Genomic DNA, 121,896 nt, shown 5'->3' with positions numbered 1-121,896 from the left:
TAAGGCCATCTGGAGAACATCCAAGCCGTGGTAGATGTGGTGGAATTACTAAACCGGCTCTTGAAACTATTTTATTGAAGTCACGTTCATACGCTTTAATAGCGAGTCCTTCACAATACGAGCAAACCATTTTCAATAGCAGGAGTTGATATCGGTTTTGGCAAAATTTGGCTTAACACCTTCTTTCTCCAATTTTGACGTAGGACTACGTCTTACGGCAAGTTTTGAGATAGGGTGTCATTCCAAAAAATCGAAAAATGCGAGCGTCACGAAAAATGAAAGGTTTTGAGCGCTAATAGCTCAGCGGTTTTCCGATCGATTTTCAATATTCTTACAACAATCGATCGGGAAATCTTCTAAGAATTGACCCAAATGAAGAAAAGTATGGATTCTTTATGTTGAACTATTGTAAAATTGAAAATAATGAACCTATGTTTTACCAGAATTCTCGCTTCGTGATTGGTTGTAAGATCCTTTACGATGATCTAAACCTATACCAATTTGATATCTGTGCTTGGGAAGTAAGCCAAAACAAGTGACAAAGCTTCCTCATTTCAACAAGATTTCTTGCCACCGAGGTTAAACCTAGACCATTTTGATGTCCTTGCTTGGGAAGTACGCCAGAAAGAGTGACAAAGCCTCCTCGCGCCAACAGTTTTCTTACGAACGCGATTAAACCTAGTCCAATTTGATGTCTGTGTTAGGGAAGTGTGCCAGAAAAAATGAAACAAGTTTGTTATCCAAACAGATCACAAATTCTTTACTGCGAGACGATTAAACCTAGGCGAATTTGATATCTGTGTTGGAAAAATTAACTACAGCTGTAGTGTTCGGTTATAATACGACTCTGTATGAGTACGCATGCGTGCCGTTTCATTAGAAGTGTAGTGAAAAGATGTGCTGTTGATAAAATAGGATTGAATTGGTAAAATCCCTTCAACGTGGGGAACCATAGGTAATAAAAACAATCTTTAATTTCTGTAAGGTAGCAGGCAAGCAATAGTTTGTGTTCTTGATTTTGTTAAATTGTTTTCAAATGCACAATCTTTTGAGAATTGTTACTACTTTGATAAATGTTACATACAACGCATGTAGCATGTATATATGTTGCATATAGCATGTATACATGAAGAATCGAATGATTACAAGCATGAATACCTGCTACTATCACTACAAAGAGACTTACGTAGTCCTGCGTCACCTATATATGCGGTCGTGTCTTGTACACAACCCCTTTGATTTTTTTTCTCTCAGACCGGTTTGTATAAAATGTGAACAAATCGTATGGGTTTGATGCTGTTATACGAAAGCTTCTTTCGCGTTTCCATGCGGGCGATGAATTCTGGTCAATTGTGCTTAAGCATATTGTTATTACTTCGCGTCGTGAGATATCTACATGTAATTAATAATAAAGATATAACTCCTCGGCCAAAGGTCCCACAAAATCCGTATTTGCGATATCAATGTTCAAAAAATTGTCGCAATTAAATGTGTTGCTCAAAAACACTTCAGCTCGCTGTTCTCAGGACTTTCATCAACTGATATCAGAGACTCCGAAGATGGTGCTGGTTGTGAAGAAGATTTAACTATCTCGCGGATGATGTTATTATTATCGTCTTCTTCTGACTGAATTCGAATTAACGGTCTACCTTTTACTTCATATGCAAGACTGCATATGAATATAAGTTCTAGGGTCTGCACTTGAAAGTTTATCTTTCTAAGTAAGTCTAACAACAAGTATCTCTAATTTGCTTCGTTTAAATTTTGCACATAGGTTTTTATTAGAAAGTTGATCTTCAAGTATCGAAGACCTTTTTGTAGAAATGTATCATAGAAAGATAGATTGATTAAAATACTGATTAAGAATGTTCCGATATTTCTATTCGACGTAGATGTTCATTATATTGTTCTAATCTAACAGTAGAAGTAAAAGAAAAAAAATCATCTTTATCTAACTAACCGTTAGATAATAAGTTTATAACCTTTAATATAGCTGACAAAATAGAACAGGAAAAAAATTCAACAAATTGCTACCTTCTAAAAATGCCTGTAAGACATTCCGTTTATCTTGCTCAGATAGCATTATACTATCCGTCGATTTACATTCTTTGTTTTGCACTTTATTGCAAAATTCAGCCAATCTTGTAGCTTTGTACTTATCTTCTGTAACCTTTTCTGCAATCTTTCCCCATTTCTGTTGCACGTCTGTTACGGATAGGGATCATTCAATAATGACGTCCACTGCTTATGGTGGCGAAGGGGGTATCAATTTTGTGACCGGTTGTGACAGAGGGGGGGGGGGGGGTCTAAGCAAATGTGACATCCGCCGAAGAAAATTCATTCTCAGAAAAAGGCTACAAGAACTCATCGATTTATTTCGATTTTCGAACTTATCTTAATTGTATGTTTGTCGACTGTTGGGATTTACTTGTTGGATTTTTTTCCTTCGGCTTGATCAGTCTCAAAAATGTCAAAAACGAGCTTGGTCTCTACATCCGACAGTTTCGATGATTTATTTCATCTTTTTCTATTCTATTTTCTATATTTTCTATTCCTCTGAAAAAGATGAAATAAATCATCGAAACTGTCGGATGTAGAGACCAAGCTCGTTTTTGACATTTTTGAGACTGATCAAGCCGAAGGAAAAAAATCCAACAAGAACTTATCTTACTTCAGAAGATCGCAAGAGGACCCGACATCGTCGAAACAAATCTCGCGTAACTTTTCAAAAGGACCTAAGTAACAAATGTAAAAAAATCGAGTTTATGCATGATTATAATAAATTACATGTCTATTAGTATTATACGAAAACATCCATACCAATTGCTATTCATTGAATCGAGATAATCAAAGTAAGCAAAATATCCTATGTCCAATTTGGATTCATTCTTGCTCCACTGTTACATTGGACATTTGCTTTGGTAACCAAGACAACGTCCAAAGTAACAAAACAAATCAGTCAATTCAAATCTGTACTTTGGTCGTTATTTGTGTTGGAGTGAATTCTCGCGTAACTTTTCAAAAGGACCTAAGTAACAAATGTAAAAAAATCGAGTTTATGCATGATTATAATAAATTACATGTCTATTAGTATTATACGAAAACATCCATACCAATTGCTATTCATTGAATCGAGATAATCAAAGTAAGCAAAATATCCTATGTCCAATTTGGATTCATTCTTGCTCCACTGTTACATTGGACATTTGCTTTGGTAACCAAGACAACGTCCAAAGTAACAAAACAAATCAGTCAATTCAAATCTGTACTTTGGTCGTTATTTGTGTTGGAGTGAATTCATTGCAAAAATTTGTTTTGAACGCACTGAAATCAGTTATTTATTTAAAATGATGCCTGTAGATTCTTTAGTTGGTGTTTATTCTGTAGATAATAAGAAAAAACCAGCCTCATTAAACCAGTTGAACGGTAACTGTATGAAATATAATATTGATGTATTATGACTCATAAACCAATTTGAATATACTTTTCAGCATACAACAGAAGCTCAAATAATCATAATCTTCTGAGTCAGGGACCTTGGGCAAACCTGACCCATCCAGGTGTTGACCGTTTCTCTTTACAAGACGTATCAAACCACTCAATTCAAACCTCAATCTCAAATCACTCAATTCAAACCTCAATCTCAAGTTACTCGAATCAAGCCTCATTCTATAAGCGGACACGGTTAGATTCTACTTATGGTAAGTAATGCCTAGCATTCCATCTACGAGAACACCATAAAGCTGGATCAATTGCACAAATATCGCAGTTCAGATCCTATCCCACATCCAATCATGTGGGACTTGCTCAAAATTATATGGAGGCTTATTATTATTTTCTGTATCCACATTCGGCAGATTCCTACACTAGTGATCGGTGGAACGAAGATCCGTCTTTTAGGCATATTCGTTCATCGACTCCTCTCATCTCGTTTGCACAGAACCTCTCATTAAATGAAAATTATAACCATGAGACGCCTCTGAATTTGATAGTCAATAAAACGCCCAAAGTCGATTCAGGTGTTCAAAGTGCACCTTCGAAAGTGCTTGATTTACGCAAAAAGAACGATTCAACCCCGATTTTTCATCAAGAGACTTTAGAAACAAATCACAAACTATCTGAAATGTATCAAACTACTCAGAGGGAAAATTGTGGGCCGTTAAACACCACAAACTCTGGTTCGTGGATTGATTTTACAGACGACGAGATAGATCCTGACTGGGTCCCCGATGGTGACGCTACGTTACTAAATAATCTATCAATTTACGAGTATTTTGAAAAATATAAAAATAATATATCTGATAATGACTCTGATGCTGATGCAGAAACCGAAGAAACCAATGAAACCGAACCGAAAAGTGGAGAACCACAGCCAAAAAAAAGGAAATTAAATTTGCGGATGCAAAATAAAATTCTGAAAATTAAAGGTCTCCCGTACACGAAAGTTGATGGAAACACAGTCCCAGCCAGACAAGTACAACCACCTTGTAGTTGTAAAATGCGGTGTTACGACAAATTTTCGGAACCGGTTCGAAAGCGCTTACTAGCTAGTCTTCTTGATCTGACGCAGTCTGGGCAAAATCAATTTTTATCAAGTCACATAGCTGTTATCAAAACGGTTCGTCCAAAGGTAAGCAAGTATAAGCTCCTGTGAAACCTTCATTGTAACACCAGGCTTCATATTTGGTTTTTGGTCAGTAGATGCTCATTTGACTAAAGCACCTCAGCAAACAGAATTCGAAAGAGCAGTGTAAAGGGCAACTGTAGTGTGAATTATTACAATAGATAAGACTATACTTTCTTCAACAACATTATAAATAATAATCATCTCTACAATTGCCATTTACACTACTTTTTTGAATTCGGTTTCAATGAGCTTATCAAATAAACATCTATTGAGCAAAAACCCGAAAATGAAGCCTGTGTAATACGAATCCTAAACGCTACTGTCTTACTTTACGTTCTCTGCAGGTTTTGATCTCACGACGTGCTCTTACTCGAATCTATAGGCTACCAGGTGTACAAGGCGCGGTAAAGGTCTGCAAACGCATGTTTATGTCTACTTTTGACCTCAGAGAACGAAAAGTTCGTGTTCTTGCCGATAAGCTGGTTTTGGGTGCTGGGATTGCTGGGGATGACATGCGAAAAGATAATGAATCGAGGAAGCAAATTGATCCTGAGCACGCTGAGTATATACTAAACCATATCAAGTCGTTTCCAGCCGAAGAAAGCCACTATAGCCGTGAGAAGTCATCTTGTCTTTACTTATCATCTGATTTAACGATCCATCGTATGTACGAGCTTTATCAGGATCAGTGTGGTGTGGGAAACATTACTCCAGTTCACTACAATACCTATAGGCTTGCTTTTAATTCGCTGAATATTAAATTTCGAAAGCCAAAAGTTGATACTTGCAATACTTGCGACATGATTAGGGTTGAGTTACAAGTAGAGAAGAACACTACGAGACGAGACGAGATACTAACTCGTAGAGAAGCGCATCAGTTAGAAGCTGAACGCATGTATCACGAGAAGAAACAAGATAGGCTTCGGGCGAATAATGATGAAACCGTACGCACCATATCATTTGATTTACAAAAGCAATTAGCTACACCCTATTTGACTTGTGGGCGCTCTTTTTACAGCCGCCAACTATATACATATAACCTGACTATCTTTGAAACGCAAGCAGGTAAAAATGTACCAATATGTTACATATGGGATGAGACCCGAGCTAAGAGAGGATCAAGAGAAATCGGATCATGTCTATGGGCATATTTACGAGGACTACCAGCTTGCGTAAAAGAAATTATTATGTACAGCGATCGTTGTGCTGGGCAGAATAATAACCGGATTGTTTTATTTTTGATGGCATATGTCGTTGAACTGATGGCCGCCGAAGGACGAAAATTCACAATTTGTCATAAATTTATGACAAGTGGTCATAGCCATATGGAATGCGATACAATACATTCAGCAATCGAACGAGCGAAAAGAAGGACGCAAGTCAATATAGAAACACCTCGTGATTGGAGCTTATTAATTGCTTCTATTAAACGAACCACTCCGATTATCGTAGAAGAAATGGAGCAAAACCGATTCTTAAATTGGATGATATTGAACGAAAGATATACATTGCCAAAATGTAGTACCGATAACGAAGCGTTTAAGTTTAAGGCAGCAAGGATATTTTCGTGCTCTACCGATAAACCGGGAACTGTAATGTTCAAGAATAATGTAGGCGATGCAAGCCCCAAAAACATAGAACTACTATCTTCTAAATCCGTACCGTTGCAAAATTTAAAAGCAGAGCCAATTTTTACAGCTCCTATCAGATTACCCTCTGCTAAGTTAGAAGATCTTCGCAAACTGTTACCGTATGTAAAACAAAAGTGGTACTACGAAGCTTTCTTAAAGACTTTGACACCTCCTGGCCGCGGAAGAAAACCAAAGGTTGTGAACAGTGGAGGATTTGATTCAGACATGGACATACTTAGCGATGAAGATTGAGTAATGCAATGAAATATTTTAATATGTTTAAATAAATTGATGATTGAATATGTTATATGTTTTTATGTCGTATGCAGAGATGAAAAGTGCATGATGTTGATTTTATCTATGAGTTATAGACTGTACAAGTCATGATCTGTATAGCTATATTCATCTGTCAGCAGTCGATTGCAGAGTAACATCTTACACAGATCCGAGAAAAAGGGTACCCATGTTGCTTACATTGAGAATAGCAAACAACCGATAGTCGGCCGGTATCTATTAAATTTGTTTATTTATTTATTTATTTATTTATTTCAATTTTTCATCTGACCTTTAAAGGTCTCAATGAAATTTGTGGGCGGGGAAAAGCCCACTAGAGGTTGACCCTCAAGTGCGCGTAAAAACCCCACCATCTTTTGACAGAGTTTACGAATATGGTGATATGCAGTCAACAAACGAATAAAATCTGTGAAACTGTTAATCTGTTAGGTAATTATCGTTAGAATATAATGACCATGTATTTATTGCTTACATGTAACGACTTGAACGAATGTCTTTTGTTCTTGGACGTTAGAAACAGTTTTTCCCCGTTTCTACTTATATAAATAGATACTATATGATATATATGGTGATATTGATGTTGTGTTATAGTAATATCGCATTACCGGGACGATGGAATGAGAAAATTCAAAATGACCAATCCAATAACAGCCTTATCAAAACGACCTATGTAATTTGTCCAATGTACAGTCTGGCTAAAAAAATGTCCTATGTAACATTTTGGGCTTGTTTAATGAAAATTCCACATGCAATTGCAAAATCTCTATTAAAATACACAATACATTTATGCACCATGACTGTGCAGTGAACAAAATAGGAAAAAATTGATCCAGTTTTATACACTTTTAAATAATATTTCATCGACCTTCACGCGCGATTTACTCGAAAAATGTGTTTTGTTAGATAGGTCCTTTTGAAAAGTTACGCGAGAAATAAATGATGCTGATTCTCTCCTATCTTCTCTTCACTCAAAAAGCGATTTGTTTCATTTGTTGAACAGAATCTTGCAAGCAAGCTTCAATTGATGCTAATAAAATTACATACAGCAATTCGGTTAAAAAAATCTCTAAAAAATCAATAAAAGTCTACTCGCTGGGTGAAGAGAGTTAGCAAAACGTGGAATCTGTTTATAATTTCGTTAAAAAGATAACTTTAAGATCAGTTTATCCGGAAAAATCTAGAAATTTAAATTTCTTTTTTTGGAGAAAATACGCGACTGTGATTTTCTATGATTTTTTAATCTTACACTACTTCTTAAAAGATTAAGCCATTTTTATAAAACACTTTTTACTTCTAACACGCTTTCGATTTCAATTCGATTCGATCGAAGAATTTTCGATTTAAAAAAAAAGGTTTTGGTTTAAATTAAAATTTATTAAGGATTCTGAGTTTGATCATTTTAGAAAATAAATAAAGATATGTCCTCGAATACTGCGCGTGTGATGTAATTTATGGTTTTATCTTAAGGCTTCTGACGAGGAAAGTACGAGCAACGTTAGAATAAATATTAAATTATCCGACATCCTGGAGTACGCAGCGGGAGGAACACATTTGGAGGTGGAAGGAGATCGCGTCTATCAGTCGAAACATTTACTGCTGGTTGGTGTGCAAGCTGTGTATGAGGATGGAGTAACTATTTTTGCAACCTGTCTAAAATCATCTGCTCCTGAAGTTTTAATGAAATGGTCAACCAAAAGTGCTCTGTTCGTGCCGGCTGCAGAACTTTTCGTAATTTTTAATAGTTTTCTCAGTTAGTATCGTTAAAAATAGTTGTAAACGATAAATAGGCGTATTTTGCATGTGAAAAGCATGAAGGAAGTTCCGTGAAAGTGAATTTTTCTGCGAAAATCATCTGGGAAAATAACATAAAGTTCCAGTTTGTTTGACACTGATAGTGTAAGCGAGATGGCACTATGTGCTACGATTAGCAGCGAGTAGTTGCGAACAAAATGCGTAACAAATTTTGCTATTTGGTGTGAGTGAGATGTTTCGAGTTGCTATCTCGCCATCGAATAAATCAAGATAAGTTGCTATTATGTTCTTGTGGTTCCTGCACGGCGGCGAGTGATTCTATATGATCTGCGGAAGTTTCATTCGGCAAAAGAGCATAAGTATTCTGTTTTCATTCGTGTATTACTGCCGCGAGTAATTGCTATGCAAATTGCAAATCACTTTGACCAGCTATTGTAGATAGTGGGCAATATTTTGGAACTCTTGCTGTTAAATTATCGATAGTTATTGATATCGATAAAATTACTTTTCTATATAGATTAATCAATACTTTTCATGAATTTGCGAGAGTACTAGAGCCACTAGCGCTAGAGATATGCAATGCACGGGTGAAAGCAAACATTTGTAATATAGAACGATATTATTATTTTAATTATTATTGATTTTATTAAACTTGTTAAACCAAATACGCGCCAGAATAATGAAAATTATTCTGGAAGTGTGAATATTTAAAAGTATCCATGCGGGGCTTATTGTCCATGAAGGCGACCTCGGAATGTACGTGTATATCCAGGCATTCTAGAAATGGGTCGCTGGATGAACAATAGAGCTATCACCTTCCATCTCCAGGACTAAAATTATTTGCATATAGAGACATAAACTTTCTAGTTAATAGATGCAAGTAATTTTTTACATAAAAGTGCTGCCGGTCAGCGGGTGATGGATTGTATCACACACACACACACACTGTCTAAAATCATCTGCTCCGAAATCGGAACCGCACAAAATAAATGTTCGTACAAAACCGTTCGTTTTCAAAACTGGAATCTAAAATCTAGCTGCAAAGCTGGACTAGGAAAATGCAAGCACGTCGTAGCAGTTTAAATTCTCTTCTGATGTAAGTAGTAGAAAGTATAATACTTGAATATAATGATCAATAAATGTTTACCTTGTAGTTCTCCTTCCGTCCCGTTGCTATGGGACGATTCAAATATGACGTCCTTCAAATTTCTGCTTTTTTTGACACCCCCCTCCCCTCCCCCTCTGTCCGATTGTGTCACAAAACTCAAAATCCATTCCTTCCTTTGGACGTCACACAGGCTTAAAAAAATAAAAAAAATGTTGAAAGTAAAAGGTTTCTAAAAATTCCTTATTCTTTTAAAAGTTTAGTGTATGATTCATTAAAAGAAAATAACAGTCGCAAAACTAAAATTTAAATTTTCCAATTTATTTTGGATAATCCCAGAGATCTCAGAGTTATAGGTTTTGCCGAAATTATAAAAAGATTCCTCGTTTGTTTTGCTATTATGTTCCATCCGGCGAGTAGACATTTGCAGATTTTTTAACAGTTTTTTCTATCAAATTTCCAAAATAAAAAAAAACTTACTTATAATTTATTAATAAAGATTATTTCTATGGTGCTTATTCTATGAACTACAAACCAGGACAGGATCCAATCTGCGTCGGTGGAGCAGGTTTCACTACATTATGACAGTTGCTTTTAAAGTTTAAATTATACTTTTCTATCAAATTTTTAGTAGAAGGGTAAAAACTTTGAATGCAATGGTATGGTATGAAAAATCTAATCATTGACAAATCGTGCCGGATTTCCAATCGCCGTCAACTGAAACAATCATCAGTTTCAATTGAAGCTTGCTTGAATAGTTCTATTCAACAAAGAAAACAAGTCGCTTCATGTGTTAAGCGAAGGAAAGTCAGAATCAGTTTCATTTATTTGTTTCGATAATAAATAAATAAATTGATGAGTGATGAATGACTGGAAAATATTTTTTTTTTTAGCCTTTTTCTAAATAATTTTTTTTTCGATGGATGTCACATTTATTTACAAATATGCTTGCGCAAAATCAGTTCACGACGTTACTTTTCGGGTGTCGCAATTTTTTCTATTTATTGAAAAACTGACAGCGATAAATACAGTGTAAACAATACGCTCTAAACTACTTCTACCCAAATTTTCGAGAGTAGTAATTTTCTACAGCGTTTCTTCCGTGGTGCATTTTGACGTGGGACACCCTTTAATAGACATCAATTTTCTCAAAACGGATGGGTTTCCGCGAGAACTTGATAAACGGATATTTTCAGATCTTACATAAATCAAAGTAAAAGTATAACTTATGTTCAAAACATATAGGGTTTATTTCTAATTACCGTCGTAATAAGTAAAGCCATTCTAATTTTCATCATTTGTTGGATGGATTCAATGAATACTCCAAAAGTTCTTGTGCTGATTTGACTAAAACACACTTACCTTCCGATCCGTGAACTTTGAAATCACTGAAAAGCGATTATTAAAACATATTATTGAAATTACGCAACTGACTTTATTGCTCAAATTCGTCGTACCGTTTTAAAATCCGTCCATCAAAATTTTTCATCGTCCGAACTAAAAATCACAATAATGTTTACGAAGCTAGCGAGCATGTATTTGTGTAGGACGGCATGACAAATGTTATTCTATAAAATTTCTGCAGATCAGGCAAGTTGTCCTGGCTGTAGAATAACGACAATGCCTTGCGTGAGTTATTTTCATTTATGAATGACGGAAATTAAAACGATTAGTCGACATTGTCTTCTTCGTCGCACGAAAAAACGTAGGAAATTTGGCTGGTAGGACTACTTTAATGATAAAAAGCATTTAAATAGATCTCAGCTCACTTTGATTGATCGCGTATGATAGACAACAAACTAAAATATTAGGGAATAACTAGTTTTGTATTGTGCGTCATAAAAATGCTGATATTTTTAATATTTTTTGTGTTGGATAGGACGGGAATAGGCAATTACGACGATGTAGCAACATACCCTATGTAGCTCGTTTATCGAAAGTTGATGCTTTTTCGACTAGAAACTGTGACACAGTCACAGACATCTGATGCATTCGAAGAAGCATATTTGTCTTTCAAATTTATTTCCAAGTTTTTGGTACGTTCTGAAGAAATAGGTACAGACATGTTTCTTTCCCCGATCGATTTCCGTCAGGCAAGTATCACACATACGTACAACTTCACTTGTGTTGAAATTGGACGTCTGCGGTCGGCCAACTCTTATTTTCCTCGGAATTTTTCTCAGTAGATTATTCTCAATTTGCATTTGATTGGCTTAACAAACCTCACACAAACATTTTGAATTCGTTCTTGTACTTACCGTGTAGTTATATTTGTATGGATGCAAGGTCACCACCTTTCCTACTTTTTCAGCGGAGCCGGATATCCGACATGTCGCACAAATAGAAGACCGGTAGTACCACTCTCGAACTTCAATGTCACTCAGAAACTTATCTCGAATAACTTTACGTAGTGATTCAGCGGTTGGTTTTACATTTTTGTTTTTTGAAAGACATAATATACAGTTTAAAATAATATATACTTTTCTGTGATTTTCTTCGTGATTATCCTTTACCACAAGAAATAAATCTCACACTAACTGCTGTTGTTTTGTAAAGCAATTCCTGCTATGGTCTTTTTATAAGAATGTCAGCAGTACGATTATTTGAAATAAAATTGTGTGTATAAAATAAGCACATTTGTATATGTGCTTTGTCACTTTTCTCAAGACTTATGCGTTCTTGAATTTAAATGGCCGTTTCTCCAAAACTGTACCTACGATTTTTCTGAAATTTTGACCATGTGAAAGTCTTATAAATCGACTGGTGTACTCCGATTTCATGGCAAATTTTTTTGATAATAACGGTCTATGGAGCACCGTGATATCCGTATTATGTCCGACAGTCAAGCACCTCTAAATGCTTTAAAGTCGGAAATTTCGGATATGTCGGAATTCTATTCGTGTATTCAATCACTCCAAAAATTGTCTTGTCGCAACCAAATCAACCTATGAAAAAGCTGATGCGCTTGCAAGACTCGGATCATTCCATCAATTGGTAGGTCCTGAGTCCCTCTGTGGTTTACCTGCGTCTGCCTTAAAAATGAAGCTGAAAGCATGGGAATGTACGAAAGTGGAATCAAATTGAAGCAACACTTTCATTGCTAGACCGTCGAAACGGTTTATCTTAAACCGTTAAGCATTTTTACTAGTCCTATAACAGGATATTGTCCGAGCCGCTACCCGCTATCATCTGAAGCTTATGGAAAAGCTTCTAGTAGTGGTGCGTCATCTTGCCCAGATAGCTATAATAAATGGGAATTATATCACAATAGATCAAAAAATGGCCGTAGTGATAAAAATGTCCAACATGAAAAAAAGTAAAGAACGAACATTGAAGCAACGCTTAAGAAGTTGACCACTGTTCTTTTTTATTCAAGTTGGGGGTTTCGCGAATCGAACCAAGCTCTAATCGGAACCAATTATAAGCGGATTTGAACCCACTTTACATCCCAGGCCCTATTTTATGAACCATTGAACCACAGTGGACTGGACAAAAGAGAAACTCCACAACCTCCTTATTAAGCATGCGACGCATTGAATACTTCGTCAACACTGACGAGCTGAGTCAATTTTAGTCACAAATTGTGTCTCTTCCATCTCCGTCTGTTGTAGTCAAACGCAAACCACCGAGAAGCTTAATCTAACTCGTTTTACTAACGGGACGACGAAACTGTACAGGTTAGTATAACTGTTGGTGGATCAAGCTAAACTTGATTTTCGTCCGAAAACTCCAATATTCCAGCAAATACTTTTCGGTAAAGCATTTCATGTCTGGATGATAATAAAATAAAAATCACGAGACTCTCATACTTGCGTAAATTGTTACTAATTATCGAAGCAAATCAACTACTGTAGCGAAAGTTTTATCGGCACTCCAATATTTGGTTTTCGTGAGTCTTTGAACATTTTCCAATGTTACGAATGTCTATTCCTCGTTAACCATCTTCTGCAATATCTCCAATTAAAAATCTTTCTTTGTCGAGTACTTTATACTTATTATTTAGAAGCGGTGTATAATTCCAAAGACTGTGGCTCCATTTTAAAACCGAACTACATCGAACTTGCTGCTTCCGTCATTCGTGTCGGAACTATTCTGTTCTGGATCTGTCCTCGCCTCGCAACTTGGATGTTGGATTTTCCCCGGTTTCTCCCTTCAAACATTTACGAAACTTTTTTGTTTCACGATTCACCGAATTGGGAGCATTGTCTCTGTATTTCTCTCCATTTTTCCATTTAGGATACCATTGAAAACTGAGACACGAGTGGGATCGTTACTGTTGGAAAATCCATTAGATCCGCCGCCTACTGTTACCAACTACACTAACAGTCGACATTATTTTGCATATAGTTCAAAGCTATGCCAAGCCTGCACCAATACATTTTGTTGTCCGGTAATCCGGCTTCTCCCTGAGCACTACATAATTCCGTTATGCAATGGTTTATAGTAGAACCTTCATGCTTTATATTTAATACGTCGTTCGAGTCGTGTTTTGTGTTTTGTGATAATCTGCTACTCGTGAACTTTTCTTTACCATTCTAAAGCGAAATCAGCACCGAAACGGGGAAAGCGTTTATCTTGCAATTTTATTGAACCATTTCCTAGCCACGATTTCACGATCGGGGTGTATCAATCTTTTTTGGGTTTGACTTTTTTCTCTAATTCTTTTATTTTAATTTTTTAGTTTTTTTACTTTGTTTTTGTTTCACTGAACGTAATAAATCACAGATGTAAATCAAATTTCACACTTTTTGCCTTTTTGTCTTTTTTTTTTCAACGTATGTATGGATCACTTGCCCCACGCAGCGGTTTTTGGCTACCGTCTATAAATGTTCGTATTATGATTACCTTTTGGGGGTTACTTTTGTCACTTTTCTCTTCATTGGTTTGTTCAATTTATATTTTATTGTAATTTCACTTTTTTTTATTGTAATTCATTTTAATTCGTTTAGGTTATATAACCGGTTTTTGGGTCTTTTTATCTCTTCTTTTCCATTCTTTGTAAGATACTTTTTGGGGGGAGGGGGGCATTATTATTAAATAATTTAACTTACTTACCATTAGTTACTAGCTTAGTTTTTATACACAAATAATGCTCGTTTCATTCTTAGTGGCAGACACTAACCGTCCAGCGTGACAGTGCCTGTAATTCAGCCGGCTCCGGCATGCACTAACTACTGCACACTGGACGTTTCTTCATCGTAGTGGGCAAATTTCAGAAACACTTGCTCTAGTGTCGTCTGACTGAATGAGTACTCTTCGATGTCCAGCTCCGTTTTGGCTGACGGAGAAAATAAATAATGAGACGTGGAACGTTCTTTTCAAGTGAGAAACCTACCTCTCTCGAGCCGCGAGAAGCACTCCGCTAGCGAACTGACGACCTGCTGCGGTACGGAGTAGACCAGCCGATCGGCGAAACTTTCCTCCAGTGTGGCACTCGGGAAGAGATCGGTTACAAAGTTACGCAACGCCATCGACCGGTTGTCGATGCAATTGCTGATGACCGGCGTTGCGGCGATGTGATCCACGCTCTGATCGAGCTGCAGCTGCTCCTGGCTGCTGCTGGGTTGACTTTCGATGGGCGTCTCGCTGTACACACTTTCGACGTGCTTCAGCTTGATTTCGAGCGTGTAGCCGGCTCCGTACAGGTTCTTCAAATGCTGTGTCGAGCCAAGGCACCTGAAAGACAAAACAAACTTTGGTGATTTCTAAAATGTTCCGAAGGATTCGGAAGAAGGGTACCTCAGTTCGCCTTTCACCATAATACCAACGCGTGAGCAAAGTGCATCCGCTTCCTCCATAGAATGGGTGGTCAGCATGGCACACCGAGTTCCATGGAAACTGGCCAGTATTGTATCCCACAGGAATCGCTTCGATTTGGGATCCATTCCGGTGGATGGTTCATCTAGCAGGACCACCTTGGGAGCTCCGACCATTGCCATAGCGTAGCTGAGTTTCCGACGTGTTCCTCCGGAGCAGTGTTGCGTTTGCTTGTTGGCATGCTCGTTTATGTGCAATCCGGTGAGGTAGGTGGTCACCAGATGGTTCAAATCCTTTCTAGTCACACCCCGGATACGAGCGTACAGTTCCAGATGTTCACGAACCGTAATGTTCTTCCACAGTGCATCGTGCTGCGGGCAATAGCCTAACGTTTTGAACGCATCGTCCTGATTGATGGTAATACTGTGGCCGGCTACCCGAACCGTTCCTCTGGTGGGAATCGTTTCTCCGGTCATTATTTTCATGGTGGTCGTTTTTCCTGCCCCGTTGTGACCCAACAGTCCCAACACCTCGCCAGCGTCCACGGCAAACGATAAACTGCGCACGGAAACCTTCTTTCTTGGTGGTTCATCGTCGGCACAGCAGCAACAGGACGCGCTCCCACACAACGACTCCTGCGAGAATTCTTTTCGCAAATTCTGTGAAGAGTAAATGATTAGTATTTGATCCCATTAATAACGCAGGGTGGTAGTTACCTTCACCAGAACTACAGGCTGCGGTTGGTCGTTCTGCTCCTGACAAGACAATCGAAAGATTTTTGCACGCTCATTTCTAACATCCTCATCCTCGTACTCTCCAATGCATTGCTCCTCCGTAACGATGTCTTCTTCATTCTAGAAAAAAGGTAAATCAATTAATTATAAGACCTTTTTTAATGCTGCTTGCTCGTACCGTGGCTCGATGGAACATATCCCTCACACGACCTCCACTTTTGACAAGGTCCGACACACGCAGACAGAATGCCCAGATGGGGATGTGCAACAAACAGCCGCAGGCCATCACGATCATCTCCTCGGTCATGTAGTGCGCCATGGAGAGCTCCGCACAGGCGGAACTCAACCGGCACGCGATGTAGACCCGATCGACAAAATACACCGCCGCGTACGGGATGTACATCGGGTTGAGAAGCGAGAATACGTAGTGCAAAGCGATAGCGGCTTTAACCTCTGTGGAGAAAATTGTAAACGAGAATAAAAATACAATGATGGGTTTCTGGATGCCAATTCGAGTAGTGATTGGCAACACTATTGGGAATCCAATGAATTTTGTCTCCTTATTAATTGTTATTGGCCCATTATTCTTTAAAGGTTCTGCCACCATTTGTGCTGTTTGAAACATTCGAGTTTTCAGATCGTAAAATAATACTTTTAAGTTCCGTCCATTTTACATTTTTGAACAAATCGTCATGTCTGAGCTTTAAAAGTTAAAAGCTTTTATATGCTACTGGTCAGCGTCCTTTCTGAAGTTGTGCTCGGAGGTGTTACTTGCTCCACTTACGAAATTATTTACTGCAAGCTCACTGCAAGAGAGCAAATTTCCTGAACTGTGATAATCCACATTTATGTTCCCTGTTCACAAGAAAGATGATAAAAAAAGACGTTCGGAATTACAGTGGCATCACCTCCTTATACTTACTTTTAGTGTTCGACATCGGAACGAAAATTGAGGTCCGGGTTCCGATAAAAATTGGCACGAATTCTCTTATTCCGACTTTATTTCGGTCCGATTTGGCTCTGTTCCGGTTCCGGAACCTGAACAGAGCCAAATCGGACCGGATTATTAGTCTTTATAGTCGGAATAATAAAGTTCGTGCCGCCTTTTAACCGGACCGGACCGGACCGGAACCCGGACTTCAATTTTTGTTCCGATGTCGAACACTACTTACTTTACCAGCCGACAGCTGGGGTGGCTCTAACCGTATCAAGAATTCCTCTCCATTGTACTTGGTCCTGGGCTACTCGTCGCCAATTCGTTGCGCGTCTCAACACACGCAAGTCGGCTTCAACCTGGTCGAGCCATCCAGAACGTTGGGCCCCTCTATTCCTGGTGCCGGTGGAGTTATTGAAGAGAACGGATTTCACTGCACTGCACTGCGGGGTTGTCGTTCAGCATCCTTGCGACGTGGCCGGTCCACCGTAGTCTTCCAACTTTCGCCACGTGTATGATGGGAATCTCTCCAAGTAGTGCCTGCAACGTGGTTCATACGCCTGTGCCACTCTCCGCTATCCGTTTGCACTCCGCTAAAAATAGTGCACAACACTTTTGTTGAATTTCCTTACTCGTATTATGGTCGACGGCAACCAGAGATCCCATATATATGAACTCATCAACCACTTCCAGTTTAATGCAGTCAATAGACACTGTCCGTGGGAGGCAAACGTTGCTTTAACTGGAACCTCTTCCTACCATATATTTGGTCGACGTATTGATTTGTAACCCTATCCTCCTTGCCTCCGTTTTTAATCTAGCGTAGACTGCCTTCGCCGTCCCAAGGTTTCTAGTAATGATGCATGTCGAGATCGTCTGCGAAGGCTAGCAGTTGGCTACTCTTGCTAAAGCTCGTTCCTCTCGTTTCGATGTCCGCTCGCCGGATCACACCTTCAATAGCGATATTGAATAACATACAGGACAGTCCAACCCCTTGCCGCAACTCTCGACTACTCGAGAGTATCCCCGAAACGCGCACGTAGCACATCGCTCCAGGGTATCCGCGTCAGTTTATCCGGAAAACCGTACTCGTGCATTATCGACATCTCTAGAGGATTTGTCGGAAAGTAAAAATTTGATCCGTAGTCTATTTATCCGTCTATTAGGGATAGACGGCGTAACAAAATCTGAGAGAGCACCTTGTAGGCGGCGTTGACCAGTCAGTGTAATGCCGTGGTAGTTACATCTATCTAGCCGGCCACCCGTTTTGTAGATGGGACAGATTACACCTTCCATCCACTCCTCCGGTAGTTTTTTCTTCTACCAAATGCTTGAAATTATCCAGTGAAGTGCCGTTGCTAGCGGTTCTTGGCCATTTTTGTATAGTTCTGTCGGGAGCCGATCCTTTCCGGCAGCTCTATTATTCTTCAACTGTCCAATTTCTTGCCGGATCTCTTCAAGACCGGGAACCGGCACGTTGTTGTCGTTTGTAGGCACTCCTAGGTTAACTTCCGTTGCCTATGCTTCTGTTGTATCGTTGTTGAGATCATGTTGAGAATCATGTTCAGAACATGAGATCATGTTGAGATAGTTAACTGTCCGAATACTTTTTTGGCTGCATTTTTGAGCAATTCAAACTATATGTACCCTATCTTCAAAACGGAAAGCTTTTCCCCGAATTTTTGTTGTGCATCTAAATATGCTTTAGTTAAACATTGTTTTAAAAAATATGTGTTACCATTCTTTGCAAAAATACTGTGCAAAATTACTAAAAGAAAATTTTATGCGCTGCTGTCCGAATACTTTTTTGGTTGACTGTATAGATGAACTTATCGACCTCTTGGAAAATTTTTCTTTGACTTGTGTAAGGGAGGCTCTGTAGCCGCAAGGTTACCGAGTCTGCTTTGACAAGCGTATGGTCATGGGTTCGAATCTTAGTAGAATCAGGCTATTCGATGTCAAAGTGACTTTTGCATGGGTTTATTCTCTGGCCCCTCATCACCCTTCCTTCATGCTGAGTTCTACATTATCCCGAAGACGCTTCTTATGGTTAGTATACTGGTATGAGGACCTAATGAGGTAATGGTTTTGAACCTCAGGAGGACTCACCAGTGCTAACTATAATGAGGCGAAACAGGTTTGGTATAGTAGGACATGCATCGAAGCATGGGTAAAACCCTCAACACATAAGCACGCATAAAAAAATAGAAGCTTATCGTTTACTCAATAGCGATAAAGCACAGAAATGCAGTGCTGATACAGCATACACCCGGGCAACATTACAATAAATCAATAATGCTGTGGTCAAAGTGATAAGCCCATACAAAAAAAACTAAAACTTGTGTTTTCATATAAAAACTACTTCCCCCCTCTCTGAAAGCCCCATTAGGTTGGACATTAAGAAAAAATAAAAGACGTGGTTTTATGAATTGGCGCTCGTAGGTTCGAACCCCGAGACACAGCACGGGATTCTAATCAATGCAAGTTAAAGAATCTACTTGAATTTTCATACCTCTATACCTCAGCCATTTGGGTGAGGTTACGTATTCTTTCGCGATTTCTTCGTAGGATACATTACTGCGCAGAATTTGGAACATGAATAAAAAATCTGTGCCTAAATCTGCGCATTATTGCATCGCATTTTTCTAAGGAAAGCAATCCATGCAATCACTCTTTTTGTCTAAAACATGACCAAAAATAATTATTCTTTCTAATTATGCTGGGTATTTTGCAAAGAATTTCGATCATAAATTTGTAAATTTTCTAGACGGACAATCTTAGCGTTGGTACTCACGACGATTTTTTACATAAGAATCACTCATCGCCCCGAGGTGTTCTTTTACGATCCGGAAATATCGTGGCCATATCGTGGAAGCATGCATACAGTATAAAATGAATTATGCCTCAACAGTGTTACCAACTTTCCAGTCCAATTTACAATTTAATCTGGTTGCCAAACATTATCCAGCGAAGCAAGTCAGTATCCACAACGACAATATTGGCGCTCTAGGATATCGAAAAGGAAAAAGCTGTACTCCAAAGAATTATACAGGGACTTATTTCATATATGGCCTGTCAAAGCATGAAAATGTTCACCTCTGTTCAGCAACTCCTATCCCCACCTCCACGCGGTGCCGGCTGGGGTACACAATCTTGGTTGTCGTACGCAAACAGGGACAGGGGCACAATGGATCCCGCCCACTCTAAGACGACAACCCCGTCAATGAGATCCAAAAACTTCAGTCAATCTGGATTATGGGCAACAACCTCTAGTATAAAAACATGAACACAAATAGGAAGATGGAATATACTGACCCTTGCCCTGCAGGGCAAGCTGGCTTAACTTAACAAAAGATGCTCTCCACCTGAAGCTTGAAATCCTGGGGCTGAGCGAAATTTGCTGTTCTGACGAACAGAACACATTATCCGGGCAAGTCTTGCTCTACTCTGGCACTACTTTCTACTCAAAGAGGAGTTGGATTCCTACTGAGCCCAATGGCATATGAAGCCGTGTGATAAAGGGGGACAAACAATTGTCGTCTCACGGGGTTGAGTAGGATAACTTTCGGTGAGAATATATTTTGATACACACTCGCTCTCACAAGCGCTTGGTTTGGTGTTCAATTGCATTGCCCCTTAGACTATTGATATTTTATTCATAGACGTCAAAATATATTGTCACATGTAGTTTCCCCCAAGTAACAATTTCAGGCTGATCAAACGCTTTTATAGCTAATTTTATTCAATCTGTGGCTGAATTATGGTTTGGGTTTAGTTGTTAAAATTTTTTTTCAGCTTTTAAACATCTAAATCTGGTGATTTTATCAGGCTTCAGGCTTGTTAATAGCTGCTTTCGAAGCTGCGATGAAGCTGAATAGAGGCTTTTGCGCAATGCTGTCAATTCTATTTTTAGAACGAGAAATAGTTTTGAAATATGCTCTTCTAGTCGCTTTATCAACGTCTCATCAACCTTTATGCAACCAAAAAAAATCTATTTTTAAATTAAAAAAAAATAATTTCAGATAACTTTAATTCGTATAAGTAAGCTAATTAAAAATGCATATTTTTTCGGGAATTGAACCCACCACCTTCTGGTCCATAAGCACTCACCGTATGAACCGCCCCATCTGCATCTGCAGAACATATCTTTACACCCGAAAGCAGTCGATAATGTCGATAACTGACAAACTTTTGCTGTCAGCCGAATTGCAAAATTTTATGATCTGACAGTATGTGTGCTGTGAGCCGAATGAAAACTTGATAGTAGTTTGTAAAGCCACTTTAACACCTTTAAGCAGCCTTAAAGTAGTTTGAAAGCTGTGAGCCTAATGAAAGCTTCTACTCTAGACTTTAACACCTTTAAGCAGCCGTAAAACAGTTTGATCACAGATTAACAGACGTAACACTGAAGCCACATTCCAACGCCAATAAAAACGATCATTTCAAATGTTCACTTAACCAAAGACTCAAACAACAGTCGCTGCGCGAGAACGCCGCTCGCTTGCGCTAGCGCTTTTGTCAGATAACATACAAGTAAATTTGTAGCAAGCGTAGCGCGAAGACTGCACCAGGTGATGCTAGTGTTTTTTCCAAGTTTTAGGGGTGTCATTGAAACGATGTTTTGTAAGAAAATTTGTTCGATTTGTTACGTCTGTTAGTATGTGGTTTGATGTTGATGGCTGTTTAGAAGCGGATTGTTTAGCAGCCTATTAAGCCTGTTTATCAGCCTTTGAGAGAGGGTTGGTTTGAAGAACTTAAAGTAGTTTAAACATCGCCTTTTCAACCAACATTTAAGTGCTTACTTTATGCAGCTTTGATCGCCTTAAAGCAGCCAGTAAACAGCAATTTCTCTTGCAATTCAGTTATCGTTGTTACTTGGGTAATATACACGGCAGGTCATCAAATACTTCACTAAAGCTTACGAACGAACAGCCAATGAACCTAACAACGGTTGAATCTGTTTTGCCAATTAAGCAGGGAGATAAGAACAACCATCGGCTAGTGTAGTATCCTCTAGGTGTCTTCACTAAACTGCGTACCGATTCGGAAAAAGCAAAACCATTATTCGAGAGTATTTATGATTGTAAACACTATTGTCAATTGCGTCAATTGCGGCGCACTTATTGCTTAGAAGATAACGAAAAAGTGCGCCGAAGATACCGAAACGATTTAATGCAAAATAGCACTTTTATGAGCGATATCGCACTTTGGATGGTACAATTTTCCTTGCAATTGACAATATTTTGAGGGTTAACAAACATGCATTTTTACAGACTCTGCGCAACTCTATAACTTAGCTGCTATTTGTGTGTCTTTCGACATTGCGTCGTTACTTCAACAGTATTGCTGCGATGTTCAGCCAAAAACCGGCCGTTGCTGAATTAGCGGTTCTCGAAACCGCCTACGGATAGACTGCACCAGTTAGCACGTGGGTAGCCCCACGTGCTGAATTAGATTTTTCAGTCGAACCGGACCAGATCGTTTTGAAGATCCTTTTGTTTCAAACGGATTAACGCGGGATTTTTTACTACGTTGCGGCAATTTGACAGTTTTTCTAAGGCTTTCTGTCAAATTTCCGCAACGTAGTAAAATTCGTATGCATTGTGTCTGGGCCTTTAGTATATCCCAAGGAACACAACGGCAGCACCTAAAAGACCAGATGTGGAATAAGAGTTGTGTAGTAGCATCCGGTGCTGAATAAACGAATTTGCTGAAGTACATGTTTTGTAAACGTCATATCCTATATTTTTTCTAGCTTCTAACCAACATCTACACTGTATCGATCGTTGTTATGTAAGTGTGGAACAAGAGTTGAATGAACGTTGTCCAAATGTATCAGCAGCACCGCTAAGAGCAAGTGTGGAATACTGGTCGCTTAAAGGCATCGAAGAGAATGCATGTCGAATAAGCGCTGTGCAAACGAATCAGCAGCACCGCTAACAGAAGTGGAATAAAAGTCGCCTGAGGGCAACAAATAACATAAACAACACCATGAAATTATTATTAGATTCACTTTATTACCCATGTTGCTTCCTGACATGTGACATAAATAACTCTTTTCAATTTTAAAACAAAGCACTTTCTCGCCCTCAAAAACTATAATCGTACGCTAATCATTGAGCGGGCACCTTATCACTACCGACAACAAACTGTACATCAAAATACTATTTTGAAGAAACTTTCCGAAATCCTGCCGCGTGCATTTCGTATAGCAGGAGAACTCGAAACGATACATGTCTCCATTTCGTACGTTGTCGGTAGCTCCGTCAAAAATATACTTCACAATGCCAATTTAAGGGCCGCTTGGAAGAAACACTTGGTCTTGGGATCAACGATTCCATTGCTGGATCATTGTATACTAAACCTGTGAATCCTAATCGTTCACTGCAATTCGCTGGGTAGATTTTCACAGCCACACTGTCAAACACCTACAAAAAGTACGCCGATTTTCGACAATTTGCACTCGGTTTACACTCAAAGTTATAAATAAAACTACTGTGGAATAGGTATGGAATAAGAGTGGAATTAACACTGCGGAAACGTATCAGCAGCAATGCTAAGAGCAGGTGTAGAATACCGGTTGCTTAAAGGCAACCATGGAAATGCATGTCTAACAGACGTTGTTCAAACGCATCAGCAGCGTTGCTAAGAACAAGTGTGGAATAAAAGTGGAATAAGTGTGGAATGAACGTTGAGCAAACGAATTAGCAGCTTATCGAAAGCAAGTGAGGAATAATAGTGGAATGAGCGTTGCGCAAACGTATCAGCCGCATTGCTGAGAGCAAGTGTGGCGGAAGAGTGGAATGAATGTTACGCACACGCTGCTAAATGTATAGAAACGTTGGAAGTGTGTAATAAAAGTCGAATAATTGTCGTACAAACGTATCAGCAGCACCTTTAAGAGCAGGTGTGGAATTAAATGTACTTGATGGCAACCAATAACACCAATAACTTGAATGACACTTTATATTTTACACTTTATAATTTATACGCCAAATTTGTAATTACTCCCACTTTTTTTTTTGATGAATTAAGACTAGAAAAATTCCCTACAAATATTTTCTTCGCAAGTGGATTAATACAACAGTAAACCTATACTACCGACTCAATCGAGTTACTCGTGTTGGACTCGCTAAACGAGATGAATCGGGTCGGGTGGCATAGCGGCAATGCCACCACGGCTGGTAGCGCCGCAATCGCATGGCCAGCTCCCGCTGCCGGTGCGCGAAAACCTCACTCCTTCCCGTGCTGCTGTTTTTTTGGATGAAAAACCGTAAATCCGACCCGATGACAAATAGATGTGCATACAGCGAGCGGGTTGAAGCAGCGATAATCTCCGGACTATCGGTGATGACGGGGTGACAAAAGTAATCCTCCTCTGCGGCACTAGCACGAACCACTCCTGCTGCTAACTAATCACAAATGAACAGCCACAAACATTCCTCGCAGCTAGCCGAAAGCTAGTACAAATAGTTTATAATTGTTTAATATGTGCTGAATAAAGGTTTCTAGCGTAATTTTGTACAGCAGATGCCTAACATGATTTAAGAAGCTACTCTGCAGCGCTTAAATATCTTTTAGCCGAGGTTTGTTTCACGCTTGCCAAACTTAAACTTGTAAATCTACATCGGCTAAAAACTCGGCGCCTGTCATATGTCAGATTATCTCAGATGCGTTCGTCGACTGCTTCTGACCGACAGGATCTAAGTTCGAATCCGGATGAGTGAAAAAAGTAAAATGGCGGGCTAGATGAATTTTAAGTCAATCAATGATTTCCTACTAAGCCTCTCTTCATAAATCATAATAATAATATGAATACAAAAATTGACATGAAAATAACGAAACCCACAAAATAAAATAAATACTTCTTACATATTTTTTTCTTTTTGCTTGTCTAAATGTTGAACTGCTGTGGAATAAACGGAGCTTCAGTGTCATCAGCAGTAGTTTAATAATCATATCTATACGTACTGAATAAACGTATTACTATACGTTGCCTAACAGTCATACAAACGCAACTTCCACGCTCATATTCAGCACTGTGTTGTTTTAATTCTCCAAAACCAACTATATAAGCATTGAACAGAGGTATTCAGACATACATGAAAAGCAGCTATACAGCATGTGCTGAAAAGCCAGCTATACAGCATGTGCTGTCGGTTAAACATTTAATAAGCAAAAATTGTTCCTTGGGATTCGCTGATGCGGCAAAGATATCTAAACTAGTTTCGAGTTAGCGTGATGCCAGAATAAGAATTTTCTAAATAATGCGTTTTTGTAAAAGGCAGTTTTGCCCGCAATTAATATGATACTATACGACAGGGTCAACGATCCATCTTTGACTAAGTTCGACAGGTTTTATCCGGTTAGGTTTAGTAGCTAGTTTGTATACTATCAAGATACCCAACAACTTTTTTGGTAAAGGTTATGTGAGGCTTGGTATATTGTTTATTACCAGGTTCACTTTGTAATAACACCCACAAACTTTCATTGGATTCTGTGAGAGTGAAAACCGTTCACCATAAAATATAATCAATGTTACTCACCAATTCCTAGCATATCTAAAAACACTACCAAAATAAAGGGGATCAGTCCGACAAAGGTTAGAATATTAGGTAGGATGGACTGCGCCGAGTCCGTGCGATCAAAAAAGTATGAAAAGCACGTAGAACACAAAATCCCCGCAGGGGAATACAGGAACACTAGCAAACCTAGTGAAATCAGTGCCGGTGGCTGAAAATAAAGGCAAAATTACCCTCACGTCAACAGTTTCAAAATTTCAGTCTGAAAATTACCTGTCTGAAGGAGGGTATATCAAACAGAAATACCAGCCCAAGCAAAGCAGCGCATATCAGCAGCATCAGCCCGGACAGCACGATAAAGTAAGCCGACAGATAGACGGCCGACGACAGGCCGTTCACGCGCAGCTGGTTTTTAGCCTTCATCTCCCGGTCGTACACCATATCGACGGCCAGCGAAACCGGAATCAGCACGAAGATCATACCGACGAATAGAGCAGAGGAGAACGTGCCAATGTTGAACTCCTGCGGCTGTGCGGTCTGCTGGAAGGGATGCGAATGCAGTTCGATGTTGAGCACTGATTCCACTCCACCTCCGGTGGCAGAGCCACCAACCGATGGCGTAATGGACGATGCCGTGTCCAGCGGTTCATCCCCCTGGGGCATATCGTCACCGTAGTCAACGGTTCCGTACTGCTGCTGCCTACCTACGGTAACTCGCTGATGACGGTACACCGCTTGTGATGCGACCGGTGGCGTACCGACTTTCACGAACATCCGCAGCAAGGTATTACTTATTAGATTTAAGATTATTGGGAGACTGTGTTGAGTGGTATCATTGTACAGAGTAGTTATTGACACATTTGACCATGATATAGTGTTGACGTTGAAGGCCGCCATGTGGGGCGCCATTTGGAGCAGCAGCGAAAAGTTGCCGCTGTAGTCTTCGGTGACATTCGCCGATTGCTTCAGTTCGTCGATGAAACGATGGTAGAGATATGACGATTCCTTGGACTGCTGCTGGGCCTGGTGCTGATGCTGGTGGTGTTTCTGATGCAGCAGAAGCGGCGACGGCGTCGGCTGCAGCTGGTGATGGTGGTAGAGCGTGTGCTGCGAGAGCAGTCGATTGGTATTGTCGTGTACCGCAATTTTTGTGATGTTGCTGCCGTACGTGCCGTTGTCCAGCATGATTGAACGCATTACCGGTGAGATCACCTGAATGGAGTTTAGGTATAAGCCAAGGGCTGTAAACGCCAGCGGTAGGATGATTAGCAGATATAGGCGTTGAATGTCCCGAAAGAGTATTGTAATTCTAAGCTTTAATAGGGCTACGATGGTGTCGAAACAGGATGGTCGCAGCTCGATGTCATCCAGATCCATCCAGTTCGTTTTGTTTTGACTGTTCAGTTTCACAACCGAGGACGAGGTGTGGGTAGGATCCTCGTAGATGCTTTTGGTGCTTTTGCTGACCCCGTTCCGGGATCTGCTGTGCTGTCGTTTTCGGTGAATTTTCAAGTTTGGCGACGGAGCTGCCGAACCTTTCTCACTCCTAACAACCTCTACGTCGTTCGTCAGTCCGTTCACCGGTATGATTGTTTCGAAGTCCAGCCCGTTGTCCGGGAGCGAAGATTTATTCTCCGTGTTCTGCTTTTCAAGCAGATTTTTGGTGTCGTTTTTCAGCGATTGATAACTATTGCTTCGTTCCTGTAGCGATAGACTTCTTGGCAAAGCTCGATTTTTCATCACTTTTCGGCTTATGCTGTCAGCATAGGCCCCCTCCTGTTCGTCTTCCTCTTCGGTTCCGACCTTCTGTTCTTCCTCCCGCTGTGTTTCCAAATGTAAAAACACTTCCTCCAGTGTAGTCATTGACACGCCGTACGAACAAATTCCCAACTTCATTTGCTTGGTTCTAATTTCCTTCTCAATATCGTCAAACAGTGATACGAATGAATTGACAGCGTCGTGTGGTAGTATGTAGCTGAGTTCTCTTCCGTGTCGTCTAGCCTTCTCCGCTTTTGGCACATGCTCGTTAACCAGCTTAGTAATAGACGTTTCACAGGCGCACGTGTCCAGAACCAACGTCAAGTGGTATCCCACACCAAACTTATTCTTCAAAAATAGAGAAGAACCACAGCAACGGAGACGACCCCTCGAAACAACGGCCTTCCTTTCGGCTAGAATATCCGCCTCATCCATGAAGTGCGTCGTCAGCAGGATTACCTTACCATGTTTTCGGTTTTGCAAGATAGACCACATGTGTCGCCTGGAATACGGATCAACCCCAGCCGTTGGTTCGTCCAAAATAATGATCTTCGGGTCCCCGATGATGGCAATACCGACGGAAAGCTTCCGCTTCTGACCTCCACTTAAATACTTCACCCGCGTTTCGGCCGAATCAAATAGATCAATGTCCCGTAATGTTTTCTTCACCTCACTATCTATCAAGTTCGGAGCAATCCCACGAACTGCTGCGAAAAAGTACAGATGCTCTTTTGGTGTCAACGTTTCAAACAATATATCGTGCTGCGGACAAACTCCGGTCATCCGACGAATCATCGTCATATCGTTTGGATCACGAATATCGTACCCAAAAATATAGACCGTTCCCGAGGTCGGTGAGGTCAAACCAGTCAGTATGTTAAAAAGTGTGCTCTTGCCTGCACCATTATGTCCCAGAATCGCCGTTATTTGTCCCTCGTAGATGGTCAAATTTATACCGTTCACTGCATTCACCGCCGGTTTCCGGCAGGAGTGGAACGTTTTGTACAAATCCACTATCCGAATGGCTTCCTTGCCACGCATCTCTCGCGAAACTGGCTCAATATCACGCGTTTGCTCATCCAAATTTACGAAGGAGTTCGCCGACTCACCATTCAGGAGCGGTACTTTTGGCACTTTCTTCTTACACCAATAGTGACGACTAAAGCAGAAGCACGGGCGCTGCTTGGTTCCGTGCTCCGAGGGAATGACGCAGTCAAAGTAAAATGCCAACGCTGCGTACAGCAGAATGTCAACTACCAGCATCAGAATAGATCCACCGATCGGTATGCCCGGTCCGGTCCACAGATTGTCCAACGTAACGCCCTGTCCCGATATATCCAGCACCAGAATCTTGTCCATCGCCAGCGCGAATCCGGTAGGCGATATCAGAGACACCGTCCACAAGGCAGCTGAAGTGTGCGTATCGTCAATGAACACTTGCAAAAAGTACAGCAGCGACATGATGTTAACCGCAAAATTGCCCAAAATACCGGCGGTCTGTTTCGAGTGTAAAAAAGCATTAGTTTAAAATTGTTAATAGTTCTGTTAAATAAATTTGTAATTACCCTAGAGTTATCAAAAAACGGCGTAATCATGAAGCCTATCAGAATCACCGAGAAGCTATAGAGTAGGATCAAAATGAACACCGGCAGATAGTTGGTGTTTTGGAAAACGCCAAGCGAAAACAGCAATATTACAGACACAAACGTTAGGAAAGTCACAAACACTGCATAGATGATAAACCAGCCGCACCTAAAATATATCAGAAATGTTACTAAATAGTATCAACCATTTGCGTGAGCCATAAGACCGTACCAGAACACGGAATCCCGTAAGCCCATAATCTTCAAACCCTCCTTGATGTGGTTCTCCTTCTCGCCGACGATCAGTATTAGCAGATATGTGATAAACTGGGACAGTGCCATCACCATGTAGATTGGTATCACTAGTCTAAATGCAACCATCCAATTACCCGTATAGGCTTCCTTAGGAAACATCTCTAGTGTAATGTGAGGTATCTGAATGTCATCGTTTTGCGTTACGATCTGCGAATAACAAAATAACCGTCAATCATAATCGTTACCGAAACGTCACCTTCCACCAACCTTGATTTTGGTGTAGTCCAGCAGCGTTTGCAGTGCGACAAACCCGGAATAGTAGTACTGATTCACCGGGCACGAGTCGCCGGTTTCGATCGGTATCACGGCCGACCAGTAGCTGTCCGATTGGCGGCAGGTGACGAGCGACGAGTACAGCTCCGTGGTCGAGGGCGTCACGAAGAACGACGGATTCGTACGGATTTCGTAGCGCAGCTGGCCGTACATGGGATCCTCGCTGTGGAAGATCAACGCCAGCGGCATCTTGTCCGGATCGCGCCAGTACGCGGCCAGCAGTTCGTCCTGCGTATCGTACACGATCCATTTGATCGGATGGATGCCGGCCGAGTGGTGCCGATTCGACAGCCACAGCTCGTTGGCTTCGTTCAGGAATTGCTGGAGGAAGAGAAAGTAGAATTTAGTTGTTGCTCAGTAACGCTTTTGATGGTGGTCATGGCAATGAAGAAATCTTTCGATAGGTATTATGAGCCGTGTCCAAATGCATAGCTGATGACAGAAAATGATCAATATTTATTTATTTTCTCAGCAATATGACCAGAATCATTCGATTCCGTGTGACTTACGCATAGTTTTATCACGTTTTATTCTCAGGCCGCTCATTACATAATTCACTGTTCATAGAAACGTAATGAGCATTCGCCAACTATGATAACTGGAGATAATACCAGCTCAAGTATACATAGTATACATAGCAAAGCAAGCTTGAACAAATCACAAGCACACATAAACATAATGGATACCCTTAGTGGAGATCGAGTAGCTAACCCCGGTGGAAACTTAGGTCACATGTCGACAGCGAAGAAGGCATTCAAGCAGGAGATCGGTTGGAAAAGTGAGGATCTAATTTTACCAGAACGTTGAATTCTCAATGAGTTGAAAGTGGGTTTTGTAGTGTTAGTCAAAATGTAGGATTGCGTGATGGACTTGAACGCAACCAACGATAAGACCAACATACATCCACACCAAGGTAGATGCGAAGACGAGAAGGAAGCGTTTTATGTCTAATTGGAGGCAACATACAAAGCGATGTATAGACCGGTGATACACTTCAAAAGTTGCACACCGATAAAAACGGCCAGCGGTGCATCAACTTCGCAACTTTCCATGGCCTGGTTATCAGAATCACTTTATTTCCTAGTAAAGATCCACAAGGTCATCTGAAGATCACTTGAACACCGAAACAAAACACAAACATATACTCCCCTAAGAAGGTGCGGACATAGTTTTAGACCACTATCTAGTAGCAGCACATATGAACTCAAATACCATTCCAAATACCAAAAGTCGGCAATTAGACAACCCGCAAGCATTCAAAAACTACGCGCCTCCATCGCACGGGGTTCTACCTTGCTCTGTGGAACGACAAGAAGAAGCGAGCGACAAGAAGAGCGACATGTCCCAAATCAATTCTCCGCCGGCTATCAGCAATTCCGATCAAATTTGTGGGAATTTATCAAGCCGCTTTCGTTGAAGGACGGCCAACAACGGACGATCGTCCAAAAAGGAGCTATGAATACAGAATTCCCACGCACCATTTCACGACCAACAGGTCAATTGGTTCAATTTGCAAAAGAAAGAGTTTCTTTGCGTCTCCTCTCTTACGCTTCTTACGGTGCTTAAAAATTAGCTAGCCAATAACGGCGTTTCATGCTAAACAGATGGATTCCAGTGGATTTGCATCAGTGGGACAAGTGTAAGAGAGGAGATACTAAAAGAATCTTTCAAGCTAACCAAAGTGATTCATTCTACAACGGATGGTACACAGTTCTGTGTTCGGAGATGAAGTTCATCGTATTTAGGTCGGTATCCTTCTTCAGTAGAAGTATCATCTTGATAGGATCCTGACACTGTAAAGCACTCCCTAACCAACTCATTTCTGGCCTCGGACTTTACGCCAGGGTGGAATCGGGATATGTAAAGCCAGAAAAGCTCCTTTGGGGGAGGAACAGTCGGTACAGCCACTGATGTAGTGGACTTGGTGCCGATGAGGAGCGGCAAGTTAGTCTTCACACGCTCTTCACGGCGACGTTTCAGTGGATGTTGCCTTAATGCGATTTTAGAAGATAGCAGCGTCAATGCTGTTTCGGTGACCTTCTTGGAAAGCTGCAGCATTTGTTCACTGTTGACCGAACAATCTTCTGTAAGCTCACTAATGGCATAGTGTTTCGAGAATTCAGGTCTACTTTGCCTTTCACAAGGCGTTTGATCAAGGAACATGCACCAATATACGTGGTGTTAGCTAACTTGGTGGAGTGTACCCCTTTAGGCATACGGACGATATGCATACGTACGCTAGGCATAAGGACGTCAAGCATAACGGAAGTTAGGCATACATACGTTAGGCGTAATGGACAATAGGCATAATGGATGTTAGGCATAGTCCCAAGCAACACAGCTTGTTATAGAATAGTATAACATTACATACATCAGAACTTCTTTATTACCAGAAAAGCGCAAAAAATTGAAGTCTAATCAAACAACAATTGAAAGAAGTATGTCTCAGGTTATTTCATACCATTTTAAAACGTTATTATAGCATAAGCTACAACTTGTTCTTTCAGTAGTTGAGATTTAGTAATGGAGATATAATAAAAACTTTGTGTTGACATGTTGACAAAAACAAACATTATTCATTTGATATGAGCTGTCAAATAAATTCACAAATGTTATTACAAAACATCTCAAAACCTTAATAATAACGACACATGTTTTCAAAATCCGTTTATAGTACTCTTAAACGACTACTTTCCCTGAAGAACATGTTTTGTGTATTTATTTTGAAACGATGATTCTGCAATTGATGAAGGGACGGTAAGGGAAAGTAATGAAGAAGGATTTTTTTTTTTTCGGGAATGAAGGGGAAGGGTGGAAAGGAAGGGGGGGGGGGGGGTAATAGGTAGCTATGGTTAACAAGTTGTCGTTGTGACTCCTATCTTGTTAACAACTTGTTAACCATAGCTACCTATTACCCCCATCCCCCTTCCTTTCCACCCTTCCCCTTCATTCCCGAAAAAAAAAAAAATCCTTCTTCATTACTTTCCCTTACCGTCCCTTCATCAATTGCAGAATCATCGTTTCAAAATAAATATTAATATATGCCTGACCGCATTTCAAGGTCATGACTAAAGTCACGAGTTTGATCAATGTTTTGTGTGTTACTTGGGAGTGGACGGTAGGCATAATGGATGATTTTTTTGTTTATAAAAGACGAGACCACTGCGACCAGCACATAGATCTATTGTGGTAGATTTACAGGGATGATTGCGAATCACGAATGGCCGAAACTCAGCTGGATGCAATAACAAATGGTGTAGATTTAATGGTCGAATCACAAATTGCCGAAGCACACATGACCGAATCACGAATGGAAGAAGGTCATCGTAAATGTTCGCGCCCTTCAACCTTCATTTACGCTTAAGAGAAAGTAATATACTCTACTGGATGTACTACAAATAACTACCAAAATAAAAATACAGTGCAGCCTGTGTTTGTCTTGTTGTTCTTACACTAAGGAGCCAGTGTTTTACGAAATCATTTGATATATTGTGTTTTCAGACTAAATTGAACTTCCGAAAAAACTGCAAGCGATTTTTCTTCCATACCGTATATGTATGTACGTGTATAGCAAATGAGACCTGCTATATAGCGCACTACTTCCGACACTTGGTTTAATGTACGGTACATAAGAAAAATCGCTTGCCGTTTTTTTTCGGAACTCCAATTTAGTGCTGGAGACAAAACACACAATATTTCTAAAAAGTATAAAAATATCTTTCACTTGTTTTGATAATAGTTAACGTTGACCTTAAAAACATGATATTGATATTCGAGAAAATAGTTTTCGGCGAGATTTAGCCAAGCAGGGGATCAGCCTTTCGTGTTTCGGCCTTTTATGATTCGACGAAATAGGGATTCGATCTTCCCTAACACGGTCAAGGATGGTAAATAGTTGAATAGTGCGGTCCAGAACCTCGCAGTCTATTTTATACCTGCAGCTACTAAATCAATTCCACAGAGGCACACAGCCTCTTATTCAGCTACTCCTATCCCTATACCTCTACGTAGTATCCCCACGGTATCCCCATCCGGGATACGTTCCCTGGTGGAAATCGGACAACCGGTGGAAACTAGGGTCGTATGCGGACAGGGAAGGAGGCACTCATGCGAATGCTGAGTGTGAACTCTCCGCCTGCAATGACGGTTCTCTGTATGACTACTAAGGTATGACTACTAAGAACCAACGCAGAGGGGGCAAAGCCCCCAAAAGGAAAATGGCTTTAATAGCCGTTATCCATGGCTATTACGTAAAAACTTGAATGGATAAACCCCTAGTCCAAGGTGTGACGCGAGCCGTGCCGAGGGATGAATGGTGGAGGGGGTTCTATGAATACTCCGCCGCAACGGAGCCTGTGGAGTACCAGGGCGCCCTCCACAGTAATTTGCCCTTGCTGCATTAAGCCGGTTACTGATGCAGTAAACCATTTCTTACAGAGCATGCTCTCTCTGCCGAAAAACAAAGAAACAACGGAGGTGGAGAGGAGAATAGGAGAATAGAGGAGGAACACCTAGCCCTGTTCGTCGTCTATCCTCAACACGCCGACTCGTAGTGTGTCGACAGACGAGGTGACCCCAACTCTGAAGGGTGAACTGAAACAATGGAAGAACCGAAAAATCATGGCCAATTAGATGGTCGTACAATCGCTCAAACAATCTAAAAATCTATAACGTCAAGTATTAAGGTTACTCAAAAGTTGCTGAGTCCCAATAAGAGAGCACGCTTACCGGTCTTGTGACAGGACATTGTCCGAGTAAATATCTTCGGAATCCCGGTTACGTACAAAATGATATTAAACCTCGGAACACTTGCTCTGCAATTGTGGAGCACATAAAACACGCAGACTGCATTATTTAAAAAAGGGGAGATATGGTGTGCTTCGCCGATCTGGGTAACAAGGTTCAAAAACAAAGTCACCTCTGATTGGCACCTGTCTCGCTCCAGCTACCTCCCTATCATTTCCTCAAAAAGTGATATGTCAGCTTGAAGCGAACAGTTAAAGTAATAAACCGGGCATACCATAATAGTTCAAAATACTGGACGTAGTGGTAAGAGTACTCAACAGAAGTGGAGTGGAACACCGCCAAAATTAAATTTAGATTTTGGTGACAGTTGTTGCAAATCAACACTTTGGATTTCGGTTATTTGCTATTCGGCCATTTGGTACCAACTCGGTGAGTCGATGCGAGGGCTAGGAAAAACTAGCAAAAGTCGATAGACCTAGGAAAGCGAATAAACCTAGACAGTTGTGATTTCTGTGGGGGCTGTCTCCGTAGTGGCCGGCACTTCCGATAGTCGCTGACTAACCTCGCAGCTCGTTTCGCCCTGAATCGTCTGTGAAAAGTCATAAAACATTTTTGACATTTAAACTAAGTTCGTTAGCTTTGTCAACTTGAAAATATATCCGTGAGCAGAAAAGTTTAAGATTTACTGACAAATTATTCTGAACGATTTGGTTTATAGCGACCAGAATAAAATATCCCATAGAATATTTATTAAATTTTAAGCAATTTCATTGGTTTGCAGCATGTGCGCATTTAATTTCATCGTGCATTTTGATATGATAGGTCGATAAAATCAGCGCGCCACTGAAATTTTGGAATTTTCGAAAACTGGTTGTTTTAACAACTTGAAAATATTCAGTTAGTCAATCTCAATTTCTAGCGAAATCTTTTTAGTTGCTTCCTCTGACAGGAAAACCGATTGATAATAACTTTCTTTCTGCAAAACACTTTGCTTTGATGAATTGTTGTTTACGAGCTAAAACAAAATACTATAATATGGCAATATGGCTTCGCATAAAAAAATGATTTTGGTGTTGAACTTTGGTATTCTTCATATAAAGCAAAAAAACTGCTTGGTCAGGGTGTTACCGTTTTAACAGCTCTATAAAACTAACAGATTTATTGCGGTTTGACAAGTAACCGCGATAAGGTCAATTTTGATTGGTGCGCCATTTTGTATTGCTATGCTACCAACAAGTTTTAACGTGGTAATATAAGCAACCACAATAAATTTGCTTTATTAACAGTTTTATTATGGTTTTCTAGCTAGCTATAAGTGTGTTTGGACTCGTATCCTCTTGGTATTGCGCAATACCACAATAAATCCAGAGGTAATGATTAATACCGCAATAAAACCTTTATAAAATTCAAGTAAAACCAAGTGGCTTTAGAATTGTTACTTGGGATGGGTCATTCCACGTCAAGTGAAAAAGTACAAACTTGTAATCGACCTTCTCGGATTTTCACCAAACTCGGCCAGATTTCGTTTTGGGTCAAGAAGCAAAAATTCCAAGTTTGGTGCCGATTGGACTTTCCCTCGATTTTTGGGAACCCCCCTTTTATTACAAAAAGCATCATTTTCGTCAAATTCGCTTATTTTCTTTTGCTTATATCTTCGTAAATATTCAATTTAGAAAAAAAAAACTCTATTCTTTATTTTCATGGTAAATCATCTGAGGAATCCGAAAAAGATATTAGTTTTTTGCGGCAGTGCTGGCAAATACTTTTATTTTTGATCTGAAAACTAAATTTGTAGTTTTCTCTCAATGAGTACAATTTGATCTCAAAAATTTCAACACCGTCGTGTTCCTCAGACTTTTTTTACATAAGAATCACTCAAAACCACGAGGTGTTCCGTCCCGTTCTCGAGATATAGGGGGGGGGGGGGGTTCCCAAAAATCGAGGGAAAGTCCAATCGGCAGTCGGCACTCGGCACCAAACTTGGGATTTTTGCTTCTTGACCCAAAACAAACAATCTGGCCGAGTTTGGTGAAAATCCGAGAAGGTCGATTACAGGTGACTCGGACACTTGACGTGGAATGACCCATATGTTTTTCTGCCAAATAATCCATTACGTTTATGCAGATATTTTTACGGCAAACGATGTTAAGCATAGCAGCATTATGCCAAATGAATTTATGTTAAATAGGCGGCCCGGTTCTCATTGCATTGTGACATAGTGTGCGTAGTAGTACATATTTGTAGGAAAGCGAATTTTGTAACTTATACCTCACGTCCATTATGCCTACCATCTATTATGGCTATTGTCCATTATGCCTATTATCCGTTATGTCTAACGTCCATTATGCCTAATGTCCGTATGCCTAACGTCGCGCACGCAACTTGGTGCAAGACCACATTTGATGAAAAAAAACCTTCTCATATGGTCGAATCTCAATTACTACAGAGTTATTATACAGTTTTAATTTTCCGTTCTGTTTGCATTAAATTTGCTCTAGTACAAAAAGTATGCTAGTAAGTTACTTTCATTCGTAAACCAAGAAAATGTACTAAAAATAGTCCTTAACGACAAGGTCGTCAGAGTACATTTATGGCAGTCAGTATGGCACCGAATATCACCCTTCCATTCCCTTCTTCAGTGTACCAACATGCTCCCATAGACTCGGGAAACCATCACAAAAAAATAAAATCAGTTCAACTAACCTGCTAGCCGTAATAAGAACTCAACTATTTTTTTTCGGCCGTTCCATTCGTCACGGCACAGAAAACTTAAATTAACCACCCGAACAGTTATTTAGTATGATATAATAATGTTTTTACCCAAACTGTACACTTGAATTGATACTTGAATTGAATTGAATTGAATTGAAACTTTACTACGATTCGAATGCAATTCCGAATCCGCGACCGTCGTTGTTGTACGTTGCCAAGGGAACGGACGTTTATATGGTGTGATGCCAACGTGAAAATTCGAGCATGAAATTGACCAATTATTTTCGCTATTAAATTAAAGGTCGGAGAGTGTCAATAATATACTGGTAAAATTCACTGATAATAAAATTCACCGTAAACAACATTTTATGTGATAGAATTACTATTGGATCTAGTTCAACAGCAAAAATAGATACGCGATTCTACGTTTCATAATTGTACATAACAGATTATTACCTACTACTAGCAACTCTATTCTCAACAAAACGATAGTGGCAACAAGTACTGAAATCAGTAAAAAAAACAATAGGACTCTGACGACCTTCACCTTAAACCAGTGCTTGAAAAAAAACCTGCATGAAGGCGAATACAAAACACATTCAGCACATAGGGTAAGAAGGCCCGGCGAGGTAAGACGCACCACATCGATTTCGAATAGAAATCCTTAAATTTTTTGCAATTACGCTACCGTACCTTCTTTGTTAACGTATTTGAATACTTTCGAAACACTCTGTTGTGATCTGCCACACGAAACGTCAAAATTAGAATCAAAACAAACTATTCGCTCCTCGCGACTTTGTGCGATCTAATTTTAGCAGCAACAAATTTAAGGGATTTTTGCAAAATAACGGAGTATTTCGAGGTTTCTTCGTATCGTTGACGTTTGTAAAACGATTCCTGTTTCGTGTGTGTCGAAATAGGTATGTAAAATAGAACGGGTGAAAAATGCAAAATGGTGAAGATTGTAAACTAGGGGTAAGACGGGCCATTTTTCACGGGGTAAAAGGGCCATGCGTTGTACAGTATCCCCCCGCTAATCCGACACCCAATAATCCGACGACTCAATAGTCCGGATCTCGCTAATCCGGAAAATTCCGAATTAAAACGTATTGTACTTGACTTCTTTCAATCAAACACTACCTTCGTTTGGCTTCTCCGTTAAAGTCAGAATGGCACTCTTTCTAACTAAATGGAAATGGTACACGGTGCTGCTTCTAACTACGTTCACTTTTGCCATGGCTATAATATTTTCATTGCTATTCTTAATAGACTGATATGCTTGCGCTTATTTCGACACTTACTAAGAATTTCAAAGTATTTTGTTGACGAAATTGAGTATTACCGCGTATAAAACATAGTTATTGCGTACTTACGACAAATATTTTCAAAAATTTCCGGAGGTGTTTACGTATGGATGTAAACAAAACCACATTTCAAACTCACACTGACGTCAGTTTGACTGTCGGATTATCGAGTCAAAATTCGCTAATCCGGCTATAAATTTGTCGGATTAGCGGGGCGGTACTGTAGCGCTAATAATGTTTGAAGGTTTTCTTGCGTGATGTTCGTTGTTGTTTGCATAGATGCCTCGAAAGTATATTAGAAAAACATCGCGGATGCAGTAGATGGCGGATCAGATGAATCAGGCCAAATTAGCCATTGATAAAGGTATGTCCATCAAGACAGCATTTACCACATTCGGAATTCCCAAGACAACTCTTCGTCGACAGATTAAAGTACGTAACGATACGCCAACAATGAGGCTCGGATCTAAAGTCCTGGTTGTTAATGCTGTTCAGAAAGAGGAACTTGTTCAGCATTTGCTAGAACTGGAGGAGCGGTTCTATGGACTCAGTATGATCAAAGAACTGGCATTTTATGTGAATTATAAGCTAATTTTATGCTATTTCATGACAAATCTTTAAAAAATTTGTTTCAGTTGAGTAAATATTATTGAAGTTAGTTTTGCAACTCTAAAAACGCATAAAAACTGCCAGGATTCGTCTAACTCCGTCATGGTCCGCCTTACCCCTTTGGTGGTCCATCTTACCCCGCCAGAAAATTGACGCGTGATATTTAGACGATTCAAAAATTGTCGAAAAACCGTGGAAAAATTCACAAAACAAATAATTGTATAATTTTTAATGGTAGATAAATAATTGCTTATTCATGTGTGATACAAGAAAAAGTGGACTTTCCAACGCATTTTATGCTAGCATTTTAATTGCTTAGGGGGGCCGTCTTACCCCGTCTTCCCCCACAGTTTTACCCATTGTAGTATTCTGTTATCTACCAGCCCATGGACATGACTGCTGACAGCGTTTTTCTTTTTCAGTTTTTTACCCTTCAAAACAATTCATTCATGAATTGCAGTGCTGAATTGTTCGACTAACCTGTCAGTCAATTTTCTTGCTCTGGTCGACAATTCATAATGAATGAATGGTTCACATTTTATTTCGTTCACTATTATCGAATGATTAAATGTAGAGAACATGTAGAGAACAATGTAGAGAATGTAGAGAACAACATGAACAAGAATGCAAGTGATTCGCTCGAATCGCTTTCATTCTTGTTGGCAATACTGAGTTCATTTCATCTATACTAGAAACAGCTAAGAATAAGCACTATTTTGCAACAATTCAGGCGTATTGTAAATTGAATATAAGATTTCTAAGCACTGCCTTCAACTTCCAACTTCAAGAAATTTAATAACTTTTCAGAAGCAAAGTTTTTAAATAAAAGTTTCTCAACGCCTTTTCGTCAAATTCCTCCTAAAAAGCGTGATGAAGTTGATTGCTTTTATCTACCAATTTAAAGCTCTGGGACCGTTCTACAATTAACGGTTAACTCTTTTAGTGTTGTTGCAATTTAATTTTAAACGTATCATTTAGCGGGTTGAATTAGTAACTGAAAACTGCACCAATTCCATACATCATGCATAGCATACTAGATCACCGCGTGCGACAGATACGGTCTGACGCGTATGGAACACAGCAACGAAACAGACTTCTCGGGTCGACAGCCCAGCAGGAGTATGGTTGTAGATTTTTCGACCGTTTGCTACTTAATGAAGTATGTAAACCTGTGACGAACGTTGTTTTCAACGAGGCTTCGAGGAGAGTCGCATCAGTTAGTGGCGTTAGCGATGAAATTTAGCAGATTGTGGAAATTGAGCCCAAGTTAGCCGTCTCAGTTTTAACACAAATAAAAAAAAGATCCCTAGACTATTGTGGCAAGGTATGGAGCGTGCTTATCTGGGTAAAAAAGCATTCTTTCCGCACTACAGGTTCCAAATTCCAATGTTCCCCAGAGGCTGTAAAAGTCAATAGGATCGCAGCACTAGCCCCGGCAATGTCCGGCACTCTAACAGCTGGCTGTAAAGCCCGTCGAATAAAAACAGAAGGTCAAGTTTCGAAAACGGAACATTGTACCAAGGCTTTGTTTTGTAGTTTACACCGACCGTAATAGGCCTCTAGCTTAAAACATGCGATATTGTTGTTCTTGTAATGACGTTCCCCAGAAAAGCAATCCTGGATCTGTCTTGTTTACAATTTTCATCAACGAGGTAAATACCATATGTTTTATGCCGAAGAAGTCAGGGTATTTATGTTAATTGCCAGTATCACTGATTGTGAAGACAACTGATTGTACATTGTATATAATGTTAGTGTTCTCAACATTCATTTTTTATAACTCAAATTTAGGGGCATTTTAATGGATTTATGAACGAAGCCAATATTTAAATATGCATTTAATTGTATAAAATGCCGGTGAAAAAAAGTCGAAAAAATGCCGGAAAAATAAACAGTGATTAAAACATGAAAAAGGGTTTAACAATTACCAAAGTTGTAGATGAATTTGGCTGCGGCAGAACCGCGATGGTGTGGGCTTTGTGGTGCTGAAAATGTTCGAAAAGTGATGCCGCTCCGCGTGGTTCCGTTATGGCGGGAAAGTTAGGATTGGGAATCAGTATCTTCAGCACTATCAGCGTGCCGAGCGTGTACAGCGGTAGAAATACTTCGGCAATCGTTTTCCTGGAGTCTCTGATTTTCAGTTTAAAATTGCGCACTAGTGTCGCTCCCAGCTGTTGGCAGAATGAGCTATTGTTTAGCAGTTCTTTTCCCATGGTGCTAACGGTTTAAATACGGCTACGGCTTGTTTGCTTAAATTATTAACTTCGTGATGCTCGTAGGTATCAAACACCCGGTAATGTACGCACGACCTGCAAAAGGAAAAACATGGTAGGTTGAAAACGAATGAATCAAAACATAGAGCAGTGAAAAACATTTCACAATTACTATCGCAACTTGCAACCACCGGCTTCGCAATCAAAACAAAGCCACGTGCTCTTGTTTACGTTTTTTGCATCCATTTTCGTTACCGGCACTTACACATACAGCACAGCTGCCATAAAATTTTCCTTACCCATACTGTTGAGTGCTATAAAACTCGCACCCCAATCGTGAAGGGGATGGAAAAAATTATCGATTTTTCGCTAAATGTCAAAAATTTCCGGATTTTCGAATAAAAGTCCATTAATTTGCAAAAATTTTTGCTCAAAACACACAAATCAAGGCTACTGTGATTACACACTGCTGAAATGAAACTAAAATCGTATCGGTGGAGCAAGTTGCAATAGTTTCCCAGCTGCGTCACAATCTACTCACTTTGCGATGGGGATTGCAAACTTTTGCTAATTTTGCACCGAAATCACAGCGCTCGGTCTCGTTCCACTAGCTCAGGGACAAACCCGCACTTTGGCTCACATTCGTGCACTATTTTTAGATAAGAAGTCTGATGCTAAATTAGCTAAAAAAGTTCCACTGCTGACGGACGACTTTTCAGGACAACATTTTCGCTAAAAAACTTTTTCACACACCGCCACCGACGACCCTTGCGCACAGGCACTGAAGCACAAAGCGGCTGCTAGCCTGTGGCAGCCTAGCCTGAACGTCACGCTATAAAGCAGCAGCGATTTTCCACCCTTTGTCAGGAACCACCCCTTCGCGTGGTGGTGAACAGGCGAACGTACGGCGCTGCTTTCGTTGTCAAGGCAATCGCCGTAGGGACGCTGTCAGTCGCCAGAAGCGACGCTTTGCGCCCTTGCTGCTGTCACGTGGAAAGCGATCCAAAATGTTCGTTAGATTTTCCCCTTCGATATTTTACGGTGATTACAAAAAATCTGCTGAGGTCAGAACTGGTCATCGCAATTTCTGAAGTAATGGTAGTCAATGATTCTAAAAAGTTTATTCTCTAACAACGAAACGTAACATAGACTAGATTTATTTATTTTGCTATGACTTTCATTGTCGAGAGCTTCAATCGTTGCCGGCTGGAATGTTTTCGTAACTTTTGCCTTTCAATTCAATCAACGCAGTATGAATGCGAAAATGAAGTCGCGATTCTAGGGAATAGCCGCTATAGTTTTTCCTGAAAACGAAAGAGGACTGTTAACCTGTTGGAACGGTAAAGACAATTTCGGTTCATACTTGGCATCCTCCAATTCAAGGATAGCACGCTCCTTATTTCCTTGGTCAACGTAAATGAGAGCAATTTCCACAATAGCATATGGTACCAAGTAAAAATCTTCCTTTAAATCTTTGTACATTCCCACTACGGCTTCCAGACACCTGTGAAACAAGATTTCCTCATGAAACAAAAAGATTCTCCTAAAGTTATTTTAATTAATACTTGAGTGCCTGCAAGGGACTATCCATCTGCCGTAGACAAGCACCTTTTAGCAATAACAGCAGTGCCCTGTTGTCCACATCGTACGCTGTCAGCGGACCTGGAATTCGCTTCTGCTGCCGCTCGTCTAATTCGCTTAAATTTTCCTCAACTATCCGATATACCCCGTCAGCTAGGTGGAAATGTTTGCCGAGTATTTTAAAGAGGTTCCACACGTACATCAATTCCAGCGCCGGTACGTACAGGAATGATTGCTGTGCGAAAAATCGTTCAGTCTTCTTGCAAGCGAACTTCTCCATCGGAAGCGACTTGCCGGCGATTCGTTGCTTGTACTTCGGGACTTCCCTCATCAGCCCGTCCAGGGTTCGAAGTTCAGTCGACGTGAGATCGGATCTCTTCAGCATGCACATGATGGATGCCTTTTGATATGTGTAAATAGTGCGTGACCACTTGCTGTTCTCGACCAAATACGTAGCGAATAGCAATGACTCACGCCAGTCTAACCGTAAGCTATGAAAAGACAGAGCAAAAAAACAATTACCATAGTGATTCAGCGAGATTTAAACTGTGTGCAGTTACCAATTAACCCACAGCAACTCCCAGAAACATAGATGATGAAACTGCGGCCAGACGTTTTGCGATTTCCAAGACTTTTTGTACCACATGAGTGCTTCGTTCAAATTACCCTTCATGAACTCCAGTCGACCTTTGAAGAACAGGAACCACACACCGTCGGGATACAGTTTCAGCTGCTTCGACAGCAATTCATCACAGTGTTTTAAATCGCCCTCCTTGTGGCTAAGCACGTAGCAAACAATAAGATTGTATCCTAGGAGCGTCATGACGCAAAGCACTTGCCGGATTCCCTGGCTTTGAGAACCTGCCACTAAATCTTGCATTCCCGCTTGCTGAAAACAATAAGCTAATAAAATATTCGTTCCACTTTCACGGAACAGTTCATTGATTCCAACCTTATTTCCGGAAAACCCTATAAACTCGAGCAGCTTTATTACCCTGCCGGGTAGCAGTGAGATCATCAGATTGAATGTTCCCAGTCCCATTCGCACTCCACTTTCAAAATGAACCTTAGAGCTCTCCGATTTCCAGTTTCGTTGTACTAGTATATTGTTGCATTCTCTGCCAGGAAAAAACAGCACATTAGTGGACACACTATACTTACGAATCACTAGAGGAAAACTCTTACTTGTACATTGCGAAACAGTTTCTGATTTTCATGCCACCCTTTATCAAGCTGGTGAGCGTTTCGTCCTCGATGAAGGTGAGCATCGCTTTCAGCAGCATGGCTTCCGCGGTGCACAGTTCGGCGTGGGCCTCCACGTCCGTGTACTGATCGTAGTTTATCCGCTTGAACGTCTTGCCAATCGTTTCGGTGAGGGTGTTCTTCTTCCGATATCGATTGCACACGCCGAGGCACTGCTTCAGCGCATCGGAAGCCGCCGAAATGTGCTGCTGTTCGAATGTTAGCATTGCTTCCAGATAGGCGAACACGCTGTGCCCCACCGAGTGGTACATGCTAGACTTGGCCCTGCAAACGGAAATGACTCGGTCGTTATATCGTTACACTACTATAGCGGGTTGCAACTATCAGGACGAACCATGGCTTCATCAAAGCTTCCGCCTCGGTAAATTTGTTGTTGAAGAACAAATTGACCGCCAGTTTGGCTTCCAGCAGGGCTGAATCCAAATCCATGGAATACGACGGTCTATATCGGCAAATATGGAATGAAAAAGAAAAACGGAAATCAATTAATGTTTATAAGCAGGAAATGTCAATCCAGCGGCAATTTCCACTCTATCCACCCCCGGCAGGTGAAATGAAATGAAATGAAAAAGGCTACCTTGCTAGGAGGATACGTTCGATACAGCTGGCATTCCATGCATAGAGCACTGATAAGTTACGCAACCTGTGTGTTGTTAGCATGGCAATCATCGGAATGTGACGATGTACCTATTTCGCGTCGAATAGCTGCGTTTGCCGTCTGATTATACCTAATCGCGGGTATGTCATTTTCAGGTTGATTTTCATCATTTGCGATTCACGCAATTCTATTTTTGGATAAACTTTGGAGAAAGCGAAGCGAAAAAGCACCTTTTCGCGCATCTTGTTAAGAAATTATGCCTCATCAAGTAAGGGAAATCGATATAGTAAAGTACTAAATAGTTTTAGCCGTTCATATTTATATTCATAAAGTAGAATAATTTAAATGAATCCAAACGATCAAAAATGAACAATGACACAATAATTATAGAAGACTAGAAAACAAACTTCGTATCAAGGGCCCCAGTAAAAATTTCGTCGTTACACAAAATAAGATTTTCCAAAATTTTTATTTCAGTGAAACGCTTTCTACGACTCACGAATGTTCAATTGTTGGGGCCCCATGATTCATGAAATCATTTAAGTTGAGCTGTTGGGGTCCAAGCTCCGAAAATATCACCAGCTTCAATTCTGAGTATTTAAAAGTAGAATTAGTATATCATCCGCAGTTATTTGACTACTTATAAATATCGAACTGTCGGCTTAGGCTCCATACTTAGTTTACTTCAGTGGTGACGGTCCGTTATCGATCCTGCGTCGAATGGATCATGATCCTCCAGTACTCAATCCTGGGCTACTTTTCTTCAAACCCCTCGAACACCAGCTGAACGTGCATCATCCTCGATAGCGCACATCTATCAGTGCGATGTCTACTCCGAAGTCTACGGCCTCTTCTTGATTCTATGCTTAAAATAATTTTGGTTACTCTTTCGTCGGGCATTCTAGACACGTGATCAGCCCAGCGCAGACTGTCACACTGTACTATCTTCATTATAACAACATATATATTTACATTCTTAAGATAGCTCGTGGTTCATGCGTCTGCGCTACACGCCATTTTGGATTTTGCAAAATTTTACGCTAAAACCCCAAGCATTCGTGGATCAGCTTTTTTTTAGCGTCCATGATTCATGTCCGTAAAGGGCCACCGAGAGGATTAATGTTCTCTAGAGCGTCAGTTTATGCGAATTTGCAAGCTACGGGACTTCAGCTACAAAATATAATGCCTGCGTAAAGGCCAATTCGCAGCTGCAATTAGTCGTTTTATTTTGCGACTTACATCGTTGTCACATATCACGAGCATACCAAAATATATTCAGTTCCTCTTCGGCACCAACACCATTTGGATTTCCGCACCATGTACTTTGTTTTGGCGGTGTTAATGGTAAGTCCCAATTTCTCAATAAATGACTTAAAGGCTTCTTTCGCTGCTCTACTTTTGATTTCGACGTCATCCGCAAAATCAAGAAGCACGTGAGGTCTCATCTGCTATTCTGACTCATAATTTTTACTCATCCAGCGTCACACGAATCAACGTAACTGGTTCTGTGGGAAAACCATGTCCTAGCGTTAACTGTCACAGCTCATTTCGTTTTACTGAATCGTATGCCGCCTTGAAATCCATAAAAATATGAATATGAATGGGTAAATATCTGATCTATCGTGAAGCGACCCTGATGAAAACCTGCTTGATACTCGCCGACGAAGAACTTAGCTAATGGGCTCAGACACAAACGATAGGTAGAGCACCTTATAAGCAAAATTGAGCAACGTAATGTCTCGATAGTTTTTACTCTCAAGTCGATGTCCGTTGTTAAAATTATGGGAAATGAGGCCAATCAACCACTACTTCGATATTTATTTTCCTCCCATATTCTATTCCTGACAATGAGGTGGCGAATTGTTTCGTACAGCTGCTCGCTCCTCGCTTTTAGAAGTTCAGCCAGGATACCATCTTTTACAACAACCTTACCGTTTTTCAGCTCACTGCTCCCTCCTATGTTGATGACTCCACAGCTTGGCCGTCGCTCAAAATTCTTATCCTGTACCTGCTGATCTTCGTGTTTACTTCTCTATTCAACAGCGTCTGGAAATACTCTTCCATCTGGCTGCTACCGTCGTTTTGTCAGTAAGCAGGTTGCCAGCACTATCATTGCATGGCAAAACTCTTGCATGGCAAGATTCTTGCACCTGACCGTTTTGTAGAAACTCCGTGTGTCGTTGCTGGCGAACCTCTCCTCTGGACTGGCGAGCACGTGCTCTTCGTACTAGCGTTTTTAGACGGTGGGTTCTTTTTTCCGCAGCTCTACCAGGACGAACCAAAAAGATTCGCGCAGAGTCTTGGGCATTCCTCACATTGGAGTCGTGGGAAGAAATTCTGCAGAGAATTCGCACAGATTACAGTAGAGATTTGTATAACGCGGATTTGTAGAACGCGGATTTCTATAGCGCGGGTACCATGATATTTATATAACGCGGTTTTCCGCGTATAACAAATACACGTAGCATATGGATATTGAGTTAATTGGGGCTAAAGTCGAATTTTGAGCGATTTTGAACAGATACGACCGTGGTGTCTTTTAAGAAGTTGTAGGGCACATAACAGTTGACTCTAAGTGATATACGGAAACCACAAAGTTACGGGTTGGCCTGCTGGGCCGGAATATCCGTTGAAATTTTCGTATTGGTAAAGTTGGTTAAAATTGGTCGCATATTTTTGAAGTAACTAAAGTCGGGTAATTAATACGAATTAAAAAAAAAAGTAATAAATAGACGACCTTAGAAAGCCATAAGGTGGTCCTCCGGAAAATTCAGAACATATCGTGAATATTTTGAGTATAATTTGACTACACTAGAAGTATATTTCGACTATTTGTGATTCAATTTGGCCATTGGATGGTTTACCGGGAGAAAATTCAAAGCTTTTTGACGTAGGACTACGTCTTTGTTTACTATACTGGGACTGGGTAGCACTTTGTAAAAACGAGAAATAGAAATGTAACGTTTGAATGAAATATTTCAAACGCTAATAGCTACTATACTACTGAACGAAACATAACAGTTAATATGTCGTTGGATAGATAAAATGTCCAGCAATTTTATAGTAACATACTAATAATAATTTTTTATACGCTAAATAGTGAAAATGTGTGTAAAGATTCAAGGTCGAATTTTTCCATACATTTCCCTTGTTATCGCCTAGCTTCACAGGCACGGACGACAATTAGATACACCAAAGGATTTGGATCCAAATGATAACCTTGAGACCACTTTGTAAGCCACACCCCTTTTCCAATCCAATCGGCAACATCGATGGCTATTGACGGCAACACCGGTCCCAAAGACAAGCGGAATCAGAGGGCAATGGCCAACGTGAATCCCACACGATGCACTTAACATTACATTTTGCATTATCCCCATCGCAGACATGCGAAATTGTTCGATAGCTTGCTCAATCAGTGTCGGACAATCATTTAAGCAGCAGCAGCCGATATGGTTTCCTCCACCACCTACACTAGCTTACAAGCAGCAGCGGCAGTGCCAGTGACTATAAAATGGTACTCTTGGTTCGCCGTCTGCTCATTCATCGCACAATCGCACTGACGGACGGTCAGTATTTACCATCGACGGCTATTGATGGCGAAAGCAACGGCATTTAGCGGCAAGACCGGTTATTGGTGGCAACACCGATTGTTGATTGCACTGAAGAGGTTGATGTTACTTGTAACCAATGGCCCTTTTAAGGGCCGCAAACTAATTAAATGAAGCATAATCAGAATTTATCTCAAATGTGCGAAATGGTTTTGATTATTATTTGTAACCAACGGCCAGAAACGATTTGAAGGAAGTTGGTTCAAATATCAAACTACGCATAACATATTTATTACAATGATCTACTGTGGGCTGGCCATTCATTGCTATTTCAACCTTTGTGAAATACAGTAGTGATTTGTTAAAGAATTCGCTATGTCTAAATGGTTGCAGGCGTTATATTTACGTAACCACCGTAAACGTATTCGTGAACAAGTGGCTGGTGTAGTAACTGAACCAAGGATATCCTTAACAGGTTATCACGCAAACGAAAGCGTGAGAGTGCTTCTAGTTCGGCAGGTGAAGTTGCAAGTTTGTCGCACGAAGAGGCATCGCCCGCAGATATCAATCCATCGCATACCGTTATAATTCCGTCACATGAAATGACAGGTAAGCATATTTATAGAAAATTATCGCATGCTATTTGAGCTCAGCTTGAGCTGTTTAGAAAGCAGTTTATAATAAATTTCGTAGCGAAATTACAAAAATACACTACAACTGAGTGCATTGATGGCAACAAATGTTTGTTTATTCGTGAATCTAAAATTGAATCTAAAATTTCAACTTAAATTAGTTGTGAAAATCTGGTGAATACTTAAATTACATAGTGGATCGTAAAACAATGTTCAAACTATCTCTGCTCTATTTACTCTATTTACTGCTAAATTGCTAGGGAATAGTAGGGAAGTGAACTGCTTGTATCCTCATGACTCAAGAAATGCACCGATTTTATTATCCAGTCCCATATACACCTGGCTGAGCTTCTATCAAGCAGTTATTAATAATTGTGTAAGACAGATTATCTAGTTTGACATATTATTTAATGAGTATTATATGACACAGTCCTACGTCACCCTTTCGTACAACCCTTAGGGCTGTATACCTTGTAGTTTTTTTCCATGTTGGGTATTTTTATCACTGCGACCATTTGTTTGATCTATTGTGATATATGCCCCATTTTACTATAGCTATGTTGTCAAGATCAAGTCACTGGAAATGCAAATGTTTTTAATTTGTAACAGATCAAAATGAAATGGAATATCAGCAATCCTCAACTAAATAGGCCGCTCACGACTTGACATGGCCGCCAAAACGTTTACTGGAAAATTCGGATTTGCCGTCAAAGTGAACAATAATTTAATTCAATAATGCTAGTGTAATTTGATAGATGTGGTATAGTAAACTGAACTACCGGTAACATTTACTATACTTACAAATCTAATGGCAAATATATCAACTTTTGTATAAGCTCTTCACCAGGTATTGTACTCTTCTGGGAAAATTTTAACAGAAATCTAACCATCGTAGTTAGCCATGGCCATTCCGAAATCCGCGTTGACGGTATCTAATATTTTTATGGGTTTTGCCTGAGAAAAAGTGAGAGAGAAGTGTTATTGCATTTGTTTTCACCTTTTCCTGGACAATTCAGAATGGGGCTTCTTGTAAGAGCGAACAGGCTACGAAAACTTTGTTGCTTTCGTCAACGCGATAAGTTCGATGCCCTTGATCATCAAATTTAATCATTTAATATCGGATCGTTTGATGCATTTCATAATGGCCAGGTTGAGTCATAAACCGCTGAATTTATATTCCTATTTCACATTGTTCAGTTCGAGGTTGAATGAACATAATTCCGAACTCAAAGAACAATTTTCGCTCGTTGACCACTTTTACGGATGTTCCGTATTTGTCGGAGAATCGTATGTTGGCTTCTCAATAGCACGGATTGTTTACTTTATTTATTTTACGCCAAATAATAAGCCATAGGGACTTTAAAAAGAATTTGGAAGCTATGAGAAGACTTCACAGAAATGAAAATTTACCGGATGTTCCGGAAGCTCTGGAAGACCAAGAGGCGATTTTTTCTGTCTCACCAAGCATCTGTAAGATGCAAAAATATATACTTGACATCTTTCCCAAAGGAACCATGGTCAGGTTGATTCAAAATTTCGTAAAATTCAGGTATAGCCCCAATTAACTCATTTTCCATATGCTACGTGTACTTGTATAACGCGCTTCTTATAACGCGGTCCCAATTACCCGCGTTATAGAAATATCGACTGTACCTTGCTTATAGAAGCAGAATTCTTATAGGAGAATCCAAAAGTTTAATCCCAGGGATAGCTATAACTCGGCACGGGAATCGCCTGCACTATGAACTGTTTTGTTCTGATGTGAAGACGCAGTAAGCTACTCATATATATTGAACTGTTGACATTCTATCATTTATAAAATCAGCTTATTTGATACTTGCAAGTGCTTGCAATTTTGCATGTCATTAACCCTATAACTTAAAATCTGCAGAAATATGAATAGGTGATAGATGAGGAAAACGTTGCATTGCTGGCAAAGATGGTGGCACTTATCAGAATGTGAAAAGTTCTCTTCCGGGTTCGCTGAAGCACGATCAGTAAAGAATCAAATATTCACGCTGCGGCAGATCCTCCAAAAAGTTAATGAATACCGAATTCTACGCACAATTATTTCATTGATTTCAAAGTTGCGTACGATACCATCGACCGTAAAATCATGGCCATTCTAACCTCACAGTGGACTTTATCAACGTGATGGTCCCTCATGTGTGCTGTTCAACATGCCGTTAAAGGATGTTATGAAAGGAGCAACACACAGGCACAATCTTCAGCAAATCTAGTTAGTTCGTCTGCTTTGCCAATGAAATGGATATTGTCGAAAGAACAACATCTGTGGTGGTGGCTGAAAAAACTAAAACTCAAAGTAGCGAAGATTGGGTTGAAGAAAAATGCGTCCAAACTAAAGTACCGTGAACCGCTAATATGACGCACACGCTAAAAGCTGGTAACTCGGTCCTAATAACGACTGAGTTTGTTTTGTTTCGAGCAGCGAGCCGCTATGCTGCCCGTTCTCCCGATACTCGACACTCGACAGTGCCTGAGTCGAGTCAAGTTGCACGGGGCCCCTAATCTCAAAGGCCCGGCGGGCCCCTTGACTCCCAGTCCGCCCCTGATATGAAATGATATAGCAGTGAAACAAATATGCGTCCATTTTTTCAGTGGGACAAATTGTCATCAATTTGTTTTCGAGTTTTTCTAATATAGGCAGCATGTTTTCAATTAATATTTTAAAAATAAATATCGAATTATAACGTTAGAAAACAAAATGCAACATGGGACAGATCTTGGAGCGCACTTTTAGATTCAATAATTAGCAAGGCAAACACTACCCTATTGGTATGTTCTAGAACGGTAGGAAAAACATGAGGCAAACCCAAAATGGATATGTGGGTCTATACCGCCATTGTGAGACCTAGGATAGCTTATACCTCGTTGGTATGGTGGCCAAAAACTAAGGAACCCACAGCTATTAAAAAGTTGAACAAACTTCAACGATTAGCATGTATGGCCATAACTGGAGCAATGAAAAATCGGGGGATAAAACCAGTCACTTGAGTATCCTGAATCTTCTACGTGTGAACAGTGGATGGAAGCTAGAACCAACTATGATATCTCATACACGTTCAGTATGGGATGGGGGGGTCCGCAGTCCGCAGTGATTCAATCAAGTTCTATACCGACGGGTCAAAAATGGGAGTCAAAACGGGTGCGGGAGTGTAAGGCTCCAGAACAAGAATATCTGTAGCTATGGGAGATTGGCCAACAGCCTGGAAGGCTGAGATAGCAGCTATAATAGAATGTACAAACGTCTGTCTTAAAAGGAAATACAGACATGCTAATATCTGCATTTTCCCTGACAGCCAAGCGGCACTAAAAGCTCTTAAAGCTTTTAAGTGTTCCTCAAAAATTGTCTGGGATTGCATTTGCTTCTTACGGCAACTAAGCCAGGTGAACCTGGTAAATTTTTACTGTGTTTCCGGTCATTGTGGTATAGAGGGGAATGAACAAGCAGACGAATAAGCCAGATGTGGCTCAAACCTTCAATCACCCGACCAAATCTATTCTGCGGAATCTCTGACTGTGTGAAGCTAAAACAATGGGAGAGCCGAACAGTCATGGCCCATAGGATGGCCGTACAATCGCTCACACAATCAAAAAAATTTATACCGCCGAGTATTAAGGTCAGTCAAAAGTTGCTGAGTCTCAATAAGAGAGATCTCAGCACGCTTACCGGTTTTGTGACAGGACATTGTCCGAGTAAATATCATCTTCGGAATCTCGGTTTCATACAGGATGATATTTGTCGCCTGTGTAATGCCAAGAGCGAAACCTCGGAACACTTGCTGTGCAATTGTGGAGCACTAATAGGACGCAGACTGCAGTATCTCAAAAAGGGCCTACCCTAGAGAGAGCTGGTTTGCGTCGCCGATCAGGGTAACAAGGTTCATAAACCAAGTGATAACTGAAGTTTTTAGGTGTGGTACACAAATTACGTAACGCAAAAATTCCGGATTTTTTACCCCCTTCCTCCCCTATGTAACGATAAGTAATCCTTGACATAACCACCCTATTAAATTACGTAACGTTGGCCAAACCACCTTGACATTGAAAAAAAATCATGTAAATCGCAGTGGTAAGAGTACCCAATAGAAGAAGATATAAACAGTCATAAACATAATCATTGGAGTGGAACTGTCGACCGGAAACTGCGTGGTAAGATTCCATCAAGTAGATGGTAAGAAGACCATCAAGAGGAATCCCAATCTGTTGGACCGTGATTTGGCCAGAAAATTCGGTGCTGCCCATAGTACCGTAAGGAGAACTCAACGCCAGGAAGGAATCAAGTCGTATCGAATTAGCAAACAGCCAAACCGAACCATAAAACAGAATAGTGTGGCCAAAATCCGTGCTCGAATGCTATACGACCGGGTGCTAACCAAGTTCGACGGGTGTCTTCTGATGGACGATGAAACCTATGTCAAGGCTGACTTCGGGCAAATGTCAGGCCAAAAATTTTACTTGGCAACAGTTCGGGGGGATGTTCCAAGTAAATTTAAATTTGTTTTTGCCGACAAATTTGCACGAAAATTTATGATTTGGCAGGGCATTTGCAGCTGTGGCAGTAAAACGAAAGTTTTCGTTACAAATAAGACAATGACGTCGGAACTGTACCAAAAAGAGTGTCTCCGAAAACGAATTTTGCCGTTCATTCAATCCCACCACCATCCCGTGATGTTTTAGCCAGATTTTGCAAGCTCCCAAGTAACAATTTGGGTTTTACTACACTTTTATGATGGCATTTAAGACCAAAATTGGTCATGAAAATCGCAATAAGAGTACAATAAAACTCACATTACTACGCAATACTATCTGAATCAAGCTTTATAACTCCCCGGGCTTTTGTCAGTTATTGCTGTCCAACATCCACAACAACATCAAGTAGGCTCGTCATTCATTATGACGTTGTGCTTTGCCGGAAGTGTTTTTCACTAGCACCTCCAGTTGCTTCTTTCGGGTGATTGGTTGCTGCTTAGACACGATAGGCCTCGACTAACGTTTCCTCATAAAATGTCCATTTTGGCTATATCTACTTATAGTATTTACTTCTCCTGACCGGCTGTTCCGACCTACCTACACTAGACGCAAAACGATGAGACCACCATCCTCATCGGCTTCCGTTCAATGCTGTAGCTATTCTCCAGAAAGAAGAGGATGTTGCAAATGTCGGATCCGGTATATCCGGCGGACACGATATACCTCACGAAGTCTAACTTCTTCGCTCCGGGGTGGTGCTGGTAGTACGAATAAAACAGCGAGCGTAGTTGCTTGACTGTTTTCGCCATGAATAGTTTAAATCAGTCCATTTTCTTAAATACTTTTCGTCAGCGCCTTGGTGTACAGCTTACGAGCCCAGTTTCTGACCATTATTTGTTTTTTGAAGTTTTAGTTAGGTTGTCTACTTGCTCGGCAACTGTTCTAGCCTTCCCGACACGAATACACCGCATAGTACAGTATCGGTCAGCATTCTAAGTTTCCGCCAAATCATAATTCGAGATGTTGGGATCAGCCTTGGCTTTCCTAATGTCATTCAAGGATTTCCCTCCGACGAGATTGCTTTGAATTTTGCGGACAATCGTGAGACTTTCTTCAAACTAATTCAGCAGTTTGATAGCTCCCGAATTGACGCGGATGGATTTTCGCCTGATGAACAATATCTCGAAACCACGTGACGACTTCGCACCCTTCATAAAAATAAGTCTGAAATGCAGACTTCTTTGATAGTTAGTTCAAAGTAACTCCTCTGTTTCATTTAAAGTCGGACAAAGGAAATAAAACTGGACGTAGTGGACAGAACTGATCATGATCAACAGATGGTCCAAAAAATTAACAGCGGACCTTACAGGCAACGGAGAACTAATCGCTTTGCAGACATGGTAAAACGTGTGGATAAAATTATTCAGAATCACAAAAACATTATTGGTGATAACAGAAAAATTCTTCGTATATCTAAGCATGTTCTTCCGAGTATAAAGGGTCTCCCAAAACTCCACAGAACTAGTACCGAAATGAGGAAAATTATACATTGCAATTGAAACAGGGTTCATAACCGAAAAACTAGCAAAGTGGCTAGTGAAAGAACTTCAAGCTGTGCCAAATTAATTTCCAAGTAGATCAGTTAAGAGCACAGGAAATTTCATTTAAAATTTATGATCAAAATGTGTTATTTAAAGAAACTTTAAACTGAGTTACTCTATTTGAAATTTATTTGAACATTGTTAGTTTATTATAGTACTTACGCCGCTCCTTCCATGTCACACGCATCTTGGAACTGTAACAAAATGAAAAAGAGATTACCTATTAAAAAAAATTCAATTAAAGTTAATTTTCGCAGTTATTTTTACCGATACTGTAGTGAAAACTATACAAAACTACTGCCTATTCTAGCAAGTACAACTCAACAAATGAGCCTATGTACGTAAAAATTATAATCCAATAAGCAGTCAACTTTACAGGCAAGTGAAGTGCTTTATTTAAAGTTTAACAATGAATTAGGCATTATCGCTTCTGACTGATGTCAGCAATAAATGAATCAATACAATCGGATTACTGCCACGTGGATGGAGTGTCCATTATATTATTGGTGTACTGTCATATACGTGTAGTTCATTCCTGCGAACAGGTTCAACAGTTTTAAGTAATTATGATTTAAACATCAAAACAATTGTCTACGGTCAAAATGAAGTAGGTATTGAAAACGTTGCCTTTATACTGATCGTGATTGCAATGCAAAGTTGGTATTTTATCAAGAATATGGCACATTCTATGCTTAGCAGCGAAAAACAACCGATAATGATTCCTAGCACATAGGCGTTTATGGTAAAACCACGTGACATAAATTTATTTTTGAATTCGGTGAGGTGGTTCCCGGTTGTTAACAGACACGTGTTCGGAAATCTAATTAGCGCCAGCAGCAAGTTTCAAGTAGCTTTCGTCAGCCTGCTTGCTACTTGGGTATTGGGTTGCTTTTATAGAAGCACACTGATAATGCTCTTCCTAGTACCTAGGTGATATTATTGTACATTGAGCTTATCCGGTAACATTTATATTGACAACGGTAATTACAATTGAACATTGAACTGAAATTTTTGAAACTGAATCGAATGGTAAATTTGTCTTTGTTTTGTGGGCTCTAATAAAAAGTATATTTTTCTAAGTGAAAGATTAGCCTAGAGTTTTTTAGAGTTTTATCCGAGAGTTGTTTTTTGTAAAAACCTCCGCTTTCAGTTTGAACTCCGCCAAATATCGTCTGCAGCACTTTCTGCTCGAACACGGCAAGGGCGAGTATGTCCTCCGTGAGTAGCGTCACGGCTTCAAGTCCATAAAGAACTACCGGTCTAATAAGGGTTTTGTAGATTGTTAGCTTCGTGCGGCGGCGTATGCTTCCTGATCGTAGCGTTTTACGAAGGGCAAAGTAGGCCCGATTTCCCGCTGGATCTCCTTACTAGTGTTGTTGTCCGCGGTCACCAGCGTTCCCAAATACTCGAACTCCTCTACCACTTCTAGTTCGTCGCCGTCAACGGTTTCCGTCCGTGGGAGACGCGCGTTTGTTTCCTTTGAGCCACTTCCTTTCATGTATTTTTTGATCTTCGACGCATTTATTTTTAGCCCAATCCTCCTAGACTCCGCTTTCAGTCTGGCGTAGATTGCCTGCCTCCGCCGTCGCAAAGCTCCTGGCTATGATATTGAAGTCATCTGCAAAGCCTAGAAGTTGGCTGCCCTTGGTAAAAATCGTGCCTCTCGTTTCGATGCCCGCTCGTCGGATCACCCCCTCAAGAGCGATGTTGAACAGCATGCAGTATAAACCGTCACCTTGTCTCAACCCTCGCCGCGTCTCGAAGAGACTCGAAAGTGTCCCAGAGATCCGTACGAAACACATCACTCGATCCAATGTAGCTCTGATCAGTCGCGTCAGTTTGTCCGGAAACCCCACTTCTTTTTTCACTTTTGTGTTTATTTTTTTCTATTTTCCAGTTCCGTTTTTCCACTGTTGAATCCGTTTTCCTTTTTCCATATCGTTTTAAAGATTTTTGCACACTTTTCTTCTTTTTCCTTCCATTTTTCCTCTTCTTCTCTCGTTTCATTTTTTTCTGTTCCGTGTTTTCTATTTCATTGTTCCGTTTTTCTTTGTTTCCTGTCCCATTTTTTTTCTTATTTTCAGTCGCCTTTCTTCTTGATTTCACTCATTTTTTTGTAATTTTTTGTCCTGTTTCCTGTGCATTCTCTTGTCTTTGTTGTTGTATTAAGCTTTCAACGTTTTCTAACTCTCCCTCTTCTCCTATTTCGTCTTGGTATGTTCCGTTATTCCTCTTTTAGATGCCCCCTTTTTCTCCTTTTCAGTCTTGTTTATTCTGTCTTTGGTCCGTTCTGCATATTTTTCTTTTCTTCTTTTCTGTCTTATTTTCCCATCCCTTCCTTCTACGTCCCATCCTTTTCCTTTCATATTCCGTCAGAATTCTTTTTTCTATTTCCCTCGTTGTCTCTATCGAGTTTCGTTTTCTTTCTCGTTATCTTTCTTTTCTCTGTTGGTTTAGTTTTCTGTTCCATTTTTCTTTTCTTGCCACGTTTTCCCGTTATTCTTTCTCGTTTTCCCATTTTTTCTGTCATGTTTTTTTCTTTTATCTTCCCCTCTCCCCCCCCCCCATTTGTTTCGTTTTCCCTCCTTTTCACTTTCTCGTTTTTCCTTTTTCTGTCCGCTGTTTCCTCTTTCTCTTTCTTTCCCGTCTCGTTTTTCACCCTTAATAGTCCTAATTTTGATTTCTTGTTGTTCTCTTTTCTTTTTCGTTTTTCGTTTCTTTTCTTTCATTTTGTCGTCTGCAGCCAAATGGAGAGCCAGTTTGCCCGTTTTCTATTCTCGGCTGTCAGTTTTCCTGCTATTTAATTTTCTCTTTTTCTATCTAGTTTTTTCTTTTTAGTTTTATTTTCTCCTTCTCTGCTCTTTTTTTTGTTTTCTTCGTTTGCTTCATAATTTTTCATTTTTCTTCCTCTTTTTTGTCCAGTTTCCTCTTTTTGCCTCATTTTGCCATTTTTCTCCCGTTTTCTTCTTTTCCATTTTTTTCTCGTTTCATGTACCGCTTTCCCTCCCATTGTGTCACGATTTTCTTTCGTTATTATTTTTTTCATGCCAGTTTAGCCTCTTTTTCTTTTTCGCGTTTTTCCACTTTGTCCAATTATTACCCCGCGCGCCCAAGTAACAATTTCAAGTTTTATTACGTTCGTATAGTGGTTTTCATGACCAATTTCATAAAACCGCTAATAAAACTATAAGCTCCACCAGAACTTTCTGATAACCGCTATAAAACTGCTTTCTGATCAAGTGACCCACTCCTCAGAATGGTTTCATAACCGCTATAAGAATCAGGTTATAAGCTCAAGTAGTCGTATCACGTATCTCTACTGAAAGCAGCAATAAAACCGGTTAAACTTTCGCTGCTTGACAGCCAATGCCCTAATTTAAAAAAGCTTTTCGCTCTTTGCTTTTCTGGCAAAAGCTAAATAAGTTCACTAGCTTTGTCAACTTGAAAGTATATCCGTGAGCAGAAAAGTTTAGGTTTTACTGACAGATCATTCTGAACAATATTGATATGACAGGTCGATAAAATCAGCGGGCCACTAAAATTTTGCAATTTTCGAAAACTGGTTGTTTTAAAAAATTGAAAATATTCAGTTAGTCAATCTCAATTTCTAGCAAAATCGTTTTAGTTGCTTCCTCTGCCAGGAAACCCGAATGATAATAACTTTTTTTCTGCAAAGTGTTTTGCATGAATTGTTGTTTGCGAGCTAAAACAAAATACTAGAATATGGCAATATGGCTTCGCATAAAAAAAATGATTTTGGAACTTTGGTATTCTTCTTGATAGCAGCAAAAAAAACTGTTTGGTGAGGGTGTTACCGTTTTAATAGCTCTATAAAACTAACAGATTTATTGCGGTTTGGCAAGTTTCATTGAATTATTGCGCAGTCCGACATTTACTTTCAAAGCTATAAGTAAGCAAAGTAAAGCCTAGGTGCTACATTTCCGTATTCAAAACTTGACTTTCTGTTATTATTTAACAGACAGATTTAACAGACAGCCAGTTATTATTTAACAGAGTACAGGACGATTTCGGGGCTAGCGTTACGATCCTATTGACTATTACAGCCTCTCCAAGCCGAGATTCGAGCATACGACGACACTTCCGTTGTACCTCAAAGCCGACCGGACGAAGTTGTAAGTAAAAATATGAAAACAACATGACACGATTTTCTCCGAAACTCAACCGATTTCAATCATTTTAGCATCAAATAAAAGGTCAAGTTTTATGCAAAGTTTCATTGCAATGGAACATACGATTCAAAAGTTATGCTTAAAAATATGTTTTGACTAGGTCTCAATTAGTCTAATGTTTCTCAGAGATGGTCAAATCGATTTATACGCTATTAGTCTTATTGGAAAGATAATATAGCCTTAGCAAAGTCTTGGATTATAAACGTCTTTCAGACTTGAACTTGATCTACTTTTATCGATAGACTTCGCCGTCGGTTATTAGAGTACAGTGCAATTACGGGGCTATTGCAATATTCCTATTGACTCTAGCAGCACCGCCCAGCCAAGAATCGAACATACGATGGTCGATGGTTGGCTTGTTGGACCAGCATCTTACCTCGATCCTCGAAGCTAACTAAACGGTTGTCATAGTCCTATTTATCACTATTGAATTGTTTTTTGATTCAACATTTAATTTAAAAGTTATGAGCAATCGTTTTTAACACATTGAAATTCACAACAATTTATAACGATTTTAACCAAGATAATGTGTTTAGTTTCAATTAAAGGGTGTCCCACATCAAAATGCATCAAGGAAGAAACGCTGTAGAAAGTTACCTACTTGACCGATCCTTTTCAAACCTTCAGACAATAAAATATAACCCATTAGTAAGCTTTTGGCGTATTTATTTCATTCAACTTATACCATAACCGTATGCTAGCATATTACGCTTAACTCCATTCAAATTTTGTGCAACATCTCGCTGCAGGTTCTTCTGTACGAAATACGAATACTTACTTTTTCTTCATGTCTTCCTCAGATTTGACCTCCTTAGGATGCTTCCGTAGTGTCTGATTCATAATAGACTAGTATTTTTAATTGGGCCTTAGTTCCGGTGCGTTGGGGAATTTCATGTCCTTGGGTACGAAAGTAACCCCGTTGGCTTCGTACCACTCCAGGATATCCGTTAAATAGTGACACGAAGTTAGATCCGGCCAGAAGATGGTAGGATCCTCGTATTGCTTCAATAGAGGAAGCAGACGCTTCTGTAGACACTCCTTGAAGAAAATCTGCCCGTTTACAGTCCCGGTAGGCACGAACGGCGCACTCCATTTGCCACTTGAGCAGATCGCTTGCCAAATCATGTATTTCTTGGCAAACTTTGAAAGTTTCTGCATCCTTACTTCCTCCGGAACATCAAACTTATGCTGGGCAGTGAAGTACAGTAGCCCCGGAAGCTGCCGAAAGTCCGCCTTGACGTTAATCTCAGCATCCATGATGAGAGGATTGAGAATTTTCCAGGTGCTTGCGCAAAATAAATTCGCGGCGTTGCTTTTCGGGTGTCGAAATTTTTTCCAGTTTTCGAAAAACTGACCGCGATAAAATACAGTGTAAACAATACACTCTAAACCACTTATACTCCAATTTTCAAGAGAAAATACCCAATGGGTAATTTTCTACAGCGTCTCTACCGTGTTGCAATTTGATGTAGGACACCCTTTATTTTAAAATCAAACGCAAGGCTTTAATTCTCCGAATATATTTGCGAAATTTCAATTTCCCCCCTAGAAAGATGAAGCTGACCGATCAAATAAAATGGTCGAAGAAAAATGCCGGGGGCTGTAGCCCCACTAGAAATGAGTGCTAATTCCGCCAATGGGTATTTATTTACTTTATTGAGAGGAATCAAACACAGTGGATGCATAGTTCATTATTACCAAAACCCTGTAAACTAAACCTTTAACAGGCTATGTATCTGTTACAGATAAATATTTAACATTACAGCCGTCTTTTACTGGTACTTACTCAAATCAACAATAACTTACTTGATACTTTTGCAATTTCAAGAGAAAGACATGTATCACAATTTACAAGTTGTGATTTTGTGAACTAACTATTTCTTTTCACTAAATTTGCACTTGAAAGTGGATTTGAAGTTGAACATGAAATCGGTTTTGAAATTGCACTTGAAGTTGGACTTAAAATCAAAGTTGAAATTTGACTTGGCAATGGAATAAAATTAGAGTTGAAATTGGATATAAATTAAACTTAAATTGCCCTTGTTAAAATTGATCTTAAAATTAGACTTAAATTTGGACTGAATTTATAAGTGGACTTGAAATTAAATTTGAAACTGAAACTATTTTTACGCCATTAATTTACTTATCGCTGAAATATTAGCAGATCAAATAAAAACTGCTGGCTTCTGGATCACAGAAATTAGGTACTTTGATTTAAATTAAAATTAATTTAAATTAAATTAAAGAAAAGGTACGGCAGTGAAAGTAAGTTACATGGGCTGCATAGTTACGCATTTTTAAGCCATGGACCGTTTATTGTAAACGGTAAAAACTACTTCAATGCAATTTTAGCATTTCATAAGCCGATTATTTTAACGATCATTGCAACGATGCGCACAGCTCCACCTATAAAGAGCAAATAGAGCACTAAAATGCAAACGTTACCGCGTCTGGTTGCATTCCGTTTGCATTCGTTACGTATTTTTTTAGATTAGAACTTGACACGTAATACTCACATCTCGACTGATACGTAGTTAGTAACGTGCTGATAAAAATATGATTCGGTTTGAAGTATATTGAGAAGGAATATTGCAAAACACGCTAGAACTCTTGTGAATAATATGACTAATTAGAAATCCAAACAAGACGGTCAAACTCAATCCGGATAAATATTCATCCGACGAAAAATTGTCCGGGACACGGTCATCATGACATCGATGACTGCAATCGTGTAAACAAACAAGCAAAACGACTTTGACGAATAGCTAATTCCAACGTCCGCGCCCGTTAAGTGTCTGCTGCAGCATTGCAAATGTGTGCCTTATCATCAACATTTATTTTATTTACATTTGCACGTTCGATATGGAATGGTGGCCATTTATTGGGCAGCAAATACTGCGATTCATCAGCATTTTGATAACCAGTTTTTACCATCATTGAAATTAATAAGAGCAATTAGGCCTGCGTACGGTCGGTCGGTCGGTCGAATCGGACGGCGAGACCCGGGGAACGGAACAGCAATCTACATATGTACGGTTTATTGTTTGTGCTTTCGGAGAACCTGTAATGAAAGGTTACATGAAGGATCTAACAATATCAGCCGGTTATTTGATACGAACCGATCGTGTAGGGCGCATGTATTCATTCATTGCCGGTGATTAAAGCGTTTCCGCAATTACGTTTTCATTAGCTTTCAAAAGATCAACAAGTCTACTTGATCTTGTAAACGGCAAGCACAATACTCTGATATGTTGTTTCTCCAGCGAAGGCAAAGTTAAATTCTCACAGTGATTGGACATTTTGCTACATTTGCATGCATTGATCGTGGCGATAATTGCGTTAACCTACAGTAACTTAAACTGTTTAACGCGCGAACCGCACATGTACAAGAGGTGGGAATACCCAAAACGGTTGGTACCTACCTACGTCAATTACTCCCTCTCACGTTTCCATTCCTGTTTATAGTGAACAAGTGATGACGGATTGCTTCCCGTGAATATCGTCAGGCTCATATAATGAACTTTCCACTTTCGACCGGATCGTGTACACAGTGAAATCATACATTTACAACACTCAACAACAGTTACTAACCGCACGCCGCTCTGGGCCGCCGGACAAAGCGAAAGCAAGCAAATTCGTCGAAGTGTGAGGACAGCTGCCGCGGTTGAACATTTTCAATCCATTCCTGCCGGTCTTTTATTTGCACTTTGCAATCTGTATTTGCTTGTCAACCAAATCGTTTTAGTGTTTCAGCACGAGACGTGATACGTATTATAATTCAACAACACTACGACGACATGCTTCCGGTTATGTTTGCCGCTATAGATTATGACAACATAGTTGCATAAACAATGCTATTGTTGTATATCACATACAATATATGGCAGAGACAGATGATCGGCAGGCCATAATTGAATGTCCCATAGGATTGAAATAAATCGACACTGGTGCTAATCATAGCCAGCGATCAGTGATAGCTTTTGATTAGTAAGCCGGATGGAGCCTACACGTGTTATAGTTATTGATAAAATATTAAAATTTTCGTCATTTGTCCTCAATTATTTTTAAAAGCAGTAGGTTCTGATACAAAGGTCACAAAATATAATGGAAATCTTTGTTGAAATATTTTGTTAAGTATTAGGTAGTCAAAAAATGTTTTACTATAAAATTTGCAAACATCGCCTTGGGGCACGGAAGGAAATCCGATTTCGATACCATGAATAAAATCATGAAATCATCTGCTTGCTGCAGACATACCTGACGAACCACATCCTATCAGTAAAGCTAGGGTCTACCGAATCGTTTAATTTCTGTACCCAGTACCATTCGTTTCACAGTGAAGCAATTTAGGACCACTGCTTTTCTTCATTTACTTCAATGATGTTTGTTCCGTTATCCCGACGGATTCCATTCATCTATCTAAGTCCCGCGGTGTTCTATATATCAAGCAGTTTTCACGGGGCTATGCTGATGGACGATCGAGAGGCGATCGGGAAAAGAAAACAGTGGAAATTACGCTGCCAAGAGATCGCACTTAAGTTGAAATCACCCAAAATAACAATTTTATCTCTAGGCTTCACTTGCGACACAACCCAGTTGATTGCTTCGAGATAATTGCCCATCAGGTCTTCGTCGTTAGCTCGAGAAATAGACTATTGTATCAACAGTGGTCATAGCGACCCATAATTGTTCAACTGCCGAACTGTTTGGGGGATTAACTGTGCGGGACTTGAAACCTGAGCGAACAGCTAAAAAACACCATCTTCAGTACTTTACAACTATTTGAACGTGACTGATCTTGGGGGGGAACGGAGTATGCGTCATAACAACAATCGCCAAAGGCTAACTGGTACTCGGCGAGAGAGCTGTTCATTCCTCTAACGTTTTGATAGTATACCAGGTCGACGTAGCGGATGCGGCGATACATGTTACGGTTGACGTCCTGGGAATTGAGAATTCGTCAGATCGATAGATACCGTTGCTGACAGGATACCTGCCATGGAGGGCTGTTTGGAAAACCCCTTCACCAGTACTATACTCAGGGTCGGAATGGCTTGGTCGGCAGGAACGAGTCAATTGCCATTGTAATTCGGTGTCTACGGCGGGCTCGACTGAGCTAGGCGGATCCGAGTTTCCATATCGCGTTGTGGCAGGCGTCCCGGACCGGATGATAAGCTTAAGCTTAACTGACTTGAAGTACTGCCCAAAAGCGAGGTGTAGAAATGCGGCAGAGATGGGTCCGATAATCCACCCGAGATTCTTACACAGCACTGGATCCCATCCATCGTAGCCATGATAAGTCTAGTAAGCTTACCCGGAAAGCCGTTTTCGTCCAAAATTTTCCATAGCTCTTGTCGGTTTACGTTATCATACGCGGCTTTGAAATCGATGAACAGGTGGTGCGTGGGGACTCGGAATTCGCGGCACTTCTGGAGGATCTGCCGCAGGGTGAAGATTTGGTCCGTTGTAGACCGACCCTCCATGAAACCGGCCTGGTAACTTCCCACAAATCTATTGGCTATTGGCGATAGTCAATGAAAGATGACTTGGGACAGCACTTTGTAGGCGGCATTCAGGATAGTGATTGCTCGGTAGTTCTCACAATCCAGCTTATCACCTTTCTTGTAGATAGGGCAGATAACCCCGTCTTTCCACTCCTCCGGTAGTCGTTCCGTATCCCAAATCGGTTGATGCAGACAACCGGCTAACTTGTCCAGGTCCATTTTAATAAGTTCCGCTCCAATGCCATCCTTTCCCGCTGCTTTTTTGTTCTTCAGCCGCTGGATGGCTTCTTTAACTTCCCTTATCGATGGGGGTGGCACATCGTCGTTGCTTGCTACACCAATGTGGTCACTTCCTCCGCTATCATGGTCTTCCGCCTGCACGCCATTCAGGTGTTCATCGTAGTGCTGCTTCCACCTTTCGATCACCGCACGGTCATCAGTCAAGATACCTCCATCTTTATCTCTGCACATTTCGGCCCGCGGCACGAAGCCTTTGCGAGATCCGTTGAGTTTCTGATAGAACTTCCGTGTGTCGTGAAAGCGGTACAGCTGTTCGAGTTCTTCGCACTCCTTCTCCTCTTGGTGGCGCTTTTTCTCCTTGAAGAGTCGGGTTTGCTGCCTCCGCTCCACGTTCTGACGGGTGGCTCTACGCAGCATTTGTACCCGCGCTGCGTTCTTCTCAGCCAATATCTGCTGGCATTCCTCGTCAGACGGACGTCGTTACGTCCATTCGGTGCCACACGGCCTAGGACGTTTTCCGCTACGCTGTTAATGGCTGTTTTCACGGCATTCCAACAGTCCTCAAGAGGGGCTTCATCCAGCTTACCCTCTTCCGGCAGCGCGGTTTCGAGAGATAACGCGTAGTTTTCGGCGACCTCTGGTTGCTTCAGTCGCGCTAGATTATACCGTGGCGGGCACCGGCATCGTATGGTGTTCACAACAGATAGTTTTTGACGTATCCTTTCCATCACTAGGTAGTGATCCGAATCAATGTTAGCGCCCGGATAGTTTCTGACGTCGATAATGTCTGAAAAGTGCCGACCATCTATCAGAATGTGGTCGATTTGTGATTCTGTCTGGTTGGGTGATCTCCAGGTGTACCGACGGACGGTAGAGGTTATGCTGGAAGAACGTACTACGTATGGCCATGTTCTTGGAGGCGGCGAAGTCGACAAGTCTTAGGCCGTTTTCGTTCATTTGCGGCCCGCAAATTGCGGGTGAGCGCTGAACCGTCCAATCATCAGTTTGAATTCCTTCTCCTGACCAACCTGAGCATTACAGTCCCCGATGATAATTTTGACATCATGTCTTGGGCAGTGGTCGTATTCACGCTCCAACTGCGCGAAGAACTCGAACTTTGTCATCATCGGTACTTCCGAGGTGAAGGCCAGTGTCATGCTATTTGATGAAATAAGCGGTCGTCTGAAAATGGCAGTAACGTCGAGTTGACAAAAGTCGGCTGGTGGGAACTCGTAAGAGTCTAATATCGTCGCTGTGACTATGGTCCGTCTGCTGCAGACGTCTGCGGCAGATCTGCAGTCGAAGGGAGTCCTAAAGGAACTGGAGTTCACTCCAATGACAAATGATGAACCAGTCATCGTGGGATTCAACTAATGGAATAGCGGGAGGAGTGGGGGTGATAGAGGGCAGTCATACCGCTGAGTTCACTCGAGCATCGTCGAATTCCCTGAATACATTCCCCCGTGGCCAAGTATCAGGGTTGTACGCCAGGAGAATGAAGGAAATGAAGTTGAGCGATTGAAGGTCGGCCCCCTTTCTCACCAGTGAAACAACACGAATGGCATCCTGGTTTTCAACGAGTCTAATGCCAGTCGGTTTATTCGGAGTTTCCAAGTCACCGCGACGATAGCGAGCTGGTATTCGCAACGAGGTTGCCGCATTGATCCTTTCGGAAAATTTGGCTACAGATACTACAACCGACCTTGACTAGGTATGGCCGACAGTAATCGATGCCTACGAAAGTGAAGGGTCGAACGAAAGGGGTGGCACGGAACCAAGGAACGGGACTGCGTGGCCTTGTACACGCGACAACACTGACAGCGCTTTTCCAATGACCGAATCTGTGCTTAGAAACTCGTGATGAAGAACTGCTGACGTATTTCGTTCGTCACTGTTTCAAAGTTGCTGTGACGAAAATTGATACCAGTTCAACAGCAAGTTGGCGTTCGGATAACGCTTGGGCAAGATCATCGTACTTCACGGCGTCACGTACTTCACACACCACTATGACTTAAAGCTTTTCGATACTTTGGTGGTAAGCGTACATTGCGTTTCATCGTAGCTACCTCGTCCGCATAACATTCTGATTGTGCAATCCGGCAAAGACACTCTTCTGCGTTCTGCAATTCATCACAGCTGATATTGTCTTCATCGATCATCGGTCGTTTTCCGATTCCTTGCAACAACTTCCCATCAGCGAACTGGTAAACACCCGCCATGCTTCGGACGATGGTCACAGCTCTTCTTCAGGGCCACTCACTGTCGTGAACTTGTCCTCTGGCCAATCGGTGGTACAGAAAGGCGGGTCCACGCATTTATCGGCTGTCGGGCTTGCAATTCGGACCTTTACTCCATTTCATAATTTCATCGGCGACATTTATTATCGTTCCCAGCCCTTGCCATTCGTCGAGGTTTGACAGGGATAGGATCTCGTTGAATCTAAACGCCACGTACTGACGATATCGGTGAGTAGTCGACTTGATCCACGAGATTGCGATGCTAGAATCGCTCTAAAAGCATGTGCATTTGACCTGTACCGAGTATCCTTCTTCGATTGTCTTGTGTAAACGAACATCAATCAGGGCTGGCTGCAATTCCAGTCCAGGAACTGACGTTTGTTATAGTGGAGCTATCTTCATCTTGGAGGAAACCAGGGTGCATCGAATTTGTCCTCAGTCACGAACACGGAAGTACACTGCTGCATAGTAGGCTTGCTCACTGCCCCAGCCAGCACCAAATCGTACAACAATAACCGAAAATTATCGTAAATAACTCTTTACAAATCCGGAAACGTAGCTAAAGCTTAAGAAAGTCCGTTCAAGTTGATTTTCAGTCTTATATAATGGTAATAGCTGACATACATACGATATTCAGAACAGAATCGTATAGCAGGACGGAGCGGGTCGGGCTTAATCGGATATTATCGTATATAATTACTTATATCGATTAAACGCGTATGTTTATTCCTCATCATGTATATCGCCTCCAAAATACCACGCATATGCCAATTTTGCGCATCAAATACGACTTATTAGCATATATATATGTACGTAATGCTGATTTTTACCTATTATATACATATGAAAATGCTAGCTGGGGCAGCAGAGTCTTCCCTTGAATTACTAGCAAGCCAACCAGGCCCAACGGATCGTAGACCTTCATTACGGAGTTCAGCATCATCCTTTTCGTAGGCAGGGTATCACCTTCTATCAGCGATCTCAGGTCATCTTGCAGATTAAACTTAAAGCAGTAGATATCTTCGATCGTTTGCCAAGATAGGTCGAGAACGCGTCTTAAAACCATGATGGCTGTTCATCGAAAGGTCTTTTACTTTAACGGGACTCACTTCTCTGATAGCTTGTAAGACCGAGAAGCAGGGATGGTTCGATCACCTTGAATCAATTTTGATTCATTTAACAATACCGTCTCAACCGCCCAAAATTTGACAAAGTTGTATATGGAATATTTGTAGAACTAGTTATTATCTAAAATTTCGCTGAACGCAGTTTTGCTGTATCTTTTGTAGTAACGGTGCTACAATGCTAGTACCTCATTAGTAACTAAGTGACAAAGATAGCAACAAAACTTCGTTCAGCAATATTTTATATTATAACTAGTTCTACATATGTCCATATACGACTTTGTCAAATTTTGATCGGGTGAGACGGTACTATCAAATGAATCAAAGTATAGGACCATCCAATTGAGGTTTGGAAGAAAACTCTCATGGCTGTCCGCAAGGCGCAGGCCAGACGTTCGAATTGAACTCTTGATCGTCAACTGCGGTTGAGGGTCATTCGGAAAGTCAAGGCTGATCTCAGCATCACACTGAATACTAACCGCTGTACTGGACGGCGAATCCGCCTCGGAATGGCTACAAGTGTTACTGAGCAAGTGGGGAGCTCAACAGAAGCCTCAAACAATAAACAAAGGCTAGAATCCAGTCTCGCGGGCTACGCGGACGGGTGGTGACGAAACCAGTAGCATCGAGGTGAGTATGTGCATGCGCGAGTGTGTGGGTAGCAGAATGTCTGCACACAGTACCGGCGGCTGTTTCTTTTATGCCTGCGTGTGCAGCGTAAGCGTTGAATGTTATGTTTCTCATACTCTTTCGCGTGTGTGCAGGCATGGTTGACTTCTCGCTCGATTCGCAACATTTGACGAAACGCGATACATGTATCTGTCTCGATGATGAATAAGCATCAGAGAAGACCGATTTCAGCCAAACGCGGCAGGGTTTATGGCAGATTTTAGATTGGTTTTGGGGATTGGGGATCGTGATAAAAGGTCATGACTTGGCAAGGGATTTGTTTCATTGGCATCCGTGTAGAAACCACTGTTTTGTGACGGATAAGAATTCGGATATACACAGGGGTAGGTGCCTCACTAAGCGGATTATGCCCTTCATTAAGTCCCATGATAGCCTGCTTCAGCATGCATGCTACAATAGACAATGGACTTCAGTTCATCTCAAAAGAGCTGATTGCACCAAACTGTCCCCGGGTTCGTGCAGTATTGAAATACTGGGGAATAATGAAGCAAAAGCTGAAGATGAAGAGAACAGTCACCAGTAACATTGGTCAGATGAGGAGTTCGAAGTGCCGGGTGACCGGGGCCGTGACAGAGAAGGGTGTGCACCGGCTGACGAGCGGTGTCAGCAGTAGGTTTTTTTCCTGCAATGTAACATAATTTCCTATATTTCATCCTTAGAAACTATTCTGATTAAAAAATTAATCAATTCGGTACACTATCCGGGACGCTTAGTAATCCGGGACAAGCCATCCAAATCCGGGACGTCTGGTCAGCCTAGCTTAACAATAGTCTCGTACTTCGTACTTGAATTCACTTCATCCAATCTCCAAAAAATCTAATTTTGATTCGAATTCAGTCTGTAGATTGGATACTTTATAATATATCTTTGTCGATACAGTCACACCAGCAGGAACGAGCACGAATCTGCACCGATTTACTTCTTGTCTTCATCCGTCGTAATACTACCCGTGCAGCTTCACACGAATCAGCCAGACTAGTTTCGTCGGAAAACCATGTTCCAGCAATATCTTCCACAACTCATTTCGTTTGACTGAAGCGTACGCTGCCCTAAAGTCGACAAGCAGATGCTGAATAACTCTGCAAGCTGTACTCCTGCAACTTGTCTAGTAACTGACGCAGGGTAAACAGCTGATTCGTCTTGGAGCAACCCTCACGAAAGGCGTCGATGTCCTTTAAAAAAAATCGGCGGTCACTAGTGCGCCTAAATACACGAACTCGGTGAACTATTAAAAATTCTTTCCGATTTCCTTCAATGTACCGTACTAGCTATTATTTATATACAAAGTTTCTTATCGCTTAGAATGATTGATAATAATGTTAATAATGCCGACGTATCAAAATGAAAAACAATCGCATCTACAACGTTTCTAAGCTAGAAGATAACATTACTAAAGTGTTTCAAGCATATTCGTCCATCAATCAAGAACAATTTTTCCTAATATGGCTGAAAATTTACGGCCAAATATGACTCATTCTTCTAGAGAATATGTACAAAATTAAAGTCTAAAAATGCATAAAACGCCGTGTTGGTATTTTCTATTTGATTTCAATTTTTATGTTCATTATGAACACATTATGTGCGCTTATTATTTTTGTTTTTCAAATTGACAGTAGAAATTAAATATTAAAAATTAAAGAAAATAATTCAAGTTGCAAACAAACGCAACGCACTAGGTTAATATACCTGTATAATTTTCTGTTAATATTCTAGACTAGAACATTATTGATTCCATGAAAACACTAGATTATAACTCATACGTATTCAAGCATTCAGAATTCTGCTACGTACAGGTAATAGTCACTAATGAAGCTCTTGCATTATAAATGAATAATACCATTAAGCGTTCAAGGACCTCAGAAAAAGAAATAGTTGGCATTGTTATACTTACATCGTCGTCGTCATCGTCGATGTTCTGGATCTGCGAATTACTTAGAGCCATGGCCAGCGGTGTGGTTATTATGGTTTAGTCCTCTGCCTGTTAAGATTCCAACAGCTGCTTCACCGGGAAATATTCTGAACACGTGATTGGACGCTTTCCGTAGTGCAACTCTCCCTGCCAATCAAAATCGCCGTCGCTAGTCCGTTGGTTAGTCTGATGGTAGGGTGAATCGGAACGACGACCGACCCAATCCAGTAAATTGTATTGCACCACAGTAAAACACACCGTTTTTTTCACTTCACTACAGTGATATCGTTGGCTTTGTTTTACTCTTTTCCGCTAGCTTCAGCCAGTTGTCGTCACTCCGTACGGCATTTGCGCTGATACATCACAAACCTCATTCGCTTCATTTGCAACCTTATTTGCGTAATGCTGCATAAAAATTTTACCAAAGTCTAAACCAGATCACGTGCATGCAAATTTGCGGCACCTGGTAAATAATTAAAAATTAAACGAATTGAGTCAGTTCGGAAAGGCTATTTTTAGTCTGATTCCGATTTTCGTAGAATATTTACAGTTTTGCTTTCGTCGATAATGTTTCGCGATTTGACTGTGATCTTTGGGTATACATGTACTTTCGACTGGTTAAATATTTATCAATGCTTATCAGATAAACCAATGCTAGATAACTATACGGCACCTTCGGTGAGATCAAATTCGTTAATGTTTTCACCCACTGCGTATTTCGATGGATAGATTGACCGCAAGATAATTTTCACGCCAGCGCATCAAGACATTTTCTTTCTTTCACACAGAAAACACAAATTTTCAACCGCACGCAAGCAAATATGCACAGTGATGTGTTACTCTATGCTACACAACAATAGAGCAGTATTATCGATTTAGTAAATCGATATCATTCTAATTATCAAACCCTTTTCTTTGGTGGCTACCTTCTAAACAAAGTAATTCACTAATTCGAAACGTTCCTACATTGTCACGCTTTTTGTCAGGAACTGAATATAAATGAAAATTTTCATTTCCACCCACGCATTTCTATTTCAGTCGCGACCTTTACCGAAAAACGCACAACTGTTTTTCAGAAAACACAAATCTACACTACACTGGCTGGACACATCAAACTATTGTCAGGAAGCGTTGATGGTTACATGGGAAAATCGAACATCCAGAGCAGTGGATGAAAAGCGCAAACCACCGTCCGTCCACTCGACCGAACCGACACTTTCAGAATGAGGCGAAAATTTTCAGTGACTGACGGCAAAGCATACACCAACCACCATTAAATTAATTTCTATAGTAAAGCGAGAGGAAACTGTGTACGGGTACTCTCTGATGTTGAATCGCATTTTCTCCGACTGTCTACTTTACACGGACGTGTGAATAAAAACCGACGGCCAGTGGTGGCGCCTCCTTGGTTGCGCTGCTGCTCTTTCGCTCGCGTGCTCTCGTCTATCGAGAGATCAAGACCGTGTGATATCTTTGTGTTGTTTACGTTTGGAAGCTGCCAGTGTTGGTATCAGCAGGCTGAGTAAATTGATAAACAACAAGCTTCTGCTGGCCGTAAATACATGGGAGACCACAAGATTCAGGAAAGGCCGGTTGTGTTGTGAGTCGCATCTTGCATGTTCGAATCGCGATTAGGAGAGGATGTATGGGTGAGTGTTTGTTCGAGAACAATGAAGTTTTCCTATTAATTGCACTGTTGATAATTCTGGCATTCTGTCATGGTGCTAGAACACTGCTGGACTGCTGCACCGCGTCTTGTAGTGGACAAGTTTTGAAAGGCTGCTGCAATGTTATGATATTGCCTATTTGATTGCACTGCTTCAGTCGAGCAAAATTCAAAAATTTACCCATTGGACACTTGAGCTAGCTAGTACCTTCAATATTTGCGACTGAAGCACTGCTTTATCTTTTGTATTTACAGTGCTATGACTGTAATCCTGTAGGTCGAAAAAGAGATCCCCTACAGCTGTTTTCCTACCCTAAGTCCAAACCTGCAGAACCACAAGGCCACAATCAGTTCGATCTTCTGAAGCTCCATCCAGTTGCAGCCAATTTTTCCGATTGCTTTAGCTCATTCAGGAGTATCTTAAAATGGTGTTTCCAGCGATGTCTACTACCACTGTCGGTATCAAATTTACTCTGCAATTGCACAATATCCGTATGAACAAAACTATTCGCAGTCTCTGGGTTTAAATGCTCGCAGAGGCATTCTGTGCGTCGTATGTGAGGAGTTCTGCAGATCAAAACAGAATGCCTTACTTCAATAACCAGGATGCTAGTTTCAATCGACTTAGTAAAGTTCACGAGTTCATGGGAAAAAATAGATTTCATTTTTACTGCTTCTTATGGCGACAAAGTCTCTTTTCACAACTGCTGCATCTCGCTTTCACTCCGTGATTCGACACATCACAGTTGCTGCTACCATCATGTGAAACGTGTGAAACCTAACCTGGTTTGTTTCTATGCATTCATTTCAGTTACCTGTCGCAGTTGTGCATTTTGATATCAACACGTTGGCTAACCGGCTCGAATCTTACATTCCATCCAAAAACATCGTCCATTATCGCCAGTTGTGCTTCCGAATGTCTGTAATTTGTCTTTCTCTGTAACTGACGAGCCGAAAAATGTCATTTGTATTATGGGTTTGTTTTTTTTTCTCATAGAACCCGTCTTTACGTCATTGTCATCAATGATTAATACGTGTAAGTTATTCAGACGCGCTATCTGGTTCATCCCCGAACATGTTTGGACTGGATTTATCAGACATATGCCAGTTTTTTGTTTTGCGTAGGTCGCTCTACCATTAGTAAAAGTGGAATCGTTTCCCACGTTGACATTGACATTGTTAGAAGCCAGGTTTTCAAATATTTCGACCAGATATAGCACGCTGATACCTCTGTAGTAGCCGCAGATGCAGCAACTCATTAGGTTTCTTGGGAGTTACGCAGACCCTAAGGCTAAAATCTGCTTTACTGTTATAGATAAACATTTAATTACCTTTGTCGCTTATTCTGACCTTGAACATTATGTTGCGATTAGTCAACAGATGGGCCAGAGTGTCTCGCCTCTTCAGTAATGTCCCATAGTGGAATACATGTGCTACCTTTTTTGTTAATTAAAGAGCCGTTAAGCGCCGGCGCAGAATGACTCTGGTACCCCTTCGTTATTTGGTCACTCAACTGGAACGCGAAGACAGCCCACATGGTTTTCTTATATCGCTTTGATGAATTTAAGATCATCGAACCGACGGTCCTCCACTCAGCGAATCCTGTCGAGGTATTCTTAAGTTCTTGGTCCGCTTTAGCAACTACATGCGATCCCTTCACATCGCAAGAATCGTACCTTGAAGCAGATCTGAAAGCTAAACCAATTTTTAATATTTATTGAAACGGTAGTTCTTTTAAGTTAATGAAGGGACGGTAGGCGGGTGTTGGGGTTCGAATCCGGTTACCTCAGATTATAGCTTGGTTCGACCCATGCACCTTCCAGCATAAAAGGTAGGAGTGACTACTACTTATTAAACGTAGCTACTAATAACACCCCCTCTTAGCTTTCCACTCTGGCCCTTCCACTTTAAACAAATTTTCATTACTTTCCCCTACCGTCCCTTCATCAATTGTAAAAGAACTACCGTTTCCAAAAATATTAATTTATATGCCTGACCGCATTTCAAGCTTAAGACCAAACAAACACGAGGTTGGTCTAAATCAATTCTGCTATCATTTTGCTACCCCAGTGGTTGCTCAATTTCATTTTCTTACATTTTAAAATGAAGCTTAATGCAGTTATTATTCTCGCTGTTAAAACTTAAATTGTTTACTGCATAACAGATTACTTCTCATACTTACCCAAAATATGCTGATCTGTAGATAACTCATAGTGCTGATCTGTGCCATTCCATGCAAATCTTCAAGACTAGGTTGCTTTATATATTCTAGTACCTACTCAGTAAGCTGGTTTCATTGGTTTCTGAAGTTGTTCACAGTTTGTATTCAGCACCACATCAAACCAGCATATCGAAAATTGAAATTTGTGTCCTACGGAGTTTTCCTGTTGGCCCCGAGGTACGACTCCGGTGTAACAAGCCAGTTGTATGTTGGAAGCTCGACTAGGAGATACTGCTAGACAGTGATATCTTACGAATTGAGTTCGCTACGCCATCGCCTAATAAATCACATATATAATATGCAAATAAAAAACTGAGATACTCACATTAAAGCACTTTAAATTATCAGTTAAGGTACGCTTAAGGAATGCCATGCCATGACTTTTGTTACTTCGAGTTTACTGTGTAAGAGAGCCTTTAATAACAGATCACGTTCCCGTTCCGATGTACGGTTCGATGTCTCCGATATCCACCAATCTACTGCCATCGATATCTTCCCCACACATCGGGCACTGGTTGTCGGTTGATTCCAAAATTCTACAACCAACCAAAGTGTTTTAATACCAAAAACTTTATTTTGCGATCATGTCACAAAACTTACTTGACGAATTCTGCTTTCAGAGCAGGAAAATCACACTCGGGACAGGCTGCCACATCATCCTTGATAATATGCTGGCCCTGTGAAAATTGTGGGATTAAGAAACCTGACCAATAACTAGTGCTTTCAGCTCACCGTGGCAATGCAAACGGGCAAAGTGGTCTTACACTGACCACAGATGAAGTCCATGTTCGGCAGGCTAGCATCGCACACCGGACACGGACTGCCGTCGTAGCCACCTTCGTCCTCCAGCTGTCCGCGGGGAGGCTTGCGCACAATTGATTCTATCTTTTTGGCATACTTTGCATCTATTTGGTTTCGAAACTCCGAACGCATCAACATTACCGCATAGTCGAAGGCCGACTTCCGCAAACCAGTCCGGTGACACTCGATGACCGTCGATGTCAGTATGGGAACGACGTCTGAAAGGAGGAACTTTTTAGAGTGAACTAGCAAACGGTTAATCTAGATTGCAGTCGTACGTGACGGAAATTGAGAAATGTTCTTGGAAACTTCTAGGAGCAGCTTCGCTGCCAGCAGATGATTGGCTCGTTTTACGTGTGTCCGAACTAACGTATACCGGTGCAACAGTGTGAGAGATGCTCTCATATCGGACGCTATGGTAAGGTTGTTTCGCTTCAATTCTTGATACATCGAAAAGAGCAAATCGTGAGCACTTCGATAGTTGCCGGAAATTTGCTCTTGGTTGGCAATAATCATTGCCGCTTTGGCTGCCTCCTTAAACTGCCGTTTAGCCATATAGAGACGAAAGAGCAGTTTTGGATCTTTCGGAACGCCGTCCACCTCTCCGAGCAAGTACTCTATGAGTTGGTTGGAAAGTTTTTCATCATTTGCTGAAGCGACGCAGTCGATTGCGAGTGAGAGAGCCATGCTTTCCTCATTACTAAAGGAAGCCGCCTTGAGTAAATGCTTCAAAGCTTTAGCGTATTCTTTTCCTAGAAAGTAGTACTTTCCAGCGAGTAAAGTGTATTTTTCGTTTTCAAAGTACGTTGCCAGCAACAGGTAGTCACTCGGCTTTGCATTGGAGCTTTGCTCCAAAACTTCTCCGTAGTACCGGATTTTATTTTGTTTCTGCGCGATTGTAAATGCATCGGCTATTGAGCCACAAAGTAGAAGAAACTGAATTGCTGATTCATAATCGCCATGTTGTTCAAAGTATTTTGACAACAATTTGGAGCCTTCAACTGAACGAGTTTCAAGCAGAATTTCGGAAGCACTGTGCGGATCCGAGAGATGCTCAAGGTATATTCTTACGACACTATCCAAATCGCCCGCCATGTGGTAACTGTTGATAGCTTCTGCATAGCGTCCTTCCGCTTCCTTAGCTTTGGCATAAGCAGCATGTAACTTAAGGCTGGTCACGTTGGGTAGAATCCGGTCTACCTTTTTCCACAGTTTTAGGTGAATATACAATTCACAACACTTGTCCCAACTTTCCGCTCGTTCCAGTAGATTTGCAGCTTCGTTCAGATTTCCAGCAGCGACGAGTGCTTCGCCACAATCACTGTACAGCTGCTTGTCGTCCAGCTCCAGTGCCAGCTGTACTCCACGCCGATAGTCACCACACTTTACGCTGGTGCGGGAGATTCCTGCTTTGCAGAGAGCAACGTGCTGATCCAGTAGTTCCTGCTCGATCACCCCTTCCGACGATTTTGGCAGGATATCGCTTTTGAGACCTCGCTCGTAGTTCTTCAATGCTTCCGCTTGATTGCCTCTGCAAATGATAGAAGAATGCAGCAGAGTCAATTGTCTGAACAGATCTAAACGACTTACGTGAATTCCAACTGCTGGGCATACTCTCGCGCCAGAAACGGAAGCTGCTCTGGAGCCAGTGAGCCAGCAAGAGCCATGGCCTGTTCCCACTGTAACAAGTCTCGGCACAGCTCCAAAGCTTCTTGAGGGTTACCACTTTTCGTGAACAAAGTCTTCGCTTCATCCACTTTATCCAACAGTAAAGCACAGAAACCAGCCAATGTATTGAGATCCTCTATTTGTACTATATCTTCAAGGGCATAAACCATCGCAACGTCCCCCATTTGACGATACACTTTTAAAGCTAAAATTAAAAATGTGTTGATTGTCTTCGAATGAAACAAAGTTGCTCTATTTTACCGAATGAAATGTTCAAATCAGCTATCGCTGATTGCCCCAATCGCTTCCATTCGTCCAAATCACCCAGCAGATTACACAACTCCCAAGCTTCGTTGTACTTTCTCATCGTTGTTACAGCATGCAACTGTTCTTTGGCGTCCCTGCCGGGTTTATTCGCATGTGTGTCCAACACAACCGTACTCAATCTTCCTCCACTGCCATGCAGACAAAGTTCTCCGTCGTACAGCATCAGCGGAATCTGTTCACTGATCAGACTAGTTGTACCAACCTTCTCCACTTTTTTACCATAGATCGAGGCTCGTACAAAAGCGTACGTTACGCAGCTGTTTCGATCGAACACAACAAACACAGCCGGATGTGAGTAATCCCACATCACGCCAACGACGTGCTTAGGCATTTCCGGTATGCGTATCGTTTCCTCGGTAGCCGAAATGTACACATACCCGTGGCTATGGTCATCTATCAGCACCATTCGCGTTCCATCCAGGTCAGAATACAAAGCTTTTATACCGACTTGATGTCGAAACTGAATCACCGTAGCCCAACGCTCCAGTGAGAAATGAATTATATTGCCCAGCTGTTGAAAGTCATACAAAGATTGTGTTAAAATTAAGGTTTTTCACTTTTAAAGAATCACTTACATCTGTAGCAAAGCAGAGAAAATCGTTGGTCAGTGCCAGGCACGTGATGACTGATTCAGCCATACCGCGGATTTCGTCTGGAAAAACTTTCGGTTCACGATTCATGGTTGCCTCATTGGTTGATTCGATCTGGTAAAATAGACGGTACCATCATGATTATGGGTTCATAATTAGAGTGCAACAAAATCTTACCGGATGCAGCATAATTTGTCCCCCGCAGAGCACGGCACAATATTCCGCACTAAGCGCCACGCTCTTTATTTCCGACATATATTCCCGATCGCCCAACAGTAGTGGACTGTCATTAAGTGACCGACCTAAATCGTAAAACCATACATGATTGTTCATGCCGCAAGCCAAATGGAACGGACCGATCGCCAGAAACGACGGTTCAATCTCCAGTGCAATCATGGTCGGAGCGGATTTAACCTTATCCGGTGCATAGTGGTGGATAGCTACTTCCGCTAGGCTTGATAGTAACGCAATTCTGGGCGGAAATATTGCACACAATGAGTGAAGCTTGGTAACAAACACACAGATAGCGCCCTGCGAAGTAGTCACACCCAACAGTTGACCGTCGGAGCTCCATTCGATGTTCTTCATCGCTGCCTGATCATGAAGGGTTAGTATTTTAACCGTTTCCTGAAGGTTTGACATCGAATGTATTTTAACGCTAGAAAAATTCGACAAATTTACATCATGCCCTTCAACATTTAAAGAAACACTTACTTGTTATCCCCACAGGAAGCGATCAGTTCAAGCTCTTTGCACACTGCAATACTATTCAGAGAATCTCGATGATTTTTAACTTGCCACAGTTCCTGGCCAACCTCTCTCGGATGGGTGGAAATAGCCACTACGTGCCCCAAGCTAAATCCTAGCAGGACATAGCCATCGCCGAACCACTTGTGCTGCAGCAACGAACCGTATCGTTGCTGAAATCCAAGTTCGGTCGGTGAATCCGGCTCTGGCAGATGGTACAGGAAAAGCGTTCGCTTTCCCAGTATCATGCTGATCGTATTTTCACCCGGTACCCTTTCGTCGGTTTTCATCTCCGCAAAGTGCATATCACTAGGATGGTCCCGCAGCTGGACCGACCGAAGCGTATCGCCTTCCTCATTACTTAACGACAGACACTTGTCCTCACTCCCCAGAGCTAGAACATTTTCCGTGGACCATGCTCCACAGGTAATCCTTTTGGTATGCTTTCCCAGTATTGGAATTCGTTTCGTTGTCGCATGATTATAGATCGAAAGGTTCCCACGGGTGGTAGCCACCGCTAGCAAACTTCCCCGCTTCGACCACACAATACAACTCGGCGGATCTCGCACGCCAATATCGACACTTTGCTTTCTCTGAGAATGTGCATCCCATACGATCAACTGCGATGAGTTCTGCGTTATGATTGCCAGCACATCACCGTCCCTGTCCCAGGCAAATCCTGCGCAGAGGCTGCTAGAAAAAAACAGCATTAGGTATACAGCTCAAAACAGACGATCGATATCAAAATTTTCCTACCTTTGCAGAACGATTCGCTCAATCAATTGACCTTGCCGATTGAAAACTGCTACCGTGCCATCACTTCCGGTTGTGGCCATCAGTTGCGCCGAACCACCGGTTTGCCACAAAAAGTACACATCGCCCTGACCGTGTGGATCTTCGTGACGATAGAGTACCTGCATCGCCGTGTAAAATACATATAACGCTGAGTTGGCTCCAAAATAAAAACTAACGGAAACCTGCAATTACCTTCTCGCTGCTCATTATCGTTTTTTCCCAGGTACAGTTGCGTACCACACTATCGCCAACCGGAATTAAAAGATAACCATTTTCACGCAATTTCAAGTGAAAAATCTGGACCGTGCTCGAAGATAGCGAAAAATTTTTGTTTACCGCTTTTCACCGCCGTACGTTACCATGGAAGCAAAGTTTGTCACGGAAATTTGACGTTCTATCAATTGTGACGCAAGCTTTTTATGCTCTCGCGTTTTTCACTCACTTTGCGGTGGGTGATACAGGAAAAAAGCAGTCAACAGGTGAAAACTGATGCAACGCCACTGCACCGCCGCCACAGGTAAGCCAGGTAAACCAAAACATAAACCGACGAGAGTACGTTCGCGGGTTTAGTCGGAGTTTTATTTTTACGAACAAATGGCAACGCTGCTGCCAAACCATTCATTTCTGCCTCACCATGCGCTGCATGCCGTCTTATAAAAATATACAGTGATTTGGAAGGAACAACATTTTCATCAGCAGAAGTTGAACAAGCAGTCGTATTCTTTTCCGTTTTAAGAGCAAATTTCCCACGGTAGCAATAATTGGTGCATAATCAGCAAAGAAGTCCATTCTTTGTAGTGTAAGACATTTTTGTTCGTTCCTAAATTCCATACTAAGTGGCAAGAAAAAAATGTCCAATCCTATCGTGAACGGTGCCGACGAAGCTCCGGTGAAAACCGAGAAGCAGCTCAAAAAGGAAGCGGAAAAAGCTGCCAAGTTGGCAAAATTGCAAGAAAAGCTGAACAAGAAGCAAGCCCAGGAACAGCAGGCCGCGGCCAAACCGAAAGCGGAGGTAAGTTTTGCCTGTTACCAAAAATTGCGTCAGATATCGTGTGTATCGATCAGCCCGCTCCGCCCTGTGTCGTTTGGCCTTGCCCTTGCGTCATCGCTGTACCTACCACCGCAATGTAATGCAATCCAATCATAATCTTGCAAGGCTACGAAACGGCAGAATTGATCGAATGAGAAGTGTTCAATTCACATAAAAAGTGAAAGTTAGCCAAAGCTCACATTTTGTTTCTCGTTTTATTTTATGTTCCATTCGCAATCATTAGAAAAAGGTGAAGGAAAGCAAAGAGGCTATCGTCTACACTGGCAACAGTAAGGAGGGTGAGAAAAAGGACTTATCGGGACCGTTTCCCGATGCGTACAGTCCGCAGTACGTCGAGGCCGCCTGGTATAGCTGGTGGGAGAAGGAAGGTTTCTTCAAGCCGGAATATGGGGTAAGTTTTTGGAAAGAGGACAGTAGAATTTTTTAAATATGTATCTGTACCCGAAAAACGATTGTTAGTTGTGTTGTTTATAACCATTTCTTGTGATTTAAGGCAAGGTTGGTTCGAATCGGATCAAAACTCACTCACTCACCATTCATTTGCCGATTCAATACATGCAGATCACGGCACGCTTGTATCTTCCTGCGAAAAGAGAACCAAAGACGCAACAGAATGAGGCGAAAACACAACACGTGAACCTCTATCGCCGATAAAGCTTTGTGTGTGTATCGCTGCTTGCGTGTGTCATATTTGATTCTCTCCGAGTGAACGGATCGGCGATAATTATCGTTTCCCGATACGAGTGAGTGATGAGTCTTGAACTTCCGATCGAATCACTTGGCGATAATGCAGTACAGCGATCGGAATAAAATTTTATCGCAAGCAGCAAACACAGGAAACAATCCACGAGCGGCGGGTACCTACGCATAATTTTGAATTAAAATTGGCAAATAGAAGCCGTATACCACTAGCACAGCTGTGTAAACACTAAGATGACCGTTATTACATAAAAATGAGCTTGATAATTTTGACGTAGGACTACGTCTTTTAACATAATAGACTTCATTTTAAAATATTTTACTAGATTTGAAATTGCTATCTTAACGTGTGATTTGCCTTTGCAGGTGGATTTGTATCGAACCGCGTTAGCGGATGCAAAAGAAGAAGAGATAACAATTGAATTTTGAATATTTCTAGTGTGATTTGAGATCACGGATGATGTGATTCGGTTCAGGTCGTAAAGTAGTCATTCCCTCGACGGCAACTTAACCCGGCTCAAAATTTCTCGCCAATGGGCATACAGTGGGATTTCGAATTTGGCATGGTTCGATTTTGGCATGCCTCGATTTTGGCAACAAAAGTATCCATTTTTGGCAACATAAAATATTTTACTTCCAAAAATATGCTTTAATATCAATCAATTTCCGCATACATACTTTAAATGACGAAAAATTATTGCCCTAAGTGTGTCCATGAAAAAAAGTTTGCGATTTCGAACAATATTATTTTTATTGCCGTAGGACTACGTTTAACCGCTGGTCGCCAAAAACTGACATGCACCACACGGATAGCTCTTGGCGGATTTTATAAACATAAAAAGGTTGCAATCGTTGATTAATAACCTTTAGTCAATTTCTAACGCACTTCCATTAATTTTTTTCATCTTAAAAAATGGTCTCGATTTTGGCACGGTTTCGATTTTGGCAACATAGGCGACACGCATTTATTGCCAAATTCGAAATCCAACTGTATTTTGCAAAACAATTACAATACAGGCTGCGATTTATGTTCAATGCGGAAGTGTAATTGATGATTTTTATTTACTTTATATGAGTAATCTGCCCTTTAAAACTGTAAAAGGACGTAACTAAATACAACTTACCTATACTTACTCAGCAGTTTATTGTAAAAAGGATCTATCAAAATTCAAAAGTGCTTTATGTTCAAATTTAGTAAACTTTTTCGTTTTTAAAGCAATTTTAGATTTGTATTTTTTTCGTTTGGCGTTTAGGTTGGCTTTTTCTAAGGCCCTCTCCCAAAAATCATTGTTTTGCCAAACTTATTTTCAAATAACTTTTGGACAACCAAATCGATTTTAATGATTTTACTACCAAATAAATGGTTTTGTCATTCTTTATATTTAAATGCCTGTCCAAGTTATATGGAATAAATTGTAAAGCGTCAACTAACAGTTGAATTATGTTCCCAAGATGTTTCGAGTTCTGTATCAAATAACATGTAAGATGGTATAGCAAAGGTTCCTTTCACCAGCAGGTGGATTAAATCAGGTTTTTTAAACGAATTTCGGAATTTGCGCGGTTTACGTGCTCAAAACGTCTTTTTTATACGTAAGGGTAAACGGGGTAACAACGCCCGCCGGGGTAAAACCGCCCACCATGGTTTTACAGGGCCTCGCTCAAATTAGTGTTAAATGTTGATGACAGTCATATTACTGAATGCGAACGCAATATTTTACAATACCTTGTACAGCAATATCGTATAAACTTTCGGAGAAATAAATAAAAACAGATTTTTCGTCATAATCGTTTGGTTTTTTATAACTTTGTTCCCGCAGAACTTAGGGTTTATTTTATTCAAAACGTTAAAACTTTTAGTAAATCCAACCCATATCGCATCTCTGATCCTGTCTTCATCCGACAGTACTGAAATTAGGTAACTGTTCATGCAGTTTTGTTGAAATAAATAGTGCAATGTGTAAATCGGTCATATGGGGGTAAAACCGCCCACAACGAACGGCGTAGGACCGTCGTGCATAATGCTAGTGCGATAAGGAGATTTTTAAAATAATTGCATAGTTTGGACCAAAGAATCTCAGATTTACATAAAACAATGTAAATGTGTTTAACTTGTAGCTGGTAGACTGTTTGAAAAAATCTAAATCGCCAATTTTCCCTGCGGGCGCTATGAACATTTTCTTGTTTTCTCGGATATAGCTTTTTTCAATAGTTCCTCCCTCTTGGAACAAATATCATGGAATACACATTTTTTTCTAAAAATATAGCAAATTTTCTTAGCAATGCAAAAATAATATGTATCTGGTTTATCAATCAGAACAAATTGAAATGTAAAAAAATGACGCACCGGATCAATTGCAGGTACTTTAATACCCAGATTGTTATATTTTATCTTAGATCCTCTCTAGTCCTTAAAGATTGACTCCAGGATGCCTAACCCGATTCATCTTGTTGTCTAAGGAAACCACACGGTATCAATATCAGGACTGTTGGTTGGATATTCTTCCAATACGAGTGGTTGCCGGACACTCTTTGGAAATTGCGACTCTCGGGGAACCATGTATTGTTTGATGGCAAACTGATTCAATTTGTTTAAATTAGATAAATTCACGAATCCAATGCCACCAGTTTCGTTAGTGGGCGTGTTTCACCCCGCATGGAAAAAATACTCTATTTTTTGCACGTGTTTCCAAATCGCAATAAAAAATAGAAAATCATTACAGATATTTATGTTTTTATTTTTTACATGTAGGTAATAGATCAATTGTTCATTTAAAGCAGATAAATTAGAAATTGAGCTACAACTTTTTTTTACACAGGTGGTTTTGCTTAAGGGGGCGCTCTTGCCCCGCCTACCCTTACCTAGGTTTGAAAATTACAAGGTTTACGTGGTTTTTACGCGAATTTACGCGTTTTTCTAATCGAATTTGGCAACAAATGCAGGTTCCCTATGTTGCCAAAATCGAAACCGTGCCAAATCGAGACCCTTTTTGGATATGAAAATATTGACTGTAGATGCGTTAGAAATTGACTAAATATTATTAATCAACGATTGCAAGTCCGCCAAGAGTTATCCGTCCGGTGCAAGTAAGTTTTTGGCAACCTGCGGTAAGACGTAGTCCTACGGCAATAAAAATAATACTGTTCGTAACATTCATTTTTTCGTCATTTAAGGCTTGTATGCGGAAACTGACTGTTATTTAAGCATATTTTTTGAAGTGAAATATTTTATGTTGCCAAAAACGGAATATTTTGTTACTAAAATGCCAAATGTGAAAGCCCACTGTATAATGGCCCTAAATTCACAGAGGTGATATGGATAACCAGAATAACAGTGTATCAACACAACTGAGTACGCAAAACGGTTTTATAAACGTGCAGTGCCATTCAAATCTGTGCTTTCCACGTGCTGCCTCGTTCTTAAATTGCAAAACTTGCTGCAACATTTCTTTACTTCAGCCATAATATTTTTTTGTAAACATTTTATTAAACAGCAAGTTGCTGCCTTGTATTTATAACAAAACATCACCATATCCTCCATTCGCCAACACAATTGCAACAAAAATATCCATAACCGAAAAATCTTACATTTTTTACCAATCGAAAAAAGAACGATAATCATCCAATGATCGCAATCCTTTCTCATCTGCGAAAATTATCGCCTGGCGATCCTTTTCCGTGATATTTACACACAGAGCGAATCACGAGAGAGTGAATCGCATTCCCCATGGCGCGTACACGTTCAGGATACAATACAGAGAGAACAAACTCACAGGATTGCCGATTGTGCTCACACACGGAGCAGCATCGTACGATGAATATAGCAATACACTGATAGACGATGTCGTTTCATATACCGAGAAAAAGTTGAATGCCACTCGCAGTTTTCTCGCGGATCACCAACCTTGATTTAAGGTATGGCTTGTGATCATATATATCTGACAAAAAGCTGATGTAATATGTATCGTCTATTGTATCCTTAGTTTAAATAGGAATAACGTGACTAAGTCTTCTTGTTAAATAGGTACGGATGCATAAAAAACGTCAGCTTGATTCATGTGCACGCAAAATTCTTTTGTATTTTTTATTATCAATGGTTTTCGAAGATACTCGATCCATTCGAATCTGGAGATTTGGATTAGGATAACCAACCTATTTTGGGTCACCTCAACACTGTGCACAGTATTGATCGGGTCCGAAATAGGTTGGTTCCCATACTATTGTCCATTTATCTATACTTTTGCAATAGATGTCCTAACCACTAGACCATATGGGAAAAAATCTGCAAAATTTACCGAAACCAACTACTAAATGGATTCCGGCAGAGGTTGTATTTCTGGAGTCCAACGACTACGTTAAGCGGGTATCCTTTAAGGCTTGACTCTTTGTTATCGACACACTTAGCACAGGATGACAACCGGCTTCTGTATGTGTTAGATTCCCGTCGTAGACCTGGCCGGAAGGCTACGGTAGGCCGGCCCCGCAAGGATGCCACAGTATTGAGACATGCAGTATTGATAAAAAAAAATGCAAAGCGTTCCATATGAAAATTCTCCAGCGACCAATTTAAGACTCGAGCCACCTCACCTCACTTTCTGCACAACCTGCTCACAAAGCCAATAGCTCGTGAGTTGCTAAAAGCCCGTGAGGGGCACACTAGAATGCCGCCGTTGGATGGCTACAGACTTTGCTTTACATTGCTTCATCTCACGCCCAGGGCAAGCACACGCGGGTAAGACTGCGGGCCTCGCGAGCAATCGGTATCAACTGCTCGGGTGTCAATGACGAGGGAGAGCGACAACCGTGGTTGATATTTGCAAAACCCATCACAGTGCCGGAAAAATAAAAAAGGGAGTCCAAAAGAGATGCTCATGCCGGTCTGTTCGTTAGAACGAGAACGCGCGTGTATAAAAATTGGACCACAAGCCAACGTAGTTGACTCTATAGAGGAGAAAAAGTCACCGAAAGCACTTTGCTAGCTATGTGGGTTTCTACATTACATCATTTAAGCCCCTATTATGCCCGCACATCTATCCAGCTTTTAACGAGTCCTAATGGAGGACGTGTTTATAATATTTGAATAGCATTTTTGACATTTCCCTAATACATCGCACGTTTTCTTTCCGCGCGTTCACGGTAAAACTAAATGAATTGCACCGTGCGAATGTCTAAAATGCTGTTCAAACATTACGAACACGTCCGCCATTATGGCTCGCAAAAAGCTGGATACCAGTTAAGACAAAGAAACGATATTGCTCCGCATTCAAAGAAGCCATCGGAAGATCCACGATTCACAGCAATGCTAAAGCTCAATTTTACCATCATCTCTAAACGAGAAAGAACATCGATGGGCTCACTCATGAGGACAAAGGTAATATCATCAACATCGTAAGAAAATTCGAAGCCAAAATTATCACCATACATACAAGTATCCTTAGACCTTAGACCACCAACATTTTTACGCCGAGCTGCAGAACGGAATCATCTTACCAATGCAGCTTTCCGGTCGCACCACACCCATGGTCGTGGTTCGTAAAACCGTCGCATGTTCGGTGACAACTACACCGGCTAAATAACCAGTTTTTTCCAGTGTTGACCTTTCGGATGCCTTCGACAAGTCATGATTGTAGTCTGAACGGTGTGCTCGAGCGATGTCGATAGATTCAAGTCTATTTTGGACTCCAACATTTTGCAGACGTATTCTGACTTAAGTAGAGATAGACATCCCTCTTCTGTTGGGTACTCTTACCACTGCGTACAGTATTTTGAACTATTGTGGTATGCCCCGTTTCCGCCGTCTATCACCAATTGCGAATAGATTTGTGGGAACTTATCAAGCCGGCTTCGTCGAAGGTCGGTCTACAACGGATCAAATATTTACACTGCGGCAAATCCTCCAAAAGGGCCGTGAATACAGAGTTCCCACGCATCATTTATTCGTTGACTTCAAAGCCACATATGATACCATCGACCGGAAAGAGCTATGGAAAATCATGGACGAGAACAGCTTCCCCAGGAAGCTCATTAAACTGATTAAATCTACGATGGATGGTACACGGTGCTGTGTTCGGATTTCGGGTGGATTGTCCAGTTCATTCGAATCACACAGAGGGCTTCATCAAGGTGATGGTCTTTCATGCCTGCTGTTCAACATAGCGCTACAAGGTGTTATGAACCGAGCGGATATCAACACGCGGGGCACGATATTCAACAAATCTAGTCAATTCGTCTGCTTTGCCGATGACATGGATATTACCGGCAGAACATTTGTGGCGGTGGCTGAACAGTACACCAGACTAAAGCGCGAAGCAGAAAAAATTGGGTTAAAGGTAAATACGTTTAAAACAAAGTACATGCTGGCCTGCGGAACCGATGCCGAACGATACCACTTGGGCAGTAGTATACTGATCGACGGCGATGAGTTTGAGGTAGTCGATGAATTTGTCTACCTTGGCTCACTGGTAACGGCGGACAATGATAGCAGCCGTGAGATTCGGAGGCGTATTATCAGCGGAAGTCGTGCTCACTATGGGCTCCACAAGCATTCGCGGTCGAGCAGACTAAATCCCCGTACAAGGTGCACCCTGTACAAGACGCTTATTAGACCGGTTGTTCTCTACGGGCATGAAACATGGACAATGCTCGAGGAGGACCTGCGAGTGCTCGGAGTTTTCGAAGGACGAGTGCTAAGAACGATCTTCGGCGGCGCACAGGAGAACGGAGTATGGAGGCGGAGGATGAACAATGAACTCGCACAGCTCTATGGCGAACCCACTATCCAGAAGGTGGCTAAAGCTAGACGGATACGATGGGCAGGGCATGTTGCAAGAATGCCGGACAACTACCCTGCAAAGATGGTGTTCGCCTCAAATCCAGTAGGAACAAGACGACCAGGAGCGCAGCGAGCAAGATGGTTAGACCAGGTGCAGCGAGATCTGGCGGAGAGTACCCGATGTCCGAGGAATTGGAGAGCGGTAGCCCTCAACCGAGTTACATGGAGAAACTTTGTTCAACAGGCTTTGTCTTAGGACGGCAAGCTACCTAAGTAAGTAAGGTATGCCCCGTTTATTTCTGTACGCTTCAAGCTTACCTATCACTTATTCAGAAAGTGCTAGGCTGGTAGCTGGAGCGAAACATATGCCAATCAGGGATCACTAGGTTTATGAACCTAGTTACCCTGACTGTCGATGCAAACCGGATCTCCCCTTTGAGATACTGCGGTACCGACAATGCCCTGTCACAAGACCGGTAAGCTTGTTGAGATCTCTTATTTTACTTACTTATCTGTCCATGCCCGCCGGTCCGGCAGAACAAAGGGATGAAATCAGAGATCACTGCTGACGGTTACCCGCCATGGCTTTTACCTGTCGCCAGGACAGGTTCTCGTCTACAGCCCGGATGTCATTGGCTAGACTGCGTCGCCATGAACCTCTGGGTCTGCCTCTTCTACGCGGTCCTTGTGGATTCCAGTCAAGTGCTTCTCTGCAAACCTCGTTCGCTCCTTTCCTCAAGGTGTGTCCGATCCACTTCCACCTACGTTCACGAATTTCTGTGGCTATCGGCCGTTGATGACACCGACGATGGAGTTCCTCATTGGATATCCACGAATTATGTATCGCAGGCACCGGTTAATAAATACCTGCAGTTTTTGCGTTGTTTCCGCTGAGACGCACCACGTTTCGCAGGCATACAGCAGTACGGATTTAATTAAAGATTCGGGTTTTCGTACGTAGTGTGATCTGGTTTAAGCGTCAAATGTTTCGCAGACCTGCAAAGGCACCCCTGGCCTTCCTGATCCGTGTGGCTATATCAGTCTTGGTACCACCATCGGGCGTTGTTTGGCAACCAAGATATTGAAAGACGTCTACCTGCTCAACTTGTCCCGCTACTGTGAAGTTGGTGGAATTGTCAGTGTTCACTACCATAGACTTAGTTTTCGCTACATTGACTGTGAGACCTGCTGCCTGGGAGCTCTCGAATAGGTCATCTAACTTGCTCTGTATATCGTTTCGGCGTTGTACGAGCAAGACAATGTCGTCGGCTATGTCGAGGTCATTTAGCTGCTCCATCGTTAGAGGATTCCAAGGCAATCCTCGATTTGGTCTACTGTCAATTGCTCCAATTAATATCATCCATAACGATGAGAAACAGAAGCGGGGATAAAATGCAGCCCTGTCTCACGCCAGCAGTAACCCTTATGGGGTCGGACAAGACGCCATCGTGCAAAACCTTGCACGAGAACGCCTCGTACTGAGCCTCGATGAGATGGACTAGCTTATCTGGAACTCTTCTACGCCTAAGTGCGCCCCAGATGTTTTCGTGGTCAAATATCGTACAACAAACGGATATCACCATTGGCGGCGGCGGTTTCTCCTTGTTCGGCTAGGGAGTTAGTCCAGGCTCTCTTGTCCCGCCTACACGCTCGTTTAACAACCCTCTCCAGTTCGGCGTATCGTTGACGTCTTAGCGGATCTGGTCCGCGCTCGCTCAATGCCGGCTTTCGCCTCTCCGCTCGTCGATCTTCCTCCAAGTTTCATCCAAAATCCACTCCCTCCGCCCGCTGCGCGCTTTGCCGAGGGTTTCATCACTGGTCGTAATGAAGGCGTTCTTGATGCCGGTCCATTGCTCTCCGACGGTTCCACCAGGTGGCAACTCCGAGGCTCGAGATTCAACTTGTTCAACAAAGGCCCTTTTCATCTCAGGATTCTCCAATCGGCGGACGTCGTAGCGGCACCCAACTTTCTCCTTCCGTCGTTGGACACGTGCGACCCGCAGACGTATCTCAGCGATAACAAGATAATGGTCGGATGCAATATCAGCGCTGCGTTTGTTGCGTACATCAAGAAGGCTCCTTCTCCATTTCCGGCTGATGCAGAGGTGGTCGATTTGGTTTTCTGTTCGGCCGTCGCGGAAAACCCACGTGACTTTATATACTGGTCTATGGGGGAAGAGCGATCCACCAATGACCATGTCGTTATTACCAGAGAATTCTGTAAACAGCTCGCCGTTTTCGCTCATCTCTCCTAGGCCATGGCGTCCCATAACGCGTTCAAGGTCCGCATTGTTTGAGCTCGTCTTCGCGTTGAAGTCACCCATGTGGATTTGGATGTCCCCCTTCGGGATTTTCTCAACCAACCTGTTCAGCTGGCTGTCAAAACTCTCTTTCTCCTGCAGGTCGGCAGCATCTGTTAGCGCATAGCACTGGATTGCTGTAAGGTTCCTAACTCGTGTTCTGAATCTGGCAACGATTATTCGCTCTTTTATCGGTTCCCACTTCATCATGCCCGCATGTGTCCCTGGGCTCAATAGGAATCCAACTCCTCTTTCTCGAGTAGCATTTTCACTTCGTATGCCAGAGTAGAGCAAGACTTGCCCGGATGATGTCCTGTGTTCGCCAGTACCCCCGCCAGTGGACCTCACTCAGCCCCAGGATTTCAAGCTTCAGGCGACTAGCTTCCCTTATAAGTTGAGCCAGCTTGCCCTGCTGGGAAACGGTCAGTATATTCCATGTTCCGATTCGTGTCCGTGTTTTCATGCTAAAGGTCGTTGCCAATAATCCAGAGAGGTTTCCTCTTTCATTTTCGGTAACTTTTTTATTTTCTGATACAGTAGGCTGTTAACCTAAGGTCCTTGTCCCGCTGATGGGGCTGCCATCTTAATGTGGGCGGGAGCTACTGTGCCCCCTTTCCTGTTAGCATACGACAACCGAAGTTGCGTACCCCAGCCGGCACCTCGTAAAGGTAGGAATAGGAGTTAATGAACAGAGGCTATGGAATGCACACGTTCACCCTTTGCCAGCCGCCGACAATGATGTCGTCAGGCTAATAGCTGACCAGACGTCGCTGACTTTGCGAGACAGTCGCGGATAATCAAAGGTCCCGGAGAAAGATGAAGCAATTTGACTGAAAATTGCAGTTTTTCAAGAAGATTTACGCCAAGGAAGAATTATTAAAACGAATCACGTTCATCTTACAAATACATGTAATTTTGTCTCAGGTAGCTTTAAATTCTCCACGCCAAAATCAATTTTCTTATTCATTGCCATCTAGCATCTCTCGCATTCATCTAGAAATAATGTGATCACTTTTTATTATGCCCTAAACTTCTGCCTCGCGTAGGTCTTTTTCTTTTGCTTTTACGAACTTCTTTCTAAAAGAGCAACGATAGGAGTTTCATTACACATTAATAGCGGTACTAGTTATCGAAATTAATCCAGAGGATCGCAATAAGAGTGCAATAATCAATGTTACAAATCAAGCTAGAAGAAGATTGTGTGCAGCCTCATATCGTCTTTCAGCATAGCCCACTCGCGAGTCAAACAATTCATGAGCAACCAGCTACCCGTACTGGCGCACTGGAATACAGGTTTTGCCTTACTTTTTCTTTGCTTTTTCATCTTCGCCCTCTATTCTGCTCATGGGCGGGAGTGTGAGCCCTCGAGAGTGATCGATATCAACAATTCGGGCTGCAATGACGTGAGCGGCGACCGTGACTGTTTGCTAAAAACACACTTGCAAAAGCTTGTTGCAAGGCATGAATAAATAAAAACGAGAGTCCGAAGGGGATACTAATGCTGGTGTGTTGGTTAGAACGAGTACGCGTGTGTGAGAAAATTAGACCGCACGTGTGTGGGCCTCGCAACACTAGCAATAAGCACGTACATTGGTTATACGAAACATTAATCAAAAATACTAAAAATCAAACGGTTTTCATAAAGAAAGAACATGAAGAATTTCTGCAATGTTTCCTGTGGTAGAACTATCTATAATTTCGCCGAAGACCAACACTAACCCAACCCTTTCTTTTCCTCCCACAGCGAAAATCGAACGACGACCGTGGCCGCTTCGTGATGGTAATTCCACCGCCCAACGTAACCGGTTCGTTGCATCTGGGTCACGCGCTGACGAACGCCATCGAGGACGCGATAACGCGCTGGCATCGGATGAAGGGACGGGCGGCTTTGTGGGTGCCGGGAACGGATCACGCCGGCATTGCCACCCAGGTCGTGGTGGAGAAGAAGCTGTGGCGCGAGCAGAAACTGACCCGTCACGATCTGGGTCGGGAGAAGTTTATCGAGAAGATTTGGCAGTGGCGTAACGAGAAGGGCGACCGCATCTATCATCAGCTGCGGATGCTTGGTTCGTCCTACGATTGGGATCGGGCTTGCTTTACGATGGATCCCAAGCTGTGCAAGGCGGTAACGGAGGCTTTCGTGCGGATGCATGAGCAGGGGTTGATTTATCGGAGCAGTCGGTTGGTTAATTGGTCCTGTACGCTGCGGTCGGCTATTTCTGATATTGAGGTGGATAAGGTGGAGATTCCGGGCCGTACTATGCTGTCGATTCCGGGATACAATGAGAAGGTTGAGTTCGGTGTGTTGGTGTCGTTTGCTTATAAGGTAGAGGGTAGTGAGGAGGAAATTATTGTGGCGACCACGCGCGTTGAAACCATGCTCGGGGATACGGCCGTTGCCGTGCATCCGAATGACGAGCGGTACAAGCATTTGCATGGTAAGTTTGTGCAACATCCGTTCTGCAGCCGAAGGCTGCCAATCGTCTGCGACGAGTTTGTTGAGATGGGATTCGCAACGGGTGCGGTAAAGATTACTCCCTCGCACGATCCGAACGATTATGAAGTTGGTAAACGACATAATCTTCCGTTTATTAATATTTTTACTGACGATGGTTTTGTTACGGGTGATTACGGTGAGTTTACCGGAATGAAACGATTCGATGCTAGAAAAGCTGTTTTGGCGGCTCTGCAAGCTAAGGGATTGTATAAGGAAACGGTCGATAATCCCATGGTGGTTCCGATTTGTTCCCGTTCGAAGGATATTGTTGAGCCGTTGATTAAACCTCAGTGGTACGTGAAGTGTGACGATATGGCTAAGAATGCGACGGAGGCCGTACGATCGGGTGAACTGAAAATCGTTCCCGAAGTGCACACTAAAACTTGGTATCACTGGATGGAGGGCATCAGAGATTGGTGCGTTTCTCGGCAGCTTTGGTGGGGACACCGTATCCCTGCGTACCAGGTGTCGTTTAAAGATTCCAGCAAGAAGCCAAGCGATCTTGGTGAGGAAAGCTTGTGGTTTGTTGGTCGCAGCGAAGAAGAAGCTCTGGATAAGGCTGCGCAGCAGTTGAAGGTAGATAAGGACGTTTTGGTTTTGAAACAAGACGAAGATGTGCTGGATACTTGGTTCAGTTCGGGACTGTTTCCGTTCTCCGTTTTTGGATGGCCTGACAATACGGACGATCTGAAGTTGTACTATCCGACGTCGCTTCTTGAAACCGGGCATGATATCCTCTTTTTCTGGGTAGCTCGAATGGTATTTTTCGGGCAGACTTTGCTGGACAAGCTGCCCTTCAAGGAGATCTTCCTGCATCCGATGGTGCGTGATGCGCACGGTCGGAAGATGTCCAAATCTCTGGGTAATGTTATTGATCCAATTGATGTCATTACGGGCATTTCGTTGGAGGGTCTACACAAGCAGCTGTACGATTCCAATTTGGATCCACGTGAAATCGATCGCGCTAAGGCGGGTCAGAAGCAGGACTACCCGAACGGTATTCCCGAGTGTGGAACGGACGCAATGCGGTTTGCACTGTGTGCCTACATGACCCAAGCCAGGGATATTAATTTGGACATTCTGCGCGTGCAGGGATATCGGTTTTTCTGCAACAAACTGTGGAACGCGACTAAGTTTGCGCTGATGTACTTCACTGGAGATGAAAAGTACGATGTCATCCAGGAATTGGTGAGTTTTAGAAGTTGCCCCACTTTTGAATTGAAAATAATTCATACTAATTTCATTTCAGACCGGTTCAGAGACCGCCATCGATCGCTGGATTTTGTCACGGCTGTCCAATTGCATCGACGTATCAAACAAGGGCTTCGAAAAGTATGAATTTGCTCATGCCACAAATGCATGCTACAATTTCTGGCTGTACGATTTGTGTGACATTTACCTGGAGTGTCTCAAACCGGTCTTCCAATCCGGTACGGATCAGGCCAAGAGTACCGCGAGAAAAGTGCTCTACACGTGCTTAAATCTAGGCTTGAAACTACTGTCTCCTTTCATGCCGTTCATCACGGAGGAACTTTACCAACGGTTACCACGGGCTGATATCGACGAAGTTGCCAGCATCTGTGTAGCACCCTATCCGGAGCTGGCCACATGCAATTGGCAGGATGAGTCGTTGGAAAAGGACTTTGAGTTTGTGCAGCGCACGGCTAAGGTTATTCGATCGGCTCGCAGTGACTACAATCTACCCAATAAAACCAAGACGGAAGCGTATGTAATTTGCAGCGAAGAAGCAGTCAAGGCCACTCTGGAACAATTCGCGGCTGATCTGGCAACGATGAGCTACTCCCAAATTAATTTGGATAGCGGCGAACCTCCGGCAGGTTGTGCTATTTTGACAGTTTCTGGATCTTGCGTTGTACATCTGCTGCTAAAGGGACTGATTGAGGTCGACAAGGAAATCGTGAAGCTTGATAAGAAGCGTGAAACCTTGACGGCTACCGTTGAGAAGCTGGAGCAGGCCAAAGCAGCTCCGGATTATTGCACCAAGGTTCCCGAGGATGTGAGAAACAACAACCAGGAGAAACTAGACCAAACGAAGGTCGAAATCGAACGTATCATTGCGGCAATGGAAACACTAAAAACTATGTAATCGCAACTATTACCAACCAGAATGAAACATTTCTCAATTTGAGCATTTTATTTGTATTACCATCCGTTGCTGGCAGTGCGCAAAACAGGAAATTTATTTATCGTAAGCTGTGAAGTAGTTAATTTATTGCCACTATTAGAGAACGGAAGTGCTACAGTTACACACGGATATGACTATTAAATAACGATTAGAATATACGCAAAACAAGCAAATGCAAGCAAGATTTGAGCGTAAAGCCTAACACATAAGGTTTCATTACTTTTGCTCGGTGCATTCTTCGGCATTCTCCACCGAATCCTCCTTAGCCTCCTGGGCATCCGAAAGCCGTTTGACGTTTTCTGCTTCGGTTTCCACTGCCTGCAACGCCGCCGCCGCTGCCGCCCCGCTGGAAGACGAATCATTTTCCTGACACTCGAGGGCACTTTCCACCTTGTCCGTGTCTTGGTGGCATTCGTCCACGCTGGCTGTAATTTCCTGTGCTTCATCGGTTTCTTCACCGATGATAATCTCCTCTGGATCCGGAGCTCGAGGCAGAAAATCTTCCTCCGGATAAATTTCCAGGAAAATCTGCTTCGCCCGTGCTATACTCTCGTCGTAGTCCAGTTCATGGAACGGACCGCAAGCTAGATGAATACCCCGCGGAGTGGAGCCGCCGCTTGTCTGCTGACAAGCCACACAAGCCGGTATGTTGAAATACAGCTCATAAAGAATAGTGGAAGCGCTTTCAGCGCTGTTTTCGAACACTTCTCCTTCGTCCGAGGTTAGCTGCAGCTTCGGAGCTGCTGGTCTGAGAATTTGCGTCACATATGGTTCTAAATCTGCTCGAGGATCGCCAGTGAGTGACCGGGCCGTAACATGGATAAGATCTAAAATAGACAATTTTTTAACAAAATTTTAAACAAAATTCTGCCTTTCGTCTGATGGACTTACAAATGTCCTTCGGACAGGTGCCACTAAAATGTGCCAACTGGATAATGGTAGCCCCATCCTCGTGTCCTTCCACCGGTGGAAGTTTCATAAGCGAAGCACCGCCACCGCCCGTATTCTGAGATTCTCCCCCTAATGGAATGTTGGTAAGGAATATAGCTCGAGCCATTCTACCACAGCATTTTCGACCTGAAGGCTTCGCTTCCGAAAGTTTTTCGTTTCCAAACACCTCCTCCCGAACGTACCCCTGCCCTATGACTAGACTAGCAGCTTGAATCGTTTTTCCACCGCAACTTATATTATGAAAGGCAAGCTTGCCCCCTTCCGCTGGCGTTGTCAAATTAATACCATCCACTTTTCTGTTCAGACAATAAATTCCACCAAAAACTGCACACAATCGACAGAAGCACTGTGGAATCTCTCCACAGCCGTACATGGGAAAAAGAAACGGACTATTACCGTATCGTCCCAAGCTGAGTAGAAACTTCCGAACACCTTCTAAACCAGCTCGGCAACTAGTCGTATCATTACCCATAGCAATAGTATACAACAGATAATGAATCAAATTCGGTGTCAATTTGTGCCCCTTCAAATACTCCAGAAAAGTTTTTCCTTCGATGTCCTCCGTCTTATGCGTGCCATCTTCAGTTTCGTAACTAGCACAACTCTGCAAAAACTTCATCAGCAGCCGTTTCTCGACCACATTCACATCACGGCTGGTGAATACATCCGAACGAGAACACGGCACCGTCATAATCCGTTCGTTCCAGATCGTTGCCACTCGATCAACGGCTCGAAACTCCGCATACCGACAGATATTCGACGATATCAACAGCTCCACCATGGCTCCCCGCGAATAAAGCAACTTCGGCACCAAATCAACATTGAATCGCCTGAACTCCTTCAGAATACTTTCCTTGTTCCACCCTCCAACAGCACCTCGCTCTTCGAAGTTAAACCAATCTTCGCTAACATTTTCGATGAACGTGGCTTTCACCATTGGAACAAACTTTTCATCAGTGTTCTTCTTTTCGCAGCTTTTCGGAACGCTGCAATCCTGCGCATACTGCCGAAGGCTTTCCAAATTAAACGAAGCCCAATATCCCCCATAGTACTCGTTGCAATCAAGATGCAGCACGGTTTTCCCTATTCGACTAGCGGCAGCCGCTACTATAGATTCCGAGAGACCTTACAAGTGATAAGAAGAAAAAAGATACTGTTATCTTCAGCAAGACGAACGAAACAAAAAAAATAAAACTACGACTTACCTGTCCCGATCACAATCAGATCGAACTCAGTCGGAAGATCATCCTCCATCGTTCGTTTGTCCGTCACTTTCGGATCGTCGGATTACGAAATTTTCAATTCACGGAAAATTTTAAGGTGGAACCGATACACACGGGAGCAGCGGAAAAATCGTTAATGATAAACAACACACAGCAATAATGAGTAATTCGGGTCGAATTTTCACCTAACACTTCTGTGTTGCACCACGACCACCCACCAGACACGTCAGAAACTGTCAAGCTTCGTTGATTTTCGTGATTTTGTTTATCAAATTCTGCGAACGTGAACCGGGTAATTAATTGGCTCCGACACTTGCGGTGTGTTGAAGTAACATTCTTTTTTAAATAAATGTATGATTATGTTAAGCTTTACGACGCTTCATTGGGTAATTTCCTGGATTTTTATGGTGGAGAAACCACCCCATCGGCAAGCAACCATGTTTTCGCTGCCAACATCTCGTGTGTGCGAAAATGAGATAGCATGTCAGCACTGCGTTTCACTCAACTGCCAGCAGACTGATTTGGGCCCGCTGTCAAATTTTGAGCCCAGGACATGCTGTTGGTGACGTTCACTGCAGCTCGATATAGAGATGTCGATGGGGTGGGAGAGACTATCGGTGAAGTCAAGGGCAAGGGGATGCGCTGTGCTATCCCTTGCTATGTATTTGTCAGAGGATAACATCGCGCTTCCAAAACTGTCAACGCTTCCAAAAGTGTCAAATTTCAATGCAGTAACATAGCGAGAGAAAAAAAGAAAAAAAGCAAAACATCGAGTTTCTTTGTTCGATGTTGTACTCGCTGCTCTCGTTAATGGAGCATTCCCTCGGTCAAGGGGGCCAGGGGACCACCACCTCTGTCTGGAGCGTACTTGAGCAATATTCCGCAGTTTGATATACAGTGGACCCTCGTTCGTTTGAACGATTCCTCATGCAAACTAACGGGGTTACTTTTTAATTTGAACAACTGACCACCCTAAATATGCAGAAACTCGTATGAACTGGCCGCCCTGTTGTTTGTTATTGTTTTGATGGTTTGATTTAGTTGGCAGTTGCAAGCAGCGAATATTTCATTCTCCGATCGGATTTCTATTATAATCGTTGGAAAAACAAAATGTGAAACAGATTAAACACGCTTGGTCAGTGCAAACAAATCGTGCTTATGTGCATTGTGTGCATAAGCAAATGATGTCATATTGAGAATGACATTTGAACCATTTTTAATTTGCACGTCGTGCAAACCAACGGGGTTCAACTAGTTCAAATTAAAAAGTGTTCAGATTAAAAACAGTCGAACGAACGGGGGTCCACGGTAAATATGCTTCGGTTGAATTTTTCGTCCCACGATATCAGCTGCTTAAGCTATTCATTCCATCGATCGCAGCTCATCGGTATCTGCTCTACCCTATTCAGCCCGGGCAACATCCTGGGACCATTGCTATTCGTTTGATTTATTAACGATCTATGTTGGAGTTAAAGTCATTTGTGAACGAGAAACGAAAAACACTAGGTATGCCATCGGTAATGTCAAGCAACAATGATTTGGCGAACTCTCCGAGTGAAATTTGTAAATTGTTTGCCGGGCACTTTGCCTGTGTCTTCAAAAACGTATTTATTCCTGCACAGCAAATCGACGAGGCACTTCTGAACGGTGAACAGGGTATTTTAGAAATGCGGAATGTGACGTTTACGAAAGCAGACATTAAAAATGCGATCTTCAAACTAAAATCATCGTGGCGACCTGGACCGGATGGCATCCCACCGATTACTTTTAAGAAATGTGATGCTCTTTGTGCACCTCTCGCAGCTGTTTGTAACCAGTCCATATCGCAATCGACGTTCCCAGATGCCTAGAAGGAGTCCATCTTGTTTCCTGTATACAAGAAGGAATATTGTGGTGATGTGGCCAACTACCGTGGAATTACCTCTCCGAGCAGTGGTTCTAAACTGCTTGAAATCCTTATAAGTAAACAACTGATGTACGAGGAAAAACGACACATCTCTTGTGATCAGCAAGGATTCTACCCTGGACGATCCACTGTCACTAATCTAGCGGAATTTACATCATATTGTGTACGATAAATAGAAAATGGTGCTCAAATTACCACAGTGAACACTGACCTGCAAGCTGCCTTCGACCGTGTGGATCACAAACTGCTTGTAGCTAAAATAGAGCGTATGGGTGCAGGGTCGAGCTTTGTTGACTGGTTGAAATCATACTTAGTTAATCGCCGCCTGTCAGTAAAACAAGGTTACGCATCTTCCTGTGAATTTTGCAATCAATCTGGCGTCCCACAACGAAGCAATCTTGGGCTCCTGTTATCCTTATTTTTCCACGACGTGTGCACTGTGAGGCTGTAAATTGCTCTACGCTGATAACCTAAAAATTTACGTACTGGTCAAATCATTTGAAGATTGCCAAACATTGGAAAAGCTCATCGATATCTTTGTGGACTGGTGTCGAAAGAATGAAATTTCTATTAGTGTGTGCAAGTGTTCGCTTATTTCCTTTAACCGTAAAAAAGAGCCCATTACTTGGAGTTATTTATCACATCGGCAACGAGCGCTTGGAAAGGGTATATGCTGTTAAAGATCTATAGGAGTGATACTCGACTCGCACCTTAACCTTCGGGAGCACTACTCCTACATTATATCCAAGGCCAATCAAAATTTGGGCTTTATATTTCGAGTGTCCAAAGAGTTCAGAGATCCGTACTGTTTACTATTCTATCGTACGGTCTGTCTTAGAATACGCTGCTGTAGTTTGGAGTCCTTACACTGGAATTTGGTCTTCCAGACTAGAGGCAGTTCAAAGGAGGCATTGAGACACCTTCCTTGGCAAAACCCTTTAGTGCTCCCGCCGTATCAAGACCGTTGCAAATTACTCGATTTGCAAACTCTCGCCAAAAGGAGAAATATTGATAGGATACTCTTCATCAGGAAAGTTTTGCTGGGCGAATTGGATTCTCCAAATATCCTCGCTTAAATTAACAAACGCTGCTCCACGTGCGCTTCGCAGCTCAGAACTTCTTCGGTCGGATTTTGGAAGAACTGATTATGAACAAAATGAGCCAATCAGAGCTATGTGTTGTATGTTTAATCGTGTATATAACCAATTTGATTTTAATTGTTCTGCTAATTGTTTTCGAAATCGCTTGCAAAGTTTGAATGTTAGTTAGCATGTTAGTATGTTAGTATTAGTTTAGTATGTTTTATTCATGTAGACCAGGATGTAGACGCTGTTGTCAGATGGATCAATGTTAATAAATGTAAATGTAAAATGTATTGCACCTGGCAGCAACTTTACGAATCGTACGCAAATTCGTTTTTTAAAAAATTATCCTGTACTTACTAAATACATTAAAAATAAGCTTGTCAAGCAAGGAGGGATGCAGTGGAGAGGCAATAACGAAAAACTGATGGTTCAAACACAGAGAACAGACTACCAGGCAATTGACAAAAAGTGTGTAAAAGGTTTTTATGTAATCTACGAGTAATCCTTCAATAGAGCACCCCTCGAGCTGTAAGTGGCAAACTAAATCTTGATGTCGCTGCCATCGCTGCTATGTAACTCCAGCACAAAGAAATATTGATAAAGGTACATGGATATTTTTTGATGCGTTTGGCAAACTATTTCTGGAGGGCGCTACCGACAGATTTTACACACAAAAAATCGATTACTTCCTTCGAGCCTGTTAATCTGTTCTCTGTGGTTCAAACACAGAGAACAGACATTCATCTTAGTCTCGCGCGATGTGTAAAATCTGAAACCGCCATTTTGAAAGTAAGTGGTAATCCACCTGTTACGTGGCACTCACATCACTAAGAGGGAAAGTGTTTTGCTTAGCTACCGTCGTCAATGTATGTCAAAGCAATCAACACATTTTCACTAAAACATTTTACAGTTGTCACAGTAACCTGCATCACAGAGAACAGACTACCAGGCAATGACAAAAAGTGTGTAAAAGGTTTTTATGTAATCTACGAGTAATCCTTTAATAGAGCACCCCTCGAGCTGTAAGTGGCAAACGAAATCTTGATGTCGCTGCCATCGCTGCTATGTAACTCCAGCACAAAGAAATATTGATAAAGGTACATGGATATTTTTTGATGCGTTTGGCAAACTATTTCTGGAGGGCGCTACCGACAGATTTTACACACAAAAAATCGATTACTTCCTTCGAGCCTGTTAATCTGTTCTCTGTGCCTGCATCTTGTTTACGCAATCTGCTTCTATCAAACTTAAAACAAAAACAATCGAATATCTGCAAGAAGACGATTAGAATTCTCGAAGCCAAAATAGTTAGTTCTGGTGCCGCCACTATTGATCTGCCGATGTTTAACTAAATGATAGATCGATCGAGGGTGGAATGCAAAAAGGATGGTTGCAGAAAAAGAAAAACTCGAAATACCGCACTCTTTGAGACTTTTACATTTATCAGTAAAACTTGGGCAGCTTTCACTTAACTTCGATACCGTTTTCATTAATAAACGGTCTGTTATCCTTGTTGGTCCGATAAAATTGTGGAATTTGGCTGTCCTCGGCATGCGGTTGACAAAGATGCATCAGCCCGCCGTATGTACTGCCTGTATGTTTGTAGAAAGAGACCTGCTTGATAGATTTTTCTATTTTCTTTTTCAAAATATAATTCATTACATACCTCGACCGAATAACCATATAATACGACACTCCTTGCCAAGAAATTTTTAGGATTTAGGATCGAACGTGTTCAACCGTCGTTAAATATTATTTATTGAAATTCAATAAACAAAACCAAGTCGTTGTTACGGTAACTGGCATTGCAGTTTGAAGTAACTCGAATATGTAGAATATAGCAGAAAAATATATTGACCATGGCAACATGGATGTTGTTTATTTGGCGCACCCTAAGAGAGACGTCGCTAGTGTATTGTTAAAAGTTTTACACATCATTTGAATGATGAAATTTTATATGAACATAAATGTCTGTTCTCTGTGGTTCAAATTGCTTAATTGTCGACCAACATTTGAAAGGGGCGGATAAGCCAACTGTCAAACAGAACGAGTGAGAGTTATTTTTTGCTGGAGCAGCATAGGAAAATGAACTCTCACTCGTTCTGTTTGACAGTTGGCTTATACGCCCCTTTCAAATGTTAGTCGACAATTGCAAACATGTGTGATAAACGCAGAAAATAACCACGCTGATAATTTCCACGTGGAACTCTAAATAGGTGGAAATTCCGCAATGAAGTCGCCAATTATTATACGCTGATGGCCTCAAATTTTACCGAGTAATTGCGACGCTGACAGATTGTTGCGCACTTCAAACGACTATCAACATGCTTATGGAATTGAAGCACAGAGAACAAACATTCATCTTGAACCCGCAACGTGTGTAAAAGCTCGGTGGTCATTTTGAAAGTGTATGTGGTAATGCTCTCGTTACGCGGCGCTCACATCACTAACAGAATGGGCTTTGCTTGTTAATGTCTGTCAACTCATATCAAAGCTTTCGCACGGGATAAATCACTTCCTGCATAAATATTCAATATGTGATGAATATATTTACTTTTTTAAATGTGTCCACCTCATCATAACAACTCTTGTCGCATACTGTTATGGGACTTGACGGTGGAAAGGTGGAAACTTTCGTAAAATATTCATTAATACCGGTAAATATATTTAACACCCGGGTAAAAATATGGTAAACTGCTTATGAGTCCTGCCATTGTTTGTTATTGTCAAAACGATCAAAACAGTCTGGCGATGCGCAGGCGAGTTTGACAGACTTTACATGATCAGCACATCAGTGGCACGTTAAGACAGACTGAACAAAATTTCTATGAATGAGGTGAACGGAATGATCTCAGCGACTTACCCTTGGGAAAAATACTAAATACGCTAGAACAACGGGTGTTAGGGGCGACTGGAGAGCGGCAGCCCAAGACCAGGGCTTAAAAAGGGATCGCAAGTTGAATGTGACTGCCGTGAATGCGAACTTTCCGCATTCAAACTCCGATTTTTGAACGATCATTTGACCGTTTTTTTAATCCAGTCAATCTGCCGCTTACGCTGCTGCCGTCGTACAATTCATGCGGCATCTCAGTAAAAGCAAACAGTCGATCTCCTGTTTTGCTTTGCGCTTTGAGAATATAAACTGCAAACTGACTGGAAGCATACGGTGACGTATTTTTTCGTTTCTCTTTTTGTCTCCAAAAAGTAATAGTTTGTCACCCGGACGTCGGTCCGACGCAAGCAAAATATTCGTTTGTGTTGGACGGAGTCCGACCGACTTCTTCCATGCACATGTAGTGGTTGTTTTTTTGTAGTATTGAATCATACGATTGTGCGGTTGCTGTTCGTAGCGTGGTGATTGCCAGTCATTTGACTGTTTTGCAGTCATTCGCTGCTCCAAACGGTAAAGGCAACTTGATCGAAATGAAAATGTCAAAAAGTTTTAGAAGCCGTTCGTTCTGCAGCGTGCAGTCGGCGTTTGACTGAGCAAAATGCCAGTTGTGTTATGCATAGCATTCGTATTCCACCTCTAAACGGACGGTGTGAACTTGAATGCGCGTTGGTGTGACTGCGGTAGAAGCCCTGCCCAAGACCGAGACATGTTGAGACGGCACCTGAATTCGGCATAGATTCGATAAGCGGATTGTCGCCGAAAAAGAAAGAAAGAAAAAAAAAATTAGTTAGCTAGGTAAGTTTAATGTCTGTTCTATTCTTTATGTCAAAGATTAAATAATAAATTAAAATGGGGTCTTTATATCACAAACTGCCGATAGAGATTCGTAAGTTCAATAATTGGAACAACGAAGGACACAGACTAACAGACGTAACACTGAAGCCCCATTCCATCGCCAATAAAAACGATCGTTTCAAATTTTCACTTAAGCCAACACTCAAACAACAGTTGCTGCGCGAGAACACCGCTCTCCTGCCCTGGCGCTGTTGTCAGATAATACCGTGGACCCCCGTTCGTTTGACCATTTTTAATCTGAACACTTTAATTTGAACCCCGTTGGTTTGCACGACGTGCAAATTAAAAATGGTTCAAATGTCATTCTCAACATGGCATCATTTGTTTATGCAGACAATGCACATAAACACGATTCGTTTGTACTCACCTAGCGTGTTTAATCGGTTTCACATTTCGTTTTCCTAACGATTAAGAGAGAAATCCGATCGGAAAATGCAATATTCGCACTTGCAACTGCCAACTAAAACAAACCACCAAAACAATAACAAAGAGCAGGGCGGCCAGCTCACACAGGTTTCAGCATATTTCGGGTTACCAGTTGTTCAAATTAAAAAGTAACCCCGTTAGTTTGCATGAGGAATCGTTCAAACGAACGGGGGTCCACTGTATACAAGTAAGTTTATAGCATTGCAAAATTTATAGCGACCTGCTCTGCGTAGCGCGAAGACGACACCAGGTGATGCTAGTGTTGTTTCCTAGTTTTAGGGATGTCAATGAAACGATGTTTTGTTAGAAAATTTGTTCGGAGTGTTACGTCTGTTAGTCTGTGGACACTCCTTCCAATGACAGTTCTATTCTCTGCGATGTTGTTTTTGTTTATTAACACAAGCAATAGGGGGATTTATATTAGGTAGTCTATCGGTATAGTAAGCGTTTTTACCGTGGTTTTCCAAAAAATCTGCTCTTGTTCAAAATCGTCAAATTTCTTTAAACGAGAGGTTAGCTGTGCAAAAATTATTGGCAATTTACCCTATATTGTTTAACGTTTCTAGAAAAATGATTTGGTGTGTAATGTTTGTCGGAGTACAACAAAAGTCATCGGCGAAAGCCAAGAAAGCGGGATCCCTTACACTTTACTAGTTCTGTTTACGCATCATAGCTATGTCTTGTGGTTTTGGCTCCTATATCTAGAATCTAAAATATTTGAAATGGAAGACGATTATGATATTTACGGTGATTTGGATAAATTTGAGTCCCAAACGGTAAGCCCCCCAGTTTTTCGCTATTTGTTACACTCGCTGAGCAAACGTATTTTTTCGACAGGATAACAAGGCGATAAAAGAACTGAACACTCAAATCGAGGAACTAAAGGAACAACAATCGGAGAAGGAACGAGAAAAGCGGGAGCTAGCTAAAAAGAATGCTATTTTGCTGGAAAATATATCTTCGTTACTGCTTACTGCGAAGGCGGAATTAAAACGGAAGGATGCTTTGATAGCGGATGTCCGCCGAGAGAGGGATAACACCGTGTTCCGAAGAGGTAATAAGAACGTACGAAAACATGACCAGTGGACACAGACGACACTAATTCGTATCGATCGAGAGGTACAGACAGAACGGCGGGAAGAACAACGGAATTTTAAAGACTCAACTTTGATGACGAGAAGGGACCGAAGACGCGAGCGAAGTGTGTCTCGGCAAAGGGAACTAGGCAGAGACAGGAGACAGATCAGAGCGAAGTCTCGTTCGGTGGATGTGTTTATAAAACCGAAACCAGTGAACCGATGGGATGGACGTAGTAAAGCTCAACAATGTTCGCTCGATCGCAATCGCGAACGCCAGCGGGACAGAGAACGAAGAGCCCGTCGAGCCATCCGTACGCCAGAGCTGGAGAGTAGCAAACATTCGGCTGTGCGGTTCCGAAGTCCGGTACGGGTTAAAGATAAGGACGTTGGTGTTGGTCAGTCGGAGTCCTGCAACGAACTGACGAGCACTTTTATTCCGATGAATCAACGAGAGTTGGACCGTTTTGTTAAGGAAATTGGTCGTAAAGAGAATCGAGTTCCTGCTGGTGACATAACAAAAGAAGCTGAAAGACTGTCGAAAAAGGTCTCGAAGAAACGCACGAAATTAGAATCGTCAGGGGATATAATTCAGTCCGATGAAATCGGAACGACTGCACAGAGCGGAAGTGGAGCCTCAAATGGCTCGCTGGAAGATCTAGAACAAAAACTAACGGCCCTCCATGGGGAGTCAACTCCGAAGACTCCCCAGATTCACTCTTCGGTTATGCAAACATCACTGGAACTGCTGGACTATCTTGGAAAAGGTTGCACTCCACCTCCGTTGCCGCAGTTACCTCCGCCAGTGGTTCCACCTCCACCGGAACCGTCTATCATCGAGCAAGTTCCGCAATATTCACCTGACGAAGGTCCACATCTGAATGATAGCCGCGAGCTGCGGATTGTGGAATCGGATGAATTGATCGGGACGGTTGAGCCAGCCGAACCACAGATCGAGCGCTTGGTTGTGGTTGAAAGCGAGATAGAGGATGGCGAGCTAGTTTCATCTGATGAAGAAAAGGTTATGCAAGGGTGAGTTTGAAAAATGATTGTTTTATGAGTAGAAAAAAATTTATTTTGTTAATTTTTGTAGAGTAACGCACATCGTGTCTAACAATAATCAAGAAAAAACGACGCAGGACGGCACAGATCGTAAAGCTGGAAAGGATTCTAAACAGAAGACAAATGACGCCGTAATAGATAAGGAAAAGTCTGGTAAATCTCTTTCAGAGGAGAGAACATTCACAGCACAGCAAGATTCAAAATTCAAAAGCAAAGACTGCAAGCGGCGTTCACGAACGCTGACAGAGCCCTCATTAGGTAAGGGAGCTCTTTCGAAGCAAGCAAATCACGGGGATTTCGTAGGTTCGCACTTGAACCATCGAACCCATGACAACAATCGCAAACAGAAGGCACTGAAAGATCTATTCGGCTCGGACGACGAAAATTCGTTGGGCGACGTTGAGATTCGGAAGCGAAGAAACAGCATCGAATGGAACGGGTCGGAACCCGATCGTAAGAGGCAGAAGAGAGCAACTACGTCGGGCGAAGCGAAAGTGGTGGAAGTTCAAATACCTTTAGTGAAAATTAGCCTGGATAAAAAGATGGTTCGACAGGAGAGCCCCACTGAGCGGAAGGCTGATTTTAGTAACGGAAAAAGATCTATCTATTCCGTCGCACAACCAGGCGAAAAGCAAGCGCTTCTGCGAGAAGATCATGCTAGTCAGACGAAAGCTAGTAAAAAAGATGGTAAAATAAGGCATGAAGAGTCGACACAGTGTAAAGAAAATGGACCTAAATCTCGACATGATCATGGGCAAAGGGAGAAGAACGTTGCGAGTTCTACTATTCACAATGAAAAAGTTGCCCATCAACGGCATTCTGAGAGCAATAAGTGCGACGGGAAAGAATCAATCGGTGAACTTAGAATGATTGCTAAACGAAGAATGTCCGCTAAGGTAGAGAATCGTGAACCAGCTGGAAAGGACAAGCCTGAAAGAAGAAAATCCCTCCACCATGATTTCAATCATTTTGAAAAATATGCGCAAGAGAAAGTGCGAAAATCCATATTTGATGCACCCGAGATTCAGTGCGAAAAAGAAACAGAAAGTCGGCATCTGTTAGCAAGTGTTAATAAATTGGATAATGTGATCGAAACTGTTACAGAAAATAAGAACATTAAACAAACTGACCCCAGAAAACGTAGAAGATCTCGTTGTGACGATTTTACTGGAATGCAATATGAAACAGAACGCTTGGCAGAGCAAAAAGTTGTAAATAATTGTACAGAAAACAAATCCGCTCAGAACGAAAAAGCCAAACAAGAGCGGAAATCAAGGAGTAGAGAACCTTCTGCTTCTGCAACAGAGGAACAGGATACGCAACAATTAACCGGTAGACATGCTATGATAACCCGACGAAGAAAGTCAATTTTAGAGGAGAACTGTCTCAGATATCGGGAAGAAAGCGCTGAGCGCATTACTGAAAAGCATGAAGTTTCACCAAAACAGAAGCCTGAAAGTCAGAGTATGTTAGCAGAAGTGAAGAAACCTAAAAATACGAAAGAACCTGTTGTGGAGAGACAGACTGCTAGACACGATGCAACCGGTAAACTTGAAAGGTCTGAGAAAAACAATGATTCCAATGCATCTGAACTTGTTCAGCCGGTAGAAACAGTTGACCTTACAGATGTTGCTGAGCTGGAAAAGTCTACAGTTCAAGAAACAGAGATTGTGGCAGAGCCGACTGAAGAAAATTCCTGTGAATTCAAACAAGATGAAAGGTTGCTTCAGCAACCTGCCAACAATCAGGAGATTTCGCAACCGACTGACCCTATCCAAGAGAAATGTTCCGTGGAAGAAGCTGTCATACAGGAAGAGCAGGTTGATGAGCAGACCCCAATGCAGCCAAAGGAAGATGATCGTTTATCGTCAACTTGCATGACACCCGACGGGCAGAGCGAGCTACAAGCAGAACTAGCACCATCAACCATTGCAACAGTTGAAAACGAAAGTCTTCCACATGCGGGACCACATGATTCACCAGTCGAACAGTCGGATTCCACAGATTTGAATGCCCCAGATAGAACACCTTCAGACAAAGCAGACACCTCGGTTAGTGTATCAGAGTCCTCCGCCACAAAACAGGATACAAGCTTCACTGGTCGATTTAGCGAGTACAGAATCGCCTTTGATAACGAAATAGAAACGACAGTTATCATAACTCGAAAGAAGAAAAAGAAAATCAAATCTAAGAACACAAGTCTCTAAACGCTAGCGGGACGGATCGTTGATATTACAACAGACGAACACCGTTTACTTGTTACATATTATTATTATTATTATTTAGGTTCCTTTGTACATGTCAATGATTAGAAAATAAATTGCCACACTTTACCACAGTTCGGTTTGTACTTCTTTGTCTACCGCGGGTAGACCCACGGCCCTCAGCAGTTCCTCGTTGTTGAGCGTTTTTTCACTTGGTCTGTTGTTATTGTTACCACCATGATGGGTGCCGTCCGTTTCCAGCAGCAGTTCCAGGATCGTCTTGTCACGTTCGCGAACCGCCGACTGGTAGGTGGCAGAAACCGAGTTCCACTGGCTCATCAGATCGGTCTGGCGGACGGCCATCTCGATGCGCTCGCCCTCCAAGCGCATCAGCTCCGATCGAAGCCGCTGGACTTCCTCCCGCAGTGCATTGATTTTGATTTTGCTTTTCGATGGTTTCTAAAGCCAAGTAAATTAAGTTAGTAGCGAAAAAAACTAATATTGTTATAATTTACATACTTTCTTTTGTTCCTTTTGCATGACTGTAGTGTTCATTTGTTTATAGAGATTCTTATTTACAGGAATTCGAATGTACCTAATTAATTACAACCAATTTTTGTTAAAACCTTGCGACTCACATTACAAACCACAACATAAAAGGGTGCGTTCTCAGTTGTATGCATATCTCGCATAGTCGCATCGCATATCTCACATCTCACCTCTACCCTCAAAAAGTGAGGTGCGTTAAGCGTTACAGTACCGTGATGCTGTTAATCCTTAATCCGACGACTCGATATAGGTGAACAAAAGCTTCATTCGACAACTAATTGGCGCCGCGGTAAAAATGATGATATTTTTATTTCAAGCTGTCAAAACACATAGAAAACTAAAATCATCAAAAGCGAATTTGAAATTTTTTTAAAAATACGCGCCTTGGAATCAATCAAATGTTATGGTTGGGTTAGAAAATAACATATATACTTACTATAATTTTTATTTGCCTGCATTTTATTTAAAACTATTAAAATTTTATTACATAATGAATATTAAAAAATGACGACATTGATTCAGCATGCCTTGGATGAAATATTGTTATAATTTTGTTTAAAACCATTAAAATTACTGTAGAAACGTCTCTTGATATAACGGGAGTCTGAGTAGAAGTAACTTTTATTCTGCCAATTTGTTATTATATACATTTCTATAATTGCTACGATCCTACATCCTTCCCTTCTTCTAATAATATAAATCTCACATAAGTTTCTAACATTTTTATAATAGGCTTAATTGGTTGTTATTAACAGGGTATAGTTTGTAATTCTCTTCTGTTTTTTTCTGATTTGGTTGGGAACATGCAGTAGAAGGTGTAGAATCTTCAAGTGCGGAAGTGCTAGATTTTCTTTTAGTTTCAATAAGCTCTTTCATCTTCTTGTGGGAATGGAGGATCAAATGCTGTACTCGTTAAAGGATTTCGAGTCACAATATGCTTCGTGTGGTTAACATGTCGGTCAGATAAAACTCCAGTTTCCAAATTCTTTAGATGAAGTCGCGTTCCATTTCGTGTGATCACAACGAATTGTCTTGGACTGAAATTAAGTGAAAGCTTATTTTTCTTAATAAAATTTCCTACTATAACACAATCCCCTATGGCCCCGTACAGAGTAAACGCGACAGCGACGCGACACGACTTCGCTCTCATGTTGCCAAATGCACAGTCCTGCTTCGGGCGAAAAAGGGCTGCGCGTATAACTACAGCAAGAAATGTCGCGTCGCGTCGCATGTCGCTTGCACTCTGGCGGTACCCTATGTCGATGTGAGACACCTTTGCCTTTCGTTTTTCATCTATATACTGTTTTCTTTTTTCTTTAGATTTAGCATCGGTTTGTTTGGCTTTTTCCACTCATACTTTTCGGGTAGATTGAGGTAATTTATCACGACTCCACCCAAACATTAATTCAAACGACGCGAAATTCATCACTGAGTGCGGAGCTGCTCGATAAAAATGTAAAAAGTCTTATATATCGTTTTTCCAATCGCGTCTCATACCAACACTAATTTTAATGGATCTTAGTAATGCTCGATTTTGCCTTTCAACTTGTCCATTTTGAAATGCGGCATAAGGAATAGAATGTGTGATTTTTATTGTTATTTATACAGAATGCATAATACTCCTCTGATGAGAAAGGTTGACCGTTATCGCACACTATTTCTTCGGGATAACTAAAACGAGCAAATACTTTCCTCATTTTGCTGACTGTGAGTTTCGCTGTCATTGAACTTTGAATAATGGCCTCGATGTAACTTGAAAAATAGTCAGTTATTACTAGTAAATGATTTCCTCCAGGAATTTGCATAAAATCTACGGCAACTTTTATCCATGGTCTTTCGGGAATTTCGGTACGTACAATGAGATGTGTAATTGGAGTAGACACCAATGTGCATCCTGGACAATCTTCAACGAAATTTTCGATCATCCTATCCATTCCACTCCACCAAACTTTTGTCCTCAGTCCACGTTTCATTGATGATATACCTAAATGAGGCTGATGTGCTAAAATTAGAGCTTGTTTTTGCAATTTTCGAAGAATAATAATTCTTTGGTCTTTTAAAACTAAACTATTCGCCAGCTTTTTATAACGTAGTAAAGTTTTCGGCCGTCGTTTTGGAGTATATGTTAACCATGTGATTAGTTCCTGAAGTTCTTCATCTTCACTAGTGGCCTGTACAATGTCTTGTAAAGAAATAGCAATAGGGCAATTATCTTCAATAACGAGTCTGATAATTCTTCCTGCTACTTCATCAAAGCTTGTTTCATGGTTTAGAATACTTTGACATAGTCGAGATAGTGGATCCGCGATGTTACCTTTTCCTGGCCGGTACATTATTTTAAACTCATATGACATCAATCGCAATTTCCATCGCTCAATTCGAGGAGAAGGTTTTATTCGTTCACCAAAAATAGAAACGAGTGGTTTGTGATCTGTTATTAGCCAAAATTCTTTCTCAGTTTTGGCTTATTTTTTTCTGTAGCAGTGAGGGTTATAGTAGCGTGATACAGATGATTCGAAATTGGCCTTCCGTATTCCTTTGAACTAATACTGCTCCAATACCAACTGGACTTCCATCTACTATCACGTACGTTTCACATTCTGGATTCTAATATCCAAGACTTTTATCTCTAAGCAAAATCTCTTTAATTGCATCAAATGCTTTCTGATGTATCGATTCCCAGTGGAATTTAACTACTTTGTGGGTGAGTAAGTTTAGAGGATGTGTAGTCGTTGACTTCTTTCCATGCCAAGTAAGCTTCATATTGTTCTCTCCATTATTCCCAACGTACGGACACCGAACCCTCAGCGTCCTCAACGAATGGAGGGACAAGTGGGTTTACCTGAATGTTATACATTACTTTTCTAAATAAGGTGCTTTATTTTCAAAATATTTTCCGAAATTAAACCTTAGAATGCATTCCATAAATGTTTTAAATTTAACTTGGGTTCGCCCAATGTTACATATAACAAGATCCGAAGGTCGCCCCGGACCTAATCTGTCTTTCGCATCCAAGGATCGCCAGAGACTTGTTTTACACGTTATATCCAAAGATCGCTAAGGATATATTTTAACATCCAAGGATTAATTGAACTTTCAGTATCCAAGGTTCGCCAAGGATTTGTTATTGTCTTTTGCCATTCCACTTTAGGAACAGATTTTGTTTTATGTACCGCAGGATAGCTACTGATCCTCGGAGTTCTCCTTTTTATGTTTATGTAACTTTATGTCAAGTACTCTAAAGCTTCTCAGAAATTTCATTTTGTTGAAAAATTTATTTGCAGTTTTTTCATTTACCATTGGCCTTGCCATTTGCTTGTTAACTTCTGCTTCCAGCTTCAGGTCAGCTTAGAGTTTTGGTTTTTCTTTTTATCCTCGTCGCCAAATTTGTGGAATGGTGCAACTCCAATCGTAGAAAACAGCCTCTGATGTTCGATTACTACATCAACGGAACGTCAATACAGTAGAGTAACAACGTAATGGATCTACTATAGGCATTGTACTGGATAGCTAAATTTCGTTCAGACAACACTATACCTTTATTATTAAGAAAGCGTATCGTCTGCTTCCTGTTTGTTGGGTACTCTTGAGTGTCCTGCGGTTTTGTCCAACTTCAGTTATACTGTCCTCTGAGGCCTCAACGGAAACAACAGTTCCTGTTCGCCGTATGGCTGTAGAAACGTCTCTTGATATAACGGGAGTCTGAGTAGAAGTAACTTTTATTCTGCCAATTTGTTATTATATACATTTCTATAATTGCTACGATCCTACAATTACTTTAAGTACAACACTTTCATGAATACATCTGGATCTAAATTTTTCGGTCCCGCACCTATAAACATAACAACACACACCTAAACTAAATCCGGATCTCAATTTACTTGTCCTAAGTACACATTTTATTTGCAACCACCAGTGCGCTACTGTTTTACCTGACTCACTGCGAATATGCGTGTTATTGAAATAAAACGTCACCATGCGTTTTATTCGTTTATAACGCATATGCAGCTAATATCGATAACAACCGATTTTTTATAAGTTGTGCTTTTGTCATTGCATTTAACTTGTAAAAAGTTGCATAAATAACAATTCAGTTTCACAATACAATTATTGCGTACTACTAGCACTTGCAATATAACGTTTAAGTACGTTATTTTTAGTGATCAAAATCAACGATATTTTCGATACAAGGGTGATATTTTTCGAAACCTTTCGAACCAACACGATACCGCGAATACAACGCTATGCGCAGTGAGTCAGGTAACACATCAGTAGCTGATAAATAATATTTCTAACCCGCTGCAGAAAATTTAATGTTCGCAATATTTATTTTACTGAGATTTAAATAAAAAAATGTTTTGATTTATATACCCGTCCAGCGAAAAATTGTAACTGATCATCATTTTCCTATTTCGGACAGTCAAATGTAGGAGTCCCTATAATCCGAATCTCGCTAATGCGGAAAATTGCGAATTGAAAAGCATTATAAATAACTTAAATAAATAGCTTCTTTCAATCAAACACTGCCTTCATTGGGAGTCTGTATTTTTGATTCAAGATGATACTCATTCCAACTAAATGGAAATGGTTAATGGTGCTACGTGCATTTTCGTCAGGACCCAGGTAACCAATAAGCATTTCCAATGCAATTTAAATGCAAGCCAATAAGCGTTTAAGGTGCCTCAAATGCTACCTAAATGCTATTTTGGCAAAATATGCCCTCTTATAGTGCTGACAATGCTTATTTGCAGCTAGTTTCCGACAAGAAGAATGAAAATAGAATTGTAGAGGCCAATTTACAACAATTATGCAGTCAAAAAGCTGATAAACAGTAACCTGCAGTGTAAAATGCCAGGGATGCTAATAAACGATTGATTTCCTGCTTATACTAATGCTTATTGGTCACCTGGGGAGTTCCAATTTTTCATCGCCCTTCCCAGTAGATTGGTCATCAATTTGTCGGCTTAGAAGGCCAGCAGCTTTGAATGCAAATAAATTGAATTTGAGTAACATTTCCTACATTGCAACGCATATTAAAGCTAACCTAGTCAATGTCGACAAATCGTGCCTGACTTTCTGCCATCGTCAATTGAAACAGCCACCAACTTCAACTGACGCTTGCTTGAAACGTTCTGTTCAACAAATGAAGCAAGTCGCTTTATGTATGAAGTGAAGGTAAGAGAAATTCAGTTTCATTTATTTGTTTCGACGATGCCGGGCTCTGGTTGTATGAATTTCGTTTCAGTTGAAGCTGGGTCTAGATGAGCGGCGCCCTTTGCGGGATCTAAAAAATCACACAGAGCATACAAGCAAATCGACCATTGATAACTCGGATTGTTTGATATGCTCCCGTGCGGCCTAAGAAACCGAAACTAACATTGAATATTATTTTCCCAACGAACATTTAATTTGAAAAGCAGTTTATTCAACCATTATACAGCACCCCATCGGCAGGCAACCATGTTTTCACCGCTAACATCTCGTGTGTGCGAAAATGAGATAGCATGTCAGCACGGCGTTTCACTCAACTGCCAGCAGTCTGATTTGGGCCCGCTGTCAAGTTTTGAGCCCAGGACATGCTGTCTTTGACGTTCACTGCAGCTCGATATAGGGATGTCGATGGGGTGTTATACAGCTAATATCCAGATAATCCAAAAAGAAGAAGACGAACCTACAGAGACTGTAGATTACAGAGGCGCCGAGACATTCAAAATCCGCTAAATTTTGAATCAAAACGGAGAGTACCAGCACAAAAAACTACAAGGTATACAGCCCTAAGGGTTGTACGAAAGGGTGACGTAGGACTGTGTCATATAATACTCATTATATTGATAACATGTTTTAATCGATGAAGTATAACTTTATGTCTGATCATTAAATCAAAGACTAATGTAAACTGCATTTCTGGCATATGCATATTTGAGTATTTGTGAGTATCATTGTTTGAGTGTTGTAAAAGAAGAGCGAAATATTCTGATTTAATTCTTCATTGAATCAATGGTGGTTTTGAAAAAAACCGTTTGAAATTGTTTGGTGGCCCTGAAAAGAACTATGTTTGAGCTGATAGCACATCTTAAAAATCAGTACTATAATTACTGTTGCCAATATATAGATGGATGTCGCTATTCAGTCCTTTAGACTCTAGGATGATGGTTGCCCGCTAATACAGGAGTGATAGGAAATACCAAATCACTGTAAAGTAGAAATGGATTAGTTTTATCAAAAAACCACAACGGCCTACTGCTGAATTTGCTGCCCGTCAGTCGATCCGTTTCCATTTGCTGTTGGTTTGCGAAAATAACCGCCAAAACGCCATTGGGTGGCTCGAATTGTTATCGAAGATGACATTAGATGCCGCAAAGGTCCTTGGATTTGCCTCCAATAGCCGCCAAAATGCTATCGTTGTTACCTCCCGATTGCTATCGGTGTTGGCTCCGATCGCTGGTGTTGCCGCCAAATGTCGTTGCTTTCGCCACCAATAGCCGTCGATGGTAAATACTGACCGTCCGTCAGTGCGATTGTGCGATGAATGAGCAGACGGCGAACCAAGAATACCATTTTATAGTCACTGGCACTGCCGCTGCTGCTTGTAAGCTAGTGTAGGTGGTAGAGGAAACCATATCGGCTGCTGCTGCTTAAATGATTGTCCGACACTGATTGAGCAAGCTATCGAACAATTTCGCATGTCTGCGATGGGGATAATGCAAAATGTAATGTTAAGTGCATCGTGTGGGATTCACGTTGGCCATTGCCCTCTGATTCCGCTTGTCTTTGGGACCGGTGTTGCCGTCAATAGCCATCGATGTTGCCGATTGGATTGGAAAAGGGGTGTGGCTTACAAAGTGGTCTCAAGGTTATCATTTGGATCCAAATCCTTTGGTGTATCTAATTGTCGTCCGTGCCTGTGAAGCTAGGCGATAACAAGGGAAATGTATGGAAAAATTCGACCTTGAATCTTTACACACATTTTCACTATTTAGCGTGTAAAAAATTATTATTAGTATGTTACTATAAAATTGCTGGACATTTTATCTATCCAACGACATATTAACTGTTATGTTTCGTTCAGTAGTATAGTAGCTATTAGCGTTTGAAATATTTCATTCAAACGTTACACTTCTATTTCTCGTTTTTACAAAGTGCTACCCAGTCCCAGTATAGTAAACAAAGACGTAGTCCTACGTCAAAAGGTAACTCTCCGCTCTGATTCAAATTTAGCCGGTTTTTGAGTGCCTTGTTGCCTCTGTAATCTATACTATAGTCTCTGTAATGCGACCTTTTGAAAACTAAAGCCATCAGATTTGCGTAAGCGGGTTTTCTATAGTTGTCGGAATATTAAGTGTGGCGATTAGCGGGGGATTATTGTACTGTATTGAAAATTGAAAATATGGCAACACTGTCGTTAGTGAGCAGTGAGCGCACCTTGAGCGCACCGCACGTCTTCGCGCAATGGTGATATATACACTGAGGAAAATTTCAGAGTGAAAGTCATTAAAATTCCTTATGAAAATTTGCCACAAGGCAAAAATAAAATTTTCATCAAGTTACCTTATGGAAAAGAACCATAATTACTTGATTATGGCTTTCATAAAATGTCACTATGAAATTCTATCTGAAGCCATTTGTAGTTTGATTTCAAACCGATTGAACAATCAAATGTAACCTTATGAATAGATCAATGCTGTTTTAAAGATTTCATTCAACCACCTTATGAAACCACTCGAAGGAAAAGAAAATTCCATTACATTACCTTATGAAACCACTTGAGTGAAAATCAAATTTCATTACATCGCCTTATGAAATTTATACACCACAAAAAAGAATATTCCCATTTGGCCCATGCTTGGCTCCCTCTTTTCGCTTCGGTTTTGCTCTTTATACTACAGCGCCTCAACCATACGAAATTCGAAAAAGTGGTGTATAGGAAAATTGTAGAATTAGTCACTATCGACAAGCTGCTAAAGAACGTATAGCTTAATCTTTTATATTTATGATAGGGCTGCTTCCCCGTTGGTAGGAAAAAGAGTGCTCTTTTTGCTACCAACCACATATGTAGCGCTCTATAGCGCTATAAATACAAATGAAAAGCTATAAATACGTTCTTTGGCAATATTGTCAATAATGATTAAATCTTAATTGCCCTACACCCCTTTTTCGAATTCCGTTAGGCTGAGGCGCTGTACTCAAAAGAGCAAAAACGAAGCAAAAAGAGCATGTTATGCCTGTTTGGGCCAATTGATAATATATATATATGCCTAAATAACTTTATTTTTATTTTTACTGTGCTCAGCAGTCGTTATTATGCAACGCAAATAAAAAATTTACATTATTATGAAAAAATGAACGCATATTCGTAACGCGACTTTATTTTTCAACCTTCTCTTAGCTAAACTTAGGGCCGAAGCATAGCAAGCATCAAACAGCGTTAGTGCGATCAGGAAAGATGGCATTTTGAATATTTCTTAAATAACTTAATAACTTAATCTTAAATATTTAAATATTTCTTAAATAACGCTAAAACAATTTTTCTAATACATCGTTGTGCGTAAAACACGTACCTAATAAGATATGCCACTACAGTAAAGTATGTATTTAAAACCATCTAATAAAAGCTCCTACTGAAAATTTTGCTTCTTTTTTCTCACTCTGGTGCGCTGCCAAGAATGGCTGATGCGTTGTTACTGGCGGTGTTTTAGCTACATTTGGAGGACTCTGAGAACCCGGTTTTTGTGAAAGCTTTGGTGTGCTTTTGTTGGACTGACTGTAAAAGGATAAAACTTATTAGAATCGGTCGAGAATGGGTTAGTCTAGTTTTACCTTTCTCGGTGCCAGGAGCTGCAAAAGTGTTGCTTGTGTGCTAGATAAGTCTTGGTACTGGAGAATCGAATATCACAATTAGAGCAGTAACGATCGACCTGAGGGGGCTGCTGCTGCTGAATCTGTTGCTGCTGTTGTTGAAGCACAACGGATGCTGCTTGTGCCTGAAATTGCAGATGCAGCTGTTGACTAGCGGTACTTATTCGCCGTTAGAAGTATTGTAATTAAGCGCCGGTGATGATTGGAGCATGTGTCGATTTAAAGACTTTCTTGTCTGCGCTGTTTGACCATTGAGTACAGGCATACTGTTTACCGGTTTTGGCAGCCTTAGCTGGTGGTTCCGACCCGTTCGGATCGTTGGAGTGTGAGTTTTTAACACCTCCGGCAGTCTCGTCGGCATCCTTGCGGTGAGAACAGTAATAGGTTTGGTGAGCTTCTAGCGTTAAAGCGGACGAAAAGCGAATTCCACAGAGTCCACACATGGACACTGGTATCTGAAAGGGCCAATGAAAGTTGATTGGGATTGTGACGTTTTCGGTCTTGCATGGCTTTCGAATGACTGCAGCTGGCTGTGGTTGAGGAACGGCTCCGGGGAAGTCCGATTCGATCAATTTTTTCAACTGACTGTCGTATGCAGCGGTAATGTTTTTAAGATCTTTTGCGTTCGGATAGGTCGCCGGGTCAGAAGCTATCGCAATGTTTAGTCTAAGCATAGGTAAGCATAGGTCCAAGGTGAGCGAAGGTGAGCTTTGGAGATTTACTCTCTTCTTCGTTATCCGCTTCGGGTGCAGCTTGTTGGTTCTCAATCAGTAGGTCGGATTCGCTTTTTATTTCCACCTTTTCTGGAAGAGACAAATTTCTGGGGGGTTCTGGTTCGAACATTGTCGAAGCGATTGGAGATGTCGTAGGGAAGGCTACAGATGAGGTCCGACCACTTTTTGCTGCCACCTTTGGTGACAGTGTAGAATCTTCGTGAGAGGGATGCTGTGCTGTAGGCGGATTCTCTTCCGGATCGATTTGATTCGATGGCGGACGAGAGTTTATCATATCTGTTTCGGGTGCTGTTTGATGCGCTACTACTTTTGGTGCTCCAACTGCTGCTGCTGCCGCTGCCGGATGAGGAGTTCGGTTGGTGTTCCTGTGGTGATGTTTGCTGCTCCCTGCAGCTTCCTCATTGTCTCCTATGGAAGAAAAACGGCAAAGAATGTTGGCATGTAGTAATCAATAGGGAAAGTATGAGAAATGAGTTTTTACCTATAGATTTTCGAAATGAAAACTCCGGGTAAGACGACACCGCGGCATAACAAAGAAACATTTGCTTGCGTGCTGTACGTACAATACAGCGATTTAAATTGAATTGTTCATCATTTCCACACAATAATCAATCATTCCACACAATAGTTCAATCGTCATAATTAAGTCTCACCTCAGACAGACCATAGTCTCCTTGTAGTTTAACATAATTTTCCATTAGCTTCACAAGCCTAACAGAAGCGTTAATTTTGGAGGAAGGTTTATACAGATGGCTGGGGACAATTATGTGCACGAAAAACACTGTAGTTTCAAGCTGTTAAAATAGAGAGGTATGTACATTTGTGAGAAATCATTGTTTAATAGACTTACCAGCTGCTGAGAATATTGAATTTTTGCTCACACCAGTTTGAGTTGGGCGCTTTTTTGCAACCGAGTTTTCCCCTATCTTTGGAATCTTAAGCTCAAAAGCCGTTTTGCCGTAGTTAAATTTGACGCATGGCGTACTAAAGTACGCTAATGCGTAACCTTTGTCCTCTGCTTGCTCCATTTCCCCGTTGGCATTGTGCTGTTTCTGAATTTCCGTATATCAACTCACGTATCGTGTCGATCTGTCCAGCAGAATCAGTCGGCAGATTTTGTTCAAACATCAACCGAAGACATTCATCCCAAGTATATTTAGGATTCAACTGACCAATACAACTCCGCCTGTTTCGGCCTTTCGTTTTTCGGTAACCACCATCGTTGTCGTTGTCATCAAGATTCTCCAGTACCAGTTCGGTATCACCGGTAGTTCCCCAGTGGGTAGAAGTTCTAGGCGAATCAAACGACTGCCGACAGTCGAAGCAAACTAAGTAGCCCGCATCAGGACATACTTTGGTACGCAAACAATCAGAAAGTCGGTCTCGGTGCCGTTTACCAGTAATCCATCTCGAAGTACAGACACTAAATTGAAAACACCTCCAGGTGGAACCAGTTCTTGGCTTCCTGCAAAATGTTCTGTTCAAGTCACATTATTAGTATCGATCGAAAAGGTTACACCACACTCCTGCCAACAAGTCAACAACCCTACGTTTCGCACCTTACAATTTGTTCAAATGAATAGTCTCGTGAATTGCTGGTATTCTTGTTTTGTAATTACGGGAAACTTCGCTTTAGGAAGTTTCGTAGCGTGAATTAAGATAGATTAATCTACCTTCATGCGACCAAGCACAATCAGCGCATAGTAAAAAGTTACAGTAAGAATAAATACACCTATTGGGGAGTACAAACCGCACTAATGGAGGCCTCACTTTACCCGCCGTGAGTGACCAGTGATTTAGTGACGCTGCCGGCTTAGCGCACTAACCAACAATATGCAGGGTGTCGACTCAAATCCAAAAATAAAATTCCCTGACTTTCCCTGATTTTCCCTGATGCTTCAAATATTTTTCCCTGACCCTCAAAACTCGATTATCAAGCTTATTTGGGCGATTTCTGGCTTAAGTTTTTAACCCTTTAGCATGGTTTATGCGAGCTGCTGAAAACTAAAGCTAGATTTCTTCATGTTTTAAGAACACATATCAAAGATTCTTAACCTATTTCTTACCAGCGTTTCGAAAACGCCCTCTTCTTCCCTCTTATGTTTGAGGTATCAACTTGAATCCAAAGAAACAAAGATTGAGAAATAATCTAATCGATCTGTTTTTGCACAAAGCTTAGATGTTATATACAACAAAATTACAGCCGTGTAAACATAACAAATCTTGCTAATTTTCAGTCAGCTCAAACTAGTAACTTTGCCGCTGGAAGGTGGACACATATCTGCGGTTTTTCAGTTAAACTAAAACAAAACTTTCCTGGAAGTTTCAGCTTGTTATCTTTGCTGCAAAAAGTGTGGGGTTAAGGAGATGATTCCCCAAAGATTTTTGGTACAAAAATGTGCGTTTTTCTGGCTTCGAGGTACGGCAAAACTTTAGCTAGATATATTGTTAGAAAATATCCAAATGGCATATATTTTAACCCTCAATGGTGGACAGTATGCGAAGTTAAGACTATAAGACTAAAGCTGTGTGTCATGATTTCGGATTGCAACTATCGAGACTTGAGAGCAACAATGACTCGAAGGTAGTTCGGTGGCCGGCCGTTCGATCCGATGACCGTATATGGGTGTTGAGAATTAAGGTAAATTCTTCAACTACAGCTTAATCAACGTATAGTCACAATCATAAATTCGATGATACTAGGAACGAATTGAATCGCCCAGTTAGCTTCGAGGTACGATGCTGATCTAACAAGCCAGTTGTGTTCGAATCTCGGCTAGCCGGTTTTTGTTAGATAGAATCAGTAGGATGGTTGCACTGACCCCGTAATTTTCCTGTACTCTAACAGCCGGCTGCGAAGTCTGTCGATAAAGAAGGATAATGTCTAGTGACGGTTAATGCTCAAGACTTTGCTTTGCTTTGCTAGGGACGAGTTCTATGACAGGTTCGAAAGGATTTATGGGGTGCGCACGACTTGAAAATTCAAGACTCTAGCTCCCAGATCGATCCTGTTTAACGGTCAATACTTTTTAGAAGTCACAATATACAGTCTTTTCTTAGCGACTTTGACCACTATCTCGTCGTAAGATCCACGCAGATCCACTCCACGTTGCAGTGGAGTACATCAGAAAGCTTGATCAACGAATCGCAGAACAGCATGACGAAAGGGAATAAGACGTAAGTAGGCTGTGGAGGATCTTCCATGGTGCCAACAACTACGAGGGAAGTGATAGGCACAACGTGTGGAAGACAGTGTAACAGCTTGTTTGATGTCGAATGCCAGAAAATGACAGATGAGAAGAACCAAGCCAAGAGT

At 41.4% G+C, this 121,896-nt stretch overlaps 8 protein-coding genes across 8 annotated transcripts; 3 read left to right on the top strand and 5 right to left on the bottom strand.

Annotated features, from left to right (window-relative positions):
* The first annotated feature begins 3,350 nt into the window (after window positions 1-3,350).
* On the top strand, window positions 3,351-14,580 carry LOC128735366 (uncharacterized). The gene is made up of 6 exons (XM_053829854.1): window positions 3,351-3,426; window positions 3,492-3,701; window positions 3,858-4,630; window positions 4,972-5,571; window positions 8,020-8,181; window positions 14,518-14,580. The coding sequence occupies exons 1-6, from the start codon at window positions 3,351-3,353 to the stop codon at window positions 14,578-14,580; spliced, it is 1,884 nt and encodes a 627-aa protein (XP_053685829.1).
* On the bottom strand, window positions 14,581-40,869 carry LOC128737046 (cholesterol transporter ABCA5-like). The gene is made up of 11 exons (XM_053831593.1): window positions 40,585-40,869; window positions 29,220-29,606; window positions 28,930-29,159; window positions 28,680-28,866; window positions 25,630-28,611; window positions 25,381-25,567; window positions 16,079-16,353; window positions 15,883-16,020; window positions 15,149-15,825; window positions 14,745-15,085; window positions 14,581-14,687 (listed from the first exon to the last, which is right to left on the bottom strand). The coding sequence occupies exons 1-11, from the start codon at window positions 40,867-40,869 to the stop codon at window positions 14,581-14,583; spliced, it is 5,796 nt and encodes a 1,931-aa protein (XP_053687568.1).
* A 1,135-nt stretch (window positions 40,870-42,004) lies between these two features.
* On the bottom strand, window positions 42,005-71,721 carry LOC128734269 (tetratricopeptide repeat protein 39B-like). The gene is made up of 9 exons (XM_053828354.1): window positions 70,466-71,721; window positions 54,752-54,783; window positions 44,048-44,155; window positions 43,636-43,977; window positions 43,403-43,568; window positions 43,011-43,339; window positions 42,435-42,941; window positions 42,233-42,373; window positions 42,005-42,173 (listed from the first exon to the last, which is right to left on the bottom strand). The coding sequence occupies exons 1-9, from the start codon at window positions 70,514-70,516 to the stop codon at window positions 42,062-42,064; spliced, it is 1,788 nt and encodes a 595-aa protein (XP_053684329.1). The 5' UTR covers window positions 70,517-71,721; the 3' UTR covers window positions 42,005-42,061.
* Window positions 71,722-74,650: 2,929 nt separating this feature from the next.
* On the bottom strand, window positions 74,651-79,867 carry LOC128738475 (WD repeat-containing protein 19). The gene is made up of 11 exons (XM_053833653.1): window positions 79,491-79,867; window positions 79,260-79,417; window positions 78,471-79,193; window positions 77,934-78,414; window positions 77,742-77,870; window positions 77,101-77,677; window positions 76,762-77,044; window positions 75,450-76,702; window positions 75,103-75,389; window positions 74,971-75,047; window positions 74,651-74,906 (listed from the first exon to the last, which is right to left on the bottom strand). Exons 1-11 carry the CDS (start codon window positions 79,503-79,505, stop codon window positions 74,798-74,800), a joined length of 4,092 nt encoding a protein of 1,363 aa, XP_053689628.1. The 5' UTR covers window positions 79,506-79,867; the 3' UTR covers window positions 74,651-74,797.
* On the top strand, window positions 79,855-94,984 carry LOC128738476 (valine--tRNA ligase). The gene is made up of 4 exons (XM_053833654.1): window positions 79,855-80,310; window positions 80,573-80,740; window positions 91,862-93,802; window positions 93,864-94,984. Exons 1-4 carry the CDS (start codon window positions 80,149-80,151, stop codon window positions 94,719-94,721), a joined length of 3,129 nt encoding a protein of 1,042 aa, XP_053689629.1. The 5' UTR covers window positions 79,855-80,148; the 3' UTR covers window positions 94,722-94,984.
* Window positions 94,768-97,111, bottom strand: LOC128738477 (rab proteins geranylgeranyltransferase component A). Its single transcript, XM_053833655.1, has 3 exons — window positions 96,917-97,111; window positions 95,652-96,836; window positions 94,768-95,587 (listed from the first exon to the last, which is right to left on the bottom strand). Exons 1-3 carry the CDS (start codon window positions 96,963-96,965, stop codon window positions 94,977-94,979), a joined length of 1,845 nt encoding a protein of 614 aa, XP_053689630.1. The 5' UTR covers window positions 96,966-97,111; the 3' UTR covers window positions 94,768-94,976.
* Window positions 97,112-104,795: 7,684 nt separating this feature from the next.
* LOC128734857 (uncharacterized) lies at window positions 104,796-108,556 on the top strand. Its single transcript, XM_053829236.1, has 3 exons — window positions 104,796-104,875; window positions 104,937-106,207; window positions 106,269-108,556. Exons 1-3 carry the CDS (start codon window positions 104,822-104,824, stop codon window positions 108,442-108,444), a joined length of 3,501 nt encoding a protein of 1,166 aa, XP_053685211.1. The 5' UTR covers window positions 104,796-104,821; the 3' UTR covers window positions 108,445-108,556.
* On the bottom strand, window positions 108,498-109,087 carry LOC128734858 (uncharacterized). The gene is made up of 2 exons (XM_053829237.1): window positions 108,961-109,087; window positions 108,498-108,900 (listed from the first exon to the last, which is right to left on the bottom strand). The coding sequence occupies exons 1-2, from the start codon at window positions 108,994-108,996 to the stop codon at window positions 108,568-108,570; spliced, it is 369 nt and encodes a 122-aa protein (XP_053685212.1). The 5' UTR covers window positions 108,997-109,087; the 3' UTR covers window positions 108,498-108,567.
* Window positions 109,088-121,896: the final 12,809 nt, after the last annotated feature.

The sequence above is a fragment of the Sabethes cyaneus genome, chromosome 2 (assembly GCF_943734655.1).
Source record: "Sabethes cyaneus chromosome 2, idSabCyanKW18_F2, whole genome shotgun sequence".
Lineage (NCBI taxonomy): Eukaryota > Metazoa > Arthropoda > Insecta > Diptera > Culicidae > Sabethes > Sabethes cyaneus.
Note: the sequence above shows the minus strand (reverse complement) of the source record. Positions and strands in the feature narration are given on the sequence as shown.

What these genes read in the sequence shown, in the direction of transcription:
- LOC128735366 (XM_053829854.1), top strand. Translation starts at nt 3,351, where the DNA reads ATGCCTGTAGATTCTTTAGTTGGTGTTTATTCTGTAGATAATAAGAAA. An exon ending in ACGGTTAGATTCTACTTATG is followed by an intron (nt 3,702 to 3,857) that starts GTAAGTAATGCC and finishes CACATTCGGCAG; the next exon opens with ATTCCTACACTAGTGATCGG. An exon ending in GGGCGAATAATGATGAAACC is followed by an intron (nt 5,572 to 8,019) that starts GTACGCACCATA and finishes TTTTATCTTAAG; the next exon opens with GCTTCTGACGAGGAAAGTAC.
- LOC128737046 (XM_053831593.1), bottom strand. Translation starts at nt 40,869, where the DNA reads ATGGGAAAAGAACTGCTAAACAATAGCTCATTCTGCCAACAGCTGGGA. An exon ending in TGGACTACACCAAAATCAAG is followed by an intron (nt 29,160 to 29,219) that starts GTTGGTGGAAGG and finishes TGTTATTCGCAG; the next exon opens with ATCGTAACGCAAAACGATGA. An exon ending in ATATACCCTCCTTCAGACAG is followed by an intron (nt 25,568 to 25,629) that starts GTAATTTTCAGA and finishes CTTTATTTTCAG; the next exon opens with CCACCGGCACTGATTTCACT.
- LOC128734269 (XM_053828354.1), bottom strand. Translation starts at nt 70,516, where the DNA reads ATGGCTCTAAGTAATTCGCAGATCCAGAACATCGACGATGACGACGAC. An exon ending in TAGGGTTTTCCGGAAATAAG is followed by an intron (nt 43,340 to 43,402) that starts GTTGGAATCAAT and finishes TATTGTTTTCAG; the next exon opens with CAAGCGGGAATGCAAGATTT. An exon ending in AGTCCCTTGCAGGCACTCAA is followed by an intron (nt 42,374 to 42,434) that starts GTATTAATTAAA and finishes CTTGTTTCACAG; the next exon opens with GTGTCTGGAAGCCGTAGTGG.
- LOC128738475 (XM_053833653.1), bottom strand. An exon ending in GAGCGAATCGTTCTGCAAAG is followed by an intron (nt 79,194 to 79,259) that starts GTAGGAAAATTT and finishes TTTTTCTAGCAG; the next exon opens with CCTCTGCGCAGGATTTGCCT. An exon ending in CATTTCTCAATTTCCGTCAC is followed by an intron (nt 75,390 to 75,449) that starts GTACGACTGCAA and finishes TCCTCCTTTCAG; the next exon opens with ACGTCGTTCCCATACTGACA.
- LOC128738476 (XM_053833654.1), top strand. Translation starts at nt 80,149, where the DNA reads ATGTCCAATCCTATCGTGAACGGTGCCGACGAAGCTCCGGTGAAAACC. An exon ending in CGGCCAAACCGAAAGCGGAG is followed by an intron (nt 80,311 to 80,572) that starts GTAAGTTTTGCC and finishes CGCAATCATTAG; the next exon opens with AAAAAGGTGAAGGAAAGCAA. An exon ending in ACGATGTCATCCAGGAATTG is followed by an intron (nt 93,803 to 93,863) that starts GTGAGTTTTAGA and finishes ATTTCATTTCAG; the next exon opens with ACCGGTTCAGAGACCGCCAT.
- LOC128738477 (XM_053833655.1), bottom strand. Translation starts at nt 96,965, where the DNA reads ATGGAGGATGATCTTCCGACTGAGTTCGATCTGATTGTGATCGGGACA. An exon ending in TCTGATTGTGATCGGGACAG is followed by an intron (nt 96,837 to 96,916) that starts GTAAGTCGTAGT and finishes ATCACTTGTAAG; the next exon opens with GTCTCTCGGAATCTATAGTA. An exon ending in CACCTGTCCGAAGGACATTT is followed by an intron (nt 95,588 to 95,651) that starts GTAAGTCCATCA and finishes TGTCTATTTTAG; the next exon opens with ATCTTATCCATGTTACGGCC.
- LOC128734857 (XM_053829236.1), top strand. Translation starts at nt 104,822, where the DNA reads ATGGAAGACGATTATGATATTTACGGTGATTTGGATAAATTTGAGTCC. An exon ending in ATAAATTTGAGTCCCAAACG is followed by an intron (nt 104,876 to 104,936) that starts GTAAGCCCCCCA and finishes TTTTTTCGACAG; the next exon opens with GATAACAAGGCGATAAAAGA. An exon ending in GAAGAAAAGGTTATGCAAGG is followed by an intron (nt 106,208 to 106,268) that starts GTGAGTTTGAAA and finishes TAATTTTTGTAG; the next exon opens with AGTAACGCACATCGTGTCTA.
- LOC128734858 (XM_053829237.1), bottom strand. Translation starts at nt 108,996, where the DNA reads ATGAACACTACAGTCATGCAAAAGGAACAAAAGAAA. An exon ending in TGCAAAAGGAACAAAAGAAA is followed by an intron (nt 108,901 to 108,960) that starts GTATGTAAATTA and finishes ACTTGGCTTTAG; the next exon opens with AAACCATCGAAAAGCAAAAT.